At 37.5% G+C, this 121482-nt stretch overlaps 5 protein-coding genes across 8 annotated transcripts; 4 read left to right on the top strand and 1 right to left on the bottom strand.

Annotated features, from left to right (window-relative positions):
• The first annotated feature begins 2423 nt into the window (after nt 1-2423).
• On the top strand, nt 2424-29814 carry LOC134661384 (protein tramtrack, alpha isoform). Of its 4 annotated transcripts, XM_063517444.1 has the most exons (5): nt 3061-3219; nt 10948-12019; nt 27034-27477; nt 27812-28042; nt 29642-29814. In XM_063517444.1, the coding sequence occupies exons 2-5, from the start codon at nt 11155-11157 to the stop codon at nt 29797-29799; spliced, it is 1698 nt and encodes a 565-aa protein (XP_063373514.1). In that variant the 5' UTR covers nt 3061-3219; nt 10948-11154; the 3' UTR covers nt 29800-29814. The 4 variants fall into 4 exon arrangements, with proteins under 4 accessions (XP_063373512.1, XP_063373514.1, XP_063373513.1 ...); XM_063517442.1 differs by lacking the exons at nt 3061-3219; nt 27034-27477; nt 27812-28042; nt 29642-29814 and adding exons at nt 2424-2647; nt 12843-13806; XM_063517443.1 differs by lacking the exons at nt 27034-27477; nt 27812-28042; nt 29642-29814 and adding an exon at nt 21197-22432 and having other exon boundaries at nt 3062-3219.
• An 8073-nt stretch (nt 29815-37887) lies between these two features.
• On the top strand, nt 37888-39207 carry LOC134661389 (MRN complex-interacting protein). Its single transcript, XM_063517454.1, has 2 exons — nt 37888-37960; nt 38318-39207. The coding sequence occupies exons 1-2, from the start codon at nt 37910-37912 to the stop codon at nt 39011-39013; spliced, it is 747 nt and encodes a 248-aa protein (XP_063373524.1). The 5' UTR covers nt 37888-37909; the 3' UTR covers nt 39014-39207.
• Nucleotides 39208-40724: 1517 nt separating this feature from the next.
• LOC134661374 (extracellular sulfatase SULF-1 homolog) lies at nt 40725-119474 on the bottom strand. The gene is made up of 17 exons (XM_063517420.1): nt 119030-119474; nt 83910-84739; nt 78072-78211; nt 56930-57081; nt 55230-55399; nt 48702-48999; nt 46834-47021; nt 45814-45978; nt 44977-45139; nt 44372-44540; nt 44079-44230; nt 42268-43739; nt 42065-42179; nt 41760-41979; nt 41333-41464; nt 41171-41243; nt 40725-40957 (listed from the first exon to the last, which is right to left on the bottom strand). Exons 2-17 carry the CDS (start codon nt 84596-84598, stop codon nt 40876-40878), a joined length of 4380 nt encoding a protein of 1459 aa, XP_063373490.1. The 5' UTR covers nt 84599-84739; nt 119030-119474; the 3' UTR covers nt 40725-40875.
• On the top strand, nt 112786-114023 carry LOC134660983 (uncharacterized). Its single transcript, XM_063516871.1, has one exon. It carries the CDS (start codon nt 113040-113042, stop codon nt 114021-114023), a length of 984 nt encoding a protein of 327 aa, XP_063372941.1. The 5' UTR covers nt 112786-113039.
• Nucleotides 115805-116857, top strand: LOC134660982 (uncharacterized). The gene has a single exon (XM_063516870.1). The coding sequence runs from the start codon at nt 115883-115885 to the stop codon at nt 116828-116830; it is 948 nt and encodes a 315-aa protein (XP_063372940.1). The 5' UTR covers nt 115805-115882; the 3' UTR covers nt 116831-116857.
• Nucleotides 119475-121482: the final 2008 nt, after the last annotated feature.

The following is a 121482-nucleotide window of genomic DNA, read 5'->3' as shown; positions in this document are numbered from 1 at the left end:
TACCTACCTATGTACTAAAAACTTGCTACTTTTTTGTGAATTTTACGTTAATTCTACTCAAAATAATTAGATCATTTCATCCCAACAGGAAGAAGTCTTCCAAAAATGTTCATCCTTTTTTGAAACTTTCTTTTACTAATTTTAGGTAGGTACTAATATTATAAATGCGAAAGTGTACGTATCTAGCTCTCTACCTGTCTGTTACCTCTTCACGCTTAAACCGCTGAACCTTAGATGAAGGAATGTAATAGGAAGTCTGTAAAGGGAATCAATACTTTCTTTAAAAACGGAGATTGGGCTGTTTTTTGAAAATTGTACTGAAATGACAATATGTCAACGTAGGTACCCATCGAGTTTGAAAAAGACTATACTATATAATTCCAGACAGTCGCATAAGCTAGTAAAACACATAGTAGGTAGGTAGAATTATGGTCGTTTTCTGTGAAATTTTTAAAGTGGGTAAAACAGTTTTGGAAATAATCTTTATAAGTTTCTTCAAAGTTTCCACTGAAATACATATGTAAGTTTGATTACGCTGTTGGGTTAAGTGAAAAATAAGTTCTAGTTTGACTCCCCTCATCCCGGCTCGGCTGTGAGCTGCGTAGGTACATCTTGTGTTCTCCGACTCTCAATAATTCCTGCTCACCTTTGACTTGTAGAAAATGCCATTTATGCGTTAAGTCCGCCATTTGTACATTAGTTTTTTTGTTTTGTGCAATAAAGTTTAAATAAATAAAATGCCCTCCTAATCCTGTGTCTCCAAACCAAGCGATATTGAAAATGGAGTTTTCTGTGTTTTAACTGTTTGCCCGGGAGTTCCATAATTTTTCAAGTCGAGGAAGTGGAAGCTTGTTTGTACATGCCATGTCATGCCAGGATCTCCTGGGCAGTGGGCACACGATTTATTTACATACTCGTATATAGGTACATAGAAACCAACAGAGTCGCAGCGACACGTCGTCTGCTGCTGGTTGGGTTCCAACGTGTACAAACTCGTACCAGTCGTACCTTTAGGAAGAGTAATCTGACGCAGATTAAAAAAAGCTACTCTACTCTTTCTAATTCTGGATTCGAGTACCTACCTATAGAAAGACGATAGCCAAATCATTATTGTAATAAAAGAACACCTTAATATAATAGAATAGAATAGAAATAATTTAATTCGTGAGCACAAACACAAAATAGAAAATTATACATAACAGAGAATAAAAGGATAAAGTGCCACGAAATGGTCTCACCTCAGCATGTTGCTAGCGACTTCCAGCGCTGATCTTCCGATGAGACCATCCGGTGAAACAATCACGACATGAATACAAAACCAAATTAATATATAACATACAAAAGACAAAGACAGCAATAAAATAAAAATACTTACAATAAATATATAAATTGGTTTTATATACTTACATATAAAACTCTACATATTGCACATGGGGTTCGAAGATTAAGCCTGAGCAAAAGACCGGGTCAACGCTAGGAACATGATGATGGGGTTCGAAGACATAGGTACAATCCTATCGAGCAAACCATCTTCTCCGTTCCTGCGAGATTATCGGTCTGAGTCATTTCCTTTCCTTTTCCTCACGGAAAAAAGTGGGCAATGGGCATTCCTAAGTAAATAGGGCTTAAACTTAAACTTTTAACGAACCCAAGCTCACTTGTAACTTAAAGCCACCTATACATTTGAGTAGGTGCACATTAAATTGAGACTCACCAAATTATTGATTTCTTTAATATGTATAGATAAATAGAACGTGCTTTGATTATAACAACCGTTCCTTAATGTTATGAATTTTATTTTCAATAGTTGAGTACCTAACTAATTGGGAAGATATGTCACCATTTTTAAAAAAAGTTTTTTTTCCATACTTAATATTAAATAAATAATGATTTGTTATATTCGCAAAAGCCGCCGGTAAATTAGAATTGCAAATAAGGACGCAGTATGACGCGAGTTAGTTATCTGTTGCGTCCCGGCGCGCGGCCAGCGCGCGCGCAGGCGCCGGCGCAGGCGTCGCGGCGCTCGGGGCCGGAGCCGTAGACGTCCCAGGACATCGTCGCTATGTTGCGTGTTTTCCACGATTCTACTTTTGAAACTTTCTAACCCTGTGCCGGAGTGAAGCGGCAGGGAGGGGCGCGCGCGGGTGCCAGAGAGAGGGTACCGACCTCATTGCCCATTGCCACTCCTCCCGCCGAGGCGGCAGGCCATTTTTATCAAAAATACTTTCGTGTTCCGTATACGCGCGCGGAAAATTGTTTTTATTTTTTCCGAGAAAAATATATTATATTTCCCAATATCCACAAACATTATATAAACAGTGTTTATGTTGATATCGTATCAATGAAACAAAACTTTCGTAGAAGCTCATTAAAACGACCCTTTTGAAAATTTGTAAAAATAAGTGATGACATTTTAGTTCAAAAAAAACTGCGCCCCGAGATTTGTTTTCCGATAAGTCGGGTGTGCTCGGTTGCGAAAAGTGGCTACCCTCGGCTATCTTCGGCGGGGACCGCCACGAGGAGGGTTCAACCCCGCCCGAGAGCAACAGAGATAGAGGAGAGCGGTGCTGACATGGCGACGATACGAATGGATTGATGGTTTTCCTCGGAAAATTCATCCCTCAAACGACATCACTAACATGTTCAGGTAATAATAATGATAAAAATGTATAAGATAAAAAGAATGCTCGAGCGTCTTCTCCTGGAGGCAGCTTATTATTAGGCAGCAACTTATGTAATGGTAGGTATAATAAATAATGCAATATATACAGCGGGCTCAGCACGGTTCCATTCTTATCCACTATCACTAAGCCCGTCACTTTCGCACTTACATACTTGTTAGAACGTGACAGGCATGGTGATAAATGATAAAAATGCGACCGTGCTACTAGGGCAGGTATTGTTAACAAGTAAAATCCAGAGGTATTTTCCCGGACTGAGAGGAAATCAATAAATTTCTATAAATCAATATTATACCGTGCACCCCGCACCGAATATATCCTCTGCCGCCATTTCAATGATGACGGAGTATTTTTTGTGAGATATTCGAGTCGCGGAGCGAGCGCGAGTCGGTGCTCGGCGCGGCGCGGCGCGGCGGGGTTGTGGCCGTCAGTCGTCGGGTGAGCGGGGTGCGACGCAAACGCGGACTCGGACTATGGCGGAAGGGCTGATCCTCATTCCCATAAAAGGGTCGAGTTGATTGTGGTGTGGATACGTTTGGTATGTCTTCTAATATTAGTGCAGTGATATTTTATGAATAACGGCTATTATCTTGTCGTACCGTTCGAATCGATGTGAATATCATAGGTAATAATGCCATTGTGATGACGTAATGTAACGCGCTCGGCTGGGTGCGTAGTAATAATTCGAGCGCCCGTTTATACCGCGATAACGTTTGTGGTCAGCAAGCACCTGTGTATGTGGAGCAAGTAATCGTGTTTATTGCAATTCTTATATTTTGTTTTGGATTCCAATCAGATTCTGATTGGATTAGTTTAGCCATTTGTATTGTTTGGCGTGTACAATTGTATTTTTTAGAAAATATAGAATATAATGTAATGTTATTATTTTTGATGGTTCGTTGTGTTAGCCTAGTGACGTGAGCGTTTTCTGTCGGAGTGAGTCGCTCTCCGCAGCCAGGGGCGCGATTGTTTTCTCACTGGCCGCTGGCGACACGGCGACAGCGACGCGCCGTGCGCTACCCGGCCGATACCTACTCGCTACGCTGTTCTTGCCACTAGAGGCGCCCTCAATATTCATTAACTCTAAATTATTTCAAGTCTACATGTGTTTAGGGTTTAATTATAATCCACAAAAGCAAAAGTCGTTCCACGTTTTTCCAAACCTTTTGTAGAAATTACGAGTAAGTACCTATGTTATAGGTAGGTTTACGTACCTATTACCGAATCAAAACATAATATTGTTTGCCTGTCTGAATATCTATTTTCAAATAACAATACGATTTATGTACCTACTTATCTAGAGTAGGTACTTAAATCAAAATAAATAAGAAGGCAAAAAATCACGTTTGTTGTATGGGAGCCCCACTTAAATATTTATTTTATTCTGTTTTTAGTATTTGTTGTTATAGCGACAACAGAAATACATCATCTATAAAAAAAATTCAACTGTCTAGCTATCACTGTTCATGAGATACAGGCTACAGCCCGGTGACAGACAGACGGACAGTGGAGTCTTAGTAATAGGGCCCCGTTTTTACCCTTTAGGTACGGAACCCTAAAGCTTTAGCATTTTTTGAAGTAAGTAGGTACCTAAGGTACTACCTACGTAGGTAGTTACATAGGTAGTACCTACGAATACTTGCTAAATTTACATTATAAAGGGATCGAAACATTAAATAAAGTCGCCTATTTTAGTACAACCAATTACACGTTGGCATAGTATAGTTATAGTAATACATTAATAAATATCTCTAGGTACATTAGGTACCGGGTTACCTACCTACAAGAAATCTTGTGCGCACATAATCTCAGTGTAATGTTTCAGTAGGCACAGGTTCAACACTAGTAAATGCTACATTTGAAATTCAATCAGTTTATCTATAGTAGAAAGGAAAGTTGCTGAACAATACCTGAATTCAAATGTTAGGTTTAAAAAATAGTCCGGATATGGATAGTGCTCTTAATCAATTTTTTTTTAAACATGCAGATTACGTCTGCGAGCGATATTCCAAAATTTTATATTAAAGGAAAAAATGGAAAAATTACGCTTCCGGCAGACTTGAACCCGCAACCTCCGCAATCCGTGCGTTAGCTCTGCCAATTGAGCTACGGAAGCCTACCAGAATCTTGCGAATTTTTCCATTCCTTCCCTCATGCACAGTAGCACATTGTTACTGGTGAATTCTCAATGCAACTTGAGACTCCGGTGCCGTTAAAAAGATGTAATCGTCTCTCGGTAGATGTCGCTATACGCCACCCCAAAGGCGTGTATGCATGAGGGAAGGAATGGAAAAAAGTCTCAAGTTGCATTGAGAATTCACCAGTAACAATGTGCTACTGTGCATGAGGGAAGGAATGGAAAAATTCGCAAGATTCTGGTAGGCTTCCGAAGCTCAATTGGCAGAGCTAACGCACGGATTGCGGAGGTTGAGTGCTCTTAATGTACCAGACATAAACTCATAATTTCATAACTATGTTTAATATGCAGGTAGTATTTAGTACAGTGGTTCCTAACCTTTCCACTCCGGTCACTCCTATGACTAACTAGGGAACCTGATTTTACCCCTCCTCCCAATGGTAATAAAAAATAAAACGTGTACGTTTGTTGTAATGTTATATTAGGTTAGCTTATTTACCCCCGTAAAATACCAGTTTTACCCCCAGGTTAGGAATCACTGATTTAGTACCTACATCAAATTAAGTAAAAATATTTATATCCAGAGATGAAAATGGGGATTACGCTACGTTTGTTTGGAGAAGCGGCCTTCCCCGTTCCTCTTGAACACGAACACGAAAGCATGAATGTCATTTTGACAGCAGATGTACCCAGTAATAACCAATGATCGGAATAGGTAGTGCCATTTGGGGTCAATGACCTCAAACATTGTACTTAACATGGATAAGACTCGGGATTCCAAGACTCTGTCTTTAATAGGCTACATGATTAATTTTCATTTATGGTCAATCGATCGGGTTTGTTTTTAGGATCAAATGTCTGATTATGGGACCCATTACATTAAAGCAACACAAAAGTCCGAAATTATAGTCAAAGTCCGACAGTCGCACTTCACTCGCGAAACGCCCCTCACAAAAGGAAAAGTGAACGTGACGTCAAGGTCATTGAGATCCCATCTTGAAGTATGGACAAAACAAGAAAATTGCGTTTTTGTCCGTGAAATATTGCGTTTATGTATATAATAGTTGCTATAATTTTAATTTTATTTTTTTTTAATGTAAGGAATCGAATGGTACCCTTACTTTTATCGCTTTTGGAAGTTGTAAAAAAACTTAAGTTTTGAAACTTTCAGGTCCTGTATTTTTGTAACATTTCCGTATTTTATTTTAATATTCACATTATTATGATAAATTACTCATTTGCTATATATTTTACTAGATTTTGTTATAAAATTCAACATGTGTCATCATCCCTATTGAAGTAGGTAATATGAAAACCCGGGGTGAAAAGGTATATCCATACTAAGCTAACGCACCGAAGTCCCGTGAAATGGCACTACCAATTCCGATCACTGGTAATAACATATAGGTTATATCTATGGACGTCCCGTGGGACGTGCCTACCTCTATGGCGCACTTCGTTGAAGTTTTCAAGCGTATCCCCCCCCCCCCCTCGCCACACTCGCGTCAAAACTTTTTTTTCTCATTTGCCATTTTGGCGCCCTTGCCATCCGGCGCCTAGAGCGGCCGCTCCACTCGCTCTACTCTAGATCCGGCCCTGGCCATAACCCACAACTCTATCCTATTAAGCTTTCTTGGCGCTAACACGACAGCTCACCACGCCTCCAAGGCTCTTTGGCTTTCAAAGGGTTTTAATACGAGTGTAATAATAGATTTAAGCGATATTGTAAGTGTCCTGAATAAATTTATTTTCTTTCTTTCTTCTTTCTTACTTAGGCGTTCTTACATAAATGACTAGTGTGGAATTGTTTCTTTGTCATTATATAATTATATGTCTTTGTTAATATTTAGCTACCTTCATAAATTTCCATCTGAATCCTCAGCGAGGGGTTGGCAGAGTGCGTAGAAAGTTATTACCAAAACGAATATATTCCAAAATTTTTGGAAATTAGGCACCTATCTACATATGAACAACATGGAATGCCTATAGTTAAACAACGTTTTATTTTCCATTAAGTAAGTAAGTTGATCCGATATTCAACTATTTCCTTATAATAAAAACAATAGGATCGTAGGAGAATGTTACTGATGACTGCATGGTACTGTACCTAGCGAAAATCTAAATACCTAATTTTATTTTCCTCGAAAACATTTAATAAATGATAGTTACTTGTTTATTCATATTGTGCAGTAATATGATGATACGATTTAATAATATTGTCATTCCTTCGTTCCATTCCAATTTTCATATTACCGGTACCGATTTTATTTACTTCCATTCCCTACACTGTCATTCAATAGCAGTTCAATAGTAATGTATGTATTACTTAAAAATAATGTAATTGAATCTGATTGTACCTGATCCGCATATTTATTGATTAAAATTTCCGGTATTTTTGTAATAGTATAAGTACCATTATTATTATTGCATTAGTTCAGTAATTAAGTTTGCTACCTGCTTTACTTTTATTATTAACTGCACCTATGCCTATAGGTAGATCGGAGGCCGCAGAAGTAATTACGGAAAACTGCTAATATTGCCCCTAAATGGCTAGTTGTTTTTATCTCTGGGAAAACGCGCATTTTTGGGTATGTACCTAAATGCTAAATGTTTTCCGAGCAAAGCTCGGTCACCCAGATATTGATTAAAAAATGAACTGTGAAATGCGTTGGAAACACGGCTGGAAAGTCGTGTACTTAAGATATTTTTTTATAGCTAATATCGGGACATAGAATAATCTATTTAGTAAGGACGCTGAGCACGAAGAATTTCGTATATTGACCCGCCGTTTCCTATTTCTATTGCACGCGCATAAAAAATATGTTTGGTGTCTCTCTTACACTGCGGTATTGACCTCGAGATCGGAACAGGTGGGTCAATCTACGATATTATTCGTACTTAGTGTCCTTACTTTAGTTAGAAGATAACTGAGTTCAACTTCATTCATAATCATGACACAATTTAGCCATTTTATCCCTTACTCTATTTTATTTACGCTTTTACTTGTAAGTAGCTTAGCTAGTTATAGCCATAAAGACGTCATACGACCGGTCTGGCCTAGTGGGTAGTGACCCTGCCTGTGAAGCTGATGGTCCTTGGTTCGAATCCCGGCAAAGGCAATTATTTGTGTGACGAGCACAGATATTTGTTCCCGAGTCATGGGTGTTTTCTATGTATTTAAGTATTTGTATATTAATATATCGTTGTCTGAGAAACTATAACAATAACAATATTTTTATTCATAATTAAAGTTTAGCAGGAAGGTTACATTGAACCCCGCACTAGGCATGGCCTGTATCGCGGGGGTCATGATCAACACGAGTTACCAGAAATAAAATTTATAATTATACTAAACATAAGAATAGGAATTATTTAGGAAAGAGAGAGGAGTGTGTAAAGTTGTTGTGAGGAGGTAGTGAAAAGTGTGTGAATGAAATCTAAGAATGTGTGAGTGTAAAAGTTTGTACCCACAACACAAGCCTTCTTGAGCTTACCGTGGGACTTAGTCAATTTGTGTAAGAATATTTATATTTATACATTAGAAATATTGACAATTGATACCTACGTTATGTGTCAGACACGTGACGTAATACATTGCTCATTGTATATTTAACTAATCAACCAATTGCAATGCCCTATTTACTATGGATTAAACTTGATCATCTTGGTAGATGTGGTAGTGCGACTATAAAAGACATATTTTTTATAGAAATATGAAACTTATGGTAACTCATACATACGTACATACATTGTTACTCCAAAGCCAGTGCGTGTGCATACCTAGTTAGTTTGATCCAACGAAATAAACGCAATTGTACTTTCCGTACAATTGCGTTCGAGCACTTAAAATATTTAAAAAAATAAGTTAAATTTTGTACGGAAACCTCGGTGGGCGAGTCCGACTCACATTTGTCCGGTTTTTTTATTTTGTTTGTCCAACATGGGCAGATATGTTTGTTAGTTAAATATAACCGGGTTTAGCTAGTTTCGTATTCGAATTAGAATTATAGAAGAAGAATATCAATTAATAGTTAATATCTGGGTGACCGAGCTTCGCTCGGAAAACATATAAAAACTCGAAAATGCGCGTTTTCCCAGAGATAAGACCTAGCTAGCTCGATTTTTCGCCCCCGAAAATCCCCGTATAGCAAATTTCATCGAAATCGTTAGAGCCGTATCCGAGATCCCCGAAATATATATATACAAATATATTCTTGTCGAACGAGCGAGCGAAGCGAAGCGAAGTTCTTACATTCGACTTTGAACACGCGGCTGGCTAGCGGCACGTCTCGGCATTTCGATGTTTTTAAGCTGAACTGTCAGAAGATAGTTTGATACTCAATAACTTAAGTAAATTTGTTCTAATTTAAATGAAATTGGGTAAACGTGTAGTTGAGGGCATTATATTTTAGTCATTAAATTATGAGCAGGCCCGATCAAGAGGTTATTGAGCTAGAAGAGCTTAGAAGGCCAAAAAGCTGTTTGTGAGAGGTCTTGCTATTCTGGTCATTTTTTTGCAAGAAACATGGTCGAGTTTAGTATCAAATGAAAGTGCTCGACTTACACTTTTATAATATCGTTTTTAGATTTACCATTTTGAAATAATTAGCAACATAAAAATAAAATACAATAAACATAATATATGTATTTGACATTTGACAGGAAATATTTCGGCTTAGCACAGATACAGTTTATTTTAATCTCTATGGTGGTGACTTAAATCCAGGGGAGAGACAGCCGTATACGAAGCCCTTTATTCGAAAAAATAGCGCCATTTATATTACTTAACGCTAAACTTGTAAATGGCGCTTCAAAATTGATGCAAAAAAGCAAATCTTGTCAGTAGAAAAAGGCGCGAAACTCAAATTTTCTATGAGACCATATCCCTTCGTGCCTACATTTTTTCTACTGATAAGATCTGCTTGGCCAACTATATTATACATACTACTCTTTGCTTAAATCAATAAGTTAAGGGCTCCACAGACCTTGCAATAAATCCACGCGATCTTTGATCCATTGCCACCTATAGAGCGACATAAAATAGTAGAAATTAAATAAAATGGAACTCAAAAATGTCCATACTAAATTGTTGCCGTGTGTAAGCATTTTACGTCAAAAATGTGACAGTTACGCGAGCGCGAAAATGACAAGTCTGTGCAGTTACGTAGAAAGTGGCGCCCTCATTTATTTTCTATTATTTTATGTCGCACTATACGAGTACCTAAGTAGGTGCAACAAAGTCAATCGCTATATATTTTTTTGTTAACCGCGAGTTCTCAGTTCGGGGCGAACTACTAGTATATAAATAAATAAATAAACAAGAATTGCTCGTTTAAAGGTATAAGATAAGATAAGATAAGATTTGTTTTACAGGGAGGCAAAGTCGTTGTTTAACCGCTCGTCATAATATTGATACCCGAGCAAAGGAAAAATTTCAAAATTGAACCACGAGCGTGGCGAGTGGTTGGAAAAATGGAATCTTGAGCGTTGCGAGGGTTTCAAAACACGAGGGTTAAACAATTTTTTCACCACACCAATCCGAAGAAAATATTACCTGTAAGATATCAAACAAAATCAAATCCAAATGAATGTTATTAAATATGTATCCATTCAAACTCATCATTTAAAAGTAAATTCTACCAGCAAACATAAGAAAACAACTCCATTTGCATTTGATCACTTTGCTATCAGAATTGTCTTTATGAACAATCAAGAGAGCCTCTACCAGTAGGTGTGGTGTGGTGAAAACAATTATTTTATTGCAATACAAAATTTGCACTCATAACTAGTAAACTAATCCAAATAATTGATTAAAACCGTAAATATGAGTTTATTGGCCTTACATATAGGTAACAACCCAATATCGGCAACGAACCTACCAACACGTATTTTTCTTATGAGAGCATTCATAAAATTATTTGCACCTACATTACTACGCTGCAATTAAAGTATCAGATTTTTATTTAGTTAAGTTTTTTTTTATTGGTACCAATACTTACAATAAAGAACATTTCGACAGTACTTACCTCCTTTTTTGTCGGTTAGAAATAATATACAATTGTTGTTATAATTAATCACTAAGACATTTTCACATTATTATAGTTTTCACTGTTTTTCTCTTTTTTCCAGGTCCCCCTGCGCTCGTCACAAAATCTGCGGAACAGAAAATAAAAATGGATCATAAAATGTAAAAACGACTATTGTTGTTATTTTATAGAATTGTTCTTGGAACAAGAGAAAAAATACTTATGTATACATTATAGATTGTTGAAATATTAGATGAAAAATTCTAGAGGGTGAATATATTCCTAACTAAGAAGTGATTATACAGGCAAAATGGCTTCACAAAGGTTCTGCTTGAGGTGGAATAACCACCAATCGAATATGCTGTCTGTATTTGACCAACTACTTCACGCTGAGACCTTCACGGACGTTACTCTAGCAGTAGACGGCCAGCTACTAAAAGCCCACAAAATGGTACTATCAGCCTGCAGTCCGTACTTTCAGGCTCTCTTCGTCAACCATCAGGAAAAACATCCGATCGTCATTTTAAAAGACGTTCCTTATTCAGACATGAAGAGTTTATTAGATTTCATGTACCGAGGGGAAGTGAGCGTCGACCAAGAACGATTGACGGCATTCTTAAAAGTAGCCGAAAGCTTGAGAATAAAAGGACTCACTGAAGTAAACGAAGAAAAATGTGATATCCCAGCTCTTACAAATTCTTTAATTCAACAACAGCAACAAACTTCTGCCTCCGCCCACACCCCTCCACCCCAACTTCACCGAATACACCCCTACATGCAACAAAAGAGACCAGCTTCAGGCATGCCAACTGGTGGAGCACCCCCAAATTTATTAATGCCTTTGCTCGGAAATGCACTAATGCAGCCTAAAAGAAAAAGAGGCAGGCCGAGAAAATTAAGCGGCAGTTCGAGTGATGCCCTGACCACCGCTGCGAGTCCACCTGGAGAGTTCATACCCGAGTCAGCCTCCCACGCTGCTTCCAACAGGCCTGGTGATCAGTTAATTAGAGGATCGCCAGAAATGCTTGAAGTGAAAATGTCCATGGACGGTTTCAGTGCTGAGGACGGCGCAACATCGGGGGGCGAGGAGGCCGGGGAGGCGCTGCTTATCGACGAGGGCGACGACGCGCACTCCACGGACGCGCAGGTGGCAGGGAAGGACTCGGAGTCTGCAGGTACGTGTGTCTGTAACGACGTCTGCCTATTTCAATAATGTTTGTTTCCTAGGTGGCGTTCGACACCTGTTGTATAGCTCAAAATGGTTTATTGAAATAACTCTAAGTACATCTGTAATTCATAATATTATGTTCACCATCCCGAATCATACGAAGAGATACCTTGATTATTTCTGAAAACGTTAAGCGGTTATATATACTTGCATTTCTTTTGTAAATACATAATCTTCCTTTCCATTGACCTAACACTGTTTAATAACAGTTAAATTATTAATGAAAAAAGGGAAAAGCTAATGGGATATAAGCTTTGATGTAGGGAAATGTTTAAGTGAAAAAAGTGAAGTGTATTTTGATTACTTATTTACATACCTATTTAAAGTTTATCCAAAAGGGGTAAGTGATATCTATTAAATTATTTTTGACGTATTCAAGTAACAAAAATGCTTTTTCTTCTATCCAACAACAGTAACTATTGCTTGCTTTTCTGCTTTTGGGGAGAGCTATTAGAGGAATGGCCAGGGGCAACTCGGTGTGGTAATGGTTTGGGTAATATAACTTCTTCTCCTAAAATTTCTTTTTATTACATATCATTTACATAAACATGACGATAATTAAAAGGGAAAACAAACAAGGCTTATTCCCAATAGCTTTCCTTCATTAAAAGCAATTGGAAATATTTTAAGGACATCAAAATAATTCAATCTCTATAGATTCAAAACAATGTGCTGCGCCAAAATATTTCCAATCAATATCATGAATTTATGTTATAATACCATAAGAAAAAAAATCCTTTGGATTTAGAGCTGAAATTATAACATTTCAGATCCCGAAAAAGCGTCAAAAGGAGAATTACACCAGAATAATAATTCAACAAACGGACCGACCCTCTCTATCGAAAATGGATCCATTAAGCAGGAGCCCGCGGCCGACACCATCGACGGCTACAACGAACCTGTCGAGTACAAATACAACCCTGACAGGAGCCGCGATAACTCTAACTCACGGGATGACCCCATTAAAGACGCAGATGACAAAAACCGACTGGGCAGAAATTTAAAGCCAAAGAATAGTAAAAAACTACTACCCCAAATGTCAAAAATTAGAGCCCGAAACTTGTTCAATCAGCTCTCCGGCCTTTCCAACCTGAACCCCGCTCTTAACAGTTTCGACAAGTTCGCACCCGAAACCGTGCTCATGCCGGCTCTTGCCACGCAGCTGTTCGCCGCCGAGCTCGAGCAGAACACTCTGAGCCTCACCAGCAACGAGGTGGCCGACCTCGCGCAAACTAACTGGGAACATCGCATATTCCCTTCTCCTATAAGGAAAAATAATATGGCCAACTTGGCCAACTATCATGAGGAGACTAACGAATCCGTTAGGGATTACTGCATCAAAGAGGGAGAAAATGTTTTCAGATGCAAGATTTGCTCTCGAGTTTATACTCACATTAGTAACTTCTGTCGGCATTACGTCACATCTCACAAGAAGGACGTCAAAGTTTTCCCATGCCCTATTTGCTTCAAAGAGTTTACTAGAAAGGATAATATGATTGCGCATCTAAAAATAATTCATAAAAATCAATCGAACGCTAACGAGCAAATGGCTAAACAGGAGTCCTAGAAGTCGTGGCGATATTATTTAACAAACTCTTAATTTGTCCATTATTATTTGTTGGTATACAAAGATCTGAGTTGAGCACGAGCAGAGGGTTGAGTGCCTGGTCGCGCGGATACAAGCGGATATTATTATGATTAAAGTTGCATTGAGTAGGTTTTGAGCTCTAGTTTCAAATATATACATAAATCTATTTAACAGTAAGTTTGTTGATGTAGGTCGATGAAAGAGTTGTTATATTTATTATTATGTTCAAATTCATTTCTCAGAGGACTATCTTCTAAGAGATTTATGAATGTTTCTACTTATTTTACTTGTTATTTCGCACTTATGTACTTGTTACTTAATTTTATTACTTACAAAATTTCAGGGTACAAAATAATTACTCAAGGTGATCGTTTATCAAATGGTAGTCTCCTAGATAACCGCATAATGATGTGCTAACATTATTTGCAATTCTCATTGAACTGAATTAGTGTAGGTTTCTTAGTTGTTTATATTGTTCGTTTATTGAAGACGCGAATAGAATGGCGCGGTAGTAGTAGTAAGTTAGTATTTATTATGCGATGAAGCGGCTCGTCCAGAAGAGGCTACCGAGCGGACCCGCTACGCCGCGCTGCGCTCCGCTGCGCTGCGGCGTGTCGCGACCGCGACGCGACGCGGGCGCCGGTGTCCGCTCGCCGTTCTGTACAAACTCTAGAGCGCAGAGTACTAGTGGTTTCAATTATAAATTGCATTTTCATTTGACTTGCCTTATTAGTGATTTTAGATGTAAATAACGATTTGACTTCTTCGAAGTAAAACTCAACACAGGCTATGATTTTTTGTCTAGGACTTGTTAAGATTATTTTATAATAGTTTATTCAATGTTGAACGCTTTGGTTGTAAATGTAAATGTTATTCATTACAGATACATATTAGAGAAATTATTACCTATGTATGATGTGAATGAGAAAATCTATTAATAGATTTTTAAAATCTCAACAACAGCGAAATTTAGGTAGTAGACGTCACGTAGTTAAAGATTCAGTTCCTGAATATTAATTTAAGAAAAGCTTAGTAATGGCCCCAACTGTATTAACTGCGTCCGCGACGCGAGGGCACGGGCACTGCGCGTGAGTCGACGGCCTCGCGCAGCGCCGGTGGCGGCGCGGTACGAACTCTCACTAATATTTCAGTTAAGGACCAACTAGGTGCCTGCGTAGGTAAATAGCACCTACGTTTCTAGAACAACAAGTAATAATTTATTTGTCGTTAAATGTTTTATCTTTCAAAGACAATATTATGACGAAAAGAAATATATAAGAATTATCTAGATCACTAATTACACCGATTCGCAGCCGTACATAATGAAATATAAAATACCAGATGTTTTTAATGTTAACCTGTAAATATTATCATTACAACAGAAGTTGTAAAAGTGATCTAAGCAAGGTGCTTTGAAAGAAGTTAATAAATGACAGGAATCATGAGATGATTTGTATATTCTATTTTAGTAGAAATCAAATGCCTTAAATATTTGATAAGTAACAATACTTAAAATATTTAATTAAATCTAGAGGCAAAATGTAGTCTTCCATATATCGATAGCGACACTATCTCGAATCAGTCCGTAAGTAGTAAGTTGACAATATGTCGCTTCCGACGATGGTATCTTATTATTCAAGAGATGTGTACTATATTAAGCCAAGATCAGCCTTACTTAAACCAAGTGCTGATGACATTTGTGTGTGGCACAAGACTGGATATTTAACCAGGTAGAGTACCATGGTATCGATGCCCTCGTACAAATATAGTTCGAAACGCGCCCTACGCTGTCATTCCTAACCACACACCCGACGCCGATTAAATATTCACCATAATTCAATTAAAACATGGACTGCTGTACATGCATTTAAATTCGAACATGATTTCTTAATTTTCATTTTAAGGTAAAATGAAAACTACGTTTGTATTGTATGTTTAAGCATAATGGTGTATAGGTGAACCAGGATTTATTGAGGGTGCGCCATGTTGCGGAATTTCACTGGAACTAATTTTTTCATACTACACTGAATTGTCACCCTATACATGAGAATAACAGCGCCCTCTTGACAATTATCATATATTACTGGTCAGGCTATACCTACCTATTATAGTGTGGTGCATGTCGGGCATTTCGTTCGACGAAAAATTACATGTGGATTGCATAGCGACTTCACATTATTATATATTTATATACCTACCTAATATATTCCGCAATGGTTGACATCGGTGACAAATTGCATTTTTTACAATCGCTTTAGCCATGTTTTTATCCACTTGTTAATTTTCATAATTTTATTTATAATATATTTTAACTACTATTACATACTGGTTTATTGTTATTAATTTTGTGTGAACTTTTTGTGTGTTTAACTCTTACTGCTTTATTTAATCTGCACGCCAAGCGAAATATAAAGATATTTATTTTCTCAATTGAATTATTCTGATCCAAACGGTAATTTTCTCTAATTCGTTCTTGATTTTAAATTCAGAAATACGGTTCTCAGTGCTAGCCGGCTTTTCTATTCTTTAGGAGTTCAAACGTATTAACTAGAGATGCCCCGAATAGTGTTTTTTGGCCGAATACCGAATATTCGGCCCCTCTATCGGCCGAATACCGAATATTCGGCATAACATGCGAACATTTTGAGTCACAATTATTATGAAAACTGATCGCTAACAAAGCTCAACGTTAGATGACGTTAGCTAAGATATATTTTTATTGAACAGCATTAATAGAGTGAAACAAAACATGACTCATGATAAAAATAAAATGTTTTTTAAACAACAAATGCTCAAAAAATGGTCTACGTATTTAACAACTTTCCAAGAACACATTCTAAATATACCTACACAGTTTTTGGTTATTTTTATTGTGCAATTTTTCTTTTTAAGTAGGTGCAACAGATATTCGGTATTCGGCCGAATACCGAATATTCGGCAAAGTGGCCGAATAGGCCGAATACCGAATAGTTGCCGAATATTCGTGGCATCTCTAGTATTAACTATACTTGTTATTAAATCGAAAACTTATACAATATGCTTCAAAATCTATTTACTTTACTTACCTTTCTAAATGACCATTATGTAAAGGTTTTATTTATTCTTAATCGAATGTATTTTTTGCTTGCCATGCAACATTGTCACTTATGTCAACGGAAGTTTGTGTTTGTGATGAATAATAATGAAAGGCCGACATGCACCGTGTTGATCAACCACTGCGAGGGTGTCGAGTGTCGTAACTGGGCTGCCATGGCACTCATTGTTGGCAGTTGAACCTTAAATCTTAAATATCTATTACGTTTACCCTAAAAACCGAGTTTCTAGTAACATAAAGTAGGTCCAGGAAACGCTTGCCTATTAGTGTGCCTTTACTTGTACATTAAATAATAAGTTAAATATTTATTGACTATATTAGACTACTAAGAAATTTCAAAGAATGTTATGTAAAATTATTTATTTTAATTATTCAGAGTTTACAATATACTTTAAGAAGCTTCCATAGGAATTTAGAGACCATTTAGGCCCATGTAGAACAAATAACGTTGTATGTACTTATCTAACCATAAGAAATATATCATCTCATGTTTCCGACTTAATTTGGATATCGAAAATGTTTAAAGATTTTCAAATGAGCTACCTAAATTATAAAAATCGAGGCGACAAGTCTTGGTGAAATCAATATTAAGACTGTAAAAATTCTTAAAAACGAATTTAACTTACCTTTCATAAGCTTTTATACAATTTAAACGGGGCAATGTTTGAAAGGTACTTAACGGGGAAATTTATAGGTACGTAGGGTGAGGCTATCAATGAACATTAAAATCTCATACTTATGTAGTCAACCAGTGCCTAAGCTTACAAACCTTATTCGAAATTTATTATCTAATTTATGGTTCTTGTCCTAATTCGTTAAGATTTTTTATTTTATTAATTAATAGATTAATATTTACGACGTCGATTGGATGTTATTTATTACATATTATAATATCATCAATTGGTGCTAATTATGCTTAAGAAATGTTACATCTGATGTAACATTCAAAAGAAATTTCCGTATATTATTTACGTATAAAATTATTGGATGTCTTTTTCGTTAACGTTGTTATTTTAATGAATATATATATATATATATCTTATTTCAGTTGTCGTCAGAATGCATTCACACAGTGCTAGAAATGAAATTTTGTATCAAACGAGACCCGTTCGCAAGAACAGCTCGATTCAGTCATAATAATGTGTGTGAATATTAAAATAACTACACTTGTATTTAGTTACTCGGAACAAGTAATAGTAAACTTAGGTAAGACTAAATGCAGTACCTACCACTGTTGTTAGATGACACATATTCGATACTGTAATGTTGATTATCACCTCCCTAAAGCAATAATTACTTAGAATTATACATACAATTTAAATGATAACCACTTACAAGATTCATGAAACATATTGATTGACATTAAACACTTACAATAGGATTCTTAAACTTATCGGAAACTAACAATGATGTTACATTAAAACACAATAAGCTTAGAGTAGACGGCATTCTATAGAGTACGTATTGAGAAACATATTTACTGGAATATATATTCAAACTAGAAAAAGCTCTCTGTTCAAAATGTGTGTAGTGTTGATGTGAATCGGTCGCTACAGATTAGGGTTCTATTTAATTTCTCCGTGTGTGCAGGGGGCCTAGCCAAGCAGATTGTCACCTTGGCTAGGCATCCTGTATTCGCCAAACTTAAAGCATCGTAATGGATTCAGTCGTCCATTTTACGCGCGTGCTTGCTTTTTTCCGTAAAAGTGGACGGTACACATTTTAATCTCTAACTATCTACTTACATCAAAGTATCAAACTAAATATTAATTAAAACACCTGCGCCTGCGCAATACTAGTGACGGCATCTAGAGAAGTTCTGTACGTTCGTACGTATAGGTATTAGGTATCATTTAAATTACATACATAATTTCTATAAAATGATGTAATTGGAACAAAAGATTTATAACGAACTCGATAAAAATCCGTCCAAATTGATGTTAGGACGCCATACTCATATATCTCATAATGACAGATATTAGGTATTCATTGTTGAATCAATTTGTAATTATTCTTTTTTTTATAGTTGCGTAAATAAAAGGAGTGTTGCGGCCGTCGGATCTTTATGATTCACAAGTAACCGATAAATATGTTTCTCAATTTTTATGGGCCACAGTTGTTGTCATACGGCGTACGTACTTACCTACATAAAACTTAAATATTAACTGTTCGTGATATAAATTTACTTCACACAACTACATACATATTATTATATTATGGTAATCGTAGTTTTTAGCCAAAAGAAAATTTTAACAGTTTTTTTTTTATTTGCACTTAGACAATAGCCAATGCAAAGAGTAATGTTTAGAGACATTTTAGAATGAAAGTTACACGACATAGCATTATTTGTTAAAGAAGGAATAAATATATAAGGTGTTAATTACTATTTTTAGAATCTTTAAAGAAAGTAATAAAGTTACAGCAAAATGTATGAATCTTTTCAATTAATGTTATAACTTTGTTTTGTTTCATTTGTTGTTGTTAATTTAATTCAACCTTTTTATTTAAAATTTTTCAATGTTGGTAATATCGAAATATAACTTATTGTGATTTTTCCTTAGAGTTCTTGTCATATAAGAAACGAAGTGAAATACTACATTCACGCATTATTATTGACTTTCATGTGCACGTCTATAATTGATAAAGTTTATGTTTAGTAAAATACGTTTCATGGGACGTGGCGGGTCCTTGGTACCTGGTTGTAGTCGAGAGTGTCGCGCGTACGCGTACAGCGTGACACTGTATCAGCAGGTTAATTGTGAAACCTAGTACCATTTGAGCTTTTAGTGTTATTTTGAAAACGGGTCGATCGTCCCGACATTGGTTATTTCACAATTAGCCTGCCCCACCCCACGTCGTGAATCGTGATGTCTACTTCAACACAGACACGGACTTCTACATGTCCTAAATCGTTATTACAATAATTATTACTATTTAATATTATGTAGTAGCAAAGTAACAACACGGGTTATTAGTAAAACATAGATTAAAAGTTAAGTTATTTATATTATAATTAGAGGTAAATAGTGTTGTTAACATTTGAGTGAATTTCAATACTTAGAAAGCTTTATTAGTCAGGAAAGTTACGAAGAGAGGACTGTTCAGGTATGTGATCACGTTGATACTACGTCTACTCTCTGTTCGTAGCGGCGTGGCGGACCCTAGTGCTAGTGCTAGATCACTTCGTTCAGTTCGCTTTCTATGTTGCTCAAACTGACACTATGTGACAAAGTATTTTGTTTCAGTACAAATTATTGCTTTGTTTGTTTTTTGTTGATCCTGTAGAAAATATTGCAACTTTTCCATGAGGCTAATTATTCCTGCTCATTTTTTTCGACGGTAATATTTTGAATTTTAATTTCATTACCATATAAACAGGGCAGCTATTTTCTAGAGTCTGTAAGCTAACACCAATGGTACAATTTATATTATTTTTACATCTCTGAGCCCACCTTATGTGATCTTAAGAACTAGTTTACCGAAGTGTTATTTTTATACGACATACAACTGTACTTGCCGAAATAGTTCCAAATGCAACCACTTGAGTCCTATTATATCATAGAGAATTCTGTTCTTTTTTGTTATATCATATTAATTTATTATTTTAGATTACGAGTAACTTAAATAGATTAGGCAGTTTGACTTTTTCGTAAGTTTATTACAATTTTCAAATATGTATTTAATGTTTCTTTATTTTGTTTTGGATATAAAAATGTATTGTTAGCCATCATAATTTGTTGGACTGATATTTTTGTCGTAAAGTAGAACTGTTCGTTTTACTTGACATGTTGTGACCCATTGTTTATTTTATTTCCAAATTTATTTTTCAATTGGTTGTAAGTAGTTGTATTTTTTTCGGTTATCATGAACAAATTTTTGACGGGGGCCGATTTTTTAATTTCGACCACTCGATTTCATGTATTTCGTTCAGTAATATCTCCACTTACTAGGAATATAAATTCTACTAATAGAATTGAGAACGAGTGGTCGATACCACTCGATTTCAAATTTATATCACTCTTATTTCAAAATTATCATTTCACCGGTTTCCATCGATTTTCGAGTGACGAAATCGAGCGATCGAAATTCAAAAATCGGCCCCCTGATACTGAACTATAAGTATAGTCTATTAATTATGTCAAAGTTAAATTGAAATGGTGCTAAAACAGTAAGCATAAAACTTGTTCATGAAGTATATCCCCTAATGTTCATTGTCTTTTTTTATTAAAAACTTATGGTAATTAATTTCGACAATCAATTTGAACAAATAAAGGTTTATATATTTTCGCCATTTGTTTTTTTTAATCATTATCTTAGTGCACATTTAGTTATCGCAAGGCACGCGCTTTTTGTTCTAAAGAAAGTATCCGTTACAGTATTTGTTCTATAATCGTTGTATATTCATACTTATTGTATTAATATTGACAATAATATATTTTCAGGGCGGGCATCTCCAGATTCAGAACATAAAGATGTAAGGTATGTCCATTCTCCGACGAACGACGGGCACGGAAAGATCCGCGTGAACCCGGCCACGCAGACGGCGTCGACGTCGGGCGACGGCGCGTACGCCGAGCCGCTCAACAACAACCAGGCGCGGCCCGCCGTGCGACGCCGCATCCGCCGCCGCGCCAATTCCGCCTCCAACGACCCCGCCGAGCAACTCACCGAGATGTCCGTCAGAGGGCTCAATCTTTTTAGATACGCTTCCGTTAACGAAGGGGTGTACCAATGCACCGAATGTGCCAAGGAGAACATACAAAAAACTTTCAAAAATAAGTATTCATTCCAGAGGCACGCTTTCCTTTACCACGAAGGGCAGCAGAGAAAAGTGTTTCCGTGTCCCGTCTGTTGCAAAGAATTCTCTAGACCGGACAAGATGAAAAACCATATGAAGACCACCCACGATTGTTACGTGCCAAAAGACTGCGTGTATCCGCCGAATGCGTACTTCATGTTGCCGGGGATGGAGGCGCAGCTGCCGCCCGGCATCAAGCTGGAGGCACTGGGCGGTGCGCCGCACTCGTCGCCCGACCCCGCGCAGGTCTGACGCGCACGCTACTCCCCCCCCCCCCCCCCCCTCCCGCACACCCAGCGAGCGCCGTGCGAATACCTACTGATACTGAGCGCATTTAATCCATCTTTTTATCTCGGCTAAGTATTAACATTACGTATCTATCAATTCCACATAAATTTTCATTATGCCTCGAAAATCAATTTTCACATAGGTAGTTTCCTAATGTTTTGATTATATATGTATAAGAAATTCAGAGTTCAATAGAAGTAGTTATTTATTCTATTTTTTGAGTAAAATTTTAATGTACACTTTTACTAAGTGCATTACTTACTTGACTAAACTTTGTTTTCCAATCATACTGTTATGCATTTAATATCTAATGTTCGTTACATAAAGATTATACTTGTTAAAAATTACGGTTGTGCAAATTATTAGTAGACAATAATTGTTTGAGGCCAGTTTCGCAATAATAGCAAAAGCGAGTTATTGTAAAAATAAATGTGTAAGTAAATAGCATTATGTAATGGGTGCTGTACAAGTCTGATTCGTGCCTTCCATGCATGCAGTTCTGCAACCACACACTGATGCGAACATTCCATGTTCGGTCAGTGTCGTAGCTCTGGAATATATAAGTACTAGGTATGATACCGTAAGACATAACCAAAGACTGTAATTTACATTTTAAACTGTTTTCACAATAGCAATTTAACTGATCGCGATCTAGTTGAGTCTGAAATCAGAATATTATCTCGAGAGTACAATGAAGGCTGGCCATGGAACAACACGTGGGAGAAACATTTTGTTAGGTACGTACAATACCACTATGACTGTCTTCAATGTACACCCGAATTAACATTTCAATAAGTAGACGTAGTTATACTTATATAATAAAATATGTATATATACATGTGACATTTAAATAGAGTTATAATCTGATATAGATGCCAAGCATGTGTAGCGAATGCCTAATTCAGTATAATTTTACAGTGTAGGTATGTAATATTGACAGAAACTAACAGATGAAACGAAAGATGGATTATCTATGGACTGTAAGTGCCTTGATGCCTAGAGTTATAGCGAGCGGAAGATATCACTTTTGTCGCAATAGATTATGATTGTTTAATAATTACTATTCGTACTCTACATTTTTATCTAATAAAGACTTATTATGTAGAAGATTTTTATTATGTAAATGTTTAACTATATTAGTGAGTCTACTGTTGATAAAATAACTGTAATTAAGCATCTTTGCAAGAGTTATATATTTTTAGATTTATCCATTAATACCGACCTAAGTAGTTAGGTACACAAGTAAATTGATGATAGTGCCATAGCACAAATGATAAATGTTGTATATTAGGAATGTTTCCAATTCTTATGAGTATTCCCTTTTAACGATTAGTAAGGTAGATAGGACCGAGGCGCGCGCGCCGCACCGCACCGCACCGCACCGCGTCGCAGGCCGCGCCGCCGCGCCGCCCGGGCGACAATCACCAGTTCTTCCATTAATAAGGAAAATCTAATGTAAAAGTTAAAATAATAATGTTACGACTAATCTCCATTCTAATTTTAAGTTCTTGTTGTGGAAAGATGATTAAAGTACGTGCGATTATTAGTTAAGAACTTTAAACTGATTAATATTGTATACTTTAAAGATGTTAGTTACAAATTGAGTTTTCGTATTTTAATAATTAGCGCACAAGTTTAATATAGCTTATGTTAAGTTTATCATAGAGTTTGATAGGTCACGTTTCTTGTATATAATTAATGGTATATTTAGTTGCAGTAGTTTAATAATCACCAAGAGGTATTAAACGCGAGGCAGACGCGGCTGCCGCGCAGGCGCACTAGGTACAACGCACCGACAAACAAAACACTCATTTGGACTTTTCAATTCTTCTCGTTATTTTTTTTTCTATTATCTTTTTCCACTACACATATTTTGCTTTTGGTTAATCTTACTTACTAAAATATACTTAACAGTGCGGTGGAGTGTTTCTCTTCTTTTGTAGTATTTTATTTTGTGATATTAGTGCTAACTAAGTTAGCTTTCCTGTTCATTGTTGAGTTATTATATTTCTTATCTTTCACCTTAATTCATGCTGCAAGGCAGCGAAAATTTTTAATTCGACAAAACAATTATAAGTTTTTGATAGTACCTAAGTATTATATACCTGCAAACTAATGATTTGACGAATATTATGACAATATCGACAATCCTATAAATTAGGTACGTTTCTAGTGAAGAATTATAGAGGGTAGTAGTAGCGGTACACTGTAAAGCAAATAGGACACTTAGAGATTGATCGTCTTTTGCTTAAAGATATCACTGTCAGATTAGGTATAAAATCTACTGGAATACCTTATTTATGTCTGTTTTACTATTTTCGTTGTTTTCATTACCTACTATTGAACCTATAAGAAAACCCATAAAAATTAAAAATATGTAAAAGTGAACTGACACTTCGGTATAACATTATAGTATAAGGAGATTTCGGTTAATTTTATATAATAACAATTCAAAAATGTACCTAAGTACAAAATAATATTCTAAACAATAGATATTACATATATTCATAGTGACATGCATATTTAACATAAATAAGTTCAAGTACCTATTTTTTTCAAGATCTGTTTTTAGACATACCTATTGTATACCTATATAATTTATCAACTCTCCATGAAGAAATCTATGCAATTTGCAGCATACGTACGAGTATAAATACCCGGTATGTATTAAGTTACAAAATGAAGATCGTCGGTGAAAGTTATTTTTTTACGAGTTAAGTGCAATTTATATTAGAGTGTTGATTTGTTTTCTATATTCTATTGATTTTAGTTTACTAATGTGCTGACCAGAATTTTAACAGTATATTTGACCGCTTGTTCAGAATATAGCTACCTAATGTAACTACATAATACATACTATCTCCTCCTAAATTACTTATTATTTACATATGTTTATAAAATATATCTATTGTTAGATTACCTTTTAAAAAAGGATTTCTTGTGCATTAGTTTTAATTAATTATGATTTGGGCCATATCCTAATAAAAGGAAAACAATAAGTTTATATAGGTACATCTTTACCTATTTTTGAGCCAGTTAATGAATCCAACTTGGAGCAAAAAGCTATCTCCTTTTTATGTGGCGTAGTCGTATATGTTAAATTAAGTAAACCTCATTTACCAAAAAGTAAGAAAAGTTTTATTATTGCAACCAACTCCCAGGTTCGACAGACAGGTGCCACATGTCCCCAGATAACCTCACAATATTGTAGCATACATAATGTACCCAACCATACCCTACTTTAAAATCAGTTTAAGTAGCCTACGGACCTTCGAATGGCATGTCCGCTACATTTAAATAGATAGGTAGGTGTATCTAAGAATCGTTTAAAAATTTCAAAGCTTTAACGATAAAAAATGATGTAAATTAAACAAATGTTTATTTTATTGTAACAAGAATTCTAAAATAGTTTTTTTATTATAACAAAAATATAACGATTTTACCATCGTGAACGCGTTAAATAGCGCGAATACATGTAACACTACAAGTAATCCAAATAAAATATAAACAATATGACTTGTTTTATTATTCCTTTATTTACGTAGGTATATTTGATTTACATTAAAAGAGATTACAAGATTAATGGCTACGTGCGTCTACAGGAGAGACGGCCGGGGCGGGCCAGATCAAATGCTTATCTTAAAAGATCTTATTTCAGGAAGGTGTACTCAAGGACAAAGGTATATAATGTTTCCGCGGGAGTTATGGATTGTGAAAAAAGAAGCTATAACTCCCTAGGGAAATATAGCTTTTTATTTTATTATGTCACTAATTTATACGTACCAAATAAGTAATATTTGATTTACTTTTAAAATACCGACGTTTATAATTTAATGTTTATGTTTGAAAATACTTTCATCATCATCTTCCTCGCGTTGTCCCGGCATTTTGCCACGGCTCATGGGAGCCTGGGGTCCGCTTGGCAACTAATCCCAGTAATTGGCGTGGGCACTAGTTTTTACGGAAGCGACTGCCATCTGACCTTCCAACCCAGAGGGTAAACTAGGCCCGTATTGGGATTAGTCCGGTTTCCTCACGATGTTTTCCTTCACCGAAAAGCGAACTGGTAAATATTAAATGATATTTCGTACATAAGTTCCGAAAAACTCATTGGTATGAGCCGGGGTTCGAACCCGCGACCTCCGGATTGCAAGTCGCATGCCCTTACCGCTAGGCCACCAGCGCTTTTTTTTTGTTTGAAAGGAAAAATGTTTGTAAATACTTTAATCGATTAATTAGTAGCTGTTTAATATACATATTTTTACACAATTTTCAATCGTGGCTAAATGCCGGAAGGCTCTGTGCTTTCGATGTCTTGACATTATGGCGGACGAATGTTTGTATGTAATGTCACCGCATTTAAGAACTTCCACTTATAGTTGCACCATGTACTTATATGTAGACTAATAAGTATACCTACTACTGTGTCGAAGCGTAAAGCGCAACTAGTCCGGTTACATTCATACCTATACTTAAGTAGGTACTATATAGTGTGTCATTTCGAACTGAAATCTGTGTTTTTGCAATAAGCAATAACAAACCCCTATACAACAGGCTTTGATCTTGGACTGTCTAGAACACAAAATGACTAGTGTAATATTTTGCCTATATCTCTTTTAGTCTACATCGCAAACGGTCTAGAACACAAAATGACCACATATAGGTAGGTTAGGTTCGTTAGGTATCTTCAAATGGCCGAAGGCCAAACCGCACAGAAATAGGAGCCCCGCGGCAGCGGGGCTCCGTCGACATCGCTAACGTAAAGATAAATAGACGAAATGTAGGTAAATAAAGGTCTAAATAATTGTAGTCATTTTGTGTTAGACCGTTTGCGATGTAGACTAAAAGGGATATAGGCAAAATATTACACTAGTCATTTTGTGTTCTAAACAGTCCGAGACCAACCCTACAACAGACTTGGTCTACATATTTTGACCTACAATATCTAATCTATTCTATTAATTAATAAACACTACTCTGTGCTTATTTGTATTTCGTATTAAGTTATAGAGCAGAAAACTTTCTATTGTACTAAACGCCAGTTACATCGGCGCTGCCAATTTGCTCAAAAATATCTGAACACGCACTCTAATGTCTCGATAATATATTCGATATATCTCACGGCGACTGTACCTACCAACACAGAAACTAATCTTAAACAGTTGGTTAATTCTAAATATGTGTCAATTACAGATTTCCAGTTTAGCTACGATGAGAATGGCGACAGCAATGGCATGCCGGTAATAACTTTAGAAGTAATGTCAGACTGCTCCAACATCGAGCTCTGTCCCGACGGCAACTCCAGCGATGCGCCCTCCAGCGCGCCCGATCCCGACTCGCAAGATCCCGCTCTTCACTTTTTAACTATTAAAAAATGTCAATCTGAAGACATTTCTGACAATGAAAACTTAGATGACAAGGAACAAGAGGCAAATGAAAACTCAAAGTCCAGAAACGAGCTCCTGGAGTACATGACCCGGAACGACGGCAGCGTAGTGTGCAAGCTGTGCGGCGAGATCCTGCAAAGCCGGACGCATTGGTACAGACACAAATACAAACGCCATGTCATCCAGCCGTTGAATCCAGCGCCACTCTTCCAATGTGAACAATGTCTCGTGTTCTTTAAAAGCAGGAAAGGTAGTACTTATTATTCATTACTACTACTTAGACTTATTTTTCGCTAGTCACCGTGTCTATCAATTGCACGGCAGGTCTTAGCGTCAAATATAAAGGATGTATTCATACATAACTGTCAAAAATCAATTATAATAGACGACAAAAATTAAAAATGGATACTTAGGTTTATTATACCTTTAATAGGTAGTATTTAAAATTGCTGTAGAGAAATCACCCCGGTTAGAAATTCATATAATGGACCCCCGCGACTGTGAGCCTACGTAATGCAAAATTTTGCCATGATCAGTAGTCAGTTATCCAAAAAATATATAAATAAGATGTTCTGTCTTTCTAGGCTACATCGGGCACCTATCAAGCAGACATAGTGAAATTGTGACCGAGCCAAGTCCCGTGATAACCAGAACGGTGTCCGAGGCACCGGAGAAGCAGCCGCCGGTCCCCGTCGTAGTGAAGCGCGAGCCGGACGCCGAGCCTGCCTCGCCCCCCGCCCACCCCGCCTACCAAGCCCCTCTTAAACAAGTCTCGACTAAAACTGAAGCAAAGAGATCAAATAAGGTTAACAAAGGTCAGTACTACATTGAAGTTACTTTATAAATAAAATTTTGGCAAAAATTTAATTTTTGGTACAAGCTTATATCGCTGACTGTACTTTTCTTACGACAGACAACTAATACTCATCGAGACAATTCTAAAAACCCCTAACACAATTAGGTTGCGTTGTTTCATCACAGAGTTCCTAAGGCCACCTCCTGTCTCCATCATCAGATCTCGACAGTACCATATTATTGCATCAGAACTACATACAGCTGCCAATTTTCATGACGCTACGATTCTTAGAAGATGGTTAAATTAGTTACCTTATATTCCATTACATTTTAGTTACATACAGGTCGACCGAATAAAAGCTTGTTAATATGAAATTTTTTTGCACAAATAAGCGCCGATTTTTCTTCGATTCATAAAATAATATATTTATTAGAGCATATTATTGACGACATTTTAGTCTACAATCAGTAAAAAGTGAAATCGAACAAAATATAATAAAAACAATAGTGGGTATTTTGTGCAACAGGTACATAATTATGTACAATATTTTTCCTAAGACAGGGGCAAACACCTAAATGACCTAAAATTATAAATAAAATTAAAGCAAATATCAGGTATACATAGAAACTAATCTTTTAAACATGCCGGACAAAACCAGGTCATACTCGAATATATGGCTATGAAGGCATGTATTCCCCTATAGCTAGCAATTCATATTTTCTTTTATATACGCAAAGAGACAGGTACGGGCTGAAAAACAGCGCTGTGCAGTCACCTGACTCGCGGCACAAGCTGAGTCCCGAGCCTATTGTCGCACTTAAATAGTAGGTATTTATATGTTAACAAATAGTTCTAAATGTTATACCTATTAGATAAGTAGTTATTAATAGATGTATGTATGGATGTAGACGGCCTCCGTAGCCTAGTCGGTAGTGACCCTGCCTACGAAGCTGGAGGTCCCGGGTTCGAATCCCGGTAAGGGCATTTATTTGTGTGTTCATCACAAATATTTGTTCCTTAGTTATGGATGTTGTCTATGTATTTAAGTACTTATATGTATCTATATATTATATATATATCGTCGTCTAGTACCCACAACACAAGCCTTATGAGCTTACCGTGGGACTAGGTCGACTTGTGTAAGATTGTCCCATAATATTTATTTTATTTATTTATTTATTTATGTATACTTATCGCTACTTTACTGCTGCTGTAATTAATGCTTATTGCCCTTATAGGGTGGTTGACTGTCAGGTCAAATCAAGTTCTTTTTTTTTTCTCGAACTGTCGGAACGGTTAGATACTAGTGTATATGAAACGCACACACGACGTCACGTTCAAATTAACTCCTCCTTCTACATAGTTATAATTAAACATATATATATTTATACAGTCAGCAACCCTATTGGACTTATGTGCTTATTGTGTCTTTTTTCTTTTTCCTTGTTTGTTTTATTTTATTACTGTGTTTTGCGACAATAAATGACTTTTTATTTTATTTTTTATTTATTTATATATTGAACCTATTTATTGTGATCGTTGAGTGTCAACATCTTGATAAATGATGTGGCTTGTGTAGAGTAAGGTCTGCGAATAAGCATAAGAATTGACATTTCAGACAATCGAAATAAAGGAGATTGGGAAGAGAAGCGGTATAGAGAGGAGAAGTTGGTGGCAGACATTATAGATCGCGTGAAGAGAGAATGCGAAGCGCAGGGGGGCAACGGCGGCGCGCGGCGCGGCTACACGCGGCGCACCACCGTGATGCACACGTAGCACTCCCGCGCCCGGCCCGCCTCAACGCCGCCCTCCACGTAAACCTGCTGCTGTCATCTGGGGCCTACAGCGAAAATCGAAAATCGCGGGAATCTTTCTCTTTTACTCCAATGAAGGCGTAATTAGAGTGACAGAGAATGACGCCCGCAATTTGCGAACTTCGATTTTCACGGTTATAGCCCTGTTTAGGGCTGATTTAGACGGCGCGCGAACTCGCATGCGATTGTAGTTGTAGTTACATTGCGGACTGTTGGTTACGTCCATTTCAACCGACCGATCGAAACCCGCAATGTAATGAAACTCGCATGAGAGTTCTCGCATCGTCTAAATGAGCCCACGCTCATGTCAGTACGGTTGCCGTAGCTGATTTTGTTGAAAGGAACGCCGCCGACTGTCATCGTCTACAATCCCTTTAGACATGCTTTAGACACTAGTTTGAATAGGGCCTAATTGTATACCTAAGTTCCTTATAAGGTGTCGATCGGCATCGTAAAAATATTACTTACCATTTTACGGTAATACCTTGTGCAACAAGGGATATAATAATATGGACATAATTGTAAGCGTGAATCAAATAGAAACCTGACAGTGAAGATGGGAGATGGCATTTTGTTACTCGAGTTAACAGAGGAATGGGGACGACCACTTCTCCATACAAACGTAGTCCCCATTTTCCTCACTGGATATTAACATTATAGAAGTCGTATGCATAATTGTTAGACCGCAGTTTGACTTCTGATCCTTGTAGTAGGGCTCCTGGGCTACAAGAAACCTGATGTTGTCGGGCTGAAAAGTGGTGCCGTTCCCCCCACCACCCCCTTTAAAATCCCCTATAAAATGTTCATAGTCTTAGATATTCTAATGGTTTTAATTTATTTTTAATAACTTATTCCCGTTAAAACAAGTTGCTATAACATATACCGTGATACATATATATAAAATAGTTTGACGCAGCGGTTTTTGACGGTCGAGGATTAGTGAGGTCGTCAAGTAATAAGTTTTAGGAGCAGTTCAAAGATGGACTAGTAAAATAATTTGCACACTACAGGGAAGTTAAATCTACTTATATTGGATAGTTTTTATTGAATACACATTAGAATCTCTAAGACTATGAACATTTTATAGGGGATTTTCAAGGGGAACGGCACCACTTTTCAGCCCGGCAACATCAGGTTTTTTGTAGCCTAGAAGCCCTACTACAAGGATCAGAAGTCAAACTTCGGGTCTAACAATTATGGATACGACACTCTTCTAGAGATCCTGGTCTATATAATAAATAATCAAAAATTCGAAAAAAGAAACAAAGAATCATAGCAGTGGTTGATATACATCAAATTGTGTCAAAATATTTTTAATAATGTTAATATCCAGAGAGGAAAATGATGACTACGTTTGCATGGAAAAGCGGTTTCGGGACGGTCGTTTACTTTCCTCTAAATATCTCTGTCGTATAGTTTCATCAGTAGTATCACACTTGCGAGGAAATTAATAAAATGTTAGTTTAAATATTTTAAATTATAACAAAATGCAGAAATATTGTCTCGCTATTTAAAAAAAATAGGTAGTTCGCAAAGTATAGGTAATTTAAGAAGACACATTCGTCGTTAAGCCAATATAATAAAATGTAATCTACCATTATAGCTGTTCCTGTGGGAATATCAGATCCTATCCGTTACTAGGCCTACTGCGATACATTCGTTGTGATTACATATGTTTAGTGTGTAAGTAAACTGTGCCAATATATAAATATGCCACTGTTGAAATTAAGGTGCCAAAAACTTGTCCAGATTGTACATAGTTTAGTAAGTAAGTAGTATAGACATTTTGTTTATGATAAGTTTGCATAAAATCTCATCGTGCAGACGATGCCATTGTAAAAACTGTACATTGAACGGGGTTTGAATTTTATTCGTTCAAAAATGTCGTAATCGTTAAACTCTTTGTTATATTAGATAAATTAATATAATACATATTCACTTTTATGCATAAGATATTTTGTTATATATGTTGTGACAATGCTCAAAATTTAAGTCTTATAAACGTAACAATGTCATATATGTAATATATGTACACCTGTAATATAAACTAGTTGTCTATGAGCTTGACTTTAAACGAAGAATAATCTTTAGCCCATTTAGCCTATCAAGTCTCAAAGTGAATTACTCTTCTACCAATAAATATAATTGCAAAATATAGTGACTTCTACGACTTATACCAGGGTCAGCTGAAGTCGAAGCTTCGGAAACAGAGGAGGTTCAATGCGATCCGCGCACAATTTTGCGCTATCGAACCTTGATGGGTCCTAGTCAAGAAGCCATCTTGGCTAGGCCCCCTATAGCACCATGACCATGTCATTTTTATCAATATTTTTTTTATATATAAATTTAACCTGTAGGTAGCGGGCCTATCGACGGTCGCGATTGTCGTCTGACATGATGCCGTAATTTTGTAAACGTACTTATTATACTTGGTCAAGCAGATCTTGTCAGTAGAAAAAGGCGGCAAATTTGAAAAATGTAGGCGCGAAGAGATATCGTCCCAGAGAAAATTTGAATTTCGCGCCTTTTATTACTGACAAGATTTGCTTGACCAGCTATAAGTGCGAGAATGACGAATCATATCCGAAATATGGATATGATGCGTCAGGTGATACTCAGTTGTAGATCTTATAAAACAGCGGCTTCCTTAGATTACCTCTACCTTGGATTACGTCTTCCAATAATTTTTGCTAGTATAGGTACCTATCTACTATTATCTAAATTTATTTTATAATGCCGCTGACTGTAATAGATTATGAACACCAAAATGAAGCTAAAGCGTGTTAATAAATAGGTACCGATTGTAAATATGTATACCTAATTACCTACTCATAACGAGGTACATATTTGTAAGCACAAGGGTCACAGACAAGCTGTATATTTATTACATAGGTACCTAAATACATTTGAAATCAGTCAGTTATATTATGGTACAAATATTTAGTTAGGTACTTACTAATACTTACCTGTACCCCGACGTTAACGGTTAACCATGATATTGTTAATAAAACGGTGTTGTTATTCCTTTTCATACCGAGACATTAGGTACTATCAATAAATAAATAAATAAATATAGGACATTGTTAGATTGTTACACTTATACACTACTTGACAGATTGAGCTAACTGTGGGGCCACTGTTGGCTCAATAAGGCTTGTGTTGTGGGTACCTATACCATACCTGTATATAAATATTTATAAATGCTTAAATACATAGAAAACATAAAGGGACAAATATCTGTGTGTGGAACTCACAAGCTGTCTGGAGTGAAGTGTCACAGTTTTATTTAGGTAACGTTACAATAATGTAATTTTATAAAACAACCTTAAGTTGCGTCCAGATAATATAATGCGTCGCGAGTCGCGAGTCGCGAATGCGCATTTTTCGCCTGAATGCGCCCCCAATTTGGTATTATTCTTATTTACATTGCTCAACTTCTCACACCTAACCCTCGTAGATATCAACTCGGCTAAATTGGCTTTGAAATAATCTTAGGTCAATTTAAAACTTTTACTAGGTATCTACCAATCCTACCATGTAAACTGTAAAGTAGTGCCAAAGTATTTTTAAACAGACATACATATTTTTTATAAAACTTGTGCTGTGCTTCAGTTGCCAACCAAGCTCCAAAGAAAAATGTAAAATGTAAACCTCTATTAAATCTTCTTATTAACATTAAATAGTACTAAGATTCTATCCTTCCATAATTAACTTAGATAATCGTTTAGGATTTAACAAAATCAATATTATACATAAATTAAATTTAAGAATGAGAATGAGACTGTATTACAATATGTATATAGCAGAGTACCTACCTACATGTAGCTTTGTAACTATTTCCGTACCTATTCTGATGATGAATGTGTAATATCTACATTACCATAGCATAGCAAAATATATAAGTAAGACAAGAGTGCTCACTCCATACATCAGTTTTGGTACCAAAAAGACTATTAATTTCAGTGTCGACATCTAGCATCGAGTAGCGGAATTATCAGTACTGCTACTTGACAATAGATGTAGCACCGACCGGAAAGTCTAAAGGTAAGCGTCGGCAAGAGGCTGCCGCGACCCGGCAGCCGCCGCCCGGCAGTCGCCGCACTGCTTTATAGGGATTTGTATGACACACCGTCCGACGCAGGCGGCAGAGCGGCGCGGCCGGGGGGCGTGGCCTGCGCGCGACCTCGGCCGCGCCGCCTAGCCGCTCCTGGAGCAGTATGGCAGCGCTGCCCGTTCAACCCACTGATTCTAATGTATATGTTTTATTTGAAAACTGTAGCGCCTGGGTGAAAAAAAAAGTTTTGTATAGAGGGTGGAAAATGTAGGTCCAGAAAAATATGGATTTTAGGATACGGCTCCCGGGTCGAAAAATGGTTGACGGCCTGGCCAAACAGTAAGACTTGGAGGCGGGGTGCTAGACCAAATGTCATAGCACCCCCCCTCCATGTCTTGACTCTAGGACCCTGGGCAGTTTTTGGAGCCGCCATTTTTTTTTTCAAAATGGCGGAATATAAATGGCGGACGATTTTCAAAATGGTCCTAGCGCGCTGAGATTTTGGTGACGGAGGAGTCCTCCGGATCCGAATGGTAAAAAAAAATCAAAAACAATCAAAATGGCGGAAAATATGGTAAGTTTTATTTTGTATGGCAACTTTTAAACGACGCGAGATAGGTGGGAGGTGCTCGACCAAATGTCATAGAGGGCTTCGAGAAATAAAACTGCATTCAAAAAAATTCAAAATGGCCGACTTTTTTTTCAAGTTGGTCCGAGCGCGCTGAGATTTGGCATGCGGCGAGCCTTACCATTTAAAAATTTTTTTTGGAAAAGTCCAAAACGGTGCGGACAGGGGCAAAAGTCAGACATCGTTATTTTAAATAATACGCAACCGAATCGCACAACTGCTAGCACTGACTCCTGTGTGACTACTGCACGTGGCAGTCGGCAGTCGCCGCCCGGTCGCGCTGCCCAGGGCTATAACCGCGAAAATCGAAGTTCGCAAATTGCGGGCATCTTTCCCTGTCACTCTAATTACACCTTCATTGGAGTAAAAGCGAAAGATCCCCGCAATTTGCGAATTTCGGTTTTCGCGGTACGCCCCCTGCAGTCACGTTCGGCGGCGGCGGTCGGTCGCGGCGTCTTGCCGAATGCTATCTTATGTTGTTGAGCATAAAGGGGCCCACTGATTACCAGTCCGCCGGACGATATCGGCCAGTCAGTTGTTCGGAACTGTCAACTTTTACGGACGGACGGAACGGCCCCTTAAGACATTCCGGTCGGTGCTACATCTATTGTCAAGTAGCAGTACTAAATATTAAATAATACTTTTATTAGGTATTTAAGTAATTGTATTCTCAGTATTAAATGTAAAATAATAACAAACCTATATTATAAGTATGGTACGAAGTTTGTGAGAAATAAACACCTGTTTACCTATACGTAGATACCTACGAAATCTGTGATTAATGTGGCTAAAATAAATTAATTATTATGTGACAAATTTAATTATTCTGTGTAGTACCTCTACCTTTACCTCAAAACTAGTACCTATACCTAATGTATCGTATCGAATCACATCTAATACCTTTAAACGAGCAATTCTTGTTTATTTATTTATATATATATTTCGGGAATCTCGGAAACGGCTCTAACGATTTTGATGAAATTTGCTATATGGGGGTTTTCGGGGGCGAAAAATCGATCTAGCTAGGTCTTATCTCTGTGAAAACGCGCATTTTCGAGTTTTTATATGTTTTCCGAGCGAAGCTCGGTCACCCAGATATTATTACCTATCAATAAATGTTTTAATCTAAATAGCTTTTCAAAGAAAAAACAGCAAAGAATGGCGGACCATACTCAGGTAGGTTTCTTTGCAGAGAGTCACTTACCTATTAGGTAGGTACGTCCTTTTACATAAGCCACAGTGTGGGATTTTTCCTCAATTTTGTTCATCATGTGTTTATCGTTTTAATCGTTGCTTCATTCTATAAGAAAGCCAATACGGAAACTCCCAATTGTCTATCATGTTTACATTTCAAGAAAAAAACGTTAAAGATTAGATCAATGACGTCATCAAAACATGTTTTTATTTTTATTTTCTCTAAGTAATGTCAATAATGCCCCAATATTTTTCCTGTGACTTAAGGGAACAATGTTTAGCAACGTCAAAAAATTACAGGATTGTAAAATTAATAATTCCGAAGATAATAAATGTTATTGTTATTGTTATGTTATTTTATATACATATATATATTTTTACATACATATATATTTTGTATTTTTGTTCACGGTTTATAGGGAATATTACGCGAAAGTCTGCGTAGGGGGCGCCACATCAACAACAAGTAAACAATCTAAGGGTCTACCGCAATCGAGAGAGTCGACATTTTGTTATCTAACCTCTCTATCACTTGCAAATTCGAGCGATAAAGAGGCAGATAGCTGAGTTTCGATTTCGCGTTTACCGGTAGGCCCTTTGTAAGCAAACCGCCTTGATGTATCAATGTCATATTTGATTGTCTGTGAAAACTTGTCAAAGAACAGTTTAAGGTACAGTATGTATAAGTTACTCTATGGTATACTTAAGTCATTAGTGCTGCACTCTGGCGGCAAAACATTGCAGTAATACTCCCTATTGACGATCGCATTTTATTTTAGCTCTAAAGGACGTATGAGGAGTGTATCTACCTTGTCTCAAATTTTCACAATTTTATCATGTAGGATTTATAGCGTTTCTATGTTCTTGTTCCATTTCTATGGAAATAGGTTTGTCACAAATAATATAAAAAGTGAAGTTTCTGTTCCGCTTACTTGACTACCATGATTCCTTTAAGTGTGCTAAGGTATGTGGGATCAATTTATAATTAATTCTATGTCTCATCTTCATCTGAATAATAAAGACGTTCAACAACTGTGAGTGACAAGTTCTCGTCTTCATTGGTCTCGGGCGTTATTGCAGTATGTGACTCAGTAGACTTTAAAAGTGACACAACTTTATCTGGTAAGGTAGACGTTTTTGTTTATTACTTGAATCCGGCACATAGATTACAAATTCTTGCATATCACTTACATAGCGGTCTTTTATTCGAGATACCGTAGGTATATTTACATCCTGAAAAATAATTACATATAAATATGCATAAAATGGCAAGTATCAAGACTATTTGTCAATTATTTTAAAGATCATGAATGACCTGCAGATTTATGAAAATGAATATATTTTGAACGAATATTCTTACCGATTATATACCGGAGACAAGTTACTTAGGGGGCTTATTAAATAGGTAATTATTTAATATTAAATACAACATCAATACCCGTGAATAGAGGAAACACGTTCCTCGACTTTTTGTAAGTCGATAGTCGGCTGTTAGTCGTTTTCTTCCCGCTGACAAAACCGAACAATGTTAAATATGATTTTCCTTGTGGTTTTATGTACGGTTTTATCGTGTTTTGAAAATATTTTATACATAAAACTTGCTTGCGGTTTAGGTTAATAAAGTATACAATGACAGAAGTTTGAAGTTTGTTTACTTTTTTTACAAGACAGGTGTCAAAACTGTCAAAGGTTTGATTGCTATATAAAATTGAAAATGTTAATTCCCGTTTCTGCCACGACCTCCGACTCTTCTCTTTCCGCACAGACTCTATTTATGTAAAAATAAGTAAATAAAACTACTTTTTTAAATTGTAGGAGTAAAATTACCAATAAATAAATTATCTTAGCGTGTTTATTTATAAAAAGGAATTTACTATTTTACAAACAAATTATTGCACTGGCAACATTGTCTTACTTTTTTTGGAATCTAATCTATGGAATCTAATAGAATCCTACCATCTATTACGATTTTCAGTTTAGTAATATAAATAGTTTATGAACGTAATTTCAGCTTTCAATAATGTCAATTTTGACATTGACGACTGACATTTATATTTATAATCAAATAATTCATATTTTTGAATTATTTGATTATAAATATAAATCTCAGTCGTAATATACAATAACAACAAAGCGATTCTACCGGTCGGTCGACTGTCGAATTAATAAAAAAACTTGGTACACGTTATTAATAGGATGCCTCAAACCTTCCAAGTGTTGCGGTGTTACAAATGCGAGGTGTTCCAAGTAAGTAATAAAAATACTACAGTTAGCTAATACTTACGAATTATCTTGCATATTCTTGCATATATTATTTGGACGACCGGTCTGGCCTAGTGGATAGTGACCCTGCCTGTGAAGCCGCGGTCCTGGGTTCGAATCCCAGTAAGGGCATTTATTTGTACGATGAGCACAGATATTTGTTCCTGAGTCATGGTTGTTTTCTATGTATTTAAGTATTTGTATATTATATATATCGTTTTCTGAGTACCCACAACACAAGCTTTCTTGAGCTTACCGTGGGGCTTAGTCAATTTGTGTAATAATGTCCTATAATATTTATTTATTTATTCTGGTTACTCAACATACTGTCTAATTTTAAAGGTACACCCAACTAAGAAAGCTAACAAATGGAAGTGTAAGCTATGTAATGAGAAACAATCAATTAAACGGTTTTATGGTTTGGGCACTGGCAAAGAGTGCAGGTTACATGTCCAGAAACTAAATGGGATCAGAGCTGACATTGATGCCACTAGCTGCGGATCTGATACCAGTGACACCAGTAATATAACAGAAAGTCCAGAACAATCTGGACAGAATGAACTTGCATACTGTTGTTCAGTTGCCAAGAAAAGCAAATGGCTAGATTATGTAGATACTGAGGAAAATAAGGAAATTCCTGATGAAACGATGCTTCTAAATAATACTGAAATTGTATTGGAATTACCAAAAAAGCGTCCAAGGAAATCCTATACAAGTACTAGAATACTGAATAAACCTAAAACTGAATGTGTGTCAGAAGATTTTTTACAGCCTTCAACATTATCAAATGATGATAAAAAGTGTAATGGTATAACCTCCATGGATAAAGCCGAATCACCTATTTATGCTTGCACGGCTGATATGGCCCATGATGTATCAGAAGCTCCAATAATAAATAACTCAAAATGGGCAAAATTTGTAGAGGGCACCCAAAATTGTAAAGATGAATACACTATGGATCCAATTACATATACCGATAGCCTATTTTCTCTCAACCCTATGGAAGATGTGGAACTTGATTCAGTCCTGGATCTGTAGTTCAATCAGCTTTGTATCTTGCATCAGATTGTGCCTTTATTTACTATAACATCAATAAAGAAACAATGTCATTTATAATATTTTATTACAAAAACCAATACACATTTCATCACAATGGCAACAGTATATTATTATCACTTAAATATCTCTACAAGATAAATAGCATACTTCCTACCACACATACTGACTGATTCAATAACATTACATTTAGAGGAGCGAATTTGCCCAGTTAACAGTCGACCGACCAACAGCTCCTCTCAATACTAATTGTGTCTACATTGCTGCAGCAATCGTGACATCATTCATAATTATACTTGGTCAACCAGATCTTGACAGTAGAAAAAGGCGGCAAATTTGAAAAATAGAGGCTAGAAAATTTTAATTTCGCGCCTTTTTTTACTGACAAGATTTGGTTGACCAGCTATATATTGCTATTGCTACCTCAAGATCCTATCAAAGGGAGAGCTGGCACTAACATTTTCACATCTCTTTATAATGGTTGAATGTTTCTGGACTATCCTTGTCTGACTAAGACAGTGTGGCTGTTGAAAGGGGGGGTGTTTAGGTAAAGGAGGGATTGAACTGTTTTAAAAATTCAACCAAAAACTTAATTTAATCACATTCCTTGTCCGGGTGCCATTGTAGGGTCTTTCTTTCAGGAGTCCCTGTTTCCACTATGGGTTCACAACTTCAAAGTAGAAAGTGCACTTGGATATATGTCTTTGTACTAAAATATTGTGTGTGGACAGTGAATGTGTTTAAATAGTTCATCTTTTTATTTTCAATATAACAATCATGTGTGAACGCTAAACGCCGCTGCTTTCAGCAACCAACTGATAAGTATAACAGAAACAAATGCATCATGATAGGTCAGAAAAGTTATAAAAATTAAAACAAGCACATCACAACACAGTAATCTCATCAAATATGTGCTCGCACACGTCAGTCCACTCTTTCAAATGTATCTGGATACCTACTGGATACAAGTAATTGAGAATACATATAACATTTTTTAAAGTTATGATATGACGTGAGGTTTTTGCTGCCAGCTCTTGGACTATGTTTTTCAAAAGGTAAATAAAATTCCGATTAAAGCTAAACAAATGGAGAGATCAGGAAACATACAAATATGTTGTTTTTTTATTTATCTTAAATAGCTGACTCCTTTCTCTCCGTCTATCTATACATATCTGCACTGGGTAATGGGAATATTTGGCAGAACGGATTGTGTTATGTTTAGAAAAACCTGAATATTGTTTGGTGATAAAGTTTGCCGAGCCTCATTAGCAATGTCCAGTGTCACAAACTAAGGAATACTTTTTTATTTTATATAGAACTTAGTCTTTGCGCGATTACCAACTGTTGCAATCTAATTTTGGATTTTCCTTAATAAACCATGTACCGATCTCGGCAGAACTATTCAATGCATAATTATATTGGATCGATTATTATATGCCTAAAACAAAAACCGACTGTTACCAGCTTGCAAATTATATAAAAATAGTATTAAATATAGCAAAGACTTTTTATTTTTAACCCTTCATGCAGCACTCATGCATTACATAAATTACTTAAATTTTATTTATTTGACAAACATTATGTTACAATACAAGGTGTACGCTCTGTACTACCTAGTACCTAGTTAAAAATAAACATTTTCACTAATTATAAACAACACTATGTCATTATGCATGCCGAATATTACTTAGTGTTTATGAAGATAATTGGCAGCCTAGTTTATGACGCCAATGATGTTCATTGTACTGTTTAAGTTTGAAACAGTGTTCTACAGAAGACTCAAACTACTCAAAGGTAATATCACGGTTTTGGTTACGAGCGGCAGTGGTGGGATAGGATAGGAGTCAGTAGGGCAGCGTGTGTCGACGCCGATGCAGTGCGCGCGCCCTCGCGTACCGCCGTCCGTAGCCACTCCAGCGCCACGCTCTGTAAACGCACCATAAAGTATTTATTTATAAAACTTGTTTTTTTCATGCTTGTATGAAAAAACAATTACGCCAGGTCTGATGTAGAGGTTTCAGGAATCAAGTCATCTAGAGGATAGAGGGTTCTTGCAACCCAACGGTTGAAAATAGTGGATTGTATTATTGTATCCAACTGCAGCTGTAGGCAGTGCAATATGGATAAAAAAAATATTACCTTTCATTATACGTGGTAGAGTCACCTCGAAACATGTGATTATCTTCGAAGCGCCTTCTGTCTTCTGTCAGGCCTAAAATGTTATATAAAAAAATATTAAAATGTTTGTTATTTATAAAATCAAATATCGCATATAGCAAGTAGATACTTTAGATGACCGACCCTGCGGATTCGAGTAAGAGTGTCGGCGACATGAGGGCCCGCGGCAGCTGAGAAGCTGTTGTAGTTGATTGTGGAAGTATTCTCTCTCCATAGCGGTCAAGTATTTCACTCTGTTCTGAGTTTCGAAGGGATCTGAAAATGTAAACATGTTATAAGACACCCATTTTTGCGAATATTTAGGTACTAAGTAAGTAAGAAACTCTTTTTGAGGACATCAATTCACAATACCCACGTACTAATATTCAACGTACCTATGTGGTTGATAAATTAAAACGTGGTCATATACACACATTCATTGTATGGTGAAACAAAAGGTACCCCACTTACTGTTAATCCATAAGAACGAGATAACAACCTAATTTTAACGCACATTCCCTTTGAATCGACCAACGACTAAATTACAACAAAACAGCAAAATGATGGTTACCAATTCGGAGATTATAGTAGGTAATTAGGCCTGTGATAAACTCGCAGTAGAGCAGGTTGTGCGTCGCGTTGATGGTTCTGACGCAGTTGTAGGTGTTGTTGGAGGCGCTCATGCAGAAGCAGAAGGGGCCGCCGGTCCACAGCGGCGCCGTGCGCCAGTGCTCGTTGTCGTGCCGGAAGCAGTTCATCCTCTCAGACTCGCATAACCTTTCCAACTCTGCCTAAAATCAATTAAAACCACAATAAAGTATTCTTGTTTCCTAACCTTATTACCTATGTAAGTACTGACATAAATAAGGATAATACCTTCTTTTTAGCCTTTCTTAACTTCTTCCTTAGTCTTTGTTCTTTTAATTTTCTACGTTCTTCTCTAGCACGATGGACTGCCTCCAAATAGCTATGTCCGAGGCCTCGCATCTTTCTGCAAACAAAAACAGACTCCTAAGTGGCCACAACTCGTTGTAAGTATACGTTTATGAATGAAACCCTAGTCATGACCGGTTACTGACCTGTTCTCTTCGCAGTAACAAACATGTTTATCTTCATTTTCTATGAATAAAGGGTGAAGGCGTCTCTGAAAATCGTCTTTCGGCTTACTAAAGATTCCAGTGTTACTTGAAACACCCCTATTCGGGTTCCGTTGTTCATACTCCGAGGCGTCGAGCCTTGCCGGCCCCAAGTTCGTTGCGTCCGGAGTCGTGCTGCCGAATGTCGTTGTCGACGAAGACGGCGTTGATGATTTCTCACTTTTGACTGCACCCGGAAGTTGGGAAGATAAAATGTCGTCGATAGCGGAATTAAAGTTGGATAGACCTTGCGTAAAATCTACAGGAGAATGTTCGGTGTGCTGGTCCACATGTGCTACCTGTTTCGGACTAGCAGATTCAAATGATTGGGTTATTACTGAAATACTTTGTTCTGTATTAGACGTTGTGATATCGGTGGTACTGGCATTCTGTGTTTCTTTTTCCACCAGCGGGGAATCCGTTCTACCGAAGTAGTTTCCGTCTGTTATAGTAGTAACTTCGGGCTTTTGCAGTTCAGTAACTAATATAAGGGTATTTTGAGTAACATTATCTTCGTTTGTGGAATTACTCTGACCAGTCTCAGCTAAACTAACATTCTTGAATTGTGTGTCGAACACAACATCTTTGGTATTAACGTTTATAGTAGGAATGAGATACTCGTTTGACTGGCTGAACTTTTTATCGAAATGTGTTCCGTTCTTGTGTTTTGATTTAATGCGATGCAATCTTGCTTTTCTGAAAAACTCTTTTGAATTATTTTGAGTCGGCACATCAGTTTTAATCGGTATCTGATCTGTAAACGAGGACGCGTGTATGGGGTTTGTCTGATGTATATTTGTACTAACGGCAGGTTTAGCTGTCTTTAAATGTCTCTTGATTTCCTTTAAATCTTCTAGTTTAGTTTTCAGCTGCCTTATTTGATCTTCCAAACTTAACCTATTAGTATGCCATGCTTTTAAGTCCTTATAAATAACTTGAGAACAGTTCACTTGTCCGTCTCTTTCAATTTTACATTCTAACGACGATTCATTGCTGTTGACGATGGCATCATTGCGTTGTTTATGTTTGTTCCAATTCTGAGCCCGTCGCTTTATTCTCGTCTTACCTATATTATCTTTGGTACGTTCATAAGCCTCTAGGAAGGCCTCCGTCTCCTCTATCAGCTTATCGATTGTGTCAGTCAAGTTCCTGTTCTCGATTTCACTGATAGGTTCATTTTTGGAACTTAAATGTCCGATACTCGGATTTTCCTTTAGAATGCTATCCACAGTATTGGGCTCAAAGACGTCGTTATCGATAGATCTACGGCTTCTCGTGGTGTTGTCTTTGAGCGCTGCGATTGGACGTCGCGCGATGGTGCCGTCCGTCTCCAGCCTCGTGTAAACCAGCCCGCTTGGCGTGAAGCACGCACACTTCTTGGTACTCATCTTCGGGGGCGCCACGCCAATATCGCCCTTAAACAAAAGGAAGTATCATTAAAGCGGAGTTGTTGATAATTGAGGAAGCTTACGAAAATAGTGGACAGACTTTAAGAAGAAAGCTCTCTGAATAAAATGTTGCTATCTCACTACGATTTATTAATAAAGTACCTATATGTAATATAGGTAGAACACATTAAACAGCGTTTCACATTTAGAGTCTGTTCGGAAAGAGAAGACTCGTGGAAAGTAATAAAATCAAAAGAAGGAACCTATTCTATAAATATTTATCCAGGCATTTGAAAGAGATGTTTGAGTTGTCATATGGTCCTCCATTATCCATTGAATGGAGAAAGCTCATGGAAGTGCGCTCACCTCGTACTTGCACTTGTGGCGCCGCCAGCGGCCGGCGACGAGCACGCAGCGCCACTTGCGGCCCGGCGCGCACGGCAGCCGCGCCTCCGCCTGCGAGCACTCGTCGGCGAGCCTGCCCGCCTTTCCGCCCGCTATCACATTTTCTGTCCCTTCTGCATACAACAAAAGTAATCATGTTTATCTATTCATTAAAAATCTATGCATACTTAACATGGCTAAAAGAAATTGACAATCATGGAGTGACAAGCCCGTAGGCATCAGAGCTATTTAAAAAAGCAAACTTTCATACTTACGCACAATATATTTTTTATCGGGCTGTGTAAAGAAAATATCTTGGGCATCCAAACTGGCCTCGTCTGATTCAAGTTTTTCCAAGCTGTCATCCAAAATAGGATTATGACTCTCGTTGGATATTGTTGGTTCCACCGACGCTTTGGAGTCATTATGTTCCGCATCCACATCCTGAAAAACAATCTGCGGTGTACTTACAGTCATCTCATTTTAGTGAAAGGAAAATGGCGACTTGAGAATAGTGTAAGGAAAAGAAGTAAAATAAAATACCTAATATCTACCAGGCGAGACGCAATCACAATAACTAGGTATTAAACAAAAACCCAGGCTACATGCCAACAAATATGCCTTACATCATTTTGGAAAAGAGCTGATACTCTTCAAATTGATGGACCGATTTCTATGAAACATAGCTAAAAACCACCGCAAGAAAACTCGCTTTCACGTAAAAAAATCGCATCGTAATCGGCCCATCACGGCCACAGACGGGCAGGAGGGAGGGAGGTACTCAAAAGATTTTAAATTGGGGTTGGGGTAGGTGTAGGTAGCATTTAACATTATTTTCGTCGAAATCTGTCGAGTCCCTCCACCCCGTTTGTGTCCTTACGTCGTCTTCGTCTTCCTCGTCGTCGTCGTTAGGCTCGAGGAAGTCGTCGTCGGCGGTGTCATCAAAGTCGCTGCTCTCGGCCGAGGGCGCGCCGGTGCTGCTGCCCGGGTTCAGCTCGCGGCTGTACTTGCTCGACGAGTGCTGCATGTCTCGGCGACCCGAGCTGGAACATACTTGCTCCATATATTTGAGGCATAGGGGGTGACAATCGTTTAGGTATTGAAAACGACAAATGAAACTTAAATAATGAATGGAAATCATCACGACACTTTTCGTTAGATCTGTCATCTCCTTACACCTTTAGATACTTTTCGATTGGCGTTTGTCTTTTTACGATTGTTATTTTAGCCACGGCCCCTGATCTTTTATTTATCTAGGTCTTCTAGGTACTAGACGGAACATTTAAGATGGCTCATCATTGGCACTGTCGTATAAATTTAGTTTGACTCGTGTGGCAATTACAAAAATGGATAGCTAGTTGTAGTTAGACCAGTGTATAGGATGCAACAAAATAATACGGTTCGCGGTGTGTACTGTGTGTAGTTATTCTACAAACTACTGGCTCTGGGAGCTGTAGACCCCGCGAATTCCCACAATGGCACCATTTTGAATATTTTCCAAAAACTAAATATACGATTATGATCATAAATGATTATGATTACACCAAAACGGCTGGTCTCTTCTACAGGTCAGGTTGTATAACCACATATTTACCTGTAGAGGAGGAGAGATATACGAACGCAGTTTTCCCAAGCTAAAACGAAGACCGCGAATCTGTGTGGTGATTAAACGGTTCTGCAAACACTGTGCGAAGCAAAGTATGTGTGTAGTGTGTACCTCTCGACAAGGAAGGTGTCCGGCCAGTGCGTGCTTGGCTGGCGGCGGCGCCGCGGCTGCAGCAGCGGCAGCAGCGAGCGGCCGTCCATATGCGCGGGCGGCACCACGCCGCCCATGTCCAAAAACGTCGGCGCCAGGTCGATGTTCAGCACAATGTCGTCCACACTGATCCACAAATTAAATACATTTATGATACAGAAATTTACAAACTTAATATACTTAGGTAAATATAAAAATTAATGGTATTGTATGCATTTAGGCCATAGGTACCCGGCTGAATGTACCTAGTACGCTGCTGGCGTTCCCTCTTTGTACCGCTAGCGAGATACGCTGGATTAAAAATGCGCCGGACCTGGGGTCGCCGCTTTTCTCTCGTAGGCGTTGACCTAACTTTCTTATGAATTTTTTAGCATCAGCACACCAAGGCCCGCTGGTTTCTATGGCTACTGGTACAAAATCGAAGGTCGGCTCCAGATTTGAGTATTTAACCCGTTTTAGTTTGGCGGCGTTTTCGGCAGCAGCTCCAGCTTTGTGCACCGTGTAGCTGAGATGGGAAGGGGCAAATGTGCTTACGCACGTCGCGTCCCAAATGAGGCTGCGTCCTCGCTCCCATGGGACCAGCGTCAGACCGTCTGGTCTTTTTCCGTCGGTCCTGCTTAAGCCTTGGGGCTCTAAGACACAGGGCATATTCGCAGACACCAGTGCACGACGAATAATTTCGTTAATGCACTGGTGTCTGGAGAACCTACCGGCGCAACGAACGCAGCTCAGTCCGTGGTGACTGTTTCAAATATGGTCAAAATACATTTATTATATGCATCTTCATTGTGTATCAAATTTATTTCATAGCTCATTATAAATATGACATTCACTCGCACAATGGTAACACAATTATTACGATCTCTGGTCTCTGGATGCTGCCATATTCTACTTACGTTGGTGTCTTTTGACAAGTACCAACAATGTGACAATGTACGCAGCGTATGACGTCAACCGGAAAGCAAGGCCTTTTATGCTTACACTGTGCCAGGCTCGACACCAGGACCCCTGACGAGGAAGGGCACGCGGATGTCGAACTCGAAGGGGAAGCTTTTGCCCTTCACCAGGCCGAACTGCCCGAGGTGGTAGCCGTGGTCCGAAGTGTACACCAGGTACGTGTTGTCTAGTTCACCTAGTGCTTTCAGCTCTTGATAAACCCGTTCAACCGCCTGAAAACAAAATGAACATTGTCGTCGAATCGAATCGCGGTAGCGGTAGTTTAGTTAAATTGTTTGTGATAGGAAGTTAAGCATTTTCTCTGTGGTAATCAAATATACTTAAAAAGATTTCAGCTGGCATAGGTCATTGAAATATCACTAATTTTTCACATAGCTTGGGTATAGTGACAGCTGTCATCTCCATACAATTTATAACTTTAAAACGCATAAATTGGTTATGTAGCATAATTTCGAAAATCAAATATCCTAAGTACGAAATTCCTAAAGTCGGAACATCCAAAATCAAATTGTCTAATGTACGAAATTCCTAAAGATGCATGTCCTAATACACTTTTAATCGAACGATCTCATTTTCGAAAATCAAATTTCATTTGTACACGATGCCCAATGACAATACTTCGAAAGTCAATATGTCTAGTGCTCAAAATAGCTATTACGTTCAAAAAGCCTAATGACAATACGTTGATAGTTAATAATTATGTCTAGTGCTCATAATAGCTACGTACCTATAAAAAGCCTAATTACAGTACTTTGAAACTCAATATTTCCGAGAACATTTTCGTCCTACCCTAAGTCAACGGACCCCCGCTACGCGGGGCTCCTTTTTCTGGGCGTTTTGCCCTTCGGGCATCTGAAGCTACCTAACGAACCTAACCTACCTATTGATTTACAGCCTTATTCAAACTTTTACGTCAAATATTAGATATAGAAACGATGACGTGACACTGAATAACCTATTCATACAAGCGTCAAAAGTGACGTTTCTTCAAGCAAAAACGTCACTTTAGTCACTTGTTTGACACTAACATATCTCATCCATACAAGTGTCAAAAGTGACGTTTCTTCAAACAAAATTGTCACTTTTGCCACTTGTTTGACACTCACATATCTCACCCATACAAGTGTCAAAAGTGACGTTTGTATTTGAAGAAACGTCACTTTTGACATTTCATGAACGACCAAAAGTCGTGGTATTACCTAAATAAAATTATCAGTTTCGTACGGTAGACTTTATAAACTTAGGTCAGCTAGGTAAACGTAGGACACATGTCGTTAGAACTTTCGCAATTTATACATTTTAAACTTAGGTCAACTGGACGTAGGAAAAAAGGTCGTTAGTATTTTCGTGCACTAGCAGTATTGTACTTTATGGCTCCTCTACACGATGGGCCAACGCCGGCCACTCCAAGGGACGCATTTATGCGTTAGAGGGAGCAAGTGATATTGCTATCTCATTCTACCGCATGGCTGCGTCCCTTGGAGTGGCCGGCGTTGGCCCATCGTGTAGAGGAACCATTAGACATTTAAAACATAGGTTGATTCAAAGAGTAAAGTAAGTATATGGTTGATTAACCGTAGGACATCCATCTTTAGGAATTTTGTACATTAGACAATTTGATTTTCGATGTTCTGTCTTTAGGAATTTCGTACTTAGGATTTTTGATTTTCGACATTATGCTACATAACCCATAAATTGTATTGAGATGACAGCTGCCACCATACCCAAGCTATGTGAAAAATACTATAATCACAGCTTTTCACCCTTAGGAGAGTTATAAGCATGAGTATTAAGGAAATAAATATACAACATTGTATATTTTTATGATTCTTCACCGTGAAACTTGTCGGGGCCATGTCGGCCGCCGGTGAGCTGTCTAGAGTAATATTTACCATGTCCACGCTCTGCAGCGTCTGCAGCCGCTTGGTCATGAGCAGGTCGGTGAACTGCCGGTGGATCGGCTTCATCTTATCCGTCACGCGCAGGATCCACTGCTTGTCCGGGTTCGGGGCCATGTCGGCCGCCGGTGAGCTGTCTAGAGTAGTATTTACCATGTCCACGCTCTGCAGCGTCTGCAGCCGCTTGGTCATGAGCAGGTCGGTGAACTGGCGGTGGATCGGCTTCATCTTATCCGTCACGCGCAGGATCCATTGCTTATCCGGGTTCGGGGCCATGTCGTAAGTCGGAGTACTAATTCAATGCATAAATTAAAGTTATTGTTAAATTAAATATTGATAATTGATAAAGTGAGCGAGTTTCCGAGATAATACCATGAGAATGGATTATACGCTATAATTTTTACATAGCTTGGGTACAGTGCAGAGAGCTGTTATCTCCATACTCGTACAATTTCTAACCTTAAAACGCATACATTGCATTGAGACAGCTGCCACCGTACCCAAGCTCAGGCCAGTCGCCTTCATATGCCTATATCAAACTGAACAAAATGCTTGCAAATATAATATAAAAATAACTCCATTGATGAGGCGTTAGGTTAAAAAGCATAAGAATTCAGATATTTTCGAGCAGTACGTATAGTAAGTACCTACAATACAACGGCTATTCACCTATTTAAAAGATGTAAACACATTATGTAAATTTAAAACAGATACTGTCTCATTTACGCTTTCAGTCTCGTATAAAACATGACCAAAAACCAATGAAGTCGACTAAAACTGTAACTTATGTACAAACAGCAACACACTTAACTGTCCATCGGTGGACCTTATTACAAAAGGCATAAGGTCCACCGATGGACAGTGAACAGTGTGAGCGATGGTACGTATGTAGGCATTGTATGTGTTCTTCAGAAAATCCAGGACGAGGACCGGAGCGCGACGTCGGCCACCGAGCTCGTCTGTTACAGTATATTAATCAAATGCCCGCTCCGAGCGCTCCACCAGCGGCTGCGGCCCGCCAAAAACCGAAACTTAAACACTAATAATGTGTTAACAATCATTAGGCAGGTTACATAAGGTCAGAAATGATATTTTGCCAGGTATTCACAAATCGGTTAACAACTTATGTAGCTAACAGTACCTACAACACAAAATTTAAACGCACACAGCATTCATAGGCTTAGAGGAAAATCTTCCATATCGATCAGATGAAATCAAATTTATTTTTTCTGTACGAACATAGGTACTTATACACATGTTGTACGAGTACTTCAGTATATTTTTTTTTTCTCAATCAACTATACTTAATGATGATTGTTCGCAACGGAAAATCAAGTCAAGGTATGCGGATGGGTAAAAAACCGGCCAAGTACGAGTCGGACTCGCGCACGGAGGGTTCCGCACCATCAACAAAAAATAGAGCAAAACAAGCAAAACTACGGAACCCTAAAAACGGTCACCCATCCAAGTACTGACCCCGCCCGACGTTGCTTAACTTCGGTCAAAAATCACGTTTGTTGTATGGGAGCCCCACTTAAATCTTTATTTTATTCTGTTTTTAGTATTGTTGTTATAGCGGCAACAGAATTACATCATCTGTGAAAATCTCAACTGTCTAGCTATCACGGTTCGTGAGATACAGCCTGGTGACAGACGGACGGACGGACGGACGGACGGACGAACGGACGAACGGACGGACGGACAGCGGAGTCTTAGTAATAGGGTCCCGTTTTTACCCTTTGGGTACGGAACCCTAAAAAGTTGACAATGCGCTTAACGATTACGAAAACAACCGCGCGCTTTAGTTAAGATTAAGATTTAATATATATCGGTTTAATTTCGCATATTGAACGATCCGAGTTGTCGTTTATTTGCGAGCCGCCGGTGCGCAGCTTTCATGTGGTGCAATAATTTATGTGGCGTCCCTACAACCTGGGCGGTGAGTACTTTTACCTCCTTTCAAGGTTCAGTCCGTTTCGCTCGTATCTAACTATGCTACAAAGTAAGATTTTACAATAAATTTTATAATGTAACGAAAGAAAATCTTATAATGTAACCTTAGGGGCAGGCTTGATTAAGACAATTGAGGTTAAGATAAAATATATAGGTATGTATATATATATATATATATATATATATATATATATAGGTATTTTTTATAGGTCTCTGCCCGCGTCTTCAACCACGTAGAAGTCGTTAAACTATTTCAAATATTCACTTATATAAAGGCCCTATAAAATAATAAATAAAAAAAACAATATGAATTAAATAGTTAATATTGTAACCCGTGTTGTTAGTAAGTATGACCTATCCGAGGACGAATCTAGTTTTAGAGGGTTAATTTATCTAGTATACAAAAGCGAACTCACTTTCTTGCGAATAATTTTGCAGCAAACCGCGTGTTAAATATAAGTAAACAAGCAAGTTTAACGCCCCCAAAACCGCGAGCCCGAAATACAACGTCAGACGAAACTAAACGTATTGTGCAACGGGCGCTGTGTGAAGCAAAATGTGCCGCTATCAAGCACAAGGGTACTTGTTGCTAGCTGTCAATAAGGCGTGTTACTATAATGAGTTCTACCTACTAGAAATCGCACTCATCAACTATCGATAATCTGGCTAGGACGTACAGCTACTATTTGATTTGCTTAAAAACATTTTTAGATTACGCAAGACAAAATTAATGCTGAATCTTGACTGTACGCCAGTTCGATTTAGGTGACGTTGGAGTCATGCGTCTAATTTAAAAAAATAAACCAATGCTACCCAAGTTTCCTAATCTAATAACCCATTTTCCATCTGATTTGATACTCGTACCTATAGGTACAGTCATGTGTAAAAATATGGGTGCACACATCATACTCAAAAATATGTCCCATAGCTCTTATGTCAGCGAATTAAGAACTATGGGACATATTTCTGAGTAAATTATATGCAACCATATTTTTACACTTAACGGTACCTCAATTAAATAAAAACCTATAGGGTCCTATTACATATAAATATGTAAATAAGTACCTAAGTATTAGTATCGATAATGACGCTTGAATATTACCAAAACGTAAGATTAGCAGACTGGAAAATACGAAAAGCTGTATTCTGAGATACGGTGGGTGATTATATTTTGGAATAGGTATACTGTTAAAAAAGCAAATAATTTACTTAGTAACATATTATTTCTGAACTGAATACTTCCAATGAAACTTGACATCATTCCGATATTGGTCGCACTTTCCATATAGGTATTTGACAAGCAAATCTTGTAATTTGTAGATCTGTTTCTCGTATTTACGTATATATTTAAGTCGTCTATAACACGTTACTAGAAGCGTAGCTTTTTTAAAAATTGGGAAAACACATTTTTCACAATGTGGGCCTAAAACTCAGTCATCGTCTTGAATTTTTAAGAAGGTAAGATGGCTCAGCGCTCACGAAAAACGACGCACCATTAGATTTTTGTTGAAATATTTACAGAGGACCCAATCTCTCACCCTGAAGCCCACTAAATAAAGGTAAGTGACGTCCGAAAACAAACGTATAACAATTGCCTATGTTACATTGAAATCACGCTCTGCTTGGGGCCGGGGGTATCGATTAGAGAAATGACCTTTCAAGTATCCACGTTTTTCAAAGGACACGAACGAAAGGAGACTCGAGAGCACAATAATTGTCTCCGTCTACCTTTTCACTTAGATGAATACTGAATTCTGTTTTAAATAAGAACAGTCAATTTATAATGGCCATAACCTCTAGCCGCCCAGAGTCCTATAAAAGGGTCTCCGGTTTCATTCTAATTTGAATCATTATTTTGACAAATAAAAATTAATTTTGTCTTGGCACGTTTTGTTGTCTGGCCATCTAGCCAGAGAATAATATTAAGTTTTTCGTGTGCAAAAGTTACTTGTGTGCTTGAACACTGCAGGGTGAGTCTATGACAGACAGACGGACGGACAGACGGACATGACGAAACTAGAAGGGTTCTGTTTTGGCCATTTTGGCTAGGAAACCCTTATATACTGTACGTTTTTATTATTGATAATGTACACGCCATGTATACTAGTATCAATGCTCAATTATTCACGACGACGCAAAAGTTTAATGCACTTGGCAACTTAACGAACTGTTTTATGCTTAGTATAGGTATAATTACCTACTGCGCGTTTGTTTGAATGAATAATCATTGCTCTTACTAGAAGATATACTTAGTCGTAAACTTCGGAAATTCATGTCCTAATTATACCTACGTAATAAATTCTAATGTGTAATTTCGCTTTCTATTATAATGTAAGTTTTTACAATTTCCGCGTTAGACCATGAACCTGACTGCCAGGAGTCCCCCTGTAGTTATAGCGTTAAGTAATGTAGGTGTGTCAGTACTAGGGATTGCAGAACCGGTACTGTTTAAAAGAACCGGGATTTTCGGTACCGGGCAAAAATGGAACCGGGATTTCCCGGTATTTTCGGTACTTTCGGGACTGCCTTCAAAAATCAGTTTTCACATCAATTTTCAGTAAAAAAAAAGCGTAAAACGACCACGAATCTTTCTTAAAACAATAAAAAACTAGTACTGTGAAGGTACACACTTCTTTTGTACCATAATATGTGTCTTTAAGTCACACAATCATTAATATAATTTGGTTTTTGTTCCTAAACTACATGATATTTTTACTATCTTTGTTGATTGGCAAAAACTGAATTGTGGCTCAGTAATATCATCATTTTTTTTAAATATGTAAGACGTTTTGTGAAAAAGGATAAAAAAAGCGGCCAAGTGCGAGTCGGACTCGCCCATGAAGGGTTCCGTATTTAGGCGATTTATGACGTATAAAAAAAAACTACTTACTAGATCTCGTTCAAACCAATTTTCGGTGGAAGTTTACATGGTAATGTACATCATATATTTTTTTTAGTTTTATCATTCTCTTATTTTAGAAGTTACAGGGGGGGGGGGGGACACACATTTTACCACTTTGGAAGTGTCTCTCGCGCAAACTATTCAGTTTAGAAAAAAATGATATTAGAAACCTCAATATCATTTTTGAAGACCTATCCATAGATACCCCACACGTATGGGTTTGATGAAAAAATTTTTTTTGAGTTTCAGTTCGAAGTATGGGGAACCCCAAAAATTTATAGTTTTTTTATATTTTTGTGTGAAAATCTTAATGCGGTTCACAGAATACATCTACTTACCAAGTTTCAACAGTATAGTTCTTATAGTTTCGGAGAAAAGTGGCTGTGACATACGGACGGACAGACAGACGGACAGACAGACGGACAGACAGACAGACATGACGAATCTATAAGGGTTCCGTTTTTTGCCATTTGGCTACGGAACCCTAAAAATTGATAATTTTCGCATGCGTTCAAAATGGGCTGTGGACCTTCGAACATATAATAACAGAACTATCAATACGACAAATCAAGAAATTATTCAGCCAGAATTATTAATTCATTTAAAATATCATTATCATATGTGAGTTTCTTATACCGTGTTTGAATCTGAATTAAAAGTAGTATTTTATTAATTACAAAATTGTCTCTATTTTTGCTTCTAGTTAGTATACAAATATGAAATAACTAATTGTTCGTATAAAATTATTTATCGTACAAACATTTATGCCCTTAAAGTATCAAATTACGCAATTTTATATTGTCGGCATTGTCAAACCCATTGACTTTTTTTTAAATTTATTTTAATGTAGTGGTCAGCCGTAAAAGTCCATCAGCCTTAGACTGATAAAATATATTTATTTTCTTTATAAAACATAAACATAAACATCATGCTAAGTAACAGAAAGCAGTCAAATATTGTACCGGAAATTTTAGTCCCGAAAATCCCGGGAGTACCGGGATTTTAATTTTGAAATCCCGGTTCTTTGCTTGGCTCTAAATCCCGGGAATGCCCGGTACTTTCGGTACCGGTATTTCCCGGGAGCAAACCCTAGTCAGTACGAGCGCTACTATCACAGACGACCACCGATGCACGACCGAAAAAAAGCTCGGTAAAGCTGACGTTTCTTTGGTTCCTTTATTTAGATTTACACATAATATTTGCAATACCTAAGTTAACTCATACAGTATTCAATCTTAAAGTAAAAATAAACGGAAATAAAGACAGTCCAGCGTTATTATCGCCTTATTATCATTGTTTAAGGGGCTTTTTAGACAGTCCCGTTTTGCTCAGGATAGATACTTGACGGGCGATGGAACTTACTCGCCAGTGGGGATTGAAAATATTCAAAACTTTCAGGTAGAGTCTGTGCGGAAAGAGAAGAGTCGTGGAATGTATGGGGCCCAATACATTCCACGACTCTTCTATTTTCGCACAGACTCTATTCGAATATTCGTTCTTTTCTGACGACATATTCGAATATTCGAATATTAAAAAGTAATAAAAAATATTCGAATATCAAAACAGGTTGAATATTCGACAAATTCGAATATTCGAATTGCAAGCCCTACTCGCCAGGGCAACATTTTAAGCTTCAACGGTATTGAATTTTAAAGAGAGCGACTTACTGATGAGTTGTCACATTGAAGAAGAGATGCGAGTACTGTGGCGCGGAGTCCTCTGGCCCGTGGGGCGCCGGGAACGACATCACGAGCAGGACCGGCTTGCGCGCGAAACGTCGCTTCGAAGCGCGGAGGAACGCTATGGAGTCGTTTGCGATCAGGTCCGGGTAGTAATCCTGAAACAATCACGCCTTTATACCTTCACATTTTTATTTATGCAAACGGTAAGGAGCTTTATTGCGACGTGACAGGACAAAAACACCAGGTCGATTACTTCCACTCGTGATTTCGGTTTTTGTGTAGGTAAATACTTATAGAACGCGAATAACTATCTGCCTATGTTATATGCATAACAATCAAAATTGAAACCAATTGCAAAATAATCCTTTTTCTTAGTGTTACGTAGTCAACTAGGAACCCTAGTAGTTTCGGCATGTCTGTCTGTCCGTCCGAGGCTTTACTCTGTGACAATTAGTGCTAGACTAGAAAGATGCAATTTGGCATGTATAATATGATTTGGATATTTCTTTAAGCATCACTATATTGGTTTAAAAACTGAACATAAATAAGGCAATTATAAAATATAATTACATGGGTTCAATTCAAGGGTGGGATTTTAACGAAATTTTGAATATTTTTTTGTTGAAGACTATTGATTTGACTATAGTATATAGATCAGTAGAAAAGGCGCGAACTTTAAATTTTCTAGGGGAGGATAACCCTTCCCACCTATATTTATAAAAAAATTGTAGACTCTTACTACAGTGTTTTCGGTTTGTCATATATTATGATAAGTAGGTATCATACAAAAAATGCCGTCAGTTATACTTTAATAATAAGTACCGCTGCGTGAGCAAGAGACCACTTAAAGCGAGTGGAGTGCTAGTGAAAAATAAATAAGATCGTAATATTTAAGGCACGTCGCCACCGAGATGCTACACCACAGAACGAGTAGAATGGCGATGCGAGCAGCGGGCTCAGCACGGCCGTCGTTTTTATCGACTATCACTATGCCCGTCACTTTCGCACTTACATACTTGTTAGAACGTGACAGGCATGGTGATAAACGATAAAAATGCGACCGTGCTACTAGGGCTGGGTACGTGTCGCCGCCGGTTATGAGCAAACGCTTGCATGCTAGTACTCGCCCGCGCTGACCGAAAAACGTAAACATGCCTTTTGCGCCACAATAACGTTCATATTAAGAAGCCAGACATCAAATCTGTCTAAAGGAGGCGTATCCATTCACCAGGCACACAAGTTTTTACTACCGTTGCGCGAGAAATGTGGAAATGTGGAGAGGAACGAGCGGGGACACCGGTTCCGATACTAACTGCGCGCGATAGCCGTTATAACCTCTTTACTATGTTCTGTGTGCTACACTATGTTTAGACTCGAGACCACTGAATTCATAATTACTTATACCTAAAATAGTACATTACGATACAAGTGCGAAAAATATACCGTACAACATCTAACTTTTATCTGATCAAGTTGTTAATTTAATGTGTTAATTAAATACTTACGTAAGCTAATACTGCCCGTGTAAATAAAAAAGTAAAAACTCGAAATCAGTGTTCTAAAAGTCGATTCACCTTTATACCTGTTTATACATATTTATAATTTAACTAATTGAGAGTTGATGGAGCCTAAAGTTTGTTTTCATAGCCTATGGAAACACAAATGTAGTAATGTCGTTTTTATACCTTTTGGTAGTCATCTCCATGTTTGATCCTTTTGCCGTTCATGTTGATGCTGTAGTTGTAGTATTTGGAGTTCATGATGAGGCCGCCCCACTCGCGCCAGCCGGGGGGGATGTACGACCCGTTGTACTTGTTCAGGTACTTGCCGAAGTAGCCTGCGGATTACAATTCAACTATACAAATACACACATACATTATATATCTACAGCCATGTATAATGACGAAAATATGTGAGCAATTGAAAATCATTTATAACTAATAAGTAAAATACCTACCTAAGTCAAAAATAAATTCAAACTATACAAATACACACTTACACACAGCCACATATAAAGACGAAAATATGTGAGCAATTGGATATTTTAATTTATTTATTTTAAACTTTATTGCACAATATAACAAATAAAGTACAAATGGCGGACTTAATGCCTAAAGGCATTCTCTACCAGTCAACCACCAGGCTAAACAGAAACAGTAGTAGGTGCAGGCATTAAACAAAGAAAAACGCAGAATAGGTAACTTAGACAAAAAAAATGGCGATATATAATACATATCGTTTATAACTAATACGTAAAATAAAATACCTACCAAAGTCGAAAATAGTAAGTAATGCTTTTTTCTCACTCAAGGACACGTGACAAAATAATAACTTTTTTAAACAACTATTAATTATTACTATTATTAGGCCTTATAAATTTTATATGCTTAGAGCAAACCAATCACCTATGCTATGGTATGTCCACATTTAAAGCATTAATTACTTTTTAATACTATTTCGTCATAATTACCTACGTACCTCGGACTTAAAATACGTAAATACCTACTCGTACTTAAAATAACGAGGAATATATATAACGGAAATTCGAATCCGTGAAAACATTCGTAAATATTCTCGCAAAATTACCATTTAGGTACTTCCAAGAAATAACGCAGTACTAAGTACAATACTAGAATTCCAATTAAATGGCAAGAATGAAAACGATGGGAGGTTCGGAATAAAAAGCGCTGCGAGGCAACAAATCATTGTTCGTTGAGAGACAATGCTGCTCAAATTTTAATTTCGGAATCTTCAATGCAAATGCAGAGAGTCTGGAGCTTCATTTTCGTGGCGGGCGAGCCAGGAGTGCGGGGAGTGCCAGGACCGACATCTCAATAAATTACTTATATTTCCTGCTTGCTTGCGGTCAAGCGCAATCTATTACAATAGGTAAGTCACTAAGTAATAGGGGGTATATTACCGCAATGTTCTGCCGCCAGAGTGCAGCACTAGCGCCTATCGTAAACCATAGAGTAACTTATACAGACTGTGCCTTAAACTGTTTTTGACAAGATTTCACAGATGATAAAATAGGCATGAAATGATGCATCAAGGCGGTTTGTTTACAGAGGGCCTACCGGAAAACAAGAAAATCAAAATTTAGTTTTTTTAACCACAGTTAGACTATTGCGACTTGGGTATACATACTACATTTTACTAAATACTAAAAAAGGTTTATTTCAAGAAATATAAACAACATAAAGTAACCTAAATAAAATACAAAACTAAAACTACTACTTAAAAAAGGAAAACTAAAAATCTATATCTAAAGAGGGCCCCTGGGGCATAGTACCAAAGATACTGGCAGCATTTCCTCGCTGAATTGCAACGCTTATTCGTTGAGCGAGGAAGCTGCCAGCTCTTTTGTCCCCAGTGACCTCAACCAGCCGTTTGGCCAAATATGTAAATAGATTTTGAGCTCCCGGACCCCACGGACCGAGGGTCTCAACACCGAAAGGAATAAAGTTGTAATTGGCGTCGAGACCCCCGTATTTCCGCCTCTTGAGGGTCTCGGCAGCTTCGGCAGCAGCACCCGCTTTCTTGGTAGTACCGTGAAGGTGAGACGGTGCCAGTGTGTCCACGCAGGTCGCGTCCCACACCAACACTCGTCCCATCCTCCACGGAATCAGCGACATACCATCAGGTCTCTTGCCATCGTCCCGAGCTATACCGGCCGGCTCGAGTATCGCAGGCACGTTGACGGTGACAAGAGACCGGCGGATAATGTCATTGAGCGTGGCGTGACGAGACAATCGCCCCGCGCTTCGCTGGCAAGACAGACCATGACGCCCCATCTGATCCACATCACTCCCACAGTGGCATATATGCGGCGCACAGATTGGAACCCCCAGGCGTAGACCAACTGCCACACGGAGGGTGTTTCCGTCTAGATGAGTGCCAGTATTGGGTGAGGGATATGCGTTGAGCCAGTGGCCAGCGTCCCTACAACCAACTGCGATCAAACGAGCGCGTTCAGCTCCTTCGCTGTTATCTAAACATGTGGTATACGTTAATTTCGATAAAGCATCATCCCAGCTCCTCTGTGATTTTAGATTATATGGAGGGTCAATTCCCGGGCATGCAGACAGCCAGGCATTTCTAGCATCGCCCAAGCCTGTGATCTCATAGTTTGTGGGTAAAACCCTTAGGATTTTTCCTACAAGATCAGCAGAGCTATGGACGGACGATAGAAATGCCGGCAGTGAAACGCTAGAGATTTTGCGTAAGCCCAGCCCGCCGTACCGAACGGGTAGAGACGCTTGTAACCACGATTGATCGGATAGCTTTATATTAAGAATACGCTCTAAGGTAGTCCGGACCATGAAGTCTATAGGTAGCAGCAAATTTACATGTTTCCAGAAAGGGCTGCAGCGAAGCACATACATTAACTGGGGAACAAAAAGACAAAATTTAAGAATGGTGAGGGCTGAATGGGGGCTGATTTCTAGAAGACGATCGGCGTAATTTTGAAATTTGGAAACGGTGTTACTGATAAATGTTGGAAAATAAACGTCAAAAATTGGAGTCCCCAGGAGGCTAAGGGAATCTCTTGTAACAGTGGTAACATTAGGTGTTATAGTATTGAATTTCTCTGTAACGTCCGAGTGGTTTAGTGACGGATCGTGAATATATAGTTCACATTTATTACAGTTCAGGTCTAGACCTATGGACTCGAACTTAGTTTAGTTATCTGCCTCTTTATCGCTCGAATATCCAAGAGTGATAAAGACGTTCGATAACGAAATTTCGATTTCCTTATTGTTTTGTAATTTTAGCCTTTACTTAAAATGCTTGATCAGGTCTGTCACATGTAGATACGTATTGTACATGTAAGTACCTATTAGATACGGTATCCTTGCATTCGCACAGCATACATGCTGGACAAGTATTAGGTACTATACCTACATGCTGACAGGATGGCGATTACAGCAATGTTAACCCGAGAAGCTATCTAATCGTTAACAGGCTGTTGTGGTTATCGAGCTGTCACGTTAATGTTGGAGCTTCGGCGATAAAGACTGCAACAGCAAGCAGTATAGAGTAAGACCAAAGAAAGTCTGCAGCGCTAGATTAAAAGTAGTTTTTAAAAATCAGTATGCGACAACACCACAGAAAACGGATTAAATAGTCTTAATACTTGTGAAATTTCTACCATATTTACCGTCTATGAAAAAATTAAGCTGTATGCACAGCTTAATTTTTATGGTAAAATAAATTTCCTTCCAACAATAGATGTCACTATTAATATGTACCTAGACATATACTAATATTGATAAATAATATTGGGAGAATGTGATATTTGGCTTCATCAAAATTAATAAGCATTTGTAATATCCGCGACGGCGGTAAATAGATACAGAGGGCCTACCGCGAACACCGAAGTTCTCAATATGCGGGCATCTTTCTCTTTTACTCCCATTAAGGCGTAATTAGATTGACAGAGAAATTGCCCGCAATTTGCGAACTAAAGTTTTCGTAAAAACGAAATAAACCATTAAAACAATAAACATATTATTAAAAATAAATTGTAGCTTTAACTAGTAGGTACCCATGCCGTGAGCATAAGCATGGAGGTTGTGGGTTCGAGCTCAAAACCCGGCTAGTACCAATGAGTTTCACGAAATGTTAGAGGAAGTTCATAAGTATGCCTATACCTATTAGGTGTGTTCAATTTGGTGTGAAACCTTAGTCTAAACCAATATTATATTATCTAAGTAGGTACATATGGTGAAGTATTAAGATGTTTCATTCCACTTACCCGTCATCAACTCCAAATTTTGTAAACATTGTCGTTTTTCAGCTTGAATCGCCTCGTGCTGACTTTTTACAAGTGTAAAATTATTCGTCATGCGGAAAAGTAACTCCCGCACGCCGGTTTTGTAAAGTTTTACCATGTTTATTTCGTTCATCACCAAACACAACGAATATTTAAACGATTTTGACAAACACATACCATAGTGCATGACGTTTACTGACTGCTAAAAAACATTGCCATATGTAGTTTTTTAATTCGCTGTCAAATTATTGCGCTGCAGACTTTCTTTGGTTTGACTCTAGCTACTTATGCCAGTAGCTTACGTACCACCACCTTACAGTCGAACGTTCAAGATAACCAGTATAAGTCTGCTCTTTGTTTACATTTAAGTAGTCGTAATTCTCGATGTCACATTACACCGGGCCTTCTCAGATCCCAACTCGTCCGCGGTCGCGCATCCAGTCTGAATACACTACCAGGTCACTTATCTATGCCCTTAAAAGCCCCACTGACTCATCTCCATCTTATATTGTGGCTCGTCCTATATTCCAAGTGACGGAGCCACTTATGTCTAATTACACAAACAAATACATACACAAGGAGGAGGTGAGAAGGTTCTCGTGGTAAATTTATGTTTGTTCATTCAGTATCGTACATTCGTGCATGGCGATAATTAGTAGCATTAAGCACTACTTAATGACTTGACTTATCCACGAAATGCATTTTAACATCGATTGGCAAAAAAATTACACGTTTTGGATTAGCAACGTTGTTATTTACGTTATGTGTTGGATAACTAATAGTAGGTATTTACCTATAGTATAGATACTAGCTACACTTTATTGTTCCAAGACACTGGGCAAGGTAACGTAAATGCCAGGAGGATCATAGGGCAAACTCGTAAATGTTATATGAGTTATATCAGCACGGGCTCCTGGAAAGCAATATCTGGTTTCATTAGAACCCAGGGTCGTCGACTGCCGTAACAGATTCTTGTACGATTGTATACCTTTTTAGGGTTTCGTAGCCAAAGTGGCAAAAACAAAACCCTTATACATTCATGTCCGTCTGTCGGTGTCACAGCCATTTTACTCGGAAAGTTTAGGGCACAGAACATATTAAAGAGGTAACATTAAACCTCTTTAATATGTTCTGTGGTTTAGGGTGTCTTTTTATAAAATTTATTTGGAATATAGGTGTATTTTGTAAGCCGCTACTTAATTAAGTTTAAATAAAAAAAAAATACTTAAAGGGGCCCGTCAATTTTTTAACGAATTATGAAATAAAACAGATCTCTCCATTATGCGTGGTCCGACACGCACTAGGCCAGTTTTTAAAGTATGTAGGTTCCTACTTTCTAATTTATGTTACACATTACAGACAACAAAAACAAAAAAAATTGAAAGTTTTTATAATCCGGACCTTTGGTTGATATTTTATCATTCAAAATAATGAATATAGAGTAATAATAGTTATTTGTACAACAAGTGATCAAAGTTTGATATTTCTTCGAGTGCTTATTTGAGTCCCGTGCAAGCGAAAGATTCTATAATAGATTCACGAGCGTAGCGAGTGAATCTAATTTAGAATCTTGAGCGTAGTAAGGGACTCAAAAGCGCACGAGATGTAAATAACTTTGATCTCGTGTAGTACACAACATTTTTCACCTCAGCGCAGTGAGAACATACCTATTAGACAACTTGAAAAATGTAATCCTTCTTCATCACTTAATACCTGCACTCATGTTTTCTTAAGATATACAAACAATTAAGTTTAATTACCGCAATGGAACACAAAAACAAAACGTAATAATAAATTCCAGTAAAATAATATAGAAATAACAAACATTAACTGACACTTCAATCGCCAACTTTGACAACAAAAAAAATCTTTGTAAGATACGGTCCGAATTGCGGATACGTACTATTTGTCAACTATGGTAGAAATTCTTAAAAGTAAAATAATTAATTTTGCGTGATGATCTGTGTATTTTTTGAGTTCGTTATTTTAATTGTACAATAAAATACCTAAAATATAGTATTTTATCAGTTTTTATGAAATCTTAACTTTATTTTTATTTATTAATTATTAAGAATTTATACTCGTACGTGGTTTGGAACGATGCGGTCTGAAGTTTTTCGGGGGTCTATTATAAACCGTGAATATACTGTTGAATGTCGTTTTAACTTTTTTTTGTCTGTTTCTTTTTGCTAACAGTGTGAAAGGGACAGAGATAATAGAACCCAAGTATTTCGAACTTTTATTAGACCCCGCATGTTGAAATGACATTTGACTATAAAGGTCACTTGAATGTCATTTTGTCTCACTCAGTGAGCAAAATCGCATTTTGCTCACTGTTTTTAAGAATCAAAGTACCCTTGTTCGAGCTGCTGAGGTGAAAAATAAATTACAATGTTGTTTTATATAAGTAAATCAATTGATGCCCCAATTGTATTGTCGATCGGAGAGGGCTTCCGCAATATCTAATATAGTAGTTTATGCAACAGTGATATAATAAGGGTTCTTAAAATTCAAGGGTCGAAGTTACAAAACGAGACGTAGTCGAGTTTTGTAAAAAAAGACCCTAGAATTTTAAGAACCAATTATGAGCTGTTGCATACATTACTTTTTCTATGACAGCTGCAGCAAAAAAAAAAAAAAAAAAGTCGAGTTTTGTAAAAAAAGACCCGAGAATTTTAAGAACCAATTATGAGCTGTTGTATACATTACTTTTTCTATGACAGCTGCAGCAAAAAAAAAAAAAAAAAAAAAAAAAAAAAAAAAAAAAAAAAAAAAAAAGAGAGAGAGTTATTATTAAAAAAAGAGTTATTATTAAAAAAAAAGAGTTATTATTAAAAAAAAAGAGTTATTATTAAAAAAAAAGAGTTATTATTAAAAAAAAAGAGTTATTATTTAAAAAAAATTGAGTTATTATTTCAAAAAAAAAAAAGAGTTATTATTGTAAATGAAAACATACCTCTTTCAATCAAGATGATCGGAACTTGTATCTTTAAAAAAAATAAAGCAGTTGTATTATACTCATAAGATGACTGCTAGCAGTCATCTTATGAGCCTATAGACAAAGCATTCAAATGACATTGCTTTAGATATCACTGTCAGTCATTTAATTGACACATTTAAGTGCTGGAGTAGAAAAAGTAAATATTAACACACACAACATACATTTTATTATAGCCTAATATTAATATTTACTTTGTCAAGTTAAGAGTCAACAACTTACTTTATTTTGCTTTATCTTTATTTATCTTACTAAATTCAATAACCACCGTCTAGCATTATAATTTAGACTTAGGTACCTATTGCAATAACTAATGTATAATACCTACCTATTTCAGCTCTCTAATAATACTTTCTGTAATAACTTAATTTAAAATTGTTACTCGTTTTACTAGCATTATTGTATTTAGGTATATTATCTTTCTCTCCTCCACGGGACAGGCATTGCCTAGTGTGGAGGTCAGTAAAAACTGTATCCATGTGAATATTTTTCGGAAATAAACGATTTTTATTTTTTTATTACTACGCAATACGCAGGGCTCGCAAAAAGCGAAATGTCGCGACGTAATTTGAAACCAGGGTCTATGTTTTGGTTACATCTGCAGCTCCATAGTTAAGGCAAAGTTATTAGGAAACAACCAAACATAGTGGTAGATGCAAAATATTTGTTTTAAGGGCTTGATAAATGAATGCTAATATAAATTATTTGTTCTTGCCTGCGACCAAGAAGGTAACATTCGAAACGTCAGAGTAGGTAGAAATAGGTAACAAAAGTAGGTAAGTGCACATATACCTACATAATGAGTGCAATAAAGTTCCGCTATAGTTGAAATAACGAGTGAAGATCGTGCTAGTTTAAATCATTTTTTAGATCAAAACAAATGAAGGCGGTTAAAAATACCTTAATGTACCTACCTAGTATGCCACTCATTACGAAATGCTTAGTCAATAATTCAGTTATAATAGTCAGTATTTAAGTAAGTTAACGAACCTTTCCTGACGAACAACTCTTAATGTTATTTTTTCTTAAAATTATATTTTTTATTCATTTTACAAATTTTATTTTCTAACAGTGGTGTACGTCTTAATACAAGTATGTGCCTGTATGTGTAACCTAGTCTTAACACACAGGGCAAAATGAGCGTGAGTATCGTATGTCGGTGACTCGCAGGTGGTGCTGAATGCGTACTCGTAAACATCCTTGGAATGCCACTGGTGATGGTGCTCCCCACAGAACATATTAAAGAGGTTAGAACGGCTATCGCGCGCAGTTAGTATCGGAACCGGTGTCGCCGCTCGTTCCTCTCCACATTTCCACATTTCTCGCGCAACTGTAGTAAAAACTTGTGTGCCTGGTGAATGGACACGCCTCCTTTAGACAGATTTGATGTCTGGCTTCTTAATCTGAACATTATTGTGGCGCAAAAGGCATGTTTACGTTTTTCGGTCAGCGCGGGCGAGTACTAGCATGCGAGCGTTTGCTCATAACCGGCGGCGACACGTACCCTGCTCGCATCGCCATTCTACTTGTTCTGTGGTGCTCCCTTAGCATTCCACTTTTTACAGCTTCGTATGTAAAAGGATCAGACACTTTAACAGACGTGTGTTTTATGTTCACCATAGACACAATAGGAAATTTTTTATTCGTTATGTTTTCAAAAATGGACCGCAAGGTAGACTTTGCCGGTATAAAATCAAGAGGCGAAGTGCATAGTTTATAAAATACAAGTAATGTATTAATTAACGCTTGTCTTTCAGTTATTTTTGCCTTAAATTACTCACATTTATTCACAACATTTATGTGGTCCCGACTATCACAGTCGGGATCCGAATCTAATTTCCTAAGTATAAGCCAGAATAAGTCTTATTGTTAAGAGTGGTCAATTAGCCAATTACTTACTATGTAGATTGTAGTGGCCAATAAGTATAGCATAGCAGTCAGAAACTCTGCAGTAGCTACATAACGTACCTATTGATGCGGTCGGAATTCGTTATAATAACGTTTCGGGCTACTCCTTAAGGAGCCTATCACAAGAAAACGCATAATAGATATGGTCTGAGCGTAGGCTGAAACATAGAAGGGCGGATCCGCCGGCATACCAAGTGTGTGGCATAACTGGCATAAGAACAAGGAACGAAACTGATAACTTATGACATTTCTTATCAAATCGCAAATACTTAGGTTTAAATCATGTAAACGACACAAGTTCAACAAACATCGAGATCGATGTTTACATTAATTAATATTATTTATATTTATTACTATATGACGTGCTTAATTCTAATTCTAAGGTGTTCGTGATTTGAAATTAAATTGTCACACTAAGCATGGCCCAAACTCTGAATTCTTACCTTTCGGATTTCACAGAAAAAAGAAAAAAAAAGAAAAAGAAAAAAAAAGAAAAAAGAGCTAAATTTAATTCTTTGTTCATGTATGTGCTAGGTATTTATGAACGGGTTGTTGCGTTGTTGGTGACTAATGGTGACAGTATGGAAGTGTGCTTTGTGGGCGGCCGCACGCGAACTCGAAGCCGAAGCGGCGTGGTATGAAGCAAAGCGGACGCGATCAGTTAATTTGATTTTTTGACGCGAATGCGTAGCGGCTAGAATCGTAAAGTAGGGGTAGTGCGTGTGGCATGATTATGGGGAATCACCACGTAGTATGTCAGGCGCCGTGTATTATTGTGTTACTACCTACAAAACCCTACCATACTTGATGTTTGACTCGCTCCCACAGTGGGAGTGGGAGTCTCACTGCTACATAAATGCATTATTGTATAGGGGTAACGATATACAATAGGGATGTTGACACATGTTGAATTTTATAACAAAATCTAGTAAAATAGATAGCAAACGAGCAATTTATCACAATAATGTGGATAATAAAATAAAATATTGAAAAATTACAAAAATACAGGACCTAAAAGTTTCAAAATTCAAGTTTTTTTTAACTTCCAAAAACGATAAAAGTAAGGGTACCATTCGATTCCTTACATTTCACCAAAAAAAATATTGTACAGCAACTATATACATAAACGCAATATTTCACCGACAAAAACGCAATTTTCTTGTTTTGTCCATACTACAACGTGGGCGATGACGTCACGGCCTCTGGCCGTTTTGTATAGGGCGTTTCGCGAGTGAAGTGCGACTGTCGGACTTTGACTACAATTTCTGACTTTTGTGTTACTTTAATGCAATGGGTCCCATATAGACATTTAGGTACATTTTCAAGAGAAATTTTAATAAGAAACGGTACCTATAGGTAATGGGCTTTGCACGTAGGTAACCTCACACCCCTTCAAGAATGTGATGTGACGTCATATGTAAATGACCTCATCTGGACGCATATAACTGAATATTGTCTAATGAACAAAGATAAACTCTCTCGTGTTAAATTATCGAATGTCCGGTCGCTAAGCAGGACGTCACACACACCGCGACACGCAATAATGAAAAAAGTAGAATTCCATTCAATTAATTAACGGCTTACTCCGACATCCAACTTCATGCGGGAGCGGGACTCTTACTTAAATGTTTGTTTCCTTGACGAAACAATTCTCAACAATCTCAAGTAAGTACGAGTAGGTAATTATTCGTTTACACTATACAAAGAGCAATAAAAATGTATAATGACAAAAAAGGTGAGTATTAAAATGCGAAGTAGTGACTAAGATTCCTCTCGTATTCGTTATAGGTTATAGTATCTAGAATGGTTTATTGTACAGGTTCACGCTTTGAGTATGGCTACTATGGATCAAACGAGCCACCATTTTAGCCACATGTATATTCATCGAAAATGTATGGCTTTGCAGAAGTTATCGAATTTCGTCTCCATGTATTGATTACCATTTGAACAGTTTACGGTCATACCTGATAAATTTGAAGTAAACAGGTACTTGGTGTCCTGGCCGTTATTACGTAAGGGCACAGGTACTTGTCTTACACTCATAGTTTTATAATAATCAGGTTAGCGAAGTTCACCAACAACATTATATCGATTATTTCTTCGAAACCATAAATTATCGCTGAAATCCTGGCATTGGCTTTCGTTTGATCCATACTAAGCTCAACACTGTGTACCTAAATGTTTAGTCAGAATACATTATATTATATGACAATTTATTATGTAGTTATTAATTAAAATACAATGACAGTGCCCTTTGGCAGATTTTCTGTAATCTAATTTAATAAACAACAAGGCAATAGTAGACAAGTTCCATAAAACGCGAAAATAACGTCTTAGGTCCGCAGCTGTCGGTGTATTGTATCTGAGGATTGTACTTACAATGCCACGCGCTCACGCGCAACGTCAGTTACATACCTACTCGTACAAGTGTCTGCAACACCGTAGTTGCACTTAGTACTATTTACCAGCGCAAGTGTTGTATAAAAAAATGACCGACTTGATTTCCATCATTGCACTGAAGTTATCCACTGAGATTGTAAATTAGTAGTCGAAGCGGAAATTGTGACGAAATTTTAAGAAAAAGAGATTGGAATTAAACGAGAGTAGTTACTCTAGCGTGTTAGACTCTACAATTAATGACATTGCATTGACACTATTAAAATGTAAGTAAGTAGGTACAGGCCTTGTTTTTCCCAATAGTGCTTATGTTTTAAGAAAAGTTTTATAACGGTATCAGTTAATTTTAAAAATATGTAGTATTTTCCATACACGCTTGACAAGTGCAACAAACCCTAGTTGCCTACACGTGAAATACTAATTCAGTATTGTGTCTGGATACTAAACGCTATTCGAGCTGTTCGACAGACGGACACACACGAAGTGCAAAACGTACCATAATTCCACATTTTGTTACCTAATAAAATAATGGCTCCGCTCAAAGTTAATTGACGAGCAATGAAGATTAATGTTCATACTTAAATAATAACAGGTGCTTTGCAAAGGAATTTGATCCGAGGTAAGGGCTCCAGCGCTCGCGCCGCGAGTACCCGCGAGTGCCCGCGCTGACCTATTCGCGCCCACGACCTTTAGGGAAGGGCCACTAGCAAGCCATTCGCCCCACGCAACATCTAACTGATTACGAAATGTTTTGTGGAATCTGAGTTTTACTTCGTATTCTGTGAATAGGTTAAGCTTCTCAATTGTTTAAGAGAGAACATTTTATAAACCTGAATTACATAGATATATAAAGGTATTTACAGGTATTTACAAATTACATAGATATATAGCTTATTTAAAGGGTTAGGTATTATTACTTACTAGTCGTAAAATTTGAGGTGTCCGTCTCTGTTTTAGACGTTATAAAAATATTGACACATGTCTTTTGTGCTGAGTTGCACAACAATGGAACTAGCGGCAGCGTGTGAGCCAGGTCTTCATGGTAGGTAGACATAGCGAAATAGGTACGCTACTGATATCATTGTAAACTTATAGGAGGGAATAAATAATATGCGGTCACACGACACTGCAACCGCGGGCAGCGAGGTCGCCGCGGGTTGGTGCCTGCCCGTAGCCCCGTAATATCTGCTCAGGCCGCGTCAGGGCTATTACCGCGAAAATCGAAGTTCGCAAATTGCGGGCATTTTTCTCTGTCACTCTAATTACGCCTTCATTGGAGTAAAAGAGAAAGATCCCCGCAATTTGCAAAAAACGGTTTTCGCGGTAGCCCCTCAGGCCGAGACAGAGCGGCGGTCTGCCTCGGACGATCCCAACATGCCATTCATCAATGTAATTTTAAATAAGTGGGGGTGGAAAGATTCGGCCTTGTGTGAATGCGGCGAGGACATCCAAACCATAGAACACATAATCAAACGCTGCCCTCTGCAGTCATATACTGGAGCTAGAGAAGACCTGCTGCAACTCACACCCGACCCGACGCAGCAGCGTGGGTCAACTGTTTAAATTGTATTATTTTGGACACCTTTCATTGTTTCGCGATAATTGTATATATATATGTAATTGCCTATTTTGTAAAACATGCCATAAGACTAAATAAATAAATGTAATTTTAATTAAAACATGACGTACCAAAAGTATTAGGTACTAAACATTTTTATATAGTTACCTAAGCATATTAAATTTTGTAGGCGGTTCACCTATTTTCAATTTCCTGGATTCAATACAGATTTAACCGAAGAGGTGTCGGATTTACTGAAATTTCAGCAAAAAAAATAATAAATATGAGAGTGGGTAAAGGTATTTTAAATATCTGAGCATTATAGTTTTATAAGAATACACTAATAAAAAAAACCTTCCATAGGATAAATTCTTCATCGCTAAATAATTACGTTCAGAGGGCCTACCGCGAACCACGTTCGACGTGTTACCTTCCTGTCACACTTACGTACGAATTTACAAGTGCGACAGAGAGGCAACACTTCGAACGTGGTTCGCGGTAGGCGCTCTCTGAACAAGTGCTGCTGATCTGAAGACAGATCCCGTGGCTTCAACTTAATTTATATAATGACTCCCTAGGTCTCCAGTTACGTACTTGGTAGGTATTAATTAAGATTTTAAACTCGATTGTTAAGTGTAATTTTTAATACATAGTTTCTCTAAGCGTTTACTATTAATAGTATGACCCTGGGCCCAGTTATAATGAATAAACGATCGTCTCGTCTGTAAGTAGGTAAACAGAGGAGCCGGCAGACTGTGAGGCGGCTGCGCCCACGCATGCGCGAGTTCGGTTGCTCTTCGTCCCACACACGCAATATTCTGAATGGCTCCTTGTACTACGAACGAACAGGCAAGCATTGCGGAATCACGTAATAACTTCGAGTAGGTACTATCCTCGAATCATCGCTCGCCGCTGACATGCGTGCACATCTTGAATAGACGTCGATAAACGCTGCCCGAACCTAGGTTAGGCTTGCACAAAGCGAGCCTTACTCGCAATCTTGCCAGGACCCGTTTCGCACAATAGAACCATCAGATAGATTGCATAATAGATAGTATAATTAATAGTACAGTAAGATGTTCGTTGTTATAGACAAACATTTCTAAGAAATACTATTAACAGACATTTGTTTTGTCTTTAATACTTAATACTGATTCGAAAAAAAAATTGCGAGTCAGACTCGCGCACCAAGGGTTCCGTGTTCCGTACCATTACGCAAAAAACGACAAAAAAGCACGTTTGTTGTACGGGAGCCCCAATTAATATTTATTTTATTTTGTTTTTAGTAACAGAACAGAAATAACAGAAATACGTCATCTGTTTCAACTGTCTTGCTATCACGCTTCATGAGATACAGCCTGGTGACAGTCATACAAACAGACGGACAGCGGAGTATTATTAGTAATACGGTCCCGTTTTTACCCTTTGGATACGGAACCAAAATAAAAGTACGAATACAACCCGTCCTTGCGACAGTCATGAACTCTTTATCTGGTCAAGTAGGTAGGGTTGTCACAATAGGTAAGCAGTCGTGTCCTTGGAGGTATGTTCAAACCGAGAGTTTTATATTCATTGCGACCAACCCACAGTCATAAAATTTGGATACTAATAATGATCGTGTTCTATACTCTAATTTTTCGCATCATGTGTTCTTAGTTCTTACAATTTGCATACGTATGTCTAACTTCAAGAATTCGATAGGAACTTTACGAGTACCAGAGTAGTACACAAGTATCTCGAAGGAGAAACCAATCGGGAAAGCAATATGTCGACACCGCAGGTGCACAGCAGCCCTGGCGCGGCAAGCATCTGTTTCGTAATAAAGCGAGCCAGCTCCGTCCGTGCAATATGCACTTTATTTTGATTAAATACATTTCGCTCGACATATTTTACTGAATTTATTTAAAAACATCAAATCAAGAGTGAACAGGCACCTTCTGGGCAGACTCGCTCCATTGTAGGCCACGTCTTCGCCTCGGCTAGTCTGTGGCCATGAGTAAGCCCATTTTTAATTAAAAAAAAAAACATAAGACGTAATACCTTCTTTTTACAGTTTACTTAGATAATATCTAAGTAAATAATATTTATATTTTATATTATATTTAGTAGAATATGATTAACGCAAGATTAGCGATGCTATATAAACTCGCCGTCATTAGAACTTGCGAACTATGCAAACAAACCGCCATATCTGGGGGCACGGCAGTGCCCCCGCCAAGTCGAGCGCGAAGCAAACACTGCCGTACCATCCTTTACTGGAACCATTTCGCCGCATTTTCAGGCCTCTATTTGAGAACCTCTGGATGAGACCAGAACGCAGAAATTTTTGTCATCCAGTAAGCTATAATCACATACTTAAAATCCAAAATTTCAAGTCTGTAGGTCATTTGGTTCCGAAGTTAAGCGAAAGCAAAGTTTCGCATTTATGACACTCACTCACTCACTCATGATCATCAGAATGGAACTAGTACTTCCCATAAACTCAGAGAGCTGAAATTTGGTACAGAGTTAGGGTTTAATAGCCACATAAAGGGAAAACCTTAAAATATTGCAATATCAGTCACGTTTTAAAGATCTAAGAACTGCATAAGTAAGTTTGTAATCCCATATAAATATATGATATTACAAAGTTACTGTTGCAGTTCCTACAAATAGCAGGTAAAGGTACACTACGATGTACGATGTGAGTATGAATGAAGATATGTTTAGTTATGATATGTGTATACATAGTATGAGTACCCGAAAAGAAGGACTGCCTACAAAAAGAGTTGAGATCCCATCAAAAACATTACATGTAAAAAGGTGCAAGTCTCGCAACGCTTTTACTACAAAAAAGTTTTGAGATGTAATCTGAAACCAAGTCGGTTATTTTAATCAGTGCCAGGAGGTGTTAAAACCGTATCAATAAGATATCTTTAATTTGTAATACATATAATGACTTGGCAATCGCACATAATGCTTTACTCGTACCGTACTCGTAAATATGTGTATTGCTCAAACTGCAATTAGCGCTAGCGTTATGTTCAATTAGAATTATTTTTAATAGGTGACGATGATCCTTTTGACATTATGCAGCCGTGCGATGGCCAAGTCATTATACGTATTGCAAATTAAAGATATCTTATTGATACGGTTTTAACACCCCCTGGCACTGATTAAAATAACCGACTTGGTTTCACATTACATCTCAAAACTTTTTTGTAGTAAAAGCGTTGCGAGACTTGCACCTTTTTACATGTAGTGTTTTTGATGGATGTACAGTATAAAGTTGCCGTCATTAGAACTTGCGAACTATGTAAACAAACAATATCAATAAGATATCTTTAATTTGTAATACGTATAATGACTTTTGGCCATCGCACGGCTGCATAATGACACAAGGATCATCGTCACGTATTAAAAATAATTCTAATTGAACATAACGCTAGCGCTAATTGCAGTTTGAGCATTATACATATTTACGAGTACGGTACGAGTAAAGCATTATGTGCGATTGCCAAGTCATTACGTATATGTATTACAAATTAAAGATATCTTATTGATACGGTTTTAACACCCCCTGGCACTGATTTTAATGCCATTTTTAGGTTTTCTATGGCTTGATAAGCTAAAAACTACTTATGTTTATAATTTGAAGCTTGTGGGTACGCTAGAAGTAACTATGAGATCGAGTATGATGATCGGTGAGTGTGTCAGTGTCGAAACTAAGGAACTTTGACGTACAATAATTCTTAAACTACAAGTTCAGATTTAATGTTTTTGAGAATAGAATAATATCTAAGTAAAGCATGTTAAGCTCTATAGGTTACTGAAAATTCAGGGTTCTAGCTTCAGCCAACACAAAATTACAGGACGTTGAAAATGGCCTGAATCGCTTCGAGAAAAGGATGGTACGGCCGTGCCTCTTTGTTTTGCTCGACTTGGCGGGGGCACTGCCGTGCCCCCAGATTTGTTTTGTACATATAAAGTAATCCGTAAAAAGGATGATACCCACGGAAAGTATACTAGATTTAGTAGATAGTAGGCAAGTACCTAAGGTAAGACGAAACGCTTGGCCCACATGGCTCCACTTTCATCTTCGAGCGGAAGTGGTTATTTGCGCGATGCGCCTGTCGGTACTTACGGCGCGTGCGTGCGAGACCATTTTCTGCTATTAGGGCCCATCCAGCAGTCGTAGGCGGTGCCCTTCGCCCACATCCTGACCCGGAAGGGAAAGCACGAGCGGATTTATGATCGCTCATTCAGAGTATAAATTTACAAGCCTAATGGACACTTAACAGAGCGGTGATATATTGTCGACACGTGCTCCTTGACTCGAAAATCACGTAGATGTTGTACTTAGAGAGTTAACCTACGATTCCGACGGCTTAGTAACAACATTGAAATTGAACATGTTTTAGCATAAACATGTTTTGGGACTGGTTTCCCGACGGGTCTTAAACTGTTTTAGTGTGGGTACCTAAGTATTAAATATTGCCGCAAACCTTTCTTTCTATTGCTATACCTATAAGTAACTTAGCTTCAAAATAATATTATAAATTTACATTTCGAGTGTCAACAATCAATTTATTGACTTTAAAGTCATTATCCAATAATGTCCATTTGCTCAATCCTTTATTTAAAGTGTATCTAATCGGCCAACTTCCTAGCAAGGTGGGCGCCCTAATGACGGGCCCAGCGAACTGCCGAGGACGACAGCCGGATGAGCGATCAGTCGCACCCCAAATTCCAGCGAGGACACTTCCATCTACATCGGTCGGTGTGCGGCGCGCCGGCGCGGACAGTCCGGCGTGATTCTCCTAAATGGCCAACGTCCGCCGGCCCACGTGCGCCCACGTCACGGACTAATACGAAATTTAGAACAAATCTTGTAAGACGCTGTACGTAACATAGGTTACATAGGTAGTGCAGTTTAGAGATGATTGCCGGCGACGCCGACTTCCTAGTATTAATATACGGTCCACAGGGCTGCCTTTCTCCTTTTTTGTATGGCAAAATATATGATGTAGGTATGTAGTATACCACTACAAGCATGCCTAATTTAATTACGTTTTGAAAATTGACATTTTGAGGTTAAGATTTTGTGAAAACATTTTTGAGATTTATTACCTAGAACCCACCATTTATGAAAGTGAAAGTAACTCATAATAGATTCTAGATTGTTAACCAAGGGATGAAACTTGAAAGCCACCCAAGTGAGAGCGCCAATAGTTCGAGTCAGAATTTCACCCGAGTTAATTCATTTCGAAGACGAGGAAAGTACAATATGTGTATTTCCCAAAACATGACTAAGTAGGTATATACTTGTACAGTATTTCTTGAGTTTAGTGACCTAAACAATGACCCACTTTCAGAGCATGAGCAATGAAAAAGTATCAGATATAATCCACGCCTACAAACGTCTATAATATTACTCTTTCGTTCATGAATTCATGGTACCTCACCTCACCTTCATTATAAGTAGTTCCGCTTATCAACACTCGTAACCAGGCAGTTGTTCCTAATTTTCTCTGGATACCCAGTCGTGAGTCAGGCATTAGGAATTGGGCCTGTGTCGGCAGCATTCCTCGTGTAACATTGCATCACTGCGTATCTACACAGCGAATGCGCGTTAAACACACCGCGGACTTAGCTTTTCTTGAAGGCCGCAACACACCAGATGCGTATGCAGGCACTCGCGTGCACGCGCGAGTTTTAAATATAGGTATGGAAATCACATCACCCCATCGAGATGGACCTGTGGCACACCAGACACTGTGTGGCCCGGGCTTTAGATTTACTGACAGAAGATTTCGAACATACTGGTTGAAAGTAGGTAAGTAAGTGAAATAGTACAGTGTTAACATAGGTATGTAAATTGAAATAACTAGTTAGACCAGTAGTTACCTACCTATTACTGTTGAAATGGTTTGTAAAACAAAACTATACACAAGATTTAGGTACTAGCAGAGTTGGGCAAAAATTAACTTGAATAAGAATAAAAACAGAAATTTTATTCTTACTCAAATCGATTTGAAGAAGAATAATTCTTGCAATCGTTATTTTAGAATCAAATACTTTTATTTTAAATGAAGAATAAGAAACGGAATAATTATTCCAGAAGTAGGATTATTATAAATAACGTTTTATTTAATTAAAATGTTATTCAGAATTTAGTTAATAGTTGTACTCCAATGGGTTATATTTTTCTGTAAAATGATACACTATAATACTAAGAAATGTAACAAAAAACCTTACTCCTTCAAATCCTTTGTTACGGTTAACGGTATAACTCTTAGTATTCGTGGGTTACGTCTATTATATTATTAATTTATTAGATGCTTCAGGAGTTTAACCGTTTGAGTTGCAAATTACTTATCAGCTTAACCGACCTACCCATTTGCATAAAGAAGTAGGTTATTTACTTGCCTAATGGATAGACAACAGACATCCTACCTCTTAAATTGAGCTTACCAATCGATACGTAATGTGTAAAAAAAATACATACTACCATACTTTATTCGATCAGGTTATTGCTTATTGTTTACATACTCAACATATTCACGTGATCGTATCATATCATCTATGTAAGGTACTAAAAGATAGTGGCAGTGGCTTTCCAGATACTTATCTAGAAAGAGATTCTGTGCGGAAAGAGAAGAGTCGTGGAATGTATGGGGCTCAATACATTCCACGTCTCTTCTCTTTCCAAATAGACTATAATGTGAAATTTGTCAGTAAAATTATGTTTGATTTCCTGCAAAAGTGGTAATTTTTGTAAATATCCAATTTAGGTTCGTGGAAATGAAAAGTGTTACTAAGTCGAATCACGTCCCGTTACTATAAACAAATATTCACTCTGGCAGGTGGAAATTAGCAAAATTTAGAAGTACTTAAATAAATATCCTTGATGTTTTTTTAATAAAAACTAATTTATTTACTGTTTTTTTAGGTTGGTAGCTAATTATTTTATTATAAAAGTGTGTTTGCGTGTGTGTGTGTGTGTGTGTGTGTCGTATTGTCGATTTTACAGCACTATAGTAACGGCACCAGTCATGGGACATTTAAGAGGAAATCTGGAGTATTTGTGATATTTCCCTGATACATGTAAAAGTACTACCGCTTAGCTTGTTAAAAGATGAATATCCTATCCTTCTTTCATGTTTAAGGCGTGTTGTATCAAAGATACTGCAATTAGTTTCCACATAATTAATAAATTAAAAGTATGTTTTTTTTCTCCAGTCATGGACAGCAAAGCTCCAGTAATGGGCCCCCCATAATGGACATACCCGATCAGTATAAGATATTGGAAAAGGGAATAAGTTTTTGGCAAAAAACTAGTTATTAGTCATTTTTGGTATTTTAAGCTTTTATGTAAGAATGTATTTTTCTTTCGACAGCCAACTAATACTCATCGAGACAATTCTAACAAACACAAACACAATTAGGTTGCGTTTATCACAGAGTTCCTATGGCCACCTCCTGTCTCCATCATAAGATCTGGTCCGAGGAGACCTCCTGACATAGTTCGTAACTACATTATACTTCTGTATTGTTTAAACATGAAATTACGCCATGGCAAGCATCATTATGTAAATTGTCCCATCATAGGAGGTATGCAGTTTTACAGCTCCTATAATGGGATTGGGCAAAATACCACTATTTTTTATACATATCTAGAGTCACAACATAGTGTGTTGTATACCTTATCTCATGGTAAATGCAATTAACAAAACACATTCTAGTTTACACCAAGAAATATTTAATTACAATTTAATATATGAACTCACCTCTCTTAGCGAAGTTGTTAAGAATTCTTACTGGTTATTTTTTCAGTGACACGGCAACTTTTGGGTTGGCGCCAATTTCTTAAAAAGTAACCGAAATTAATAAAAAGTCAAACTTAAACAGCTCTAATATGACTCTTATTTATGGTTAAATATTGCCAGTGTTTATAAACTACTTTTACATACTTATTTTAGAGGATTTGTGGTTTTATGTCCCATTACCGGTTCCACGTCCATTATAGGGTCCATTACGTTAGTGCTGTTATGATCTTAAGGAATTTAGAGTTCTCTTCAGGCCTATGTTCTTATATAAAATTTCATAGATGTATAAATGACAAATGCAAGTACAGTAGTGGGAACATAACACCTAGCAAAGCAAAGAACTATAGCCAATCAAAGTAGTCAGGTGTTATAGTGAACTTACCCGTGCGGTAGCCCGCGTTGGAGAGGTAGGTGGCGAAGGTCTTGGTCTCGTGCTTGGCCTGCCACGTTGGCGACGAACAGTTGTCGTTGTTGGTGTACACGTGGTGGTTGTGCACGTACACGCCGGTCAGCAGCGAGCTCCTGCCACGAAACAACACTATCTTGTCATTTCTATCGTGTTCAATAGGTCAAAAATAAAGAATCATTGGGTACATTATTAATAATGGAGTACACGTGGAGATGTAACAAATATTGCAAATATTTATTAATTTTCCGATTTTCTATCGAAGGCTCGAATTCTGGCTCGTACATGGGTCTTCGGAACTTACGAGTATGTACGGAATAACATTAATATTTACCAGTCAGCTGGCAGTCGCTTTCGTAAAGACTAGTGCGTACTTACTCCAACTCTTAAGATTAGTTGCCAAGTGGACCCTACGTCGTGATGAGCCGTGGCAATAAGCCGGGACAACACCAGGATCGAAAGATGGTGATGATTTATTATTAACTTTTCGGTGAAGGAACCTTGTAGGTATACCTCGAATAAATTCAAAGGTTTGAAGTCCCCAACTCGCTGATGAAGTCCCCAGCGCGAGGAATACACGTATATGTATCTCTAACACGTAATCCCATTTCTGCTCGAAGGAGGAGGCCAGCAGTGGGGCGTATATTTAGGTTGGATTATTAGAATGTAGGCACCTACGAGGGGTGTTCAAAATATTCTCGGTATGAGAATGAAAACAAACAAGTACGAAAAGTTTGATATTTTTATTTTTTAATATACGTCCTATCCTATGTTCATACACTTAAAAGATCGATCAATAATTTTTTTAAATCCCTCGTAAAAATATTTTTTATCTTTCGTGTAAAAATGCTCCTCCACTGCCGCCTTCAATGCTTCATCGTCAGAAAATTTATTTCCACGCAGATCCTTTTTTAAGATTGGGGAGCAAAAAGAAGTCGCTGGGGGCTAAGTCCGGACTATACGGTGGGTGAGTAACAGTTTTAAACCCACATTCAACAATAGCTGCCTTGGCAATATGAGCAGTATGGACGGGGGCGTTGTCATGCAGAAGCAGAATACCTTTGGTTAACTTTCCTCGCCTCTTTTCTTTAATTACATCCTTTAATTGACGTAGAATGTTAGCGTAGTACTGTCCTGTGATATTTACACCTTTTTCTTTATAATCGATTAGTAATACTCCTTCACAATCCCAAAATATCGTGGCCATGACCTTGCCAGCTGAAGGGATGACCTTGAACTTCTTGGGATGAGCTGAACCCTTAATGTGCCACTGCATGGACTCTTGTTTACTCTCTGGGTCATAATGATGAACCCAGGTTTCATCTCCAGTAACTATTCTTTGCAGCACCTCATCAGGATTTTCACCGCACAGGTCAATAAAATCGGAACAACAAGCTACACGCATGTCTTTTTGAAGCCGAGTCAGCATTCGCGGAACCCATCTTGCACTTACTTTTGACATATTAAGATGGTCATGTATAATATCATGTACGGTACCAATAGAGAGATTGGTTACTTGTGCTATAGATTTTACCTTCACTCGACCATCTTCCAATATAAGTTTTTCCACTTTATCAATATTTTCTTGTGAAGTAGCTACTACAGGCCGGCCAGGTCTAGGGTCATCTTCAATACTCTCCCTTCCGCGTTTAAACTCGCTTGACCACTTTTGAATGGTAGATAAAGAAGGAGCAGACTCACGGTAAACACAATCCATTTCCTCCTTTATGGTTTTTTGATTTTTACCCTGTTTTGTCAGAGTTTTATCACGCATCGATGTTCTAATTTAGTTAACATTGTCAATTCGCACATGATGTTCATGTTTGTTCAGCAATTGCAGAAAAACAAAAGACCATCTCGGTTCGAATTATACTTTTTTTTAATGTCAATGAATAAACCTTAGCGGCCAGTAACGAAAGAAATTTTAGAAGAGGTCGTAAGATATCAATACCGAGAATATTTTGAACGCCCCTCGTATGTATAATTTTATACATTTTTGTTATTTTTTATAAAATTCCCGGTTTTACTTTTAGTTAGTGTGCCTTTAGCTGTAAGTACACAGTTACATACCACAGGTACTTTTTTGCTGTCTGATTGATCATTATCAGCGATTATGGTAAACATATATCTACATATTATGTAGATCAGTGTCAGTAGCACGATATAATTTATGCCCGAGTTGTTGGAAAACTAGTCGCATGTTTACCAACTTCATCTTTCTCTCAGATATTTTATGAAACAATTGACAAATATCGGATAAAATAATTAATAAACACCCTACACACACGTTCACACACGTTCTTTGTCAGTCAGTTTGACTGACAAATTAAAATGAATGCTTCTGTTTTCAAACTATTAAAAGATGAAAACTATACCTGATTGATTAACAACATACCCGCAGAGGGCGAGTAGGTAAAAGATAGGGTAGGGTAGGGGTGTTTAGCAAGCGGGTAAGTTGGCCAATCAAAAGATCTCCAAAACTAAACATGCGACGCGGGAAACCAATTTGGCGAAAAGTGAGGTCCGCGTTGTCCGAGGAAGGGGAACATAAATAATCCACCATTACCAAGTTGCCACGCGGCGCAGGAGTTAGTAGCATTATGCTTCGTTTGTTTTATTGGGACTTAAAAGTTTTAAAAAAATATCTGAAATATTTTTGAAATGAAAACTTCTTTAGCGGCGCTGTGCACTTTTTGAGGTGGGGAAAAAATGTTAAACTCGCGTTAAGCGTAATGCGTAACCCTCTTTTTCTACCACGCGGCGAAAATGTATGCCTGAACCTGCTGTTTCGTTTTTATTCACCAAAGAACTTTAGTCATAACGTATCATAATATTCATAATCAGATCAATTATTTAAAACTGGACTTTTATATTAAGCAATAAAGCTCAATGTTCTAATTTTGTACGGGCTGAAATACGAGGATCTCACAGTTACATTCTAACTTTATATCACTCCAATATCTAATCTATCTATCTATCTAATACCTTTAAACGAGCAATTCTTGTTTATTTATCTAATCTATCTAATACCTTTAAACGAGCAATTATTGTTTATTTATTTATTTATTTATATATATATATATATTTCGGCGATCTCGGAAACGGCTCTAACGATTTCGATGAAATTTGCTATACGGGGGTTTTCGGGGGCGAAAAATCGATCTAGCTAGGTCTTATCTCTGGGAAAACGCGCATTTTCGAGTTTTTATATGTTTTCCGAGCGAAGCTCGGTCACCCAGATATTAATTCAATAAAGCCGATTATTTACATGTAGCTAATGACTCCTTGATTGATCTTAATACCGTTGAAATCTCAAAGGATTGCGTTTTTAAGTTTTTAGAGAAAGTAGATATTAAGAAGGGTAGTGGTGCCGATTTGATTCATCCCCTTTTCATTAAAATGTGCGCCCGTGAATTGGTAGTGCCTTTAACTCAAATTTTTATTAAGTCCTTTGCTCATGGTCAGTTTCCCTCTTCTTGGAAAAAAGCCTTAATAACACCAATTTACAAAAGTGGGGATGCGAACCTAGTCACTAATTACAGGCCCATTAGTAAATTAAACATATTTGCTAAAATCTTTGAGAAGATCGTTTACAACAAGATTACTTCTGCTTTCTCTCAGCACATTGCCCCTAGCCAACATGGTTTTTGTCAAGGTCGTAGCGTGGAAACAAATCTTCTGACCTTTACCGATTTTATTATCAATAGGATTTCTTCTGGCTGTCAGGTGGACGTCGTGTATACTGATTTTTCGAAATGTTTTGACAAAATTAACCATAATAACTTAATCAAGAAACTCTTTGAGCTCGGTATACACGGCGACCTCCTTAGATGGATAAAGTCTTACCTGTCCAATCGCAGTCAGGCGGTTGCCTTGAAGGGTTATACTTCTTGCTTTCTTCCTATACATTCCGGAGTGCCCCAAGGATCGCATCTTGGTCCCTTACTATTTATTTTATATGTCAATGACATGGCAACCTGTTTTCGAAATTCTGAGCACCTCGTCTATGCAGATGACACAAAAATCTACAAAGCTGTGTCCTCGGAAGCAGATTGCCGTGCATTACAGCATGATTTGGATAACTTTTCCCTCTATTGTTCAGATAATCAACTTTTCTTGAATAATGAAAAATGTTTCATAATCAGCTTTAATCGTAAAAATGATCCGTTAATTTTCAATTACACCTTAGTCGGGAAAAATATAGCCCGGGTATCTTCCATTAGGGACTTAGGTGTTACATTAGACTCACAATTAAATTTTAGTTTACATATGGATAACATATGTAAGCGAGCTTATAAGAAGTTAGGGATGATTCTCAGGATCGGACAGCCCTTCAGGCGCCCCAATACTTATAAACTTTTATTCTATTCCTTTGTTAGGAGTATACTTGAATTTGGTTGTGTTGTTTGGACACCTCAGTATCAAGTTCATATTGATCGCCTGGAAAGGGTCCAAAATATTTTTCTAAAATCTCTCTGTTACAGAACGGGCAATTATTTCGAACGTACTTCGTTAGCAGCGAAGCATTTTTGTGTTCCTTCCCTTTATAACCGAAGAAACTATTTAGATGTAATGTTCTTATTTAAAATTCTTAATGGAATAATAAAATGTCCGAATCTCTTAGAATTAGTCACTTTCAGTTGTCCGCACCTCCCCCTACGTTCCAGATCTCTATTTCATATCAGCTTTGCTCGTAAGAATTACTCTCGGCACACTTTTTTCAGACGAGTCCCTAGTTATGTTAATAAGCACTTACATGATATTGATCCTTTTCACTCTTCCTTGTCTAGTCTCAAAATTGAACTTAAACGTAAATTGTTTTAGTTTAAATATTAGTTTAGATATTAAAAATTGTTTTAAATAGGTAACAAGATGTATACACGTAACTTTCTGATTGTCCTACCTTCCAAACAGTGAAACAAATTGATGACTACTTGTCTTATCCGATAACACTAAATTAGAAATTGATGTTAAACCTATTTTCCAATCTTCTACGTACGTACCCTCTATATAACTTCACACAATACTGTTTGTTTTGAAGACTGGTAAATATAATTTAAATAGGTATGGTTCATAATTTCAAATTTCTTTTTCTTTCTACGGTTATTATGTATGTTAACATTATTTACTGATTAATGAACCTCCAGGTCTGTTTCTTAAGTATGTTAAGTACACTACATTGTACTATAAATCCATTTGCATTATGTGACTGTTTGTGTTCTAAATAAATAAAAAAAAAAAAAAAAAAAAAAGCTACATCTTGATGAAATCGCTAATAAAAGTGAACTCTAGTACTGGTGAATAAAACTCAAAATATCGTGACCAAATATATATTTAGATGCGAGGTCTGCAAGGTAACTTTACAATTTCTATTCGAATTTTAAACAATTAACGCTACAAATTTAAGCTCACTGGCCAGCAATTTCGGAACTAAAGTTTTTCAATAGAAAAGTGGGTGGGTCAATTATCTGCAGCACTATGTCTGCAGACATTTTGGACTAGCCATTGAGTTTTCACTTCTGTCGGCACTCCCGGAGTGCAACCCGTTGTTTTTATTCTAAAATTGCAAGAACAGATGTTCAGGCATTAGGTAAACATGAATACCTAGACTCGGCCGCGTAAGAGTTTGGATGGGTTTCCGCAACGAGATGGTAAGAGATAGGTAATATTGAACCACCATTTTACATTGTCGGCTAGCAGAACAAAATCTCAAAAAAGATCAAAAAAGCTCGTTCGATAGAAAGTCTGATAAAAAGAGGCATATCGTCCACGAAGAAGTAGGCATATAGTACGTGTGTTAAACTATGGTGTTACCTGGAGGGGCAGCACATGGGCGTAGTGGTGTAGGCATGGCGGAACTCGGCGCCCGCACTCCTGATGGCCTTCATGGTCCGCGGCATGAAGTTTAGACTGCCCAGCTCCACGTCCTGGTCGTCCGTCAGCACCATGATGATGTTCGGCTTGCGCTCCCGCGGCTGCGGGAACGGAATGTACCCGCCGCTCTGCCACTTGTTGCTCACCCTCCCCTTGGCTCGCGTGCTGTTGTCTTTAAGCGGTACTTGGTGATTCCTTTCTTGCATTTTACTTTGGCTAAGAGGCTTCTTTCCTCCAAAAGATTTATCCATATTATTATTTTTATTCAATTGCTTGTCGCTTTTACGCGGCTTTTCTTCTTTTTTATGAAAAAGGTCGGTGGTTTTGTTGGATGCTGCCTCGTCGGAGGAGTGCGCATCTGGCCCTTTCCTTCTGTCTCTCCTAACATCATACTCGCGGTCCCAGGCCCTGCGCCTGTGGCCCCGGAACTTTGAACTGTTTCTATGCCTCAAGTTTCGCCTTTCGGGCAGATCCGTGAGGGTTCCATTAAAGGTGGTTCTGTTGCGGTTGTTCTCTCTGTTGCGTATTTCTCGCGCTCTAGCCGTTTCCTCGTCTTCGAAAGAATCTCGTGTCGCTGATATAACAATAAAATTCCAGGTTAGGAGAAGGGGGATGACTTTCAAGTTCATGATGGTGACTTAGAGATATTAAGAGTAAGATTCTTTGTTAGGTTACGTAGCCAAATACTGGAATTGTAAGGTTCATGTCGTTAATATTGGCATCGCCTGGCAGACTAGTTTTGCAAATTGCTCGGCCATTTTCCTCGCCACCTATAACAAGAATTACAAAATCTGGTATAATTAGCTATTTAGAGTTTTACAATTTCAGATAACTAGATAAGTAAATATCTACTAACATTTTTTTTTGTTTTTCATGCTCTAAAATTGTTCATCTATGAAGCGGGTTGAAAATGATACGTTTCGGACCTAGGGAGTATTCATTACTTCCAAGTACATACATCCCATCCCAGAAATTGAGAGTGCACCAACGAAACGACTCTGGGTTTGGCACTGCCATAGTGGAGAGAAACCATAAGGCTAATAAGTCTGAATTTTGTATTAACTTCTTTATGCTGTATTTGTCCAACTAGTTTGTCAAATCTTACAAACCATAAGAACCTGCGAAAAACTGTTTCGTTCGTCGGCAGTCAATATGGGAGCATTTAACGATCCGCATTATTCACCGGCGGCTTTTAACAGAATTGCTCGGACCGGAGTAATGGCCAGTTTGGAAATAAATAGAGCTTCACCGTGCGAGTGCCGACTACCGCTAATAAATTTCAAACACAAATCGAAATGTCCTTTTTAAAGCCGCACGTATTTTTAAGTAAGGTAAACGTACAGGTGCTCGACGCGTCCCAGTACATACATGTCATCTTGAAACTTAAGTCATTGTCAATAGAGGTGACAGCAGGGTGTCATCTATTGGGCATTAGCATATCGAGCACTAGTACGTTTACCATACAAGAAGACCTCTTGTTACATTAACTTCTGACTTCTGTTTTTTGTATGCGTGACCAGTACGGCTACCATCAGTTTGGCACTGACAGAAACGCCATCGAGAACGTAATTTACTTTCGTTTCGGTACATCTCGCTCGTAATCGCATATTAGTGCGAACGAGATGTATAGAAAGTAAATACGTTCTCGATAGCGTATATGTCAGTTTTGACACTGCCAGTGACTCACGGTACGGGCTCAGAACATGTACGAGTAGGTAGGATTATAATATACATATATGTATGTATTTTTATACATACCTATACATGTAGTTAGGTATACATATTAGCATAGTACCTACGTAATGGGTATATGGCATCGTAAATAAAACAAAGTCGAATAGTACCGTCCGTCCTTATCAACTAAATAAACATTGTGCTGCAAGATGCAGTCTTAGCTGCTACAAAAGGGATCTACTTTAATGAGGAATAGCCGTGTATCTAATCTACTGAAGTAAATACTGGTAAATAGCTCATAACTATACAAGAATTACGACGGTATATTGTTTGCCTGCGCTGTTCTTTATTAACCTATTCGAACGTAGTTGTTAATTGCTTAGCCTTGGAGTATACTTACAATCGATAGTAAGTTTAAAAAAGAATTTCATTTTCAAAAAATAAATCCACGCTGTAATTGTGAATCATGTTATCTATATATAAATTTGGTGGCCTTTCTTTGGTTATAAATACTTATTATAAAAAAATCTAGAACGATCCTCTACTTAAAATACATATTAAACTTTATATCTTAATTATTATCAAATTTCCGGTCTACAATACATAGCAGGTACATGGCATGCAGGCATGGCAGGTGACAGGTGGCATTTGATCTGGTACATTATTTAAATCAGCTAGCTGAGTGGTTAGCATAAAATACTCAAAGTTAAAAACCGCAGGAAGTCTATATGCATCACGTATTTCTTTCCTTTGACAGTATAAAGCCGAAAATTACTGAAATTATAAACCGATTGTGGGAGGTGTGTTGCTGTTTTCTTTCTGTACCAAAATTTTATTCTATTGAGGAGTACAGTAAAAGCGTAAAATTCAAAACCGACTACGACTTCAGTTGGAAATTACATTTTAATTAGTTACATGTTCGAACGAGGTGTAACAAACCGAGCGATCTCTTTCGGTGTTGATCGGCACGCGCCTGGCTGCAGTCGTCGATGGCCGTCGTCGATCGTGTCAGTGCCCCTATCAGTTACCCTCCGTACTCCGGCGCCGATATAAATCATGATCAGTGCAATTGTTCGCAGCGCTGCGCCGAACAGTCCGCGACCACGTCAACACATTACACCCTCCATTACACCCTACCTACAACAATCTCGACACGCGGCATGTGAAGCTAAGTTCAAAAGAAGAGAATACTGTAGAAGTAATACTGGCGGCGCAGCGGCCGTGTGTTATACGTAATACGAACCATTCGGAGCCACTTTTAACCTTCTTTACTACATCTATAAAACAAAGTCCCCCGCCGCGTCTGTCTGTACGTATGTTCGCGATAAACTCAAAAACTACTGAACGGATTTTCATGCGGTTTTCACCTATCCCAACCCAGTGAAGCCGGGGCGGGTAGCTAGTCTTAACTATTTTAATTTTGAACTTGTACCGGTAAAATTGTTTAATAGTTATTTGTTTTACAAGGGGGCAAAGCACGAGGGTTAAACAAAATTTGCCCCCGAGTGAAACACAACATTTTTCACCACACCAACCCGATGAAAGCATTAATTGTAAGATATCAAACAAAATCAAATCCAAATGAATGTAATTAAATATTTATCATTCAAAATCATCATTATTAAAAGTCGATTTTACTAGCAAACATAAGAAAACAACTCAAAACTTGCATTTGATTACTTTGCCTCACATGTGAATAAAATGAAATATTCCTATCAATTTTTGAACAACCAAGAGAGCCTTTACCAGTTGGTGTGGTGAAAATAGTTTTATCAGGTTCAGATCAGTTAAATCTCAATTTTACCACTGGCAAGATCTTGGTATTAGGTATAACTAGTGGGAAAAAGTAGAAGTTAATAAGTAACATCTGCAAACTGCTGCAGTCGTGTTACGGGCGCTGTATGGTGACTGCAAAAATCACAGCGAAATTATGATGCAGGCAGGCATCAACGCAACTTGATACTTTATAACATTCCGATGGTAGAGATTACATTACTAAGATTTGATAGTAAATAGGTAATTATAACAAATAATGGAAATGTGTTTCGTTCAATCATTCGCACCTGACTAACCGCTAAAGATGCCGCTTCGGCGCCGCTTTGATAATACGGAGTCAATTAAATTAACATTTAGCATTTGTAATTAAATTCGTTATAGAAGGCATAATTAAATGCTAAAATCGCAAAGCATGTCATAGTTCTGTTTTTTTTTTGCTTTCCTCGTTTTCGGGTTAGCCCTATAAAAAGTTGACTTACTCACCTACATATTCAGCTGAGAGTATGGTCACTCAACAAAATCAACCTGTACCTATTTACATTCCTGTAGGTATTTAGCCTTTCAACTACATGTACCAAACCTTCTGTAAATGGTGCAAATGGATAATTATTAATTATCCAAAACGTTAAATGAGAATATTTGTTTCCATAAGGCGTAATTACGAAGTTGTTGTAATTATCTTGGAAGCCGTGATTCCGTCCCGCGTTGTATCGCACGCCGGTAACGAGCCCTTAATAAATTAGAACTTAATCACCCATCGGAAAGTTAGCGCGATTCGCACTCGCGGCTCCTTATGTAAATCCCCCTAATGATCCCCGCTAAACTTATTCTTCGGAACTTTCTTGCCGAAAACATTCAAGCTGTATTCAGCGTAACAAACTGGTATACTTAAATCAAAAACATTTGGGATATGACGCGAGTTTAACCTCATTTCCGACCTTTCAACATCGCGCCGGTAATGGAATTGGAGGGTTGCAGCCCTGAACAATTCCAATATAAATACTTTCGTCGGGACAGATCAAGAGGATATCCAAACTTCGCGGGATGTGAAATAGACTGACCGTTCTAGTGAGTAGAGTTCCACTTCCGTATAGGTACAAATGTAAATAATATTTAGTCACATTAATCTAAGAGATTTTCATCAATTTTACACATGTACGAGTAGATCAAATGACTCTGCAATGGGAACAATAATAGTAATGTTTAATCTAGTTTAACAATTAACTTTTAAAAAACGTTGTCCTCTCCTACAGCACTTCTGCATGCGTGAGCTCAAAACACAATTGTTAGGACATTGGCAAAGCCGTGTTGCTTTCCATATTAATAGCCCTTTTTACATCTGTTATATTTTTCTCATCGTTATTTTTTTCTTCCAGCACAAGTAAATGGTGTTTTTTGGGTTTAAATTTAGTTATTGTAGTATATTTCCTGTACTAACGAGTACAAAAATAATGTGTGTAAATGCTCTGACTATGCATCGGGGCTAGTAGTAACCACTCAAGAAGAGGTAAACAATAGGTGGCCATACCGCTAAAAAGCGATCTCTTCCAGACAACCTTTAGGTAGCTGAAATTAATAAATTAAGTTAAAAGTTAAGATTGAGTATAAGTATAGGTATTATGGAATTATGATCACTATATAGTAATAATAAAACAATCGCACCGCATACATATTATTATCTTACAATTACAGACACGAAATCAGTTGCTTGTAGTAAAATAAAATCGCAGCGCAAACAATTAAAAATCGCATTCATATAGCATTGGGGTAAAGTCTACGAACTTACAATCACAATAAATCATAAATAAATGACATGCAAAAAATGGACTAACTAACTAATAAGTTAACTTCTGAAAGAAATAAACTTTATTTAATAAAGACTTATTATGGATTTTTATGCAATATAATCATTAAAAAAAATCTAAGACAAATATGTGACATATCATATCACATATCCCAAGAAACTTTGCAACAGCTAAACTAAAGAAATGATACAAGCACAGACAAAAATTGTATTTATATTTTTTCATCTCCGAAGGTCGTCCGTTTTAAACGAATCCTCAGCCAGCAAGTAGCTACTTCCGAGCCTCGACAATAATGTACTATTTTTTTTTTTAATTTAAGCCCAACCAAAGGACACTTGAAGGAACTGTCATTCGATGCAAGAGGTATGTCTCTAGAGATTTGAAGTCTGAAAGAACGTAAAAAGCTTAATTTCAATGCAGCGCAATGTAATATAAGTACATTACATAGCATAAAAGTAGGTACATTACCTTCCTAGAATATATGTATGTACCTACATTGCAAAGGCTATGAGTATGTAGAGTAATGTAGAGCTACATGTAGCGTAAGCCTTGATTGGTGTTAGTGGCGTAGGTATATGAACTGTTACAACATTTATTGAACTTAGAACGAGAAGTTACGATTATTGGCGAGTTCTTGTTTACGGTCGTTTTATTAACGGTGCTATCAATTTGAAATCTTCATAGTACGTAGTGATCATATTAGGGCTTTAGTAATACATAGCTAACGTATGTGTATAGTTGTATACCTACTACATACAATGTACCTACAATGATCGAACCTTACATTGTTGTTAGAAACAATGACACGTACCTATTTATGTACAAATATGATGTTTATTTAATGAATAGATGAACAGTGCAGTGGTGTTGCACGCTAACGCTGCAAGTTCTAGCAATATAAATAAATACCTCATACTTTAACTTCAACTGTCACAACAAAACAAATATATATTGTTGTTGAAGTTAAGAAATCATTTTTTTAAATAGTCTTATTTAATACAACGATGAATCGACTGGTTTCGATCGATTTTAAAACCAGGTACCTACCTATTCAAAATCTCTCGGAAAATTACATTTTGCAGAAGTGGAACGGGCGATGAAGACTTTAGAGACCAACCATAATGTAAGTATGGTTATGGTTCATGCCACATTTTATTTCTATCTAGCATTATTCCATCCACATCAATTCAAGGACATCAGTAGGTAAATACAAGTACGAACTTTTATACAAATACAAATACAAATAATTTATTGAGAAAAGTATAGTACAGTGGTTGCTACGAGTATTAAAGACTAAGAATTTACAAGTGATTTACAAATCTTAATCTTAAAATTTATGAATGCACCTAAAATATTAAGGTTACCCAATAACCTGGTTAGTTTAATCCATTTACCATTATAATTCCTGCGAAGGGTAAATTCTCTCACAGGGTTGGTGCAACCAGGGAATTTTGGGAGGGCGTACCAACGAGGATAATAGGATAAAGCACTATGAATTTATGGAAATAGGTGAATGCTCGCCTTTGATCTTAATTAAAGCGTCGCGTACGTTCTCTAACACACGCGGCGCTGCGACTGGAATGTAATTTAGTATAAGTCAGAACACCTTTAATTCACGTTGAAGCTTACTGTAAGCCACACTACACAGTAGAACTGGGCGCGTAGCCAACCAAAAACCTCACCAAATAGCACCAAGGACGGTCAAAATGTAGCCGAAAACACCTCGCGTGATTTGTGCACAACCCCAAAGTATTAACTGAGGTAATTATCTGTATTGTTTTATAAGACTGATGTCACAATCAATCCTACTAATCCTACCTAATATTGTAGGTTCCTATAACAAGGTTAGCTCTACGTATAAAACCCAAACGTTAAACACTCTACAAAACCAACAAATTGTTTTAAAATCACAACCCAAGTAAACACTGGAATCTCAGCAAAACGCGCGACATATGTTACTACAAACCGAGTCACTTGTTTAGCCATTAGTCTGCGAACAAAAAGTTGTGAGCTCGTTACTGTGAACCACGCAACTACGCAATTAAAATTATTTATTTTGGTTAGCCATAAAGTGAGCTGTGACGTGGTTCAGTGGCACATGGCCTCGGGCATAGGCGCAGTCTCGTGGGAATCTCCGCCGCATGATACCAACACTTCAACAACGGTTACATTTGCTGCACTGCTTGCTAATCGAAACATAAACATACATGCCTACGTTTCGCTTTGTTTCTATTACCTATTCAAATCAGATTATATTGTTGTTCCGAACCGAACGAGGAAGGCGTACGCGGAGCCGAAGCCAACACGAAGAGAACACGGTTTTAACACCCCCTGGCACTGACTAATATAACCGACTTGGTTTCACATTACATCTCAAAACTTTTTTGTAGTAGAAGAATTGCGTTGCGAGACTTGCATCTTTTTACATGTATGAATGCTTTTGATGGGATTTATATGTTTACCTCAATACCTAGGTACCTGTCAGTTGTCATTTTAATAACAGGTTTAAATTAATATATGCAGTGAATTGAAGATCTAATTAAACAAATTAGTTTTTCAGATATTATACTCAGGGCCGGATTAAGCATGTCGGGGCCCCTAGGCAGTGCAATGCTCGGGGCCCCCTTACAGTCAATTCTACATACATAATGTTCAGTTGTTCAGTACAAGGATGTAAGTTTGCGATTTTAATTTCAACCTTCAGGTGTCAGTTGAGCCGATCCGAACATGCCGAGCGATGTCTTTTTCGCTCTTATTGCGTGGACATAAAGCTTTTTTCTATCAGTTTTTGCCGATTCCTTTTTGCGTCAAGTGTGGGGAGAGCCCTTTTTTTTCTCAATAGGTAGTTAAATATTTTGCCAGGCTGAACAGCGATTGTCCGACCATAACACCATACGCCGAGCCACATGATTAAAATTAACGTAATAATATAGACTTTCCATGTATAAATGACACTTCATTCACCAGTCAAGCTAGCATGTAGGTATAGAGTCAACCTGAAAAGCAGATATTGGACATTAGGTATGAGTAGGTACCATACATTTTTTTTTATGAATTTTGGCTATTTGGAACAAATATTTTTATTACGAGCGCGGGGCCGCCGGAGCCCCCTAGCCGAAGCGGGGCCCATAGGCAGTTGCCTACTCTGCCTCAGGGTTAATCCGGCCCTGATTATACTTATATATCGTGACGTGACATGACATACCTCTTATAACATTGCCTACATAATAGTAATATTATTACCTGCTTTAAATTAATATTCAACGTTGATATTCAATGTTATGTTCCAATTAATCAATCAATTTTTCAGACTGATAGTGCCGTGACGTGATATTATGTACCTACATGGCTCCACAGAAATAATAAATAGCACGCGGTACGCGTAGGTTAAAATACCGCAGCGGATACTTCTCTAGAAAGAGTTAACCGGACGGCAGTTTGATTTTATTTATTTCCTGCATTTTCTTGTAAAATAATAAATGCTGTGGAGTAAAAATATGAAAACAAAAGTAACTGTACTTCATAAAAACAAGATACTTACTTATAAAATGTATGTTACCAATTACCATACATACATAAAATGGTAATCTCAAAATACACACTTCAAAAAATTAGTACCTAATCGCAAACTAGTTTATTCTTCCTAATAATTCTGGACATTCCTGTCATTTATTTGAAAGTTCAAATAAAGTTTCCGTCCTATATGAGCTGTAAAACTGAATTCAGAAGGGTTTTAGCACCACAAAGAAAATTATGTGCAAGTCCTTGAACCGAATGACTCCCGGTATTACTACCTTTGGTACACGAAGGTCGCATTCAGCATTCACATCAACAATGCGCTCGTAATCGTCAATTCGCTGCAGTGAATTAAAAATGCGAGTTTATAATGAAAGTATCGCGTGGCGACGAATTACCGCGCACAGGGGGCCGATTTTCGAATTTCGATCGCTCGATTTCGTCACTCGAAAATCGGTGGAAAACGGCGAAATGCTGATTTTTGAAATACGAGTGATAAAAATTGGGAATCTATTGGTATTGACCACTCGTTTTCAATTCTATTAGTTGAATTTACAGGCCTAGTAGTGGAGATATTACTATTACTGAACGAAATACACGAAATCGAACGGTCGAATTTCAAAAATCGATCCCCAGGCGTCCGGCGTTCCGGTGGCTCACACTCGACACCAATGAAAATGGACCACGTTGACTGATTCCCGACTTCATGAGATCACGAGATAGTCACGTTTAGAATAGCAAATCTCATCGAAATCGTTAGAGCCGTTTCCGAGATCCCCTAAATATATATACATATAAATAAATAAATAAACAAGAATTGCTCATTTAAAGGTATAATATAAGGTATAAGGTATTTTATTTGATAAGTTCTTCCAGTTCTACCTACCTAATGCCTAGTTTCTATATTTGAAAAATACAGTTTCCTCCGAAGAAGGAAATCGTAATGGTGTCTTTATATGTATTATGTACTAAGACCAGCGTAAACTTCATGGCATTAACGTAAACTCTCGATACGGTAAAAGAATTCTACTCTTTAAATATGATAAAAAGTTTTGCCTGGTTCTCTGCAAGGGCAAGTGCTCGATCGTCGAGTTTAATGAATGCTAGGTTTTATGCAAACAGTCAATTCTATTTGAGGCATGGCCACTATAAAAATGCAGCAAAGAACCTTCGATTCTGAATTACTTAACTATGTTACGTAACGACACTAAAACTTTTATTTATTAAATAGCACTAACATACAAAATGAAGCGGGAATATTAGGATTAATACTTATTAAAAACCTTTTTTTACATTTTATTTTAAATAATAAAAACTCCAAACAAATTAAACTCTCTGTGATTTCTATCGCTCGTATTTAAAAAAAATTGCATATCGCCGTTTTCCACACATTTTCAAGTGACGAAATCGACCGCTCGAAATTCAAAAATCGCCCCAATACATTCTACGACTCTTCTCTTTCCGCACAGACTCTATTACCATTTACAGATCAGTACAAAAACATTACATGTGTATTTCCATTACTTATGTTAATTAAACGTACATAAAAGAGCAGATATGTAGTTGGTAAGAAGAAAGCAGTAAGTTATACTTAAGGCGACATGTTACAGGTCCGCACTCGACTGCTTCTGCATACAAACGTAGGCCCCACTTTCCTGTTTTTTTTTTCACAATTTGATGTGTAGATTTATAACAGCTTTACGTTTGATTTTAACGATTTTTCAGTAACAAGTAGTAACTGTAGTAAGAGTTAAGAGGGGACAATAGCTACTGACGCTATAGGCACTTTTTTCATACAATTTCCATTTCGGGAGAAAACTGTTTCCTTTTAACTAAATCTTAACAAATCACTTTGATTTTGATGTCGATCGCTTCAGCATAATGTTTGTAGGTTTCGCTTTTAAACATTTTATTTGTATTGCAAATTTTGAAAAACCTTTGTTTTCATTGTGTCAATAACATAATGTACTAAAAATATCAAATTTATATTGCTTACTCAATTTATCTACGCACATCCCCCATCCCTTCGGTCGTGTTTTAATTTATCGACATTCATTTCGAATGTCGTATCTTTCGCACTTGTATCGTAATATTCGTAATGTACCTACTATTAAAACATTGTTATGATATGAGGACTGTGCACAAAAGTTAATAGATGTTAGCGTCAAATTTAGCTTTAATTTTATGTATCTGTAGTATCAAACAGAAATAAGTCATTTAATAGTTCCTACATTACTCTCATTTTTCCTATTTTATATTTGTTTGACTGCATCTTGATGCTTTTGAAAATGGTACGTTGCCTTATTTAATTAAATAAACATGACTCGGTGATCTATAGTCTTAGCGTGAGTTCTCGTAATAAGATCGACCGATAATAAGTACAAAATGTCATTTTTATTTGCTCCGAGTCATTTAACTAAGTGATTTTCGAGCTAGCAAAGAATACCACAGCACGCAAGGGATACAACAACAATGAATTCGGAGTAGAGAAGTACCTAAGGTATTCAAATTTAACTCAGTTTAATTCAATATTTCATTTTAAATACCTACTAAAAAGTGTAGGTGATTCATGAACGATTGTTGTTATAATTTTTATTTCTATTATTTTTTGTTATTTGTAATTACAAAATTATACATGAAAACGAGTTATATAATAATAACTACGCTTAGCCTTTGTTTTTAGGGTAAAAACCCAAAGGGTAAAAACGGGACCCTATTACTAAGACTCCGCTGTCCTTCCGTCCGTCCGTCCGTCCGTCCGTCCGTCCGTCCGTCCGTCTGTCACCAGGCTGTATCTCACGAACCGTGATATCTAGACAGTTGAAATTTTCACAGATGATGTACTTCTGTTGCCGCTATAACAACAAATACTAAAAACAGAATAAAATAAAGATTTAAGTGGGGCTCCCATACAACAAACGTGATTTTTGACCGAAGTTAAGCAACGTCGGGCGGGGTCAGTATTTGGATGGGTGACCGTTTTTTTTGCTTGTTTTGCTCTATTTTTTATTGATGGTGCGGAACCCTCCGTGCGTGAGTCCGACTCGCACTTGGCCGGTTTTTTTTTAGCTTAGCATGGCTTTTTAGGGTAGCCCACTGACAGACAGGAAACTCTGGGAAAAAGTGTACCCAATTATATTTATCCTGTAATATTTATGATAATATTATTACGTTGTAAAAATCTCATTATATTTCGTTGGCAAACTTAGGAAATAAGGAGAGGGAAAAGTATTTTTGTTTTCACATTTTCCGTTATAAGTCAATTTTTTTCACTACGAAAAAAAAACTTATATATAACTAGATTTTGAAATGTTGCCCCCTCTTTATATTGGGAATTTTCCATAATTAATAAAAAAAATAACAAAATATACTCATACTCATACTCATATTTTATCGATAATATAAATTACAGGTCAGGCTTACATTACTAAACTACATTCAAGGTAGATTTATAAATATACAAGATTCATACATTTGAGAAAAAAATTAAAGTCAATTAACATTATTTGGTATAATTATTTATAAATATTTTCAGGTCAAATATTCTTCGACACTATAAAACGGCCGCTCAATATGCAAATTTTTGAGTCTAGCCTTGAAACTCATCAGACTAGGCGCATCAGTTAATGGATGCTGGTAGGTTATTGTATACAGCGGGGCCCATAACATGTACAGATTTAGCCGTTTTGGCTAGACTACGTGGCACTGCAGCTAATTTGTGTCCATAGCGAGTTACACGGTCGCTTTTTTCACCCCGTCTGGGATATTTATCCAGGTTCTCCCGTGTGTATACGGCTGTCTGGAGTGTTGGGAGACCCGGCATTGTGACGATACCTAAGGCGGTGAAGTGTGGCTTTGCCGACTCATGCCACGGTACTCGAGCCATAGATATTACGGCTCGTTTTTGGAGCCGGAAAACACGCTGCCAGTCGGCCGCGCGTCCCCATAGCTCAAGCCCATATTGTACTATGGACTGTATGCTGGCATAGTAGCAGCTGAGGACTGCCTGCCGCGGAAGAACAGTCGTCAGCCTACCCAAGGCAAAACAAGCTCTTCCCATCTTTCCGCACAGGGATTCAATCTGGTTCTTCCACGTTAGGGTTTGGTCAATATGAAAACCCAAAAAAGGAGTAGTACTGACCTGACCAATGACACCACTTATAATGTGTATTCGTATACGTTATAGTGTATACACTTTCAATGTGTCTAGGTTAGCGTTGTTAATTACTATTCCAAATTTCAAGTCGATAGCTTTTAAGTAGTTCTCGAGATATTTAGCAAAGTGACAGACAGACGAACAGAGTCGCACCATAAGGGTTTTTTAGGGTTCCGTACCCAAAGGGTAAAAACGGGATCCTATTACTAAGACTCCGCTGTCCGTCCGTCTGTCACCAGGCTGTATCTCACGAACCGTGATAGCTAGACAGTTGAAATTTTCACCGATGATGTATTTCTGTTGCCGCTATAACAACAAACACTAAAAACAGAATAAAATAAAGATTAAGATCCCATAAAACAAACGTGATTTTTGACCGAAGTTAAGCAACGTCGGGCGGGGTCAGTACTTGGATGGGTGACCGTTTTTTTGCTTGTTTTTTGCTTGTTTTGCTCTATTTTTTGTTGATGGTGCGGAACCCTCCGTGCGCGAGTCCGACTCGCACTTGGCCGGTTTTTTTGTACCTTTTTGGTACGGAACCCTAAAAACATGTAAGTACCTACTTAAACAAACTCAACAACCACGTACAACTAAAGCAAACAAGCGTAACTAGGAAATATTTTGCTCCAAAGCTACCATTGAGAGGATGCAGCAAGTCACGGCTGATAATACTTGTACTTGGTCAGTGGTCAAGGTGCAAGTGGTCTGTGACTTTTGATCTTACTAAACCGAATGAATTAATTAATCACAAGTCCGAAACCCAAACGTCGGGGCTGACACCACACGGGGAGTGAACAGCGCTTTTCCATTATTCCATTACCTAGGCAAACCGATTGACGGATCACTCGCGTAGGCGACTTACCGAACGCACCAGCCTAATTGTCCTTAAGCCAGGTCACCTTCTAGCGAAATTAAAAAAAAATATTTCCGTTCCCAGCTGGCTACATAGAGCGACGTCGTTGTTGGTCGTCGAAATAGAGGGCAGGTATAGTATACCCAACAAAAACATAAATGTGAAATGAGAGCCAAGTTCAATATTAAGAATATGTGTCGTTGTTGATTCGCCGACAAAAGAATTGAGATCTATATGGGTGCCAAGTTCTGTGCTGTGTAGAAAATCCTGAAATTATAAAGGATTTGTCTTGGCTAGTTTTTACATACGTAAAAACTAGCCAAGACAAATCCTATGCCTATACAGGCATATAAGTGATATATATTTATCTGTTACTTTTTCAAAAATTTGGTTTGTTTTTAAAAACTAGCCAATACAAATCCTTTATAATTTCAGGATTTTCTACACAGCACAGAACTTGGCACCCATATAGATCTCAATTCTTTTATCGGCGAGTCAACAACGACACATATTCTTAATATTGAACTTGGCTCTCATTTCACATTTATGTTTTTGTTGGGATATCATTACTTTTTGTACAAAAAAATACTATAGTATTCATCATGAAAGCAGTTTGCCTAAGCTGAAAAGGAGACCCTCGCTGACGCGCGGTTAATTGTCAAAAAGTTTCAGTTTTCAGATTTTTTCTTTTGTATACGCCTAATAGTCTACCTTCATGCCAAATATCAAGTTTGTAAGTGATCTAGAAGTGGATTATGTTTTTGGTCTATAAGTATTAATTTTTTTTCCATCGAAATATCAATAATTTCCAGTTTTCAGATTTTTCCCTCTATATGGACCTAATAGTCTACCTTGATGCCAAATATCAAGTTTCTAAGTCATCTAGAAGTGGGTTAGGGTTTTGGTCTTTAAGTATTAATTATTATTTTTTTCCATCGAAATATCAATAATTTCCAGTTTTTAGATTTTCCCCTCTATATGCACCTAATAGTCTACCTTGATGCCAAATATCAAGTTTAAGTCATCTAGAAGTGGGTTAGGTTTTTGGTCTATACGTATTAATTATTTTTTTCCATCGAAATATCAATAATTTCCAGTTTTCAGATTTTTCCCTCTATATGCACCTAATAGTCTACCTTGATGCCAAATATCAAGTTTCTAAGTCATCTAGAAGTGGGTTAGGGTTTTGGTCTTTAAGTATTAATTATTATTTTTTCCATCGAAATATCAATAATTTCCAGTTTTTGATTTTCCCCTCTATATGCACCTAATAGTCTACCTTGATGCCAAATATCAAGTTTCTAAGTCATCTAGAAGTGGGTTAGGTTTTTGGTCTATACGTATTATTTTTTTTCCATCAAAATATCAATAATTTCCAGTTTTTAGATTTTTCCCTCTATATGCACCTAATAGTCTACCTTGTTGCCAGATATCAAGTTTCTAAGTCATCTAGAAGTGGGTTAGGTTTTTGGTCTATACGTATTAATTAATTTTTTTCCATCTAAATATCAATAATTTCCAGTTATCAGATTTTTCCCTCTATATGCACCTAATAGTCTACCTTGATGCCAAATATCAAGTTTCTAAGTCATCTAGAAGTGGGTTAGGTTTTTGGTCTTTAAGTATTAATTTTTTTTCATCGAAATATTAATAATTTCCAGTTTTTAGATTTTTCCCTCTATATGCACCTAATAGTCTACCTTGTTGCCAAATATCAAGTTTCTAAGTCATCTAGAAGTGGGTTAGGTTTTTGCTCTATATGTCAGTCAGTTTCAAAAATGCCGGTTTTTAAACGTTAATTTATCAATAACTGTTTGAGGTATGTTTATGAAATTTTGTATTTTGTACAAGCTTGAATACATGTGCCAAATTTCATGTGTGTAGGTTAAGTAGGTTTCAAGTTGTGAAGGGGTCAAAGTCAAAAGTAGCTCGAAATGGTTCGTGTAATATTACACACGGTTGCTGCGTCGCCAGTTCCTTTTTCTTTGAACTTGGCTGGACACGCTGCCGCGTGTCTAGATAGTATGTATGTAGCTTCATTATGATCACTTTGAACTTAGCCTCAAACGGATGATTAAAAAATAAGCCTTTATGAATCATGGAGCTGAAATAATGAAATTCACGTACAAGTAAAAAATATATTTAAAAAAGTCTTTCACTTTGTTCTGTTCAAGTCGGTCCAAAGTTAGCTTAGACGGGGTGTAATAAATTTAGTAAGTATACCTAAAGATATATTTGACAATCAAACTATAGCTAAGCTGTAATCCCAGAATGGCCGATCAAAGTATTGGAAAACTACTAATCTGAACAGACAAGACCAAGACTCAAGTTTGCAAGTAACGAGTTCTGCAGGAGTGACGGGCTAAAAGTTTTAAGATGATGGCCAAGAAACGTGGCGCATAATCCCATTAACCACTCACATGATTCCGATTTTAACAAAAGGTGCCCTGAACTGCTCTGCCATTTTGCAGATACGACGGCACAGTGTCATGATATTTTCAAAAATCGATAACTTTACTTCTGCTAAAGCATTTTCAACGATTCTTTTGGTTTTTTAATGTTAAAGAAACAAAGAATTTATTTTACTACTAAAGCATTGTGCTGTTATACTAAAAATAATTATTAAAAATTCACAAAATTTACCCAATGAAATAATGTCCGCGTTATAGTAGAAAACTATTTTTAATTAAAAATCTAAATCGATAACGTATCTTTTTTTTGTATTCAATTTAAAGAAGACTTAATAAGCTTTTAATTGGTACTAAACACCTTGATAGCTCACCTATTAAATTGCAGAGTAAAACTAATTCAAATTCCGATAAGAAACTTTCGAATTGCTCAATCTGCTGTGAAACTAGATATTATGTTCATGATTTTTTTGTGGCTAATTTAGACACTGAAGTACTAAAATATAGTAAAAAACAGTTTAAGACACTAATAATCTTGAAATAAAATGCATAACTTATGCAATTATAACGATGATAGTAGCTATATAACTTAAAATAACAAAAGAGTATCTACGTACCTACTAAATTTTGGTGTTTTTATAATTTCCGATCACCAACAACCGAACTAACTTATAACTACACTAACACGTTTAATACATCCACCATAACACACACTTCACAACATATTAAGCACAATAAACTAATAATAACTATTAACACATAAAATTATACTGATTACAAACGTAAATAAGCCGGTAAACTGACTTCTTCCATCTCAAAAATAAAGATGGCTACCCATTTAGGGTGGAGACACAACAGCGCGTGGTGCAGATGTTCAACAGAGATAGGAACTTTAAAATTGTAATACCTAATTAATTATTTATTTAATCGTATAATTATTTAGTTTATTCAATGTAAATAGCAAAGAAATATTAGTAAATACAAATTATAAGTAAGTAGTAAAAAAAATCCCAAAACGCGTATGCAACGCGTCTAGTACACCACATGCCTTACGATATGCAGAAATGCTTTAAGCAACCACAGTTGCCGGGTTTGTACTTACAATTTACCGTCACATGTTTTGATCGCTAATCCTGTGTAATACACAGTGATTTAATACATTATATGGTTTATTAATGTAACTTAATAATCGAACTATTTAATGGCTATTGGTTGCTCAAGATATATTTAGTAATCTTAGAAATGTAGGGCATTCAAATAAGAAACACGTCAAAAATCTACAGAACTATTGTTTTGAAGTGATATTATTTGGTCATCAATATTAAGTAGGTCTAAAATATAGTTTTAAACTAATAGACCAATAAACGCGGAGTAGTTTAATATACATTACTAATAGAAATATCTAAATTTGAATACTTGAGGCATTTTAAAACACGCAGCAACTTTTTACACATCGCACTTCCTGAACAACTTGCAAAATAAAATAGATAAGAAATACTGTGGTTATGTCTATATGGTTGAAACATTTTTTAAATATTGTCACGTTGGTAGTCTGTGTTTTAAAAATTGTTTATGCCGTATCTGTGCAGCCCTTCACAGATAATAAATAAAAAACCGCATACACTCCGTTTTGCAACTCGAGTTGCGACGATAATTTTAGAGGTGCGCAATCTTGAAACTCTAGTTGCTGGAATCATGTGAGTGGTTAAGGGTGAACCTTGTTGACTTCAGTTATGTCGGGAGTGTAATAATATATATCTTAAATCTTCATATACCTACCATAGGTAGTCTATTTAAAAGTGTTGTGTATACAGTGTGTAAATCCAATACGGGCGAATATTTAAACGGTGGTTAGCATAGGACCTAAAAAGTATATTGAGATAGATTTTACTTATAATTGCATTGAAAATTATAACCATACAAAATAATTCGGTCCGCAATGTAATACACCACACACGTTACGGGATACGAGCTTTTTAAAGTAACTGTCAACGCTTGTTGGCAGTTACTATGAAAAGCTCGTAATATCATTATCATCTTGTTTCTTAATGTTTACATTGCTGCTCGGTACATGTGGAAAAAATTAATCACGGGGTCATAATTAAGTGTAACTTAAAAAAACATCTTAATTAATGATAAGACAGGTAAATTCTATATCTGGTTTAATTTATTGCCCGTATTTGACTTACACACTGTATTGGTAGATTTACCCTTTTTGACTCTAAAGAAGAAAAAAATATTTGGCAATAGGGACATAATAAACGAAGCTCGTGCTTCGTCAATAAGCATCGTTGCTTATTGACTTAATCCTTATAGCGGCGCCGTATTTCCCGGCATACATGAAACAACATCGCATCTATAATCGAAAACTGTTAATGGATTAAAGCTGTCAACGGCAAGGCGTCAAAGACCGTCAAAACTGTCAACAGTGAAGTTTCTTAAAGAAATGTAAAGCGCCATTGGCTTCAGATTTGTTCGCGCGAAAAATTCCTGTCCGTCGGTTGCCAACAAGCGTGCCACTCGCCTGGAAGGCGGCCAACTCACTCCTCGCGTAATGTAAGTACACCTATACGGCTACCATCAGTTTGACACTGACAAACTGACATAGGGTGAAATCACATCTGTCAGCATCGAGCCGCATTTTATATATGAGAAATCGCTCGTTATTATGAAGATGCGTACGCATGCTTTCAGCTTTCCGCATGCGTACGCATCTTCATATTCATACTAACGAGCGATTTCCCATATATAAAATGCGGCTCGATGCTGACAGATGTGATTTCACCCATATTCGCTAGCGTGAACTTACTTCGCTCATATTGGCATATTAGTGCGAGAGAAATGTATAGAAAGACGCAGACGTTAGCCTATATGACAGTTTGACACTGATATAAGGCAGTCGTAGTAAGGCTACTACAGCAATTTAAGACGTGGGTACTTTACGTGTACAGTTTACTTAACTAATAACTACAATTTTAACAGAAAAAAATCTCAACCCAGGCACAGCCAAATCCTATTATTGTAAATATTAAATGCAAAATTATGTTAATACATTATTTTTCTCCATCACAATAACAGCCTTGTTTTGTTTGCTTTTAGGTATTACCTTAGAATTATTTTTGATGAATGAAAGGGGAAGGCCATCGAGATTAAGTCTGATTGAGGTGAGTTTGGTAGAAAAAAGGAAAATTAAACAAATTTTTAAAACATCCTTAATATTCTCATTATAATTTTAGAGTAAGACCAAGATAAGACTGCAACGATTTTGATAGCACACGCAGTGTAAGTGTTATTTTAAACGTCATACTTCTATGAAACTATGAGGTATAAATTATTCACAAGGTAAAATAATGGGACGCTATATTTTTCATCACCGAGGGAATTTATATATTTTATACCAAACACTTACCTACATATAAAACCAAACCATAAAACTAAAAGCTGTAACTGCCTATAATTACAAAATTAATACGTTAGGTTAGAAAACTAACAACATTTTTCAAGTGCCTGCCATCGTAAAGCATGATGTCGATTGCCTGTACCTAGGTACCTATCTACGGTAACAAGTCACAAATATATGGCGCACACTTTACGTTCAACAATGCCACGTTCAAGCATCCTTGGAGGCCGTAGGCTATTTAGCATTTATATTTATGTGGGTAAAAAAAAAATAAAATGTGCCAGCCATGCAGCGATACATTTATCCAATATTGTTGAGCAATATTAATAGTAAAAAAGCGGCCAAGTGCGAGTCGGACTCGCCCATGAAGGGTTCCGTATTTAGGGGATTGATGACGTATTAAGAAAAACTACTTACTAGATCTCGTTCAAAGCAATTTTCAGTGGAAGTTTGCATGGTAATGTACATCATATATTTTTTTTAGTTTTATCATTCTCTTATTTTAGAAGTTACAGGGGGCGGGACATTTTACCACTTTCGAAGTGTCTCTCGCGCAAACTATTCAGTTTAGAAAAAAAATGATATTAGAAACCTCAATATCATTTTTGAAGACCTATCCATAGATACCCCACACGTATGGGTTTGATGAAAAACATTTTTTTGAGTTTCAGTTCTAAGTATGGGGAACCCCCAAAATTTATTGTTTTTTTACACACACAGAATACATCTATTTACCAAGTTTCAACAGTATAGTTCTTATAGTTTCGAAAAAAAGTGACTGTGACATACGGACGGACAGACAGACAGACAGACAGACATGACGAATCCATAAGGGTTTCGTTTTTTACCATTTGGCTACGGAACCCTAAAAATAGTACATTGTACAACGAGAGGAGTAAGCGAAATTTTGTAAACGAGGTATATTTTAAGATTTATTTGATGAAAGACTCTAGTTTACAATATTCTTACCCCCGGAGTTACATAAAATGTTTTTCATCACACTTACGAAGAAAATATTAAATTTTAAACGAAATAATTCTTAAATACGGTGATTTCAAACTTTCATCCGCAATATTGTATTTTTTTGATAGGTTATGGCTCCTCTACACGACGGTCCAGCGCCTGGCCAATGAGTTGGCCATGCGATGGTTGGAACGCAACTACACGATGGCGACATTCAGTTGTGATCTATCCGGTTTCCAAGATGGACGTGGAAGCATTAGCCGTTGCAGCAATTTATCTATACGCCAAGTATCAATATTTTCTTCAAGTAATTAAAAAAAAATGGCGTAGAAGCTGCAGGAGTTTTTTGATGATACATACTTCCCGAAAAAATTTAATGTTAGATTTTTTTAATAATTAAATTAATTAAATATCTTTTTAGGGTTCCGTACCCAAAGGGTAAAAACGGGACCCTATTACTAAGACTCCGCTGTCCGTCCGTCCGTCCGTCACCAGGCTGTATTTCACGAACCGTGATAGCAAGACAGTTGAAATTTTCACAGATGATGTATTTCTGTTGCCGCTATAGCAACAAATACTAAAAACAGAATAAAATAAAGATTTAAGTGGGGCTCCCATACAACAAACATGATTTTTGACCGAAGTTAAGCAACGTCGGGCGGGGTCAGTACTTGGATGGGTGACCGTTTTTTTGCTTGTTTTGCTCTATTTTTTGTTGATGGTGCGGAACCCTCCGTGCGCGAGTCCGACTCGCATTTGGCCGGTTTTTTAATTTCATGTTACCATACAATTTTCTTCAATTATTTTAGATCATACCTATTATAATTTTGTTAATAGCTTACAAATGCGTGCAAATTGTGCAGTGTAGGTACTTACTATGTATAGTTAGATATGTATCTAATATTCATTTATTTAACTATTAGTATATATTTTTGTATCTTGCGGGGTATCGTCGTGGTTGTTCATCGACTTTTGTGAAAAATTGAGGGTATTTCCGAACAAATTTGCATATTTCTAGGATATAGATTGATGTTAAGGTCAGTAGATTGTGTTTTACAAAGAGCATAGTTTAACATATTAAATAATAAACGCCGGCCCTTCGGCCGTGTACGTAACCGACCTTTCGTAACTGGTAACGAAGGAAGAAAAAATGATCTTTGTACGATACTGGTTTCGAATAAAGATCATTTTTTTCTCGTACGTAATCAGTCACCATCTTTCGAAGGTGGTTCGTAACCAGTTACATAGTAAGAATTAATTTTCTTCATACGATCCTTCGCCTAGACTAAGTAAGGACTAGATTACATAACGAAACTGACTGACTGACTGACATATGAACGCACAGCCCAAACTGCTAGTTCTAGAGATTCCAAATTTGGCACGTAGGTTCCTTATAAGGTCTAGGGGTGCACTAAGAAAGGATGTTTCAAAATTCACCCCCTAAGGGGGTGAAATGGGGGTTCAAAGTTTGTTTGGGGAAAACCTCATTTTTTAGTAGTCTTAGTACGCCGGCGAAGCCGCGGGAAAAAGCTAGTTAATTACAAAGAAAGGCTTAATAGATCTATATTATCATTTAATTATAATTTGGTGCACCTAGTACACTAGCAACTGTATAATGAATTAAAATAAATGCTTGGCGCATAATGTAATGATCCGTTTAAGGGCATAATTTAGTATCGTATTCCCGATTTAGGATCAACTCGTCACACCAAAATTTTGTTCTAACCGGTCATACTGCAGAAAGCAATAATATTTGTTTCAACCCGTCACAAGTAAATTTAGTTCTATTAAGTCACATAGTAATTTTGTAGCTATTGGTCACACTGAAAATCTGTTCCTATTCGTCATTCCGTCAATAAGTTCTAACTGGTCACAAGGAGGATACAGACTATAGAGTCTTCTTTTGAAACTCATTCATGGATATAACAGTTAGTCTAGTCTATAACAGTAAGGAGTTTGAAGAGGTTTCATATCAGTATGTTACCTACGCTCAATGATGATTAAAACATTTTGACTCAGTTACGTATGAGGAATAGATAGTCTTTTTTCGTAATTTCAAATAGAAAATTTCTTCTCTCGTAACTATGGTTACGTACGAAGAAAAAATAATCTTTATTCGAAACCAGTATCGTACAAAGATCATTTTTTCTTCCTTCGTTACCAGTTACGAAAGGTCGGTTACGTACACGGCCGAAGGGAACGCCGGTATTTTAAAAGAAAAACTCCTTTATACCTTACCTTTAAACAAAGTATTTTACTTATAACCTATATTACTTGGATAGTATGAATTAGTGACATACCTAATTAAAAAAAAGCTATAGCTTTTTTTTTCACAAACCATAACTCCCACGGGAACAATATAAGTCTTTGTCTTCAGTTCATCATGAAAAAATATTTTTCGAGCAAGTGTGATGAAAAGTCATATACATAATTATGTACTTACTTAGTAAATTGGAATTATGTACTGACCAAGAATAATGTTTTTATAACAATAATATAACTTTCTCTGTTATAAAACTGTTCACGTGATTAATTAATACCGGAAGTTATTTAATTTCATAGGTATATATCACGGCATGAAGGTGAAAGCATTTTTATGAAACCACGATTCAAGAAAACTTTTTACGAATTGTTGGCATTGAAACTGAATTTTTAGGGTTCCGTAGCCAAATGGCAAAAAACGGAACTCTTATGGATTCGTCATGTCTGTCTGTCTGTCTGTCTGTCCGTCCGTATGTCACAGTCACTTTTTTCCGAAACTATAAGAACTATACTGTTGAAACTTGGTAAGTAGATGTATTCTGTGAACCGCATTAAGATTGTCACACAAAAATAGAAAAAAACAATAAATTTTGGGGGTTCCCCATAATTAGAACTGAAACACAATTTTTTTTGTTTTCATCAAACCCACACGTGTGGGGTATCTGGATAGATCTTCAAAAATGATATTGAGATAGTTTGCACGAGAGACACTTCCAAAGTGGTAAAATGTGTCCCCCCCCCCCCTGTAACTTCTAAAATAAGAGAAACAATGATAAAACTAAAAAAAATATAATTATGATGTACATTACCATGCAAACTTCCACCGAAAATTGGATGGAACGAGATCTAGTAAGTAGTTTTTTTTAATACGTCATAAATCCCCTAAATACGGAACCCTTCATGGACGAGTCCGACTCGCACTTGGCCCCTTTTTTTGAAAGTCCATTCGATTTTGGGGAATAAAATCGCGTTTTTTATCATAACTTAATAAATATCCTTTTTAATTATTTTACAAAAGCTCGCCCAACGCCCATAACATTCATTCCTACTCAACACGGAATGGCGCTGTAATTAGTTATTAATATCGCTTACATATCATAAGTACGTGAGTCAAGGACTACAGAAACCGGTATAAGTAAGCTCTCCGATTGCGCATGGGTTATTAAGGATCTCACGGTTTCCGAGATGTCTACACACTTGCGAGTAGCCAACCGTTGTTGGGAATAGGGAGTACTGCAATGTTTTGCCGCCAGAGTTCAGCACTAGCGACTTATTAGTATACCATGCCATAATTATAGTAACTTATACATATTTTTTTCTAAAATATTTCAGCCTCCCATCGTACATCTTGACTGGATTTTTGAAGTGAAAACTTCTTTAGTGGCGCTGGACACTTTTTGAGGTGGGGAAAAAATGATAAACTCGAGACAGCGTAAGGCGATCACGTGACCGTAAGGGGTGTAAGGCGATCACGTGACCGTAAGCCCCGTAAGGTGGCCACTCATAATTTAAATGGCATTTAAATCAATAAAGAAAAACTCAATGTTATTTGACATTTATGTTGCGGACTCCTTTTCAAGACTCTTTACCTATGTTCAAATAATTTGACGGGATCATGGCAGTATGTAAATAAACATGTCAATGAAAAAGTGTAATCTTATTTGAGAATGATAATAATATATAATAAATAAATAGAATACCTCCGCTAAACGTATGTATCGTGTTACCGGGCGTCGGTAGGTGAGTTTTCACTTCTATCGGCACTCCCGGAGGACCCGGAGTGCAACCGTTGTTGCTTGTTTTACCAGCGGTTAGTGATTGACGAAATTTTGGCCACAACGTTTACAACACCAACGCCCAAGAAGTTATCCGCTTAGAATTTACCTTTCTATATCTTCTGAACGTTGTCCCAAACTGCTGTTTTTTACTATAATATATTTTGACTTGAGCATCAATTATACCTATACCTAAACAGTATTGCTTCTTGATAGTAGCCATAATGTACAATAGGCACCTTACATAAGTATTAAGTACTTATATTATGGAGTGAGGCGCAGCGTGGCGCGGCGGTGGACCGTGGCACAGGGCTATTGTCATTCAATCGGGCCATTGTGGTCTTTGTCGGGCCGTATTTAACCCGCGCGCGGCCGTTCACCATGGGGCATGGGATGGGTATAACCAGAGATGTGAAAAATACTTTATAAAAAGTATTTAAATACAAAATACAAATACTTCCTTGATATACTATTTCAAATGCAAAATACAAAATAGTTTTTGAATTTGTATTTAAAATACAAAATACGAAATAGGTATTTTCAAAATACTTTTTAAAAATACAAATACTTTGCGATAAAAGGTACTCTGAATAGTGAATACCTAGTCTGAATTAAAAAGTATTACTCAGAATATCCGAATTGAAAAGACTCTTTATTCTTTGAAACAGTGTGTCAATCAGTCCTCTATCTAAAGTGCAAATTTCTAGTTGTTTGCTCATATTAACCGGAAGGATGATGGTTTATAACGGACAAATTTTAAAAGCATTAATTTAGATTTGTAATGTTACAGCTAGTATAATGCCTCTCGTTAGTGTGATAAAAACGTCGTCGTGATAAAAGTATTTTGTATTTTGAAAATAGAAAATAGGTCCCAAAAACTATTTCAAATAAAATACAAAATAGTTTTTTTCAAAAGGTATTTAAATACAAAATACAAAATAGGTATTTTGCATTTTGTATTTGCATTTTAAATACAAGTATTTCAAATAAGTCACATCTCTGGGTATAACTTGTGGCAGTTGTGGCCAATTTTATTCCCGGACGACTAAGTATCAAACGCTAGATGATACGGGATATGAGTTATGACCCGTTTATTTAATGGCGACTTACGACAGCACATTTACGTAACAACGATTACATGAAGTGTAAATGAAACAATGATCGTTTATTACTCTGCTATCATGCACCTTTAAAGAACGAGCATTGAATTATGATGTTCACGATCCTATTAACAATTTTTATTACCGTTTTTTTCAAGTTATTATTAAGTTAGGTAACTGTTTTCACTCCACCAGCCCAAACCGAAAAGTTTGCCCGATATTAGGTCTACTATACATTCATATTTAGTTAGAATACATAGATTTGTATATATGTTAATTTTAATTAAGTATTCACATATTTCAGTAAAAACAAACGAGCGATTATTTCCGAAAATATAAACTTTCTAAAAAATGTTCGTATTGTAAGACCTTTCCAACGATACCCACGCTATTGGGTTAAAGCAAAATTCAAAATTCAAAAAACTAATTCTGCATGGGAGATATGAGATACAAAACCAGGGTAGGCTAAAAATATTTTTTCGTTATTTTACCGTTCTGTCACCATGCATGATTTATGTATCCATGCCAAATTGCAGATAACTGTTTTAATATCTATGGATACTAGAATAGAGACCCACTTGAGTTTTGACTGCTGTTCCAAATTTAAACTCATAACGATACAAAAAAATTATAACGTTATAACATTACAGTACAGATTTTCCTACTACCACAGATAAGAAAGTTCTCATAGTAAAATTGCTTGTAATAAAGCTGGTCATTTCCTACGGTTTCTCAACGCATTATAGAGCACTAATGACATGTATGTAGATAAAATTAATAATATATCACTACAAAACATCAATTACATTGAAGTTTATCGTTTAATTAATTGAAAATATTAATTTACATTAAACTGCCATAAATTTAATAAGTTCCTCGTCATAATAATCTTAAAAAATACCAATAATTTGTATGTAAAGAAAAGGTACCTAACTTGTGGTTAAGTTACATGATGAGGCATGATGATGACGGAACAGTTAGGATATACATGTGAGCCTATTGTGGCGAAGGCCTCCCCCCTCTTCCTCCTTTCATCCCGGTTTTGAGCTATATCCGGCCTGTCGCTCAAAAAGGAGTCCAAGTTATCCCGCCATCGCCGACAAGGTCTGCCGGATCCGCGGTTTGACTCGTGGGGCACGGGGCACCCACTCCGTGGTTATCATGGCCTACAAGTCATTCCAGCCCAGGATAAACTAATAATATTTTGGGGTTAAGATGGTATTAATATATGGTATAAATGGTATAAATCGTCTATTTCTTATCATTGATATATTATTGATAAGTTATCAATAATATATTTTGGTTGCCATAGAAGACAAGCTATTTTGAGGTTCGATGACCTCAGAACCTCAGATATTACCTATGGCAAATTGGCAGAGAGGAGAGAAAGATTCTTTAGTTAAGAAAGAGTTAACGAGAGTAACTTTGGTATTATTAGCAGGCTACTTGGATTCGTAATGTCGGTCGATGTACGGTTATAAATGTTATAATATTGGCTAGACCCCCGACCAGCGACCAGTACTGAAATGATCAAATTTGTTTTTCAGAATGCTAATACAGTTCTTTACCCAACTTCTTTTACCGTATTGACTAGTTCTTTTTAGGAATTTTCAATCACTCCTCCATAAGGTACCTTTTCTACTAAAGTTTGAGACTACATTACTAAGGCTTAACCCTTAAATGCATGATTTTTTAGGGTTCCGTACCCAAAGGGTAAAAACGGGACCCTATTACTAAGACTCCGCTGTCCGTCCGTCCGTCCGTCCGTCCGTCTGTCACCAGGCTGTATCTCACGAACCGTGATAGCTAGACAGTTGAAATTTTCACAGACGATGTATTTCTGTTGCCGCTATAACAACAAATACTAAAAACAGAATAAAATAAAGATTTAAGTGGGGCTCCCATACACCAAACGTGATTTTTGACCGAAGTTAAGCAACGTCGGGCGGGGTCAGTACTTGGATGGGTGACCGTTTTTTTGCTTGTTTTGCTCTATTTTTTGTCGATGGTACGGAACCCTCCGTGCGCGAGTCCGACTCGCACTTGGCCGGTTTTTTTTCTTTTTGCCTAAAATTAATATATGTATCACATAATTGTTTGCCGTTTCTAGGAAAAATAGTAATAGTTATTTGTACAACAAGAGATCAAAGTTTGATATTTCTTCGAGTGCTTATTTTGAGTACCGTGCAAGCGAAAGATTCTAGAATCTTGAGCGTAGTAAGGGACTCAAAAGCGCACGAGATGTAAATAACTTTGATCTCGTGTAGTACACAACATTTTTCACCTGAGCAGTGAGAACATACCTATCAACTTGAAAAATGTAATCCTTCTTCATCACTTAATACTTGCCTACCTACTTATGTTTTCTTAAGATATACAAACAATTAAGTTTAATTACCGTAATGGAACACGAAAACAAAACGTAATAATAAATTTCAGTAAAATAATATGGAAATAACAAACATCAACTGACACTTCAATCGACAACTTTTTTTTGTAAAAAAAATCTTTGTAAGATACGGTCCGAACCGAATTGCGGATACGTCCTATTTGTCAACTATGGTAGAAATTCTTAAAAGTAAAATAATTAATTTTGCGTGATGATCTGTGTATTTTTTGAGTTCATGATTTTAATTGTACAATAAAATAACTAAAATATAGTATTTTATCAGCTTTTATCAAATCTTAAATTTTATTTTTATTAATTAATTATTAAGAATTCATACTCGTACATGGTTCGGAACGACGCGGTCTAAAGTTTTTCGGAGGTCAATTATAAACCGTGAATATACCGTTGAATGTCGTTTTAACTTTTTTTTGTCTGTTTCTTTTTGCTAACAGTGGGAAAGGGACAGAGATAATAGAACCCAAGTATTTCGAACTTGTATTAAACCCCGCATGTTGAAATGACATTTGACTATAAAGGTCACTTGAATGTCATTTTGTCTCACTCAGCGAGCAAAATCGCATTTTGCTCACTGTTTTTAAGAATCAAAGTACCCTTGTTCGAGCTGCTGGGGTGAAAAAAAATTATTTCATCGATTTTCACTGCGAAATCAGTGTTAAAAGTTGCATAGGCTAAATTATATTTTTGGAAATATATAGCTATGTATTATAGCTATGTTTGAATCGCATATGTGTAACCGCTTTTTCGGAAGCTGATATTATCAAGGCAAAAAGCTTGTTGTTCGAGGCGGTAACTAGTTCAACCAAACTAGTAACACGCAAAGGAGAAGGTAAATCGGCCCGGAATATCGAAGATATTATTTGCCTGTTAAAAGAAAGTGTTACCGAAGATCTACCCATTTTTGTGGCGCGAGACTTACACAAACTGCCGCCTGTGCTTTTCGAGCACCTGGATGCTACAAGAATTCTAAAAGAAATGGCTAGTATGCGCAATGACATCGAGCTAATGCAAGAACAAAGTGCCACAAAGAAGGAGCTAGACCTATTGAAAAAAGAACTGGACGATCTTAAAGCAGCGTCGTTGGTAAACAATTATTGTCAAAATGTAAACAGCAGGCGTGGTGCCTGTTTAGCTAGCAGTTTCGACTATCAGAGTGGTCCTATGGGATTGCCCCACTCGTGTAATGAAAGTTTATCTCCTAAGGAAATACAGCGCCCGTCAGTGGCAATGTGTCCCGAAATCAGTAAAAGTGACTGTAATAAATCACAAGAGGGTAGGGAAATAATAATGCAGTCGGCGGCGAAATTTCGACCGTTACCATGTCAGCTATCAACGGATAAAGATTCGGCCCCGTCGGCAATTACTATTAACGAGCGAAATAATAACGAACAAAGAATGCATGAATCAGGTAACAGCTGTATATCGCAATTATTGCCTTCTAAGCAGTGCGATTTACCTGCATCTGCGATGGTAGCGGGACACACGGGTGCCGCGGTCGACGAACAAAAATTGCCCGAGCCCCTACAATATTCGGAGATAGCCAAACGGGGTGAATGGAAACCTCAGACCAAAGATGAACAATGGAAAACTATTGAAAGAAACAGACTTAAAAATAAATTTATTGGAAATAGAGGAAAAGCAACAACAAACCCTAGTACGAAGTTCAAAGCAGCCGATATTAAAGTCCCTATTTATATCTACGACGTAGCGAAGGATACGGCCATGAATGACATTTTGGATTATATAAAGAGCAAAACGAATGTCGCAGTTACTTTAGAGAAAATTAATATGAGGAGGCAGAAGGACTACAACGCTTTTAAAGTTTACGTGCCCAAGCATAAATTAAATATATTTTTGCACGACGACTTCTGGCCAGAGGGTATTGCGTTTCGACGCTTTATCAATTTCAAGAATAAGAATGAAAATAGCCATGGAGAATTTGAAAGCCAAAAAACATAAATAAAATATATAAATGGAACATACGACTAAATTCATAAGTTTTAATTGCAGGAACATTGTACGATCAGTGGAGTGTGTGCGTAAATTATGTTGCACAGCGGATCTAATTTGTTTACAAGAAACATGGCTCATGGAGCATAACCTCTCTTTTCTTGGTAGTATAGATGACGGCTTTGCATATACTGGCAAATCTGCAGTGGATTCATCGACCAAAATACATATAGGGCGACCGTACGGCGGAACAGCAATTCTGTGGAACCGAACGTCCTTCCCGTGTGTATCAGTGATTAAGTGTGACAGTGCGCGTTTATCGGCTATTAAAATATTACTTAATGACCGCTCGGTGATTGTGATGTCAGTGTACATGCCAACGGACTCGACAGAAAATCTAATTGAGTTCACTCAATGTTTAGGTGAGATACACTCAATAATTGAAAATAACGATGTGGAATCAGTGTTTGTGCTCGGAGATTTTAATGCCCACCCCGGTGAGTTATTTTCTAATGAATTGCTAAACTTTTGTAGTGAACAATACTGGGAATGCGTAGATATGCAAGTGTTATCAATGGACACATTTACGTACATTAGTGAAGCGCACGGGTGCAAACGCTGGCTGGACCACTGTGTGGTGACTAATGCGGCGCGTCCCGCGGTACTTAATGTTTCAGTGTTACATAACGTTTACTGGTCCGATCATTACCCATTGTTAATTGAATGCGATTATAATTTAGTTAAACCTAAAATTTGTATTCCTCAATTTACGCACAGTAAAGTAATTTGGGGTGAAAGAGACTGCAACCAAATCGAAAACTTTTCTAATTATTGTAACTCAAAATTTAAAAATGTTGATTTTCCTTCTGAGTTTTGTGACTGTGCCGATAAAATGTGTTGTAATGACTCGCACAAACAGGTTCTGAAAAGTATGTACTCTGACATTATATCTGTTCTAAAGGAGGGCGCTGAGCTTAGTCATAACAACACTAGTCACAATAAACGCAGGCACATTACGGGTTGGAATAGGTATGTCAGCGATGCTCACCGCGAGGCTCGCTTTTGGTACTCATGGTGGATATCGTACGGTAAGCCAGCTTACGGGTATGTTTATGATAAGATGCATGAGTCAAAAAAGGCGTTTAAATCAAGGCTTAGATACTGCCAAGAGCACGAACACGATATTAAAATGGATATCTTGGCTAAAAATCATACTAATAAGGATTTTAACAAATTTTGGAAAAACACCAATAAATTTAATATTAAGTCGAGTCTTCCGGTGAGCGTGGCTGGCATACACGATTTGACCGGTATTTCTAACGCATTTAAAGACCATTTTACTGTTACTTCACCGCTACACCAGTCAACGGAGACGCTCGAGACGGAGGACCAAGTGGTACCTACCAGTATAAGATTCTCGGCGAAGCAGGTGGCCGCTAAAATTAAAAACATGGTGAAAGGGAAATCCCCAGGTCACGACGGCCTCAGTGTCGAGCATCTCAAGTACGCTGGAAGTCACCTGCCTAGAGTTCTGTCTCTTTTCTATAACATGTGTATTAGCCATAGTTACTTGCCGGAGGATTTAATGCATACTGTTGTAGTTCCTATTGTAAAAAATAGAACGGGAGACGCCTCTGACATTTCCAATTACAGGCCCATATCGCTTGCCACGATTGTGGCTAAGGTACTGGATGGTTTGCTTGACGACGTGCTGGGAAAACACTTGAACATTCACGACGCTCAGTTTGGCTTTAGGCCGGGCTTATCTACTGAAAGCGCAGTGTTGTCTCAAGCAAACTGTCCAGTACTACACCACTCGCAAGACGCCAGTCTTCGCCTGCTTCTTGGATCTGTCAAAGGCTTTTGACATGGTGGCTTATGACAAGCTATGGCATAAGTTACGAGAACATACCAGCGTGCCCCGGGAGGTCACGGCTTTATTTAGGTATTGGTATGGCCACCAGTCGAATACTGTAAAATGGGCCGGCGTGCACTCTGACGTGTATAGGATGGACTGCGGGGTGAGGCAAGGGGGGTTGAGTTCACCTAAGCTGTTCAATCTATACATGAACGAGTTAATCGAGGAGCTCAGCAGTACCTATGTCGGATGTCACGTGGATGGGGTGTGTGTTAATAACCTCAGCTACGCGGATGATATGGTGCTGTTGAGCCCCTCGGTTGGTGCACTACAGAGATTGGTGAAGATATGTGAATCGTATGCAGGTACCCATGGGCTAAGGTACAATACTTTGAAAAGCGAGGTAATGCAATTTAAAGCTGGGCCAAAATCGTACAAAATGACACCTGTTACCCTTTGCGGTACCGCTTTAAAAGTCGTACAGAAGTTCAAGTACCTTGGCCACTGGGTAACAGAAAGCATGACAGATAACGATGACATAGAGATGGAGCGCAGGGCGTTGTGTGTTCGTAGTAACATGCTGGCCCGCAGATTTGCTCGTTGTAGTAATGAAGTGAAGCTAACGCTCTTTAAAGCATACTGCCAAACATTCTATACGTGCAATCTGTGGGTCAGTTTTACGCAGCGGGCATACAACGCACTGCGCGTACAATACAATAACGCGTTTAGGGTGCTGTTTGGGTTGCCGCGTTACTGTAGCGCGTCAACTATGTTTGCCGAGGCGCACACTGATAGTTTCGACGCAATAATTAGAAAACGGTGTGCGTCATTAGTCAACCGTCTTCGCCACAGCCCAAACAGTATTCTAAACGTGCTGGCGCAGCGCTGGGACTCGCCTTTGTTCGCGCGCTGGGTGCGGCTGCACGCGCCGCCGCTCGCCGCACCACGCCGCTTTTAATATAGTTAATATTTTGTGTTTGTTTGTATTTGTATCTACTTTTTGTCACTAACTTAGATTTATAAGTTTTGTTTAGCCTTAAGTACTAACAATAATATGGATTTTTTATTCGAAATAAAAATATTGAATTGAATTGAATTGAATTAGTAAAGGGTATAGGAAAAATCTTAACTGCCATCAGAAATTTATGATGTTCCTATGATAAAGTTTGTAAATATAAAATAATTACAATCCCCGAAAAACATGCCCAAAATCACATACTAAAAATCATCAACTTCCAGGTTTTTCCAAGTTTTCCGACATTTTGTCAACAAACAAATGTAATTTTTATAAATTAAAATACTGCGTAAATTTATGTAATAATTCGGAAAAAGTAGTTTTACTATTGAAATAATATACAGGAACAAATAGAATTTGTTTAACCCTTAATCTGTGAGCTGTCTAATGCTTTGTAGACATTTGGCAACATTATGCATTTAAGGGTTAATAAACTTACTTATAACTAAAATAAAAACAGGTAAACGAACGTGCAGCATTAAGGTTACAGATTAGCTACACAGTAAAAAAATAATTGAGCATTCGTTCACCTTTTTACAAAACATTTAATATCCGAAACTAGATACCCTCATAAGGTATTTTCCCGTGGAACGTCACCCTTAAGCTGTCTATATGAAATCAGAAATCAGAAATCGTTTATTTGCGAACCATGGTACATTTTAGTTGGTACAATAAAAACATGCCGGCATTACCGGCTGTCTCCATTTGACTAGTAGTTGTGATTATTAAGTAAACCTAGGGCATGCTCCCGGGAATTCCCGGTTCTTAATTTCCCGGGAATTCCCGGGAATCTTGTAGTGTCAAAAGAACCGGCACTGAAGACCCGGAACCGGTACTTCCCGGTTCTCCCAGACCCGTGTTTAAATTACTTTTATATTGCTATTTTGTAGTAAGTAGTCATAATATGGCGTTATTCATAAACGGCTATACTAACTTAATCAGTTGATGATCGTCGTTATGCCATAGAGAGAGACAAACGACGATCATCAGCTGATTAACTTAGCAGACGTTTATGAATAACGCCGATAGTATTTTAGCTAGGTGCATTAAGTAGCATTTAAATATGTTGGTTTGAAACGGAGGACACAAATAACCCGACGCGGATGACGGTCAATTGTAAAAAATAGCTATGTCGGAGAAGTCCGAATAATATTTCGTATAGTCAGACCAAGCTAAGTTGGTAGCGATTTTGATAGCACAGACTGTGCAAGTGTTATTTTAAACGTCAAATTCTATAAATTTTGGCGTTTACTTTAGCAGCGACATAAGCGGTTGCTGAAGTAATAGCGGCTCGGCCACTATATTGAGCAACTTGCGACGGCGGCAGCGATAACCATAGGTTGGAGTGAGACACGGCGATTGGATCTTTCGTTCCCACCTGTGGTTGTCGCTGCTGCCGCCGTCGCCAGTCGCTCAATGTCGTGTCCGAACCGTAGGTGTTATACCGCCAATGAGAGTAAGCTTCCTTAAGCAGCCGACAGAAAGGTTGGGAGAGCTAGACCGCACCAATCACATGGATACTAAGATCGGCATAATTAATCGGGACGGTAGCTTGGGTCCAACTGGAGGATGTGAATGGAACGTTCTGGATTTTGTTGAAGTGTCTCTTAAAATTTGGTCAATATTTGTATTGAATGTGGGTAATTTCTAGAATCGCGGCGGATGATGTTCATAAATATGGGTAGGAATGGTCAGTCTCAAAATGTAGTCATGGGTTAAATTAGTATTATAGTGATTTCATTTATGGCATTCAATAATACTTCTGAAATTGTAATTATTTATATAGAATTTATTCATTCATAAGGATTGTAACAGACTTAAAAACGAATTTCTTAAAAATTATTATATAATATCCTAAGAACCGGGAAGAACCGGGAATCCCGGTACCGGCCGTACCCAGAACCGGGAAATGAAATTCTCGGTACCGGAAACGGTACTGCATGCCCTAAGTAAACCGAGTCTACCGCAATTTAATTTATTACGCCCCATCGTTCTACGTATTCAACCAGACTAGATACATACTTTCTAACTAAACTCTTAATTAAATGCTACCAAAATTAAACTCTTAAGAGAAGTAAGAGCTTGTCTGGCTTATTTTATGTAGTGGGTATACTACACGGTCACATCACAAGGAACACTCACCGTTATTTAAAGATGCAACAGGCACGAAACTCGACAGAGATGCTTTTCACACAAGTTGTTAAATCGTCACAATCCTGCCGGCACTTGCAAATTAAGTATAGGTATGGGAAGGCAGCCTAAAATAGCCGTTGTAGTTCAATGTGTTAGTCGTCGAACATGGGCAAGACAAACAAATTGACAGTGGCACGTAAAGTTTTTGACGTGCGGAGGTGCGTGGCGGGTGCGAACGTCGGGGCGAGACGTCGGTCTGTGCCCGCGCCGACGGAGGACTGTGCTGTGTCTGGATGCCCGCTGTCGCCGCGATCCTCGCGAGCTTTCCTTCCACCGGCACCCGTCCCGCTCGCGCAACCGGTCTCACGCCCGCCTTGAAAAAATAAAGAGAGCCTCACATTTCGGAGAAATATGAACCAAACCAAACAGCACCTTATTTATACCTCAGACAGGTACGCGGCAACCTCTTTTACATTGCGCATCACGATATCCTTAAATAAAAGAGGAGAGCGCCGCGCCGAGTCAAGCATGCCATGGATTTTCGGCTGCCCGACCCGACCTAAGACATTTAAGTGTTATTAAATTAACCTACCAAACTAGCCACCCTCACAGTACTTACAAATCTTACAATACAAACCATCCCCTGTTTATGGTTATGACCACGGAATAAGCATAAGTACTAATATTTTAAGGTAAGTCCTGTGAGTCCCTGTGATTAAGACGAAAGAGGAGGACCGCGCGAAACCGCCGTCTCTCTCACGGTAGACCGGGCCGTGCCCGGGCCGATGCGTTCGACATGTCATTTTCTATGACGGCTAGTCGATGATCACACGATCACGTGGTGATTTCCACAGAAAACAGCTCCGGCCCGGCCCCGGCCCGGTCTAGCGTCGATTATCCTTAAGTCGTTCATATATATGTAGTTAATTATTAAATAATATATGTATAAACAATATTAAAAATATTGAGGCGCTGAGATAATTCGTAGAGCTAGTATGAGCACTCCGATGATAATGAGACGATCAAACATCATGTTTAAGGTAGTTTAGCGGTCGACATGTTATCACTAGACCGTAGATTGTAGACCATCGCTTCCGGTAGTCAATTCAATTAACTGTTGTTTTCTCGTTTTATCTCCATTAAAAATATTTAAGATCAATATTTGCGATTCCAAAGTCAAGAAACTACGTTGGTTGTATGTTGATTTAGGTCCCCACTGTTCAGTGGCCACACTATTGTGAAGCTGAACAAACGTGTACCTAGGTACCTACAGACTCGCTACCGTAAGGGATTCCTTCTTATTTCCCCGCAGTCATTTCTTTCACCTTCCTCGCCTAGGGTGTGGTCATGCGGTCGATGGTTTCTTGAAGACAGGAACCAAAAACGACTAAAGGTTTTGATAATTGAAACTGTATTTTGTAATTCATGGGCATATACTTACACATATATTAAACTTATGTATGACACCGTAAGATTGTGAACCCGTTAGTTTACAAACTAACGTAGGTTAGGTTAGGTTAGTTTATAATCTCCCTACCGTCAGTTTATAATTTAACTAGCGACATTATAATCTGACGAGTGTTTACAATTTTACGGTGACATGTATATAGGTAGGTACATAGGTAAGTACAGTATAATTATTTCAATCATGATTAATTAATAGGTAATTTTTCCGTCTTTTAGGGCCACTTGCACCATGCCGCCGTGGTTAAGCGGTTAAACATGGAGTTACCATGGTTACCAGTACAATTAGACACTGGGTTAACGGTTTAACCGGTTAATCCTGGGTTAGTGGGATGGTGCAAGTGGCGCTAAGAGTTTTGTCTGTGAAATATGGTTCTGATTCATAAGAAATAGAAATGGTTTTGTGACAACGAATTTGTAAAACAGAGCCACATTAAAATTAAAATGTGCTTATAAACCAACAGCAGCGCCACCTACCGGGTCCAATTGTATTTAAAATCCATCCGGGAACCCGTTAAAAAAAAAGGTACCTCACTCGATTAATGGACGCCCCCTAAGTGTTACTGCCTACTAGTCTTGGAGGATATAATCAAACGGAGACGCCATGTCTGTAATTTTCTGTACAAAACAGTCTGCCGATTTTTGCGGGGGAGGGGAACGTCAAATGTATGCGTAACGTAAAAATAGCCATGTCAGATAAACGTCAGTCCATACATTGTGTATGACCGTTGGCCGCCTATTTTCGACAGAGGGGAAAGCCTGTTAATGGCTACTCCGTTTAGTTGTATCCTCCAAGCTACTAGTACATGATACTACCTAACAGGGATGTTGCGAATATCCGCATCCGCGGAACATCCGCATTATTTTCAACATCCGCATCTGCATCCGCATCCGCATAAAATCGATGCGGAGCTCATGCGGATGCGGATGTCGACCAAGTCGGTAACAGGAACGTCTTAGCGGCGGCGTAACGCTAGGTAATTTCGTCATTACATAAT

This window comes from Cydia amplana, chromosome Z, assembly GCF_948474715.1.
Source record: "Cydia amplana chromosome Z, ilCydAmpl1.1, whole genome shotgun sequence".
In the NCBI taxonomy this organism is placed as follows: domain Eukaryota; kingdom Metazoa; phylum Arthropoda; class Insecta; order Lepidoptera; family Tortricidae; genus Cydia; species Cydia amplana.
The sequence above is the reverse complement of the archived record's forward strand: the minus strand, read 5'-3'. Positions and strand labels throughout refer to the sequence as shown.

Coding starts and splice junctions, on each gene's coding strand:
- LOC134661374 (XM_063517420.1), bottom strand. CDS start 84,598: ATGAACTTGAAAGTCATCCCCCTTCTCCTAACCTGGAATTTTATTGTT. Junction 47,022..48,701: donor CGCTGCAGAGCGTGGACATG/GTAAATATTACT, acceptor TTTTGTTTTCAG/GCGGTTGAACGGGTTTATCA. Junction 45,140..45,813: donor GACACCTTCCTTGTCGAGAG/GTACACACTACA, acceptor AGTATGTTCCAG/CTCGGGTCGCCGAGACATGC.
- LOC134661384 (XM_063517444.1), top strand. CDS start 11,155: ATGGCTTCACAAAGGTTCTGCTTGAGGTGGAATAACCACCAATCGAAT. Junction 12,020..27,033: donor GAAGGACTCGGAGTCTGCAG/GTACGTGTGTCT, acceptor TGTCAATTACAG/ATTTCCAGTTTAGCTACGAT. Junction 27,478..27,811: donor GTTCTTTAAAAGCAGGAAAG/GTAGTACTTATT, acceptor CTGTCTTTCTAG/GCTACATCGGGCACCTATCA.
- LOC134660983 (XM_063516871.1), top strand. CDS start 113,040: ATGGCTAGTATGCGCAATGACATCGAGCTAATGCAAGAACAAAGTGCC.
- LOC134661389 (XM_063517454.1), top strand. CDS start 37,910: ATGCCTCAAACCTTCCAAGTGTTGCGGTGTTACAAATGCGAGGTGTTC. Junction 37,961..38,317: donor ACAAATGCGAGGTGTTCCAA/GTAAGTAATAAA, acceptor CTAATTTTAAAG/GTACACCCAACTAAGAAAGC.
- LOC134660982 (XM_063516870.1), top strand. CDS start 115,883: ATGGTGGCTTATGACAAGCTATGGCATAAGTTACGAGAACATACCAGC.